Source organism: Sorex araneus, chromosome 2 (genome assembly GCF_027595985.1).
Source record: "Sorex araneus isolate mSorAra2 chromosome 2, mSorAra2.pri, whole genome shotgun sequence".
Classification (NCBI taxonomy): domain Eukaryota; kingdom Metazoa; phylum Chordata; class Mammalia; order Eulipotyphla; family Soricidae; genus Sorex; species Sorex araneus.
The window spans coordinates 316,486,147-316,626,474 of NC_073303.1; the positions used below are offsets into that span (position 1 = coordinate 316,486,147).

Consider the following 140,328-nt stretch of genomic DNA (forward strand, 5'->3'; position numbering starts at 1 on the left):
TCCATGGACAGCCACCCCCTCCTCAGACAGTGTCTAGGGACAGTCACCCCTCTCCTCAGATAGTGTCCATGGACAGCCACCACCTCCTCAGACAGTGTCTATGGACAGTCACCCCCCTCCTCAGACAGTGTCTATGGACAGTCACCCCCCTCCTCAGACAGTGTCCATGGACAGTCACCCCTCTCCTCAGACAGTGTCTATGGACAGCCACCCCCTCCTCAGACAGTGTCTATGGACAGTCACCCCCCTCCTCAGACAGTGTCCATGGACAACCACCCCCTCCTCAGACAGTGTCCATGGACAGTCACCCCTCTCCTCAGACAGTGTCTATGGACAGCCACCCCCTTCTCAGACAGTGTCTATGGACAGTCACCCCTCTCCTCAGACAGTGTCCATGGACAGCCACCCCCTCTTCAGACAGTGTCTAGGGACAGTCACCCCTCTCCTCAGACAGTGTCCATGGACAGCCACTCCCTCCTCAGTGTCCATGGACAGTCATCCCCTCCTCAACAGTGTCCATGGACAGTAGTTCCCTCCTCAAACAGTATCCGTAGACAGTCACCCCTTCCTCAGACAGTGTCCATGGACAGTCACCCCCTCCTCAGACAGTGTCCATGGACAGCCACCCCCTCCTCAGACAGTGTCCATGGACAGTCACCCCTCTCCTCAGACAGTGTCTATGGACAGCCACCCCCTCCTCAGACAGTGTCTATGGACAGTCACCCCCCTCCTCAGACAGTGTCCATGGACAGCCACCCCCTCCTCAGACAGTGTCTATGGACAGCCACCCCCTCCTCAGACAGTGTCTATGGACAGTCACCCCCCTCCTCAGACAGTGTCCATGGACAACCACCCCCTCCTCAGACAGTGTCCATGGACAGTCACCCCTCTCCTCAGAAAGTGTCTATGGACAGCCACCCCCTTCTCAGACAGTGTCTATGGACAGTCACCCCTCTCCTCAGACAGTGCCATGGACAGCCACCCCCTCCTCAGACAGTGTCTAGGGACAGTCACCCCTCTCCTCAGACAGTGTCCATGGACAGCCACCCCCTCCTCAGACAGTGTCTATGGACAGTCACCCCCCTCCTCAGACAGTGTCTATGGACAGTCACCCCCCTCCTCAGACAGTGTCTATGGACAGTCACCCCCCTCCTCAGACAGTGTCCATGGACAGCCACCCCCTCCTCAGACAGTGTCTATGGACAGTCACCCCTCTCCTCAGACAGTGTCCATGGACAGCCACCCCCTCCTCAGACAGTGTCTATGGACAGTCACCCCCCTCCTCAGACAGTGTCCATGGACAGCCACCCCTTCCTCAGACAGTGTCCATGGACAGCCACCCCCTCCTCAGACAGTGTCCATGGGCAGTCACCCCCTCCTCAGTGTCAGTGGATAGTCACCCCCTTCTCAGACAGTGTCCATGGACAGTCACCCCCTCCCCAGACAGTGTCCATGGACAGTCACCCCCTCCTCAGATAGTGTCAGTGAATAATCACCCCCTCCTCAGTGTCCATGGACAGTCACCCCCCTCCTCAGACAGTCTCTGTGGACAGTTGCTCCCTCCTCAGGCAGTGACCGTGGAGGGTCATCCTTCACACCGGCAGTCACTATCCTCAACAGACTGGTTGAGTGTTGTCTAGGCACCCTTAGAAACTTGTGGGTCACATAGGTCAGCCAGTGATGAGTGATGAGATGAATATCATTTACAACATCAACAAGGTCTGCACAGGTCTCAGCGCTTGGGCTCCGGCTCCTTGCAGAGGGAGACTGGCCCCACAGGCATGGGGATATGCTGGCTAAAGGAGGATGAGGAGTAGGAAGAACAGGAGCAAGGAGTGAGACTCGTACATGTTTTATTGTGGAATTGTTGATTCTGTGCACAGGACCCACCCCACGCAGACATGTGCCCTGAGGTCACTCGTACCACAATCACAAACACACAGGGCTCTTCTGTTGTCTGCCAGCTGAGAATCCGAATTACAGGATACATCCTGCTCCTCTTGGGACCCTGGTCCAGAGGATCTGGCCTGAGAAAGGATCCAGCAAGGCTTGAGTCCATCCCATTTCTAACAGGGGTCCTGGGACCCCATGTCCAGCAATGGTGAACCCTGACCACTTGCAATGGTATCTCCAACAAAGCGGGCCTCTAAACACACAGCTTTCTCTCACATCCACACTTACAAGTCCACTCATACACTCATATGTCTGCATATTCACCAACATTAACATACATTCACCAAAACACTCACCCATACTCACATGTACACACACTCCCCCCCACCAACATGTTTGCTCACACACCCACCACACACTCACACTCATTCATTCTCATCCACTCTCACACTTGCACACACACACTATACACAAACACACTCACGCTCACACACGCTTGCGCACACATCCACACAAACCTCCTGTGGCAGTCATCTTCGGGATGTGGACTGAGCAGGTATGGCTGCTCTGAGTATACGTGTGCATAGGTTTGTCTCTCCCCTGCACTTCCAAGGCACCTCATGGAAATGCGAGGTCCTCTGGCCCTGCTGGCCACCATCCTACTCCTTCAGCAGGCCCAGCTTCCTCAGAGCCTCCCTTCTGTGCTCATCAGGGACCCCTTTGGGGGAGATCCTGACACTGACACAGGGAGGGCGGGGCAGTTTGTCACGGCTCTGTCCCTGGTAAGCCAGGTGCTTGGAGGTCTGCTCCTGCTCCAACTCGGCCAGCTTGCCCACCTGGATGCCCGCAAAGTCCTTTCCAGTGCCCAGGGAGGCAGGCCGGGGACGATAGCGATGCTGGGCAATGGGGGAGGTCTTGTCCAGGAAGGAGGCCTTCTCCAGAGAGCTGATGGCTTGGGGGTCAGGGCCCTTCTCTGCAAAGAGGGAGCTGCTCAGGCCCACACCTGACCGCTCTAGAGTCTTGGACTTGAAGCTCATCTGCCTTGAGCCAGGGAGGCCGCTCTCCTGCAATGGCAGCTCTGAGCCGAGTTTCTGCAGAGCCGGGGGACTCCGAGCTCCCAGAGACCTCAGAATAGGAACCGGCCTGGATGAGAGCACTGGAGTCTCCCCTGCAGCGGGATCCTGGGCAGGAGTCCAGACCTTGTCTGCAAAAGAACCCTGGGCAGAAGCCTTCCCTGGAGGGGTCACCTGGGGGGCCCCAGGGGCCAGTCTGGGGGGTGTGGGCTGAGTGGGTGCTGCAGGCTGAGCCAAGCCTGGAGCATGGGGATCCTTGAGTCTGCTGAGCTTGCTTGTGTGGGCACCAGGCTCCTGCTGGTCCTGGGGCAGCCCCAGCTTCTCCAGAGCTTCGCGGCGTGCCCGCCTCTGCTCCTGCAGGGATGGGGAGGCCAGGCCAGAGTCTCCAGGGGCAGTTTCAGAAGGACGGGCCAGCCAGGTGTGCGGGTCCCCACGGAAGCTGCTGCGGCTGCTCTTGAGAACAATGTTTGGAGGCAGTTTCCGGGACTTGGGGGCGGTGGTGAGGGCCAGCTGGGTCTCTGGATCACTCCCTGACTTGGCTACAGTCTCTTGAGCTCTGTCCTGGGAGGATGCTGCAGAAGGAGGCCAGGCACCTCCTGACTCGTTGGCTCTCTGGGCCATGGTTTCTGCCCGAGTTTCTTTTCTCTGCAGGGCACTGAGCTGCTGCCCTGGTCCTGAGGGCAGTTGAGGCTCCAAGCTCAGCTCAGGCTGGGTGTCCCGGAACCCCTCTGGAGGGGGAATGAGAACTGTGCCCAGTACTGCCTCTCTAGCTGGGACTGTGGCACTCTGTTTCCGGTCAGGTGCCCAGAAAAGCCCCTCAGAAGCTCCTGCAGGGTGGACCGCAGCCTCAGGGGCTCTGCCTATTGGAGAATGGCATCTGTTGATATTGATGTTTCTGGGAAGGCTGTGGGAGCCAGTGCAGAAGGCCCGGCCAGGTTGGGCTACACCATGGTGCTCAGGCCCAGATCCCTTCTCAGGGACTGGTGGAGGCGCCTCCCCCTCTGGAGAGCCTGTAGGGTCAGGAGAGCAGAGTGAGACCTGAGCACAGGGCTGGGGCGTGGGGGCTTGGCTTATCTGGGACTCGATGAGCATCACCAACAGACCCTGACAACCAGGATGCCAGCCACGGTGACTGAGACAGAGCTCCCTGTGGGCCCTCCAAGCCTTCTCTGGGCTCTGGGCCACCAGGCAGTGCTGACCATTGTGGGGTGGCGGGTGGCTCGGCTCAGCTGGACCAGGTCCTCTTTCTTCCACCTTCACCTTCTAAAAGCAGCTGAGGGGTTGGTTCTGAAGGTCACTCTGCTCCTGCCTGAGTGATGTGGGCCTGGGGACTCTTTCCTCCCAGAGAATAAGTCTCTGGGAGACCCTGACCATTGTCACCAGCCTGCTCAGTGAATGCACCAGTGAGCAAGCACCCCTGCTTCCAGAGAGGTGTCCCTGGGCCAGGCTCAGGGCCACCCAGGACTGTGACTTCCCTCAGTGTGTCCTCAGTACTGGCTCAGCACTGGGGAGAGAGTGGGGCCCTCTTCTTATCTCCCAAAGCTGCTGTTCTGGGCCCTTGAGATTAGCACAAACTGACTTGGTCTCCCCAGGAACATCCAGCCAGCCCTCCCAGCTACCCACCCTTCTGGCCATATCTCTTCAGCATTTCTCCACAGGAGGGTGGAGCTGGTCACACCCAGCAAGTCCCAGGCTCCAGAGGCAGGTGGGAGGTCCCCTGAGGGGACGCTCTCCCCACTGGGACAAGGCTTCCTTGGAGCGGAAGGCATACAAGAGGGTGGTCCCCAGAGCAGAGGACCCAGCAGGGCCATTCTGAGGGTTTGGTGGAGATGCTGCCCAGAGCGGTTCTTACCCTGAGATGTGGGCTGTGTGGTGGGCAGAGCTGCAGGGGCTTGAGGGATCGTGACCTGTTCAGACTCATCTGTGGACAGTCCACTGTCAACCTCAGTATCCAGGGAGCCAATGGTCTCCTCCAAGAAGAGCAGGCACGCCTTCTCCTCGGCAGACAGGAAGTCGTAGCTGCCGTCACTCTGGTGGGGAGGGAGAGAGAGCTACAGAAACTGTGGGTGAGAACCACCTTCATGAGGAAGGAATGTTGAAAGGCTAGAAGGTTTCCACCAGGCTCTCTGCCTGCTGCTGGCAAGGCTGCCTGAAACTGCTGCCAGCAGGACTGGGCAGGGGGCTGAGTCCTGGATGCCAGGAGGACAGACAGGTGGGCGGCTGCCCCTCCCTCAAGCACAGCACTTCTGGCTGGCCTGGCAGAAGGAAGGTGGCTGTGCCCTCACTGTGATCAGAAAACTTCCTTAACTTGGTTCTAGGTGGGACCTGGGGACCCCAGATCAGAGGCAGACCCAGATTTGAGTCCTCGTGGTGCCTAAAGCAAGGATGGCACTTGTTACATCTTTGATATAGTGAGCACTAACTTTCATGGGAGATACAATTGACCTTAAACCTGAATGGAGTTACTTTTCAATGTATTTATGCTTACTATATTTGGCATGTCAAGGACAGTTTGAGGACAAAATAGAGATGCTACCAAGCCAGGCAGTGAAGACAGCAAGACACAGGCGAGCCTGCTTACATGTAACTCTGAAATGCATTCCACACAGGATCTCTTCCTTGGTGTATTTACATTTTTTTATGGCATTTGGTCCTGGCTAATATTCAAATAAGTGTGCACTTCTTAAGCAAATATTAACATCAGAGGGAGGGTTGAAAGGTTGGGCTAAGGAGAGTGGACAAGGCACACAGGCTGTGGTAGGAAGGTGGCAGCAACAAGGTCATTATTCTTTTCTAGGGGCATGCAGCATGTATGGGAGAACATATCAGGTCACTTCAGATGGCTCCTGACCCTCACAGGGTCAGAAAAGTGTCAGAGCGTTCTCACGGGAGAGTTTGGAGAGAAATCAAAAGAGCAGAGAAGGGATGTTGCTGCATTCCCTTCTGGTATAGTCACCCTTGTCCTGTGAGTTGGGACACTTCTGCAAATCCACAGGAGAACCAGGTGATATGGGGGGGGGGGAGGAGTAGGTGAGGGTGGGCTGGTGGGAACTGCCTCTGAGGCCCTGTGCTCCCCCATGGGGGCTGAGAGACCCACATGGTCAAGAAAACACACATCAGCTCTTGGAGGCCCTGGACCGACCAGAACTCTCCTGAATCGAGTTGCTTTTTTACTGCTCTCACCCTCTGGAAGACTTGCCAAAAAAACCCAGCTCTGAATTTCTGCTCTGGTGATGATTCACTCAGAAACTTTCCATACCTGTTACACTGCCTGTCCAGTGGTTAGGAATGACTCATCAGACTCACCCTCACAGAACTAGGAGAATGTCTGTATCCCAGCCATCACGGATTCAAACCAAATTGCACCCAGATTCTCTGCATCAGCGGTGCTGCGTTCCAACAAAAACCTGAGACCTCTCTCCCAGTCCTGCTATTCTGCATGCCCTAGCTAGCCTTCACGTTTGTGGACAGCTCTCTCTCTTTTGTAAAGTAGTGCAACCTGCCTCTCCAAGACTGGTGACATGTGAGGCCATGAAGGACATAGGGGACTCCCACTTGGGGTCATCCGTCAGCACTGCCAACATTGGCGCCTGCTTCATGAACATGGTTAGTCAGGCCTAGGAGAAGTGCTTTGTTCTAAGCCTTGGCAGAAGGAGATGCAGGGACTGTGAAGTCCCACAGCCACCGACACTGCCTTGCCATTCCTCTTTAACCCAGAGCTGTGGCAAGACCTCTGGCTTACTGCCTCTGAGAACCTTATATATTCAGAGGTAATATTTCATCCCTCTGAAAACAGAGGCACCTGGCTGGTAAAGAAGTGAAGCCCAAGGTCCAACAGACTCTTGACCAAGCACCGGGTCTGTGGGGCTCCTGAGGGCAGGTCTCTGGTCTTGCTGCTCATCACAAAGCTGCTCACGGGCCCAACTCTCCCATGAGAACTCTCTGACACTTTTCTGACCCTGTGAGGGTCCCTGTGATTCTAGTGTCCACACAGCTTCAGACCATCGGCCTGCTCTCCCTCAGCAACCCAGCGGAAGGAAACAGAAATCTCGGCGTTCTTCCCACTCCCCAAATTGTCTCTACCTGTTCCTTCTAGAGCCAGGGGTGACTCATAATCTGACAGAAAGACGAAAGGCCAAGGGCAGTGAGCAAGGGTGGGGCTGTGTGGGGAAAGGGCAGGGTGGGGCAGGGCAGGCAGCAGCACTGAGGTACATACAGATCCAGAGCAGGCGGAGGTGGAGCTCTTCATTCTGTCACAGCTGCCAACTTGGGTCCTGGGTGCTGAGCCAGGCCCCACCAGCCACGGCTCCTTCTCAGGCATAGCCGGAAGCAAGGTGCGGTGCAGGGGCAGCTAAAGCGGCCCCCAGAGGGGAAGCGAAGAGAAGCGGAGAAGTCCCCAGCCGGCCTGAAAGAGAAGGATCAGAGAGCTACGTGTGAGCCCAGCCCTGGGCAGCATACGGCAGGAACACCAAGCAGACAGCGAGCAGGAAGGGCCACAGGCAGCACCACCCCGAGGAGGCCCCGCATGGCCCCACACGCACAGAAGCTGCAGTGAGGGTGGGAGGAGGGTCCGGGCAGGGGAGACCTCACTCCTCGGGACCACTGTCTCCCAGACCTCTCTCGTATGAGACGTCTATGTTCAAATCTCGACTCTGCTGTGTGCAGGTGTCAACCGAAGACAGCCTGGTGGATCCCTGGCTCTCAGCGCGTGGAAACTTGGGGCACTCCCGCTGAAGCCCTGTGCTGACAGCACCTGGCCACGGTGACCGCAGCCTGTGGAGCAGCATTCTCACTAGTTCAGGAGTCAGGTTCCAGCCCTCTCCCCTTGCTGGCTCCCAAGGAGGCTCCTGATGTGTGTTGAAGGAACTGGCTGGGGAGGGCTGAGAGGTCCTGGCTCCCATGCCCAGGGCCGGGGCTTTCCCTTTACTGTCCCAAGGGCTCCGACTGCCTGTTTGTGAGACTCTTCTAGGCAAAAAAAAAAAAAAAAGAACTTCTAATAACACCTGGTTTAAAAGGTGGTTCGGAGGTCAAACAGAAAGGAGAGGAAGGAAGAATGGGAAGGCCATTGGCCTGACCCTGAGCCTCAAGAACCCCCATGACAGGCCGTACTTTGTACTGTTTTCCCTACCCACAATTCTAGGTAAGATGCTCTAGAAAAGTCTGTTCCAACTGAGATTGGGATGTGGGACTTGAATTCCAGGGAAGGTGTCTTATAGGCTTTTGCCAATAAGTGTCTTTAGTGCCAAAGCCGGATTTAGCTTTACTGGGTGAGTTGGTCTGCCAATGATATAGAACAGGCAAGCACAAGGCCCCTCTGCCTGGAAAGAGGCCCTCAGGGGGCAGAAAGAGAAGAATAAGCCACTGAAGAGAAAGACCAGGTCCCTGGAAGTCAGAAAGCATTGCAGCAAAGGGCATCCCCTCTACCTAGTCACACAGAGATGCTCAGAAAACACTGGGTGAGTGAGCCTGCTGAGATGATAGATTCCTTTCGCTCTTCATTTATCTTATTTAATTAATTCATTTACTTAAGGTATCTGAGAGGCGCTCAGGATGTCTGGGGAGTCCCATGAGTGGGACTCTGTGCAAGGACCTGAGGATACAGTCTGTCCCCACCCTGAAATGCTGGGGGCTACCTGGACCACCGCAGTAGGGCCTGAGGCCTCCAGGGCTGCACTAATGATGCCTGGGGACTGAACTGGGATTGGCCATGAAGGTGTGAGGGGGCCTTCGCGCATGGCATTGGCCTGTACTGAGTGCTGAGCCCCTCCATCTGTTTTTTATAATCCCTTAAGTATTTTACTTCCCAGAGAATATGTGGCTCTATGGAATTCTGTCAATCCTTTCAGTCAAACTAACATTTGTGAGCATTTGTGAAGTATGAGGACTGCAAAACTATGCAAGACAAAGGCATCATTTTGAGAAAGGCAGTGTGGATCCAAGGGTTCAGTTTCTGGATCATTTTCTTATCTGAAATATCAGTCAGTCAATATTAAAGGTGATAAGGTGATTCACTGCAATTCATCTAATCATCTCTAGGAGTGGGTGAGCAGGTGCCACTTCTCCCTTTCGGAGGAAGTGGTTGCCCTTGTTCTGCCCAGGCCACTCCCCATTGCATGAGGAACTTCTGTCCTTCCAAAGTGGAGCAGCTGGAAGAGACAGCACCATGGCAGCTTCACCGGCCTTATCCTGGAGTGGCCACGTTCTGGTGCATGGGTTGGTCAGACAGGCAGAGACAATCCTTTCTGCTCCAGCTCTTTCTGCTCTCCTGTCTGGGACAAGCAGGGATAGAGCCCAGCTCTTTACAGGCGGCCATGCAGAGGGCAGCCTGGAACCTGGCTCCATGCAAGAAATCAGCCTCGTGCCTGCAGGTGCCCCCACTTCACCCTCCAAACACCTGAGCCCAGGATCACTCTTTCCTTTCACTCCCCTCCCACGGAACACCGGAAACTGCTGTTCTGGTCACAACTTTGTCCCAATGTCAGCTGTGTCTAAAGGAGAGAGAACTTCAAAGAAACCTATGCAACTTGGCCATTTTCACTGCCGACAAGCCCAGCTCATGCCAAAGGTCCAGCACAACCTCCGCATGCTGGTGCCGAACCCAGCTGCCATCACAGCACGGCCAAGGAGCTTCCTGTTCACCCGCCTCTGCGACTATGACCCGAGTGCTGGAAAATCAGTTTAATTGAGCCCCATAAACTCTGAACTCTCGACCTAATCTGTAAATCACCCTGAAAAAGACTCAGTACCTGCCGCCCCACCTGGCACCCTGCTATGCCTCAAGTGTGGCTAGTCTCTCTGTTCTCTCTGGCCAGCTTCACTTGGTCTGGACATTTCTTTTCACCAACTTTACAACCTTGAAACTTGGGGTCTATTTCAGGGTGGTCATCAAGGCCTGGTTCCTGCCTGGTGAGAAGTCTGAGAACAACACTCAAGCGGGGGAGTCTGGTATCTCTTAACCTTTGACCTCCTTGGAGACAAGGGGATGGACTGAGAGCTCACAGCCCAGTCATTCCTGCGCAGGCATTAAATATTAACCACTGCACTTGCACCAACGAGCCTTGGAGAGAGCAAACACATGGAGGCATGTGCAGCTGGGGCATCTGCAGGAGAGGTGGGCACAGGCGCCAGGTCCCTGAGGTCTTGCCTGGCTGCCTTCTAGGCAGACTAGAGGCCCTGTTGCTCTCCCCCTGACAGTCTGCACCCGGTCGGCTGAGGGTCCCTAGAGGAGCTTCTCTTAGACTAGGTATGCCTGTAGTTTCCAAAGTGGCCAGAAATGTGCCTTGAGCTGGAGAAGGTGCCTGGAAGACTATGAGCTGTGCCCGGCCTCCCAGGAGCACACAACACCGTTAGGTCCTCCTATTTGCCAGTGGTCGGAGGGAAAAGAAGTTTGGCGCCCTGCACAGTGAAGCCTGCTGAGCAGCCGGCCATTTTCACTGCCGACAAGCCCAGCTCATGCCAAAGATCCAGCACAACCTCCGCATGCTGGTGCCGAACCCAGCTGCCATCACAGCATGGCCAAGGAGCTTCCTGTTCACCCGCCTCTGCGACTATGATCCGAGTGCTGGAAAATCAGTTTAATTGAGCCCCATAAACTAGACTCCCCATCTATGTTATCTGCTATCAAATGAACTGGCAACTGGAGTGGATATTTTCTCAGTGAACCCAACTTCCCACCCCCTTGCAAACCGCCTCACAAATAGTTGAGAGCTTGGATGACACCACACTTGCCTCAGGGGACCCCAAGGCAAGGTTTACCTGAGATGGACACTTGACAAAACCTTGAGACTTTCCTGACAGAGCTTCAGGGGGGTCTGGTGCCTCTGTCTTCTCACCAGCCCCATGGTCACTGCTCCTACCCCTCTTTTCTCGTCAAAATAGCAGGTGGACAAGAGCTGCAGCAGAGCGCTGGTCTTCGTAAAATACTCAAGAAAGTTCCCACCTACTCTGACTCCAGGCAGAACAGGGAGGAAGGAACAGAAGGAAAACCTGGGGCGAAGAAGAGCGTTCCCCACGCTGCCCCCCGCCCCCGCCCACACACGTACAGCAGCACTGCAGCTGCAGGGCAAGCCAGAGTGGGTTAGTGATTAACTCACCTCTTGGTGGAGGGCTGAAGAGAAGGGAAAGCTCTTCCTGGCCGCCGGCCTGTCCTGTGTTCTTCTGACCTCCTCCTAACTTACCTGACAGGTAAAATGCTTCCCTGGGGCTCCACCCACCAGCCAAACCCTGCCTCAGTCCAGCTGTTGGTCCTGGTGGGCGGGACTGGGCCGGGCAGAGCCAATGTGCTGTGCCTCTCTGTGGTGGAGCCAATCTGAAGTTCTTAGGGAAAAGGAGGCAGAGGAGGAGGGTTGTTCCAGTGATTAGGCGGAAGGGAGTTGGCAGGCAAAGGTTATTATTTTAGAATCTTGTTGTAAGAGACAGTCTGGCAGCAGCTTTTCCGTGTCTGCGTGATCCCTGAAGACCTGCCTGCTTCTGCAGAGCGCACTAATCTAAATTCTGAAGCCGCTGGTGCCTAGTTTTGCTACTTATTCGCTTTCCCAGCCAGTCCCAATCGGTTCCATTCCAAGGCCTTTCCTGGCTGCCAGTAAGTGGACTCAGCACCCCGAAGGCAGCATTGAGGAGGAGAAGAGCGTCAGGCTGAAGCTCACCTGCTGTGCCACTCACGTCCTTGTCTTGTCTTATTGAACTTCTGGGGAAATGGAACCATCATGTCATTCCAAAGGCCCCTGTCCTGAAAGGTGGCTTGGATGTTCTGGAAGGAAGGAGCAGATAGAGCAGCACTCCTGAGACTTCCGGTTCATTGAAAGTGCTAATGGACTTTAAGACATAAAAGCAAGAAGTGGAAATGCAAATTGGCAAGGATTCATAGAAAACTGTAGCATGTAGCACTGTCATCCGTTGTTCATCAATTTGCTCCAGCGGGCACCAGCAACGTCTCCATTGTGAGATTTGTTACTGTTTTTGGCATATTGAATGTTCCACAGGTAGCTTGCCAGGCTCTGCTCTGTGGGCAGGATATTCTCAGTAGCTGTTGGGTTCTCCGGGAGGGATGGAGGAATCGAACCCTGGTCCGCCACATGCAAGGCAAACGCCCTACTCGCTGTGCTATCGTTCCAGTCCATAGGAAACTATATGGATACTTATTTTTTTTTATGTATAAGGTAGGTTTTATTGAAACTTACTGAGAAAGATCTGAGGGGGGAGGGAGCGAAAGAAGTACATATATGAAAGAGAACCAGGCTTTACCAGAGTAGAAAAAAGCAAGCAAAGAAACAGAGACAAGCAAATGAGGTATGTGCTCCAGGGAGAATTCAGGCTTGAAGAGTTGTATGGATCCTTTTTGAAAAGCTAAGAATGGGAGCCAGAGTAATAATACAGCGGGTAGGGCATTTGCCTTGCATGCAGCCAACCTGGTTTCGATCCCTGGCATCCCATATGGTCCCTCAAACATCACCAGGAATAATTCCTGAGTGAGAACCAGGAGTAATCCCTATTGCCAGGTGTGGCCCCAAAACAAAAAACAAAACAACAACAACAAAGAAAGCTAAGACTGACTGGATAGGGAGTAGCTTCATGGACTGCCAATATGTGTGCTGGTTTGTTTTTTGAGCACTTATAGGCACACCCGGAGCACAGAGCTGAGAGGGAATGCAAGCAACTCTGAGCAAGCCCCCAAACCAAAAGGAAGCAAAATTTAAATTGGATATTCCATGTCATCCAGGGACCCCAGTCCTGTACATTTATCCAGACTATAAAGATAATAACTGAAAAGGTTATGTGTGCTCCCATCTTCATAGCAGCATGAAAAACAGTCCAGTCATTTGATCAGCAACTGAATCAACATTCTATCTCCCATCACAGAAAACACAATCAACCCAAATGCTCAAAGACCTGGGCCTATCTATGCCATGGGAAATTGCCCAGCCACTAAAAGGATGGAGTCACTCATGGAACAAACGGGTGCCCTACTCAGTGAAGCAGGTAGGTCAGGGCCAGATGGTTCTACTCATAGGTGAGGTGTGAACAAACGACCCCAAAAGACTGAGATTTGACAAGAACTGGAGTGGTTACAGAGGGAAAGAGCAGTTGAGGCTAGAGGTACTAACGTTGGAAGGTGCTAGGACCTGGAGGTGGGCGTCATGCTACTCTCACATATCCTGGTAATAGGTGAGGCTACGTTCCCAAGACTCACAAGTTACAGACTCTAGGCACATCAATACAGCTTGCTTTCTGTATTTATAAAGAAAGCTGCCAACCAGCTTAGCAATTCCTTTCTCCTTCCAAGGCATGGCTAGCACCTGTACCCTCAGGTAAAGCCTCCTGAAATGAGGAGGGGAAGGAGCCGCCTTTCAGGGATAATCTTCGGGCCTGGAGTCACTTTGATGAGCTCCAACTCTGATCTGGAAACTGACCTCTTTCTGGATTGTCATTTGAACAAAATGACAGGAAGAAACCGAAATCAGTGCCCATATAGTTGTTTCCATTTATTAAGTTTCTTGCCGTGCTCCAGGTTGTGCTGGGCTAAGTGTTTTAGTGCATCACTCCAGCTCGACTCTATTTCAGCAGCCAAAGAGCAGGCAGCTATTATAGCACAGCCTCTCACAGGGAGGCTGGCTAACTTGCTCAGATCACAGTGTGAGCTAGTAGCAGCTGAGCTTAAGTCTGGATATAGATGTTAGTCAGCTTACGCAGTAGAGCCAACAAAGGGGACTTCAGACACACAGACACTGAAATGACCACTTGAACAGTCAGAGGTATCCTTTCCCCTTTTGTTTGGGAATTGTAGCCATTCAAGTCTTTGATGCCAGGAATAAACATGGTGTCCCACATTTCCTCTGCCCGGGGCTGCTCAAGTTTGAGAAGCACCTAGTCCCCTGCAAGCAACACATAAAAAAACATTGGCTGCACATCACATCAGGCTGACACGCAAACAAGGCTGAGGTCATAGTGCTGAGGGAGGGGCTGGAGCGATAGCACAGCGGGTAGGGCGTTTGCCTTGCACGCGGCCGACCCGGGTTCAAATCCCAGCATCCCATATGGTCCCCTGAGCTCGGCCAGGGGTAATTCCTGAGTGCAGAGCCAGGAGTAACCCCTGTGCATCGCCAGGTGTGACCCCCCCCCCCAAAAAAAAGCCAAAAACATAGTGCTGAGGAAGCAGGAAGGACAGCTGGAATCTCACTCAGGTGTGGCATCATGAAGTCAACCCAGCTTCAGACTGTGCTACTTGTACATTTGCTAAAAAACTGAATTCACTAATTCAGGCCAACCCAATGGTAACTGGAGAGTCTCTGTGTGCTCACTATCAGTATATAAGAATTTAGGAGCTGGAGCTAATAGGCTCTTGCCTTGCACACGGCCAACTCAAATTCGATCCCCAACACCACATATGGTCCCTTGAGCCTGCCAGGAATGATTCCTGAGCACAGAACCAGGAGTAAGTCCTGAGCACTGGTCGGCGTGGCCCCCAACAAACAAAATCAATGTAGAACTAGGATGGACCCCTATCTTACCTTTCTCCCAGGAGGAAGAGGGCAGACAAAATGTTGTGATCATCTCTCTCCCTCTCTCTCTCTCTCTCCTCCTCCTCCCTCCCTCTTGTCCTCTCCACTCTGTCCCCACATCTGTCCTCTTTACTGTCTTCATCCCATATTCTCTTCTGTCCCAGCACCTGTCCTCTTGCCCTTGTCCTGGCACCTGTCATATCCCCAGACTCACTGTGATACTTCCATGTCTTGAGATAAGACCTCATCTCTGTTCCAAGATTTTTTTAAATTTTATTTTTATAGTTGTTCATAATTACATTCAATATTCCAACATCAATCCCACCACCACCATTACACCTTCCCACCACCATTATTTCTAACTTTCCCAACCACCATCCAAGTCGGCCCCAATACAGGCCCTACATAATTTATTTTGTATTGCTTATTACGAATAATTAGCTAAAAATGATCAAAAAAGATTTCCTTAGAAAAGTGTTAGGATTATTGTATCTCACCCTGGAGAAATTATGCCCGTGTATAAGAGATTACTAACGTGTTGTTACAGGTTGAGCCATTTATGTTAACATTTTTTAATCAAGATTGGTTGCCGTCTATTTTATATCCCATCCAATGTGGTGTGCTACTTCTAGTATATCATTGGTGTAGAGTTTGAGATGTTGTGCAGTTGCATTTGTGGCCACGCACTCCTAAAGTTTAAATGGGGTGATACAGCTGGAGCTAAATTTTTTTTTTTTTTTTTTTTGCTTTTTGGGTCACACCCGGCAATGCACAGGGGTTCCTCCTAGCTCTGCACTCAGGAATTACCCCTGGCGGTGCTCGGGGGACCATATGGGATGCTGGGGACCGAACCCGGGTCGGCCACGTGCAAGGCAAACGCCCTCCCTGCTGTGCTATCGCTCTAGCCCGAGGAGCTAAATTTTTAACTGGATGATGACTTTGGGGTCCAGAAGCATCTCTGCAGCTTGTTTTCTTTCGAGATTTATGAGTCTCTTATTCCCAGATTTCCATACTCTTTGTTCTGTTCAAGACTTCATTGCTTAGGATGGAGGCAGGGCAGGCAAGCATTAGAGAAAAGGCTACAGAAATTCATTTTACAAAGACCACTACCACTTGCACACTTGTCTTAGTGTATTCTGATGTGTTTAGTGTAGAGGGTGAATCCGAAGTCTTCATAGGACAGAACTTAACTTCCTGAGATAGCCCCACCTGCCTCTCCATTTCTTCATCCACCTCTGTATGAAAGTTTTGTTATCTATTTACTTCCTAGTCACTTTATGCTCCTGGTCTTGTGCTGTCCTGTGCCAGGACCCACCCTTATGCTCTCCTGGCTTACTCCTACCCCACCTCTGTTTCCACTAAGACAGAGCCGTCTTCAGGCACAGCAGCTGGCTACTGTCCACTGGCCTAGCCTGCCTGCTCACTGGCTGGCCTGACTCTCTACTCGCTTGGCCTGACTTACTCACCTGTCTTCTGAAAAGAAATACTTATATAAAAAATATTTTTAATGTTTGTGTGAGAGCAACCTTTAATGTTTTCTAAACTCCCCTTTTAAAAAGATGTAAAAACCACATTTTACTTGGTGTTCCCTTCTCTGAGTTGCCTTCCCCCCAAAATGTGGGGCCAGCTTCCAAGCCATGGAATCAACCTCCTGGTACTTATTTCTACTATTGGGAACACCAAGTAAAATGTGGTTGGAAGCCATGCAGGGGAAGGGTGATGCATGCTGAATGTAGACTAGAGACTGAACACAATGGCCACTCAACATCTTTATTGCAAACCATAACACCTAATTAGAGACAGAGAACAAAAGGGGTGGGGGGGAGATGGGATTGGGGAAAGTTGGAGGGATGCTGGGTTTATTTGTGGTGGAGAATGGGCACTGGTGAAGGGATGGGTTCTCAAACTTTGTATGAGGGAAACATGAGCACAAAAATGTATAGATCTGTAACTGTACCCTCACAGTGATTCACTTATTAAAAAATAAATTAAAAAAATATAATGAAATTTTGAAAAAAAAATTACAGAAGGAAAAAAGATGAGAAAGTAAATAAAATCCTATGGCAAAAATATTATGCAAAAAAGGAAAACATAAGAACATTTACTGATTTCTGTAACTTTAGAAGCACTTTTAAGTCCACCTCCAAAATATTTAATCCAATTAATGATGAAATGCTGTCTTAATTTTCTTGGGATGTTTGTTCTCCTTTATACTCAAAGATTTATGCTCTAAATGAATAGCAGTAATGTTTTCAATATCTGAAGGGATTGCCCTGCTCTTCAGATAAATACCCCATAATCATATCATATAGCTCAAATGTAGAAAGCGCATAAATGCATACTATATTTCTAGAAAATAATATTTCTACTCTACAAATAAACAAGTAGTTTTAGAAAAAAATGTAAAAAGCATAGTAAAATTTTCAGTACTTAAGGGTCACCAACATATGGAATGTATCAGTGTACATATATTCATATAATACACCATTTTATAGTGGGGATGTTACTTCTTCCACATACTGTGGGTGTGGTTTAAAAAGGCCCCTTTATTAAAGTATTTGATAATATTTGTAGCTCTTTAACCTCAATACATAGCAATGAACTGAAAATTAGATGCTAAATAAATTAAAAGCAGATGTTTTAGGTTCTGAATACTTAAATCACTTTGTGACTTAGAAGGCAAGTCTAGAAAATACTGCATATTCACCCAAATTGTAGCAAAACCACATACAAACCTTAACTCTTTTATTACTTCTCTGCCTCAAATTCAACTCACTGAAAGTCTATGACCAATCTGAGCAACTTGGTATTGTGTAAAATAACCAAATATCAATATTGTCAAAGCTCATATTATCTCAATCATTGTCAATGAAAGCATTCCAGTCCTGTCACTTTGACAATTTGTCAAGCAACAGACACAGTTGACACACTGGAAAGCCTGGAGTCAAAAAAGAGAAGTTTTTGAAAGCACTCTGGTGTTAGTTTTTCAACTATATTAGTTAGTTCTAATATTCTAGTTTCTCTTGTCAAAATTACAAGAATTCCACCTATATTGAGGTTGGGCAGATGGCATAGAAGTCACAGCAGTGATCTATTAATTTTTTTTGGATGTAACGAGTGGAGTAGGTGTTCCCTGGTCTTCACAAAACATGCTGATAACATTTTTACTTCATTTATTTCTTCCAGTCACTTCATACAGCATTTCAATTCATAAACATATATGTATATGCACATATACATATGTATCACATATATTTCATAAATAAAACCAACAATTCTTAGTGAGTGGCAAAATCACACCGGAGCTGGAAAAAAAATCAGGTATCTCCCAGGGAAGAGCAGTGCATCAACTTCGAAAATTGCTGACAAATGAAAGACCATTATGTAAGAGAACACATACTGTCTTCATCACTGAAACTTATTTTGCTTATACCAAGTAAAAGAATATTTTTTGTTGCTGTTGTTCCCTAATTTTTTCAAGTCATGTCCTAGAGATTTAAACCTCAGTTTTGTGGTTTCGTTCTTGCTTCAGGAACCTCCAGCAATACTGCACTAACATGGGAAATGAAGGAAGTGTCCTTCTCCAGCTCTTGACAGCTATAGTCACTGTGTATCTTAAGCTGAATTCAGTTAACTCTTTAAATGAAAGTAGTTACTCTTTGCCAGAAAATCCTATCTCCTGTAAAGTGAGTCCTGAATGGCACCTGGATGCAGGGGGAATTGATAGGAATGAGGTGTACTGGTCCCTGGAAGCAATGTGAGGGCAACAACTGACTGAACACTTGGACATCCACTCAAAGTTAAGCTATAGTAATTGTCATAAAAATTGTACATTGTTCTTAAGTGAACCTTTCTGTTGACCTACAACTTAGACAACTTTATAATTATTAGCTCCTAATGCAGAATTGTATTTTTAAAAACAGGTATAAAAAGTTATCAGGCATTATAAGAAAAATGCTTATAATCATGATTTTAGACTTTAACGTCAAGCTTCTCTCTCACTGTCCTGCTACATTCTGTGCTGAGAAATAGGGGAGGTACGCTGTGGCAATGACATTACTTGGGAAATGCTCCAGAGCATAAGTCACAGGGAGGAGCATGTCCAGGTGTCCTAGTTCTCTCCATTTCTAATAAAACAGTGTGGTCTAGCAATCTCTTAAATTCACATGTACCAAGGCCTATATCAGCATATTCAGCACCTATATAACCACTCCTTCAATCAACTATGACAGCTATTTTCTGAAGCTGGAAAACAAAGCAAACAAACCATTTGTTCACAATCAGGGGGACTTTTTTAAGCTGGACAAAATATGCTAACACATTCTAATTCTTAATGGAAAACATTTAAATTAGTATAATAAGCTTGTATATTCACATCAACTGTGACAAAAAATGCTGCTTATAAATGACACTGTTATAGCCTGACTCAAATTTCATCTCCCTTACAGTTCAGTTTCTCAAGAAGCAAACAGAGTATTAAGACTCAGCTTAATATATAACACTCAGAGTGTTATAGTCATTTCTGGGATACAGGGGAAAATATGAATACTTTATTACCTGAATGATAAAAACAATCACATTACAGGAAAAGTAACATTCTGAACATCAGAGCTCAATAGCCATTGAAGCTGAACTCCACCTTATCAAAACACTAGAACACTGTTCCACTGGTTACAATACACACTGATGAGGCAACTGACCAAGAACACATCATTAGAGGCTCAAGGAATTCCATTTAATATATTTTAAGTCTGTAACAAGATCCCTGGAGAGGACATACATGTAAACTTTTACCTCTTTTAAAGTGCTGCAAAATAACGTGTCAACACATGAAGTAACATGAGTTCTAATATGTTACAATCAACCTAATTTAATAAAAAGATCATTCTATTGTACTCCCCATTTTGAAGTTCTCACTAAAGACACAGTGAAACTAGGTCAACCTGGGGCAACGTGAAATTAATTTCATCCTAATGCCCAAACAGAATAAATTCAATAAGCATCTTAGATATGGGCACTCAGGGTATGGGCAGATACTCATTCATTCCTCAGCATGATTTTCCTGGGTCTAGAGCTTTGGGAAATGGCATGACTATTAACTTCTGCCAACTTTTGCCAAGCTCAACAATCTAACTTTCAAGGGAAGACCACTTCATGGGGCCTGTTTTTTGCTCATAGTAAACAGAAATCAGTTATGACCTGTTAGCAGATGATGCATCCCAGTCACTAAGTTACAAAATTCCCTGGACACACTGATCTTAACTTGTGAAATCCTGTTAGACTTCAAAGCCCTTCTCCCAGTCAATAAATCCAAAGAAAAGTAAGAGAAAGGAGGGAGAAACGGGAAAAGCACAACCACCATTGAAACAAATTTTCTCTGTGGTGGTCAAACATGGCACAGGAACTGATGTGTTTCATTCTGTTTAAGAGCAAACCTAAAAGTTTCTTATATACCAAGTCTTGTATATTGCTATTTTTAAAATGTCCTTACATTCTGTGTGACTATAGGCTTGAGTTTAAGATGAGCACAAACTCAGATTTTTAACTTATTAAATCCGCAAATACAGCTTCTTCTTCAATTTTACACGATTAGAACATGATTTAAAGAATTAATGTTCTCAGTAGTTGGATCAATTTAAAAAGTCATTTGACTTGAATATATTGGTGACCAACTGGTATACGGACAACCTAGGTAATAGGGCACAGAGAATAAAATAAGAACCCGTGAATAAATACTTCACATTTGCTATAAAAGTATAATCTTAAATATGCCAACAAAAAACAATTAAAATGACAGAATCCTATTCTAGTTCTATATGTTAGAATTAATCTAATACAGATAAAATATACTCAACTTTAAAGTTACAAGAATTTCTGCTGGGAAGTAAACCAATGCATGCCTGGTACATTATAAATGACTTAATATATATGTTGTGTGAATAAGACTTTTTCAAAATTTCAGAAAGCAAGTATCAGGTTTGGCTCAAGCACCTAAAAAAACAACTTGTCAGATGTTACCCAGTGGTAGGATTTCTAATGCATGATTCTAAATACAATATTTGCTGGGGGAAATAACGATGCACAAACCACTTAAGCTAGACATCAGATAGTATAAAGAGATTTTCAATAATATTCATTTGTACATACTGTGATTGCCAAACATTTGAGTATTAACAACTCACAAGGGCTATTTTAAGGCTCAGAACATAGAAAATCAAACACTTTCAAGTTATATCCATCATAACACCTCAAGTTGCGTAAAATGGCTATGCACACTAATGTCACCTAACAGTTTCAAGCACGCTTTGTGATTTGTTCATTAAGGTACTTTACCCCTAAGTTACTTACATGTTCTTTGACTTTACAGGGCTGCCTTCAAGACAGCATCAAAAGCAAACATCAATTTCAAAATACCTGCCAAGATATGCTGAAAGTATCCCACTGGTTTCCTAAGTGACATTTGAACAAAAATGAGATCATAATAAAACTTCACCACATCAAATCTTCTCACATGACAAATTACAAATCTAGCATCCCTGGTCTTCAGAAGAATTAAGAGGTAGAAAACTTCTATCTGAACGATCTCCTAGTGAAGAGACTCCCAGAGGGCACGCCCATGGCATAGCCCCCCCCCACCCCAGCAGAGGGCTAAGCATCTACTTATCAGGAAGAAGCCAAATTCTGAGAAAGCTCAATAAGGCAAGGATTAAATTAAATCCATCCATGAAAATTTGTACATTAAAAAAGAAAAATCAAGCACTCAAATTTGGGAAGCTCAATTTGAAAAAAAAAAAAACACACCCTTTTAGAATTTCATCCAAATACGAGATTAATAAATGAATCACATTCATACATGAGGCCAACATTCTTTTAAAGCTTCAGTAAGCTACTCAGGCACATTTTCCCTCATTTATTCTACTCTTGTACACAAGAAACCCTAAATCAGGCACTATGAGCTCCTGTTTTTAGTAATTCCTTTTCCAAGGAAAAGACTCATCCCTGTAAAAACTGCTTCACGTGTACTTAGAACTAAAGTACATTTACAAAGTCTACCAAGTGGCAATACAAAATCAGGTTTGATGATTCTGATTATCTCCATTTGAAGAATCAATTCATAATTTAGAAATTATTAACAAGTTTTTTTTTAAGGACCCAATGACTGCAGACACGGCCATTTATGTCCAGTAGCCTCACCTGAGGCAGTCCACATTACTCACAATGTGAAGCTGTTTTCTTCCACAAGTGAATGCTGCCAGCTGCTAGTCTCTAACACTAACATGCAATCTTCTGGACAGTGTAGCACGTAGCACAGACCACCTATTCCATCACTCCAGCAGAAATTGGGCATGTATCACCACTGTAGACACATCTGTAAACTTGCACACTAATTTTTAATATTAACAAGGAATGTCAGTGTCTTAGTGGCTTTAATAAGGTTGGTTCAAGCATCCTGTCCTTTGTTCTTTAGGAACACAAGTAGCTTATTAAGAACCCAGAGCCTCTGGGTCTGAGGTAGCAGGCTTCAACCCTCAGAGGGCAGAGGTCACACTTCCCCAAAACTGGTGTGGCCAGTCTCCTTGGCATGCTCCCTGGCTTCAGCTTGTCCAGTCAATCCCTTCTGACACACCATGCACCGCAGAGTGAAGCGGTTCACATCAGTAAACTGTCTCTTTCTTCGAGCTTCATCTGCTAACTCCAGTGCTTGTACCAGAACAATATCATCATTGGAGGAGAAAATGGTCAGAGGAGGGGTGTCTGGGTCAGGGAAGCTACGCTGAAGTGGGTCATAGTGGATGCCATCGTAAATAAGCAGGACTCTTTTGGAATAGCCTGCATCTTCCCCAAAACGATCAATTCTGACTGTCTGTGTGTCCACTACGCATATTTCACATTGGTAAAATTTAGACAAAATGGATATCTCAATAGCTCCTCCCCAAGTATCATCCCTTCTGATCCAGTCACAGTATTCTTGGTTTGTTTTCCCCAGAATTGCCTCACTGTAAAAGTCTGGATCACTTGCTACTATTTGTGCTATGAGGCGCCTCATCTCCGGAGCACAGGCTGGGTTCAAGACCCCTCCTTCCACGACGTAGTACACACTGGTGAAGAGGCAGGAGTTGTCAGCCGGGACCGAGATCCTGCACAGCACGGGCAGGGGTTCCCTGATGTGGCTAGGAGCACCATGTTTTGCAAATGTGGACGAAGTTTGGGGCCTAGTTTGGTCTTCTTCAACGATCAGCATGTCTCCTGTTAAAAAGAAAACAAATCCAAAGCTGCAGAGATAACTGGTTGTTCACTTTAAAAGATAAACTGGGGTACCAGAAAGGCTCAATTCTGATAAAAGGCGATCAAGAATCAAAGCTGCTCTGGAAGAAGTTAACACTTCTTTTTTTATGCAATCTTCACCAAGATGGGAACAAACTTCAGGCTGCAAACTCGGTAAAACAAAGGGGCCAGGGCTCTCCCGCGCCCGCCCCTGCTGGGGGTCTCTAAGGACAGGCCTGCAGCCCAGGCTGGGTCCAGCGCTACTCCTCACGCAGCCGCTAGCCGCTAGCTGGGGGTAAGGCGGCAGGAACGACCACCGCTCCGAGTGACAAAGGGTGCGAGCGCCAGGGGCCGCCCGAGACGGAGGCACGTGCCCCGGCCGCTCCCGATGCCACCTGCAGAGCCCGGGAAGGGCGGACGGCGGCCGGGCCGCCCCGCGCCCAGCACCGCGCAAGCCCCGGGCGACCGGCCCTCACCCGACTGCAGGGGCAGGTCCCCCAGCGTGGTGTCCCCGTCGCTGAGGTCCAGGCACTCGGGCGGGTAGCCCGCGAGGATCCGCTGGCCGCCCGGCGCGATCCCGGTGACCGCGGCGATCTGGCCCTGGAGTTCGCGCACAGGGGTCCGGCTGGACAGCCCCTGCAAGACATAGGTCCCGTCCTTGGCCTTGCACCGGAGCCGCCACATGGTGCCCGCCGGGCCACCCCCGAGCGCGACCCCAGCGGCGCCCGCCTTGGTCCCCGCGGCAGGGAGCGCAGCGCCGCCGGGGAAACCGGCCGCCGCGCCGACTCCAAGATGGCCGCCCTTGGCCGGGCCAAACATCGCGAGGCCTCGCGAGCGGGCAGATCTCGCGTCCTGGAACGGCGCCCGTCTCCCGCTCCGGGGCGCGAACTCTCTTAAAGGGTCCGCGCAGCCTCGCTCGGCGCGCTCGGGTGCCTACGGGTCGGAACTGGGCTCCGTGGGCAGCATATATGCTCCCGGATGACGGCAGTGGCATGTGATCTTGCACGTAGGGAGGTCGGAAATGAGTGAACTGCTGCTCGCAAACTGCCCGTGCCAGGTCCGGCGAGATGCCTAGGATGCCCGTGAGTCAAAGGCCACGCACGACAGGGTCGCGCTGCCCCAGCGCTGACTCACTGGGGTCACCTGGCGCGGCCCAATGACCAGCCCACCCACCACAACAGAAAGCTAGTGAGATTAGCGTGGGCGAGCCACGCTGGAACCCCGAGGGAGGGTCCCCCAGCCAGAGCTGGGCCCGCGACACCTGGACAAAGCACTGCAAAGTGCTGGTGCGGGGGTGGGGTCGGGACTCGGCGGCCTCGCAGTGCTAGGCACAGACCTGTACAAAGGGACCCGCGTGGCTTGGTGGGGCCTCGCGGGGCGCCGGCGCTGTTCTGCGGGACTTTGTGGCCAGTGGAGAAAGACCGAGACACCGTGAGGCCGCTTCTCATCCGCGGAACCTCGCTCGCTGCCCAGAGCAGCGAGTAGTCGCTTTGATGCTGACCGGCGGACTCGAGGGCCGGGCATGCCTGCCAAGGCTGCGCGAAGGGCCGGCCCAGCCCGGCGGTCCCCCGGAGAAGGGGGCACAGCGTGCGGAATGGACGGCGCAAGTGCAGAGCCGCTGTCCCGATGGGAGGCTGGGTTGCTCGTGTCTGGGCGGTGCCAGGGCTCAAACCCAAACGCGCTTCCACCTCCTGGCTCAAGTGAGGGAAACGTCAGGCCACGTTTCCAGGCCCCCGGAACGAGGAGGCCCTTATGCAGGACCACGCAGGGTAGGCTCCGGCGGGACAGTGAAGAGGTTCCGTCGGCCTGCCCCCGCTGTTTCCAGGCAACGCGCCGCCACGCCCCCAGCGGGCGCGAACTCGCGAGCTTTGCCGCTAGGCTCCGCCCCTTCCGAGCTCCGCCCCGCCGTTGCCGGGCAACGCGCCACCACGCCCCCAACGAGCGCGAACTCGCGAGCTTTGTCGCTAGGCTCCGCCTCCTGTCAGAGCCCCGCCCCCGTCGTTGCCGGACAACGCTCCTCAACGTCTTCGGCGAGTGCCAACTCCCGAGCTTTGCCGCTAGGCTCCGCCCCCTGCCTGAGTCCCGCCCCCGCCGTTGCCGGACAACGCGCCTCCACGCCTTCGGCGGACGCGAACTCGCGAGCTTTGCCACTAGGCCCCGCCCCCTCCCTTAGCCCCGCCCCCGCGAGTCCGCTCCCGGATTGGACCCCGCTTCGGTCCAGGTGAGCTCGGCGGTGTCCACGTGACTTGGCGGCCGCGTCAGCGGTTCCGGCGGGCGCGCGGTGAGCGGGGGCGGGGAGAGGGGTGGGCGTCAGGGCCCGGGGCGGGTGCGGGTCCCGCGCGGCGGCCGGGGCTTGGCCCAGCTCCGCGGCCTGGGCGCGGCGTCCGCGGCGGCTTACGGCGAGCTCGGAGCTGCAGCCGGCTTCGGGCGCGCCGCAGGTGACCTTGGGACAGTGGTTTCCGTGGCTCCCGGCGTAGGGCCGGGCCGGGGCGTGGCCTGGGGAGACTCGCTGCGGGTCCTGCCTCCGGCCGCGCTTCTGCGGGTACACGGCTCCCAGGTGGCACCGGCGGCTGCAGCGCCTGGAGTTTCTGGGTGATGAGCTCGATTATTCCCCCTTCCCCTTCCGCCCCGGCCCCGTGCCCCCAACACACACCGGCGCGCACGCACGCACGCACACACACCCACCCCCGCTGCTGTCTCTGAGTCTGCTGCGGCAGTCTCAGACTAGTGCCGGAGGCCTGCGGGGTTAGGTAACGCCACTTATCCCACCGGGTTCAGTTCTTGCACCAAGGCCCAGAAGTGCTCCTTCAGCAGAGTCAGCTTCGCGGGGCTCTTGGAAGCGTTGAAGATACAAAGTTTGTGTGAGGCTTTTCCCTAAACTGGCGAGTTCTCCAAGCCTGTTGGAGGAGAGGAAACAACATGGAGCCCCGGGACTTGGCCCAGGGCAGGGCTGTTGGTGGGGAAGGAGGTGGGCAGGGCATCCGACACTCGGCTCTGCTCCTCTTCCGCAGTGCAGGATTTCTTTCCTTACAAGCCTCTGATTCTTTCTAGACATCTCCCCGAGAACTGCCATGTCTGGGAATCCTGCACTCTCCCCAGAACAAAACAACAACAGCTATGAGCCCAAGCCCTCCAGCTTCCGCATGTCTGAGAAGAAATGCTGTGAGTCCTGGGAATGAGGGACTGCGTCCCCCAGGGAGCGAGGTTGTAGCCCTAGACTTTGCAGTGGTGGAAGTGAGAAGTAATTCTCTGACAGGGGAATGTGAGTCAGTTTGGTAAACTTCCTGTCTGGAACCAGTAATCAGTGGAATGTCTGCTGTAACCCAGCAGTCTCTTCTATTTTCTTATGCTGAATCTGGGTCACCTGCTGGATCCGGGTCCTGCAACCCCATGGAGCAGGCAAGCTGAGATGACACTTGTGGTGGTGTGCAGGGTTGGTCCTGGTTCACGTTCATTCTCTGATGGGCTGTTCTATATGGTGAGAGCTGGGTACTGCAGAAATGACAGACTGGATCTGTGGCTAACATGAGGGCGGTACCCCTGGAATTTGACCCCTCACCCGATCTTGAGTGTCTTGTTTGTCCCTGGTTTAGCCTCTACTTTGCAAACTTTTTGTTGTTGTTTATGAGCCACACCTGATGATGCTGAGCGTTACTTGGGCTACTTGTGGCAAAATCCTCAGGAGTCACTCCCAGGGGACTTAGAGGACCATGTCATGCCAGGGACTGAACCCATGCCACAGCCTTACACGTGCAGAGCAAGTGTTCCATTGCTGAGCAGCGTTACCATTCTACACGGTATTTCCTCTGCAGGGTCATTTATCTGCAAGCAGGCTTCCAAGCAGCACTTCCATGACAGTCTGTTAGACAACAGGTGGCTTAGCAGAAAGAGGAAGTATTTTCGTCCTCAGGATCTCCCTTCTGGGCATTGTTGCAGGCTGCAGTCTGCATAGCATTCCAGAAGGTTCTGGGGAGCTGGTCCCCTAAAGTTTGGGGAGATCAGAGACTCCCAGCCTTGCCCTGCTTCAGGATCACAGCCCTCTTGAGCACAGTCCTTAAATTCTCACATCTGTGGCTATAAATATCAGCAGATGGGAATAGCCGCAGCATGACCTGGATCGCCCCCTATCCAAAGCCAAACTTCCCAGAGCCTTGATACCACTTTGTTGCCAGTGTCATGATTACTCATGGTCTCCTCTGCACCTTGCACCAGATGACTGCTGTGAGCCTTAGCAGAGGAAGTGGCACCCCTGTGTTCGTTAAGGGCCCCTTTCTCCACCAGGACAAGGACTAGACACCCACAGGAGAGAGCAGGACAGCAGGTGTTCGCATGCTGCCTGCTCCGAGTCCTGGGTTTACTGCCTCCTAGCTGTGTGCACCTGGACAGCCAGCCTGTCTCTTTCATCCCTGAGTTTACTCCTTTATGCAGTCGGATGGATCTACCCAGAGGGATTTGAGAAATAATAGTAAGTGGAGGGAAATACTTGTGTTTACTTACACAGTTAAGGTACATTATTTCTCATGTATGACACTGTTTGCATGTCTTATTAATCAAGATTATACCTTGAATGCTATGCTGAGCACTCACTATTTAAAAGGATTATGAGGACTATGTGTTCTGTAAACAAAGTTCTATCCTCTGGTTTGACAGTCTTGCAGAAACACATTCTCGTCTAGAAATGAGCAGAGGGCCCAGGTGTGGGTGAGAAGTAGGTCTCACTGGCCTGGTGCATCTGCCCAGCATGCATTCAGCTACCCTAGCCTCATTGGAGTTGCCCACCTGCTCTCTCTCATTTTCTGCCCTTGGAGCCTTGATAGGTCAAGGAAATTGGGATCCCCGGTATCTTTTCTTCCCTCGACTCATTCTGGCTCTGGGCTCCAGAATCTCACCTTCCCAAGTGCCACCTTCCTCCTCGCCTGAATGACCTGGCTTCTCCAGCACCAGCACCCACTAACCCCATCCTCTCCTCAGTGCTTGGAGCAGAGACCAGGGTAGCCATCGTCAGAGGAGAAGCACACTTCGGGCCATCTCCCTGTGCTCTCCAGCCCGTTGGGACAGCCTCTGCTCTTTGTTGCTCACACAGCAAGTGTGTCTGAATTGTGCCACCATTCCCCCTTGCTGCTAATCACACCTTGTTGGCTCACTTAGCTCTGGGAAGGGACTGGGCTGGAGAGCTGTAATGTGAAACCTCAGAGCAGTTCTGGGGGTGACTGTGGGTTCAACGTACCTTGAGAGTCCCCGGACGACCAAGGGCACTAGGAAATAGGAATTGAGAGTGTAGGTTCCATCATTTTCTCCTTGTGTGTTTCATTCTTACGTACCTTGAGTAGGTGTGGAACAGATAAAAATACCAAACAAACAACATGAGAATTGAGTGAGAAGGAAGACACGGCTCCTGGTTTTCCAGCTGCTGTTGGTCAGTCTTCCAGCCTCTTTCTGTTGTGAGCGCTGGGATTGGAGTGGCCTCATTGGCTACATGCTGCTACTGCTGCTGCATGTGGCGCGTTCCATGTGCAGTGGTCCAGGGTTGCTGCGTCCCAGTAGTGTTGCACTGGGGAGATACGTGGGCCCTGCTGTGCCGGGGTACTTCAGACAGTGCCACAGAGTAGCCTGGCACGCACCTTCACAAGCATCAACCAAGACTCCATTTAGCAGCTTAGAAATGACTTATATATCCACTTAGAAATAACAGGGAAAGTGGCCTTGCTCTGAGGGCTTGCTCATTTGTTCTTTAGAAGACTTGTAGACTATTAGCTGCTTCTAATAGTTGGAAATGCTTGATGAAGATTGGGGGTTGTTCATTAGCGCTCACCGATACAAATGTTAGCTTCCTTAGTACATGCAGAACTGACTACATCTCATGCCGTCAGTACCAGGAGGTTATTGGCACTTCTGTGGCATCTGGTGAACAAAAGCAAGAGATTTTTAATGAGACGCACTTTAATGAGCACTGTATTTCAGAGCCTTGGGCCTGTTAGAGTAAGCAGTGGTAAGCCTGGAACCAGTGTCCTTCCTGGTCACCGTCAGGGTCAGGCCCCATGCTGCTCCCTTAGCCAATGCTGGCAGAGCTGGCAGCAGGGACCTACCCGCTGGTCGTGGAGCCAGGATTCTGGGCAGAGCACCGACCTTGACTTAACTGTGGGAATGTGGGTAAAGCTCCTCCCTCCCTCAGCTCGAGTTTGTCTGTAGGAGGAAAGCTGTCACACCCTCATTTCCTCCAGTGTGTTCGTAAAGGGAACATAAGTTAAGAGAGTTGAGTTTAATCCATGTGAAAAAAGGGGAAGAGAATTCCATCACTGAAAAAAGGATTTTCACGTGTGTTGAGGGGTGGGTTGTACTGTCTGCAGCTGGTCAGCCTGAGTGTCTCCGGAGGCACACTGGGGGTGCCCGGGTGACGTGTGTAAGGTCCAGCTGGAGCAGCAGCTTGCTCTCGGGAGTCTGTGGAAGGCCCGTCTCTGTGCAGGGCTTTCTCTCCCGGGAGCAGGCCCCCAGCACCCACATTCTCGCTCTTCCATGGCCCCTCTGGGAGCCGGGTCCTCATGCCGGCAGCTCTTCCCAGAATTCCTGTGTGCTGTGGGGCAGGCTGCTGGCATCCTCTGACTGGAAGCAGTTTGCCCTCCGGTCCAGGGGAGCCTGCACTGTGTCCAGGGCGGGGGTGGCTCAGAGGATGGACTCGTGCGGATTCTCCTCCTAAACCATTGGCCTCTGATGCCTGGTGGGCCAGCCTTGCTATCCTGCTTCCCAAGTGCTCAGAGCCCCAACCCATGTATGCGCCACTGCATTTGGGAACTCGGCACAGCTGGGACAGCTCTTCGCAGGTGGCTCATTCTTCCCATAGCACTGAGAGCTGATGGGAGCCTGGGACACTGTCCAGCCCCTGTGGTGTCTGCAGCACAAGGCCTGCATCTTCTCCCTGAGCCCTGGGAGGGCCAGCAGTGCTGGGGTGTGGCCTGGGCTGGCCTGGTCACTGCTTTCATTGCTCTCCAGCCTGGGCCTCCTACATGACCAACTCTCCAACACTCATTGTCATGATTGGCCTGCCAGCCCGTGGCAAAACCTACGTGTCCAAGAAACTCACCCGTTATCTCAACTGGATTGGGGTGCCCACCAAAGGTAGGTGTGGTCGCTCCTGGGAAGGGGGCGGTGACTGTTCCTCCCTGTAGGCTGCAGGGCGTACAGGCTCTCGGTCCAGGTCCAGGGGCTCCTAACAGACACGTGTGCTTTCCTGATGCCCATTTGCTTTGCTCTGCTCATGGCCAGCCTCCTCCACCGAAGGCAGTGAAGGCCTGTTTGGCTTGATTTGCTTTGGGCAAGGGGGGTGGGGAGGGAACACCCTCCTGCACTCAGGGCTTATTCCTGGCTCAGCATTCAGGGTCACGCCTTTGACTGCGGAGTCATGGTTAGAGCCTGTGTCTTGTCGGGCCCCAGCCCACCAGGTCAGACAGCCAGCGGCAGAGCAGATTGCCTTGCCTGACTCGATCTGTGCTTATTTCGTGCACTTGGCTGCTGTAACACGAGGCCCCCAGTCTCCCTTGGCCAGTGCACTGAGGGCGGGTGTCTCTGCAGTGTTTAACCTTGGCGTGTACAGACGCGAGGCGGTCAAGTCCTATAAGTCCTATGACTTCTTCCGGCATGACAATGAGGAGGCCATGAAGATCCGCAGGTGAGTCTTGCTAGTGGGGCAGGGCGCGGAGCCTGTCAGGTGGGTGCTCTGGAGGGAGAGTGGGGAGACACTGCTGACACCTGTGCCTCGGCAGGCAGTGTGCCCTGGTCGCCCTGGAAGACGTGAAAGCGTACCTCACCGAGGACAGCGGGCAGATCGCGGTGAGCCTTGCCAGCCCCTTCCTGGCCCCTCCTCCAGCAGCATGGCCTCGTGGCTCCCCTTCCTCGTCCCTACTCACCTGCCTCTCATGTCTCTGCACAGGTATTCGATGCCACCAACACCACTCGGGAACGGAGAGACATGATTCTAAACTTTGCCAAGGAGAATTCCTTCAAGGTGCCGGCGCCATGCCAGAGGGGGGTGGCAGTGAGCACTGGGCGCAGTACCTGTCCGAGCCCTGACTGTCCAAGGCCTGCTGAGGGCCCTGTGTGGCAGACGTCCTTGGGGGCAGGCAGGTGTGCATGTTGCAGCCCTGATGCCTGTTCTCTCCAGGTGTTCTTCGTGGAATCTGTCTGTGATGATCCAGATGTCATTGCGGCCAACATCTTGGTAGGTGCCACGGGTGGGGAGCGGAAGGGTGCCTGGGGCACGCCAGCTGAGTGATGGAAGGAGACAGAAAGATCCAGAAAGGCCCTGCGACATTCAGACACAGGCATCTTCTGTGTCTGCTCCTGTCCATGGAAGAGAAGATTCTGAGGGATGGAGCAAGGGTCTGCCTGCGGGTGCCAAGGCCAGCCTGTGGGCCTGGCCCCTGAGAAGCAGCCAGTCTGGTGGGCCCTTGGGGGGAGGGTGAGCACTGTCCTAGGGCTGCTGTGTGCAGGTGTTGCCCAGAGCAGCTCCACCTGTGCCCAGGGGACGAGCCCTGCGGGCATCGTGGTGGTGCTCTTCCTATGGATGTGAATTCCCGGGCTGTCAGAGAGTGGGCTTCGGGGCCTGGTCAGGCCTGCGTCCCTCAGACTCCCTGTTCTCAGCGGCTGGGGTGCTTAAAGTGTGTTTTGTTGTCCAGGAATCTGAAGGATTAAGGCGGAGAGGCATCTTGGGCCCAGGATGGTCTGGCTCCAATGAGGGCGGGCCTGGGACCTCGGTGTCCCAGTAAGGGACGGCCTGTTGCTTACCTGGCGGTGGCTCTGACTATCCCTGTTTGCCATGTTTCAGGAAGTGAAGGTATCGAGCCCGGACTACCCTGAAAGGAACCGAGAGAATGTGATGGAAGATTTCCTGAAGAGAATTGAGTGCTACCAGGTCACCTACCGACCCCTGGACCCCGACAGCTATGACAAGTAAGGCTGGGCTCATGCCAAAGCACCTTCCCGTCTTGATAAGGGGTCAGATGTGGGTCTTTGTGAAACTGGAATCCCGAGATGTTGTATGCTCTCGGGGTAGGCCACGCCTCCTCAGGTAGACATGAGGAGCCTTCGAAGGGTGACAAGAGGTCTCTGCCTGTGCCTTGGTTGCCAGGTGCTCACCCCTGCCCAGTGAGACCCGAGTGGAGAACTGACATCCGAGGGCTGAGCTAGGGACAGAGTGGGAGGGTGACCTGTGGCCACGTGTGTGCATGTGCTAGTGGGTATGCATGTACATACAGAAATGCTCCCTGCATGTACACTTGACACATGTGACCTCTGTGTGATGTGTAACGTAACGTGGAACACACTGAGACGTGTGTTTTCTCAGGACGGGTTGGTACGTCTGTTTTTGCCGTGGCAGTTTCTTGGCCGTGGGGTACAGTGTGCAGTGGACCTGGTATGAGAGGGGTTAAGAGCCATCACGGCGTACTGAGTTCACTTTGGAGACTGCCATGCACGTGGAGCCCTGTGATGGGGTATGACCAAGTTGGCTGGCCTCTGGGTTAGCCAAGAGTCTGCCTGCCCTCAGCATAGAGTAAGGGGTGCTTATGTGGCCTGCTGTAAGTCCACTCAGTGGCCTGGGCATCTCCTTTTCATCTTGGGGGCTGTCCAGGGTTTTGAGGTGTTGATGCAATATTGAAGACTCCTGCCTTGGATCTTGTGTATTAGCAATTCTCTGGGCAGCCCAGAGCCGTGAGTGGCTGTTTTGGATGGAGAGCGACTGTTCAGGTGGTGAAATGGTATCACTGTGGGTAGCACCACCTCTGCCAACAGATCCTGTGTGCCTCGTACTTGCATCGTTCTACCCTTGGTTTTTGAGAGCTTTTTGGAGTAGCATTCATTCTTATAATAAGGACAGTCTTGTGTTGGCTACAGGGTGCCTTTGGGTGTGGAGGGAATTCGAGACCCTCTCACTGCACTGTGTCAGACCTGAGACCCAAGCAGTCCTCAGACACACACGCAGAGCAGCCCTGAGACCCCCCACCCCACACATGTGAGCAGCCCTGAGACCCTCTCCTCGAACACTCAGCAGCCCACATCTCCTGCGTCTCAGCACATGTGTTCCGTCTGCAGGGCTAAGCTCGGCGCTGGCTTCTGTGGGGGCCTCCTCCGTGGTTACTCGGGCTCCTCCTTCCTTCCCTCCTTCCTTCCCTCGGCTCAATGTGGACCTGGGGTCCGTGAGTGTGGGTGGATGTGGGTGTGGGAGCAGAGGGGCTGTTTGTGGGGGGACTCTCTCTCCTGAAACACCAGGTTCTCACTCCTGGGACTTCTTTACTCTGTCCCAGGGATCTTTCCTTCATCAAGGTGATCAACGTGGGCCAGAGGTTCCTTGTGAACCGGGTGCAGGACTACATCCAGAGCAAGATCGTGTACTACCTCATGAACATCCACGTGCAGCCCCGTACCATTTACCTGTGCCGCCACGGCGAGAGCGAATTCAATCTCCTAGGGAAGATCGGGGGCGACTCAGGCCTCTCTGTGCGGGGAAAGCAGGTGCGTCTCCTGGTCCTGCACAGCAGGCGGGCAGGATGCCTCTTCCCCGATCTTTCCCGTGTCCTGCTGGTCTCAGACTGCAGGTGGACATGTGGGGCTGGAGACATTTTCTTGTTCACTGATCATAGTTGTCTTGGAATCGTTGCTGCTCTGAGTGTTCAGCTGTCACATACTTGTTGTGCAGGACACGAAAAGCCCATTTCAGCTTCGTTTCTTTTAGGTTGATTCTGAGTGTAGCACTTTGATTCAGCTGTGCTGTGCGCCTGGTTCACAGAGTGTGTGTGTGTGTGTGTGTGTGTGTGTGTGTGTGTGTGTGTGTGTGTGTGTGTGTGTGTGTGTGTGTGTGTGTGTGTGTGTGTGTGTGGCGGGGAGGGCTGATGCGATCTCCATTCACACCAGTTTTCCCAGGCTCTGAGGCAGTTTCTGGAGGAACAGGAGATAGCAGACCTGAAGGTGTGGACGAGCCAGTTGAAAAGGACCATCCAGACGGCAGAGGCCCTGGGGGTCACCTACGAGCAGTGGAAGATTCTCAACGAGATCGATGCCGTGAGTGGGGAATTGGTCAAAGCATTGTCTGGGCACGGCCCATGATCTGATTAGGGTTCCTGCCTGGTGGCCTCTCGCCAGCCAGGGACTCCCCAGTGTGAGAAGTGCACCAAGACAGTCGGGAGCACTGAGGACTTGCCTGGCCTTCTGGGGGCACTGGAGTAGCTACTGACCACCCCTTTTATTTCTATCAGTGTCATTTGTTGCAGTTTTTCGGACACACCCTTTCCAAGTTGGTCTTGAGTGCAGTACTAGCCTTTTCTCCCACCCCCCGCCCTTTTCTTTCTCTATGGCAATAATTCTGAATGCTGCTCCAAACTTTCCGTCCCTGCTTTTTTCCCCCCCATTTTTTTGGAGGTGGAGGATGGGCTACACTGAGCAGTGGTCAGGACTTACTCCCGGCTCTGCCCTCAGAGATCACTTCTGGTGGGCTAGGGGACTATATGGGATATTGGGATCAAACCCAGGTTGGCCATGTGCAAGATAAGTGCCTTACTTTCTGACCCTGGCCCCTGCTTTTTTATCCCTTTGACCCCACTGACCTCTCGTGCCGGAGGAGCTGGCCCTCAGGCAGCTCCCTCAGCCGTTGTGGCCCTCCCAGGGTGTGTGTGAGGAGATGACGTACGCGGAGATCAAAACGGAGCACCCGGAGGAGTTTGCACTACGAGACCAGGAGAAGTACTTGTATCGCTACCCTGGCGGGGAGGTGAGCACCCCAAGACTTTTGGGGGCTGGGCGTGATTCTGAGGGTGCAGATGGAGAGGAAAGTCTTGGAGCCCCTAGTCAGCCCTCGCTGGGTGCATTTATCAGTGCCCTGGGGACGGTGCTGTCTCCCAGCTCTTCACTGCTGCTGCCCAGCTCATACAGTCGATCACGGTCGTGTGGGACAGAGGTGCGGCTCCCCTCTGTTCTGGGGATGTGTGAGGTGATGGGGGAGAGGGTGGTGCTCTGTGCTCCTCACATTCGCTGCCCATCAGCCTCCGAGGGAAACTCGGGTTGTGTGCAGATTCCTTTGCCTGAGGGAGTATCTTCTCCATCTGAACATTGCTCCTGAGAGGCCTGAGATGCCAAGTCTAAGTGGTCGGCAGGCAGTCGGGGAGAGCCAGTGGGAGGCAGTTCTGCCCGGCTCTGCCCGTCTCCCCAGCCTGCCCTGCTTCCCCACAGTCGTACCAGGACCTGGTGCAGCGGCTGGAGCCTGCCATCATGGAGCTGGAGCGGCAGGGCAACGTCCTCGTCATCTGCCACCAGGCTGTCATGCGCTGCCTTCTGGCGTACTTCCTGGACAAGGGTGCAGGTGACATTTGAAAGCAGGGCAGTGTCCATGGGGAGCAGGTGGCCAGTGGCACTTAGCATGCTGGTCAGGGCCATGTGGGCCGCTGGCCCCTGCCCCACTCAGATTGGGCTTGTTCCTTGGGCTGTGGGGTGGTGCCAGCAGCCACTGTCCTTGTCCTCAGGTTTTCCTGATGCTCCAGCCCCCCCCCCCCCTCCAGGCCACCTTGGCCAGGCTGGGCCAACTGGCTGACTTTCCTGACAGTGTCAGAAAAGTGGCTGAATGTCACCACTTGTTACTCTGGCCAAAAGGAGAAGGTGGAGTAGAAGCATCTCTGTTCCTTGTTCCGGCAGAGAGGGAGGGCGCTAAGGCTGCCCCTCCTGCCCTGTCCTTCTCCTGATGGCCTGGCCCTCACTCCTGCCCATGCTGGCCAGCCTGTGGGAACCAGAGAGAGTTATTTTTCCTTCACCTCTTCTGGGTGGCTTTTCTGGGCCTGTCCTTGCGGTCAGGGAATATGGAAGGGGGTCCAGCACTGGGTCATCACCCAAAATCCAGAGCCCCTTAGGGTCTCTCCCACTTGCTTGGCTTTGTTTTGGCCCTGAAGCTCCTTATCTCTGGCTCTGAGGCCCCTCACCTGGCCCTGGGACACCTCACCTCTGACCCTGAGGCCCCTCACCTCTCATCCTGAGACCCCCTCACCTGGTCTTTAACTCTTTCAGGAGAGCTGCCCTACTTGAGGTGCCCTCTGCATACCATCTTCAAACTCACTCCAGTGGCTTATGGTAACTACACCAGGAGGCGGGAACGAGGGAGCTCAGGGTAGTTGGGTTTTCCTGGGGTTTGTCTAGAAGTCCAAGACCGTCACCCCTCTGTGCCAGTTAGGTTCTGTCTGTATGTAGAGTGAGTGATGTGTCGATGATGGGATTTTGTGGGGTATAGATTCCTTTAATCTACTCTTCCAAAGTCATCTGGTCCTTATTTTCTCAGGCTGCAAAGTGGAAACAATCAAACTCAACGTGGAGGCTGTGGACACTCACCGTGACAAGCCAGCTGTGAGTATCTCCCCAAATGAGCATGCCAGGCCCCTAACATTGGCAGCACTAGACTGGGATTTTTATGTATCTTAATGAAAAGAAAGCAGATCGACTTGATGCCTGTTCAGCCTACGTGCTCCCGTGGGAAGGGCCGTCACTGTCTCTGTCACGGTGTGGCTGCTGGAAACCAAGTTTGGAGCCCTGCCCCTGTCCTATTAGAGCTGGGTCCAAAGAGAGCTGGGCGTGAGGGGTGGGAGCGAGGGGCGGAGCTGCTTTCCAGCTGCCCTGCAGGTCAGCCCAGGCAACCCTTCTCTTGCCTGGGCCTCTCTTCAAATAAGGCCCTCAGCGTGTCACCCTTTGAGTCCCTTACTCTCCAGGCTTGGAGCGCAGGCCCTGCCGTGGCACAGGCTTGAGAAGGTGGTACGGTTGCACACGTCAGGCAACATTTGGGGATGACCTTCTTGCATCGTTTTCATTCCTGTGGTGTCCCTCCGTTTCTAATCAGAACAACTTCCCCAAGAACCAAACCCCTGTAAGGACAAGAAGGAACAGCTTTACACCTCTGTCCAGTTCGAATACAGTAAGGCGTCCGAGAAATTACAGTGTTGGGAGCCGGCCCCTCCAGCCCCTCAGCCCTCTCCGTGCCCTGGACATGCAAGAAGGGGCCGACCAGCCGAAGAACCAAGTCAGCATTCCGGTGGTGTGACCGTGTGTGCCCTGCAGCCTGCCTCCTGCCCTGTCACTAATCCCCAAGGACCCTGCGCTTGCACCTGCCCCATGTACCTCCCCATGTCTAGCCCCGAGCCAGGGTCGGCGCCAGAGTGATGGGACTTAGCCACACCACAGTTGGGAATGTCTTCCCCCTCCAGGGCTTGCTGAGGTGGACACTGTAGGGTGGGCCCTCGGGGGGCAGATGGCGTCTGGAGGATGGGGTGCACTGTCTCCACCACGCCTGGTTCTCCCCATTCTGGTGTCTAAACTCAGCCTGTCCTTCCAATGGCCAGGCCGGCTGGCGTGGGCACAGAGCATGCTTCCCTTTTCAGTCTCTTCAGGGCATGTCATCAGCCCTTCCCTGCCTGCTACCCACCCCCACCCATGGCACTGTGGCAGGTGTGTCTGTTTGAGGAAGGGTGGCAGGCAGCAGGCCAGGCTCCAGCTGGCCTCCCTGGAAGTGCCCTGTGTGGGGACCTGTTCTCCAGCCAGTCTTGTCAGGTGGGTCGCTGAACTTGGACCTGTCAGGCTCAAGGTGTGGCCATCAGAAATCCTCAGAGCCTACCATCACCCTTTTGGCCACTGTGGGGTTGAGGGTGAAGAGCGGGAGAGCTTGTTTCCCCCTTGCCTTCCTCGGACTTGCCTAGGATGGGGGTCTGGAAGAGCATGTGCATTCTTCGTGTCCTTGGGACTGCTTCACTCCAGTTAGAACTGCACTTGGGGCTGTGGGGTGTAGAGATATGGGAGGACCTTGAATAAGGATTTGGGAGACAGGGATGGAGTAGAATGACATTCTCAAAGGATTGGTTTATTTAGTCTGCAAGAGCCTGTTAAGAAAATAGGTGAGGACTTGCTCTACAGAACTGGGATAGTAGTTTCTCAGATAAAACATCAGCTTAAAACTCTGAATTCTCGTGGTTCTGATGAGTCTGTTGTTAAGAATTAAATATGAGCAGAGCGTAGTGTTAAATAGTGGCTTCTAGGAGGCAGGCTGCTGTGCTTTAATGGGTTAATTCAGGTTCTAGAGCCACCTGTTAGTCGTCACATCCGTGGGTGCATGGAATCCATCAGTGTTACTAAATACCCTCACCCTCCCTGTAGCATGAGACAAGCTGCCTCCAGTCCGTGGTTCTTTAGGGGGACAAATGAGGGGTTTGTCCTTGCAGTGCTCAGAACCTATTCTTTGCTCAGGAGTGACCTCAGTGGTGGTTGGGGGACCATGTGCAGTACTGGGGACGCAAGGCCAGCACCTTGTACTAGCTCTCCAGCCCCCAGCCCTTGACTGTGTAGTGGTGCATCTGCTGCTGCCTGCCTGATTCTGTCCAGAATTCCGTTGAAGACACAGCCACCTGCTGCCCCTCTTCAGTTCTTACATGGCATGGACACCGTCGAGTTCTTACTGGGAAGGGAAGCACAATCAGCATAGGGAAATGCCTTGCTCCAAGGGAGGCAGTCAGAGGAAATACATGTAGTTTGTGATGAATGGCCACTGCAGAAGGGCGGCAGCTGAGAAGACAGTGTTTAGGAGCAGTTGGGAGAGAGGACAGCCTGGGAGATATGTACAGTCTCATCCAAGGCTGCCTTGGCTGGAGTGTCTCTGGCCCAGCCACTGCTGTGTGATAAGGGTGGTTCAGAGCCAGGTTATGAGGGAGAGTATAGGGATTTTGGACTCTAGGTTTAGCTCTCCCTGCTCATGGTGTCTAGGTACCCATGCGGGCCCCAGCTGCAGACCCACATTTCCAGGCTCAGCTTTTGCCTTGAGCCTGCCAGTTCTTCCCTTCCTGCCCGCTGCTTGATTTCTTCTCTCCAGGCTGAGAGGGTCTATTTCATCTCACAACAGGAGAGTCTGACCCTTGCACAGGAGGCCAGAGGGCAAGGAGCAAGGCTCGGGCCTCCTGCCTCTGCCTTCCCTTCAGGAGTAGGGTCCTTCCTGTGGGCATGTGGGTCTCAGGGCTCCTGACCCCTGCTTTCCCAGGATGTGGCTGTGATCATGTGTCCAGCCCTGTAGAGGAGGGGCCGTTGGTCTCTTCAGTCTCTGTCTTGGAACTTCCTTGTCCTCACCTTTGTTTGTGAACGCAGCAGACTGTGTCCTGAGACAGTGTTGTTTTAACTTGACTCTGCCTGTGATTCTCCCCCCCTGCGTCTGATGAGTGGGGATACAGAGAGCTCTGCGTCCAGGTACTGATTGAAGAGTTGGCACAGTCTTTTCCCAGTGCCCCTTTCACTGGGATCTCTGGTATCTGTGTGTTTGTGTCAGAATTGCTTGTGTATATTTCTTACTGTACACAATGAATATTTGTTGGAGTGGCAAGATTGTCTCATGTTGATGGTGATGTTTTGCCAGACACACAATGCTGTTCACATGCTGCTTCTTGGAGTAGGGGTGGGTTGAGCGTGAGCTGGGGGTACAGGCCACCCTGCAAATATCCCAGGCTCTCAGGTTTCATCTGCTGGCCTTTCAGGTCCACAGGTGTGAATGATGTTCTTAACTGTTCCTGTGAGTTATGTGAAGAACAGATTAATAAAATTGCAGAGTACTTTGAACCTATCAGAAGGCTTCTGGATTTTTTTTTTGTTCTGCTTGGGTTTGTTTGGTTTTTTTTGTTTGGTTTTACTTTTCCCCCTTCCCCAAAACCTTTGCCTCCTTCTGAGAGGTGAGATCCTCAAGCAGCCCAGGCACATCCACCCTGTGCAGCAGTTGGGGTGCTGCCACATTTTCTGGGGAAGAGGGGCTGGGTGTTACAGAAGATCTAGAACTGCCCATGGCTCTCTAAGAACTGAGAAATGTGGCCTTTGGTAACAGTAGTCTGTGACCCCTCAGCAGTCCCACCCTCACTGTGAAATCTCAGGATTTCTGAGATGCCTCCTTCTATTTGTAATAGGATTGCAGTCACTGGGATTAGAGTGGTCACCACCTTCTGGGTCAGAAACAAGAGGTGGGGTTGGTTCCCTTTCCTACACCATAATCCCTGTCATCACGATAAAATCAGGAGCTCGTGTCAGAATCTCTATTGAATAGGATCTTGGGTTGACATTAGAGAAAGCTCTTACAGGGGAGGAGTTTTTCACAAAAAAACATCCCACCTCTGCTTATGGGAAGAGGCTGACATCTGATCTCAGATTGGGGGCCACTCACACTGACCAGGGTCTCCAGGTTCCAGGGTCCAGAGTCTTTGGGCCAGTGGCTCCTGCACACTTGCTTGCTCAGGCCTCTCCACTGCTTGGGCATGGAGCTTTTGGCCCAGGTCAGGAAGGCCTGCCTAGCCCAGCGCAACTCTGAGTCTAGTGTGTCAGCCCAGAGGCCCATGGCACTTCCCTCTGCTTGTGTGACACTCAGCAGTTGGTGTGTGTTAGTAGCTGGTGGGCCATGTGCATGCAGGTGCAGGAAAGGCCATGGGTGCAGTGTTCCTCTCTGGGTTGCTGGTGTAATGTGCTTTTCTCCCCCTCTGACTTCTAGGCAGATGCCGTCCTGGCCATACACAGACACTCCTCCACAGCGTCCCTCCTGTCGCTGTCCTGATGGTATGGAGGCTGAGGCCAGACCTCCTGTGGGAGAGCCTGAACTGTCAGCTCCACTGTAGCACGAGCCAAGAGCCAAGTAGGCACTGGACATTTGGGGGCATAAAGGCGAGTCCTGGAAGAGCATGACCACATCCCGCCCCCTCTTGGAACCAACCTGACTTTGCTGTGCCTCGGGATGTCTGGCTACCTACAGCTCACTGTGATCACCTGTGCTGGACCTGGCTCGGTGGCCAAGTTGCTCCTCCCTGACAGTTCCCACCTGCCGGGATGGCTTCCCAGATGCCTGTTCTCCATCTCCAGTATGAATGCGCCTCTTCAGGATTGTTTCCCAGCACGGAGCCCAGCAGTGTGGTCAGCTGGAACAGAAAGCACATGTGTTGGCAACTGCCACATAGATTCGTAAAAAAGAACAGGTCCATGGTGGGTCCCTGAGGGATTCGACTTCTATGACATCTGGCCTGTTTGGTGCTCATGGGAGAGCCATGTCTGTAGCAACTTTTCATTGAGTTTTTCTTGTTTCAGGCCCCTTGAGGCCGGGATTTGACGACTGGTGGTAAATGTCTCCATATTCATGTCCACGTCTTCCCTCTCATCCTGTGCCCTGGTGGCTGGGCCGGGTAACCTTTTTGTACTTGCGGAAGGAGACCTGGAGGGGAAAGCAGACGTCCTTGCCATCATGTGAAGAAGCCAGGAGCATCCTCGGGCTTCCAGCTATGGACAGAGATACCCTCTGTGTGGGGCCAGAGACATGAGAGCCGTGCAGTGCCTTCAAGAGCTCGTTGTCCTCTGCTTTTTTTATTTTTCTCAAGTACCTCGAAATCAGAATAAGTAAGGAGGTAAATGTCTTGTACAAAGAAAACTACAAAACGCTACTTCAAGAAATAAAAGAGAACACAAGGAAATGGAAACACATTCCCTGCTCATGTGTTTTGGAACAAAATTAGATCCGCAGACCAATGGGATTGGGTTGAATATCCTGACACACACCCTCAAGTATGTGGTCATCTAACCTTTGATAAGCAAACGAGAAATATAAAGTGTAGCAAGAAAAGCCTCTTTGACAAATGGCGCTGACCAAACTGGACAGCTCAAGCAAAAAAAAAATGGCCTCAGACCTCTACCTAATACCATGAACAGAAGTCAGATCAAAATGAATTAAGATGTCAACATCAGACCAGAATCCATAAGGTACATTGAAGAAAAGGTTGGCAAAACCCTCCACAACATTGAAGATAAAGGTATCTTCAAAGATGAAATGCCACTGACCAAGCAAGTGGAAAACAGATAAACAAATGGGACTATCTTAAACTAAGAAGCTTCTGCACCTTAAAAGAAACAGTGATGAGGATACAAAGACAGTCTATGGAATGGGAAAGGATATTCACCCAATACCCTTCTAATAAGGGGTTAATATGAAGGATATACAAGGTACTGGTTGAACTCTACAAGAGAAAAACACCCATTCCCATCAGAAAAATGGGTTAATGAAATGAACAGAAACTTTATCAAAGGAGAAATTCGAATGGCCAAAAGGCACATGAGAAATGCTCTTCATCGCAAACAATCAGAGAGATGCAGATCAAAACAACAATGAGATATCTCACAGCACAGAGACTAGCATCCACAAGAACAAAAGCATTGGGTGTTTGCGTGTATGTTGGGAGAAAAGGACTCTTTCACCGTTGTAATGCTGATTGGCCCAGCCTTTTTGGAAAACAATATGGATGTTTCTCAAAAAACTAGAAACTAAGCTCCCGTTTGACCCAGTAATACCATTTCTGAAGATATACCCTGAGGGTCTTCTGCTTCTTGACTTGTCATTCTGAGGCTACTGTCTCCCACGTGAAACTTTGGAGCAGTTTGCCAGGCCCCAGTGTGTTCTTCAGGCTCAGCCAGCAGATTGTTCTCCAGCCAGTGACTGTCTAAGCATGTGATTCTTGCATCTAGCCCTGGAGGAAGTGTGAGAGCTCTGAAGGACACCTCTGTTTTTGAAAAAAATAGTAATTTTAGCTTTTAAAGCTTTCAGTTTCCCACTTGCTGAGTAAGAGGCTGAGGAGCTTTCCCGAATGATTCTTAGACTATAGCCAAACCTTGGGTCACTGCTTGGGTCCCTGCCTCAGATGTGTGCAGCTGGGCTGCAGGCAGTTCAGCAAGAGGAACCAGGTCTTGCTTTCCCTATCCACTGAGCTCCCCTAGACAGATCCACGCACATTGCTCCCCAGTGTACTCATGCACAGATCTCCCCAGGATGGACCCACACACAGCTTTCCCAGACAGACTCCTGCACAGAGGGCCAAGGGGACCCACACCAGGAGCTCCAGACACAGCCATGCACAGATTGACTCGTGTACAGAACTCCAGACGGTCCCATGGCATGGGGCTTTGCGTCTGCACTGCAGTGATGCTGCTTGGGATCATGGGGACCATCTCCTACTGATCACAGGCTGTTTATGTTATTTATTCACTTGTCTGAAACATTTTTAAGTCCCCATAGTTGTGTTTGCATGTGTTTAATCAGACTGTAAAGTAAGTACTGTTGTCAGGTTTGTTGTTTTGTTTTGGGGTTTTTTGTAGACACTTAGGTAGCTCAAACTTGTAAGTCTAATGTTCTGTGTGAAATTAAAATTTCAGAATATTGGTTTTTGTCTTCTGTAAAAGGGTAATAACTTTTACGGCACAGTGGATTTCTTTTGGATACTTTTTTATCTGTTGATTTTTATTATAAAAGTAAATCAAGAGTTGAAATTCTCTGGAGAAAAGTTTATCTTCTAGATAAAAGTTTGCTAGACTATGTGAAGAATGTGCATTGCTTTTGTAATAAATACAGTAAAGGTTATTTTTAATTAAAAAGTTTTAAAAATCAAACAAAAGATTATTTCATACATCATATAAGCACAAAATGTGAATAGCCTTGTAAAAATTGTGCTTGAAGCTAGCTTCTTTAAAATTATTCCCCATTTATTAAATGGCAATTATTAAATGGATGTTCTAGCTAGTGATTCCTGTTTCTGTTAAGTTCATTAGGATTTCAAAGTGTTATCAATTAGATCTTTTTTTAAAAAAGGAGGGACCTTTTATTTATGCATTTTATTTGTCCTTTGAGCCACACCCAGTGGTGCTTAGGGACCATATGGGGTGCCAGGGATCAAACCCAAGATGGCCACATGCAATGCAAGTGCCTTATCCTCTGTACTACTAATATTTTTATTGCCTCCAGATATTCTGAAATTTCTGAATTTATTAGGTACGTTTGACTATTCTGTAATCAATAATTAAGTGCACATTCTACCCCAGCCATGTGCATTCGGTGGCCTTGAGCCACTTCCCCACCCCTGCCTGCAGCCTCCACCAACAGAAGCTGAAGGAAGGAACAGGGCCACCAGGCTGGTTGGTGATCAGTCTCCATTTATTCCAATCTCGGTCCCACTGTTTATTCCATTTTCTCCACCTGCCTGTTCCAGTCTCACTGCTTGTCCCATTCCAGTCGCACACTGCCCCCCATTTCCATCTCTTGTCCATTATGATACTCTTCCCCGTGCCCAGTCTCCCAGCCTTGGTCTAGAGCCCAACCTCCAAGAGTTGGTGGTAGCAACTACACCTGTGTTAGCACAATCAATATATGTAAAGCCCTTCCTTCCCTTCTAAGACAAAGATCTCCTGCTAGGAGATTCGCTCAAGGGCGGAATTTCATCTAAGGACATACTTCTCCTTAGTCCATAAACAATCATCTTACATTTACTTCTTAATAATCTTTCTAGTTATTTTGTATAAACACAGTAAGAGATATATTTAACTCAAAGAGTGGCTCTCCTGGGAATATCTCGCTATGCATCCCAGACTACAGTCCTCAGGTCAGATTGTCTTCCTAACCCTACCAGGTCCCTGTTCAGTCGCTTCTCTTTGGATCGTGACAATTCATCCACGACAATGCTCTCAGCTTATTATAAATTTTATGGCACTTGGCCTGTCTCAATTTAATGCCAGGACAGCTTACCACTTGCCCTGGGTCCATCCAGTCCCTTTGTCAGGACCCTACTTCTAAAATGCCAAGAACTAAGGGCAACTGAGGCTTAAGCTGAGTAAATATGAGAGATGCCCAGGAGTAAATATTGCTTGGAGTCAATTACCTCCCAAGTTACAAAAGTGTGTAAACACACCAAAAAAAAAAAAAAGGCACAGGGCACAGGGCAGCTGTGCTCTATCGCTCCCGCCACCCGCGTTTGGTAGTCTCCAGCTGCTTCCCCCACCCCAGGGGGGGGTTGATGGCAATGACGAGGCAGGCAAAGGAAGGAATGAGGGCCAGGCTGGTTGGTCTCAGCTGCAGTTTATTCCATTCCCATCTCCATTCTCCTCTGATTCTCCTCCTGCTTCTTCCTCCCCCATGCTACTTCATTCTCCTCACTCTGGATCTGGATCTCGATCTAGCTTCTCCAGATCTGGCACTGGAACCCCCAGCCCACTCTTACAACCTAGTTAAATCCCAAGCATGAGGGGTTGGGGTTTACACATAGGTGTGGTCACAATCAATAGGGGTAAAGTTCTTTCCCTCAGTGGATGCTGCTTCAAGGACAGATTCTGTTTCAGCAGGACACCCACCCAAGGGCGGAATCCCATGGGTGTGTTTCTCCTCTCCTTGTCCAGCTAACATATAAGCATTCATAATATTAATCATTTTGTATGGACACAGTAAGAGATGCATTAAGCTTATAGAGTTGCTCTCCTGGGGTCATCTCGATCTCAGACTACAGTGCTCAGGCCAGATTAGTCTTTCCTATCCCTAGCAGGGTCCTAGCCTTGTCATTACTTTTGGATCATGACAGCATTTGTCCATGACCAAGCTCTTCACTTATAGTTAAGCATTAGGCACTTTGGCCAGGCACATCTTGATGCCAGGATAGCACATAACTCACCCTGAGACCGTCCCATTCCTTGTTGGGACCCTGCTTTTGGGGGTGCTAGGAAGTAAGGGCAGCTGAGGCTTAAGTCGAGAAAGCAGATGCCGGGAGTGAATAATATTCAAAGCCAATTAAATCCCAAGTTATAAAGCATAATATGACTGTCTTCCTTTGTCCATACAAAAGGACATTGCTTTAAAGTAAACTATTCAAAAGATATAGAGAGGAGAAAGACAATATTTCACTCATACATATAAAATGCAAAGAGTCTCTTGCCCGCACGCCTGGCTGTCTTCCCTGGGGCTCCTTGGAGGGGATGGGCTCCAGCTTCCCTCCCCACCCCGAGCAGAGCTCCCGGCGGCCGAAGACCACCGGAACCTAGCTGCAGCCATGCTGGAGGCCCCTCTCCACACGTTCGGACAGGCCTCATGCATGAAGGTACCGGCAGAGGAACCCAGGTGTGTGTAATCCCATCAACGGCCAACATCCAGAGAGACTTAAAAGCAAGCTCTCAGAAGATATCTTTAGCCTACTTCTCCCTCTGGGAGAAACTGGCAATCCTCTGAGAATTTCCTACCCACATGGGACAGCCTTGCAAGCTTCCCATGGTATATTCATATGCAAAATCCAGTAACAAGCTGGATCTCATTCCCCTGACCCTGAAGAGCCCCCAGTGCAACATCGTTGGGAGGGCCGAGTTGAGATAGACTTCTAAGATCTCAGAGAAAGGACGAAATGAGATGTTACTGAGCCCGCCCGAGAAATCAGTGATTAACGGGATATCGTGATATTGTGATCGTGACATATAAAATCATAGCTTTCTGAGGAATCTGATCGTAGAAGTTAACAGAGTCTGATTAGGGGGAAAAGGTGATAGACCGGTTGGGGAAGAAATCACAGAGAGGAGTTTACAGATAAACGCAGTGGAATGGAAGTGCCTCGGAAGTACTGTGATAAACCTAAGCTTCCTGTGGCAAGGGGAACAGGACATACCAATGTTGTCTTAAAATATTTAGAGATTATTACCAGATAAACCTAAACTCTGTGGCAAGGGGGAAAGGACAAACCAATGATATCCTACACAAAAGCATAGCATTAACTGTCTTCCTGTGTCTATACAAAAAAGACATTGCTCTAAAGTAAACTCTGCAAAGGACATAAGGAAAAGAGCAAAGCAGTATTCCACTTGCAAATACCAATCCAGAGATCTCAGAAGAATTTGACTTTACGAGTCACAGGTTCTTGTTAGGGGAAATGAGTGATTAACAGAGAAAGCAAGGCACAGAGAAATTAAAGATGAGTACTGAGAAAATGGGAGTGCTTTGGGAGCATTGTGATGGTTATAACACAATAAACCTAAGCTCCTTGCAGCAGAGGAAAAAGGACAAGCCAACCTTATCCTACAACCTATCAGTTGCTATGCACTGCCTTTTATCAGGATTGTCTGTTGTTTGTTTTTGTTTGGGGGCCACCCCCGGCAATGTTCAGGCATTACTCCTGGCTATGCACTCAAACATTATTCCTAGTGGTGTTTGGGGAACCATATGGGATGCAGGGGATTCAACCTGGGTCTGCCACCTGTGAGGCAAATGCCCTTTTAAAAGTCCCTGCCCTCCTAGAGTTTGTTGTGCTTTCTGCCTCCTCAGTCACCGTGGACAAAACCCATATTAGATGCTAGGCTTTATTTGTTGTAACATAGGGGTGGGCAGCAGCAGAGATAAGCTGAAATGTTCAAACTGTTCAACCTGAGTAAGTAGAAATTCTCCAAGGTCAAGAACAGAGAGAATGGAATGACAGAAAACTCAAATCTCACCTGGGACCGTGGCAATGCCAGACTGAAGGGGCCTTTCCTGGGGAAGATCACCAAGCATTTTTTCAGGCATTGCCTTAGCCATCAAGCCATCTGACGGGGTTTCTGTCAAAGCTAGGACTCCAAACAAGCCAAATCTAAGATTTATAATATCTAGAGCCCTGTCACACATTGTACTCTCCAGTGTAGCTGAAAATGTGGTTATTGGTGATGTCAGGGACAGCCCCAGTGGTGGGTAACATTTGCTTTACTTCTAAGCTCTTTTATTGTGTTCAAAACCTCCAGGGTCTTCACAGGGACTTAGGGAGCAGTCGCAGTCTGGGGTCCTAGCTTGCCTGTATGGGGCTGGCTGTGCTTCCCCTAGGGGGGCCGACCGGATTCATCACTGTGCTCCATGGTGTTCACCCTCCATTCTTCATTCTGAACTTGAGAAGTTCACACAAACTCAGAACTCTTGCCCTAGCAAAGGCAGATAAACCTGTTTTGCATATACTTGGGGTGAGGGGGGTGTTTATGATGGATTTGCTCTGAATCCTATCCCCAGTCCTCAGAGTAGGAAACAACTGGATTGAAACCTGCCTAATAGAAACAAACCTGATAACTCTGTCCTTGTCCTTCATAAAGATTAAGGACAAGTTAAACTCTCAATCAAAATGCATGGACCCCTCATCCCTATAACCCACCTCCCTAAAAATATACTCCCCATTATCTCTGTAGAAACTACTTCTTGTCTCCCATCCAAGTACTAACTAGGCCTGACCCTGCTTAGTCCCCAAGATCAGACGAGATCCAGCACATTCAGGGTGGTATGGATGTAGATGAAATTCTTCTTGTACCATGCGAAGACGCTGATTTTGGGGACAGCAAGTCTGTCCTCTCAACCTGCTAGTTCCTGAGTGGTTTTCTAGCAACAACTTGTGTCTCTGGAATATTTGCTTTCAAATGGCAAGCCCCTTGGCTTGGGTTCAGGAAATAGAATGATGATTTTCGCCCATACTTCTTTCCTTTTGACATTTATATAAAGATGAGAGAGGTGGGTTGAGAAATAGTACAGGGTAGACACTTGCCTTTCACACAGCCGGCCCAGGTCCGATTCTTCAAGTTATTTTAGGTGAGTTTCTTATTTAAGTAAAAATGTTTCAGAAGGACCCTCATAAAGCACCATTTCATGTTTAAGGGGCTCAGTGTACAGCAGTACCACCCTGAAGATGCTTGACTGCATATGGTCCCCAGAGTGGTCTTGGAGTGATCCCTAAGCACAGAGTCAGGAGTAGGTCTGAACATCACTAGGTGTGACCCAAAATCCAAAGCCTTTTTGAAAAGGGACCTCCATTTGATACTGACATTTTTTTTAGCAGAGGAAGAGAATATATTTACTGGACCTTATGGGAAATTTAGAGATTTGAATGACCTTGGTAAGAAAGCATCATTAATTGTGGAATCTTTTTCCTTTATTCACTGCCAATTCCCAGTAAAATTTCCTCCAGAGGCCCCGTTTGAATTCCTGAAAACTTTTGAACAGATTTTTCATTGTATACAATGGCTTACTGTATTTCACAGCATAATCATCACAAATTTTGTACTTTTTTTTCCTTTTCACCTTTTTGGTAACAAAGTGATGTGTAACCATTATGCATGTGAAGATATATTTTTAAAAAGTGGTGGAGATAATACAGGTGGTAAGGTGCTTGCCTTACATGAGGTTGATTCTCTTTGATCCCAGGCATTCCATATGGTTCCCGAGCACCAGAGTGATCCCTAAGCACAGAGTCAGGAGTAGACCCTGAAAATACCCAGGTGTGGGCCCCAATCCCCCCTTTTTTGCTGGTTATTTACTGAAACATAGGGTACAACAGTTAGATATTGAAAATATGGTGCCTGTTAAACTCAAGTTCTTGTAGGTGAGTTTCTTATTTAAGTAAAATAGTTTCAGAAGGATCCTCTGAGAGAAGTATTTCATGTTTAAGGGGCTCTGTCTCCAGCAGTACCACCCTGAAGGTGCTTGATTGCTTGAAAGGGAGCCTGCTCATAGGTGATGACCCCCACCCCGCAACACAGAGCACCCTGGTGGAGAATGAGGATCTGGTCTGGGGTCTGCACTGGGAACCCCTTGTTTTCAGGTAACTTGTGCTCCCCAGGCTCGCTTTTCTTATCCACCTCATGTTTACGATTTATGGATGGGATGAGAAGCAGTGTCTGGGAGCAATTTAGTGATACCTATCAAACATTTTTTTCCAAATTTGAGTTCCTGTATTTTTTTTATTCAAAAACTTGATGGCTCATAGTTTTTGCCATCCAGAGTGTTCCAGTTTGCAGGTGACGTTCAACTTCCAGTAGGTTGTGTCCAGGTAAAGCTTTCCAGTGTTGAAAATACTGTAAGTCCAAAATAGATTTACTCTTCGGGACTTCTCAGGCGCGCAGGTATCTGCCCCCCCATGCAGGGCTCTGTGGGCTGTTCACCTAAGGACCATTACCGAGAAGTCCTTTCTCCTCTTGCCAGAAACAGGAGACAGAGGTGCATGTTTTGTAGGTGTTGTGGGAGCTTGGGACAGAATATCGAGACAGTGCTGGATGCCCTCGACCCAAATAAGACCAAAGTTCAAGTATGATTCACTGGATTCATCTCTGTGTGTCCACCTCCCCATACCCCCCCACTTCACCTGAGGCTGCAGCTAAAGCCTCCCAGCCCTGTCCCACCAGTTCCCAGGAGACCGGCTTATTCTTTTTGCTCAAATCAAAGTGTCTGCAAGGGCTCATTGTCGACAATGCCTGGCCTGGGATTCTCATAAACCTTCAGCAAGCCAAGTCCAAATACTTTTCTTCTATTTAATTTGATAGTAAAAGCTTACCTGAACTTTGTGAGGATATTTGTATTTTCTATGCGTATAATCTAGAGTAAATAATTTTATATTTCATGGAGAAATATTAGTGATATTATATTATTATAGACTACATTATAATATAAGTATCACTGTATCACTGTATCACTGTCATCCCGTTGTTCGTCAATTTACTCGAGCGGGCAACAATAACTTCTCCATTACACTCAGCCCTGAGATTTTAGCAGCCTCTCCTTACTCATCTTTCCCAATGGTTGGAGGCTCTTTCAGGGTTAGGGAAATGAGACCTATTGTTACTGTTTTTGGCATATCGAAGACACCACAGGTAGCTTGCCAGGCTCTGCCATGCGGGCGGGATACTCTTGGTAGCTTGCCAGGCTCTCTGAGAGGTATGTATATATCTGTTACTGTATTTGGGATATGAATACACCACGGGGAGCTTGCCAGGCTCTCCCAAGTGGGCAATAGACTCTTGGAAGCTTGTCAGGTTCTCCAAGAGGGAGAACTAGGCTATTAGATGCCGTGCACTTCCGGGAGCTTGGTTTTATAGTCTCTGGATGTTGGCCATTGATGGTATTATAAGTAAATATAAGTAGTGTATACATTTAATAAGACTAATATAAATAATATAGTAATTTTCTAAAGTCCTAATAATTAAGAATCTATAACAAACCATTGAGATGAAGAAAAAATGCAGAAACCCCCCAAAGCAGGGTCCAATGAGCAACACATTATAGTGTGGGTCACATTTCAGAGTGCTGGTCTTGGCATGTCTCCTGGACTGCTGCCATTCATTTAAAACAGTCCTGCTATGTGTTCCAGAGAGCAAAGGAGTGGCATGTGGGCCCAAGGCAGGACCAGTCCCTGACCCAAGGCCATTCACAGCCAGTGACAGATGACAGGAAAAGGCACTGTGTCCTTCAGTCTTCACTGTATCCACCATGTCACTGAATCTAAAACTGAATAATACTTGGAGCCTGAGCCAAAGTATAGCAGGGAGGGCCTTTGCCTGGTACATAGTCTATCCAGTTCTATCCCCAGCATCCCATATGGTCTCCTGAGACCAGCAGAAGATCCCTGAGCACAGAGCCAGGAGGCTCTGCTGGGTGTGGCCCCAAACATCTGCTTCCTCCCCCCCCACCCCCCGCAAAAAAAAATGTGCAGGTATCTTACTCAGTCTGACAACAAGAGACTGAATAACCAGCTCATAGTGGGAGGGTTACAAAGAAGCAGCACCAGGACCTGACCTGCTGCTCCAGTCCCACCAGCTTGTCCCTGTCCCTGTTTCACGAAGTAGGTGCGGGGGCAGGCAGCCTGCAGAGCCTGGCCCGTGGGGCAGTGTCACCGTAGGATCTGCCATCTGCTCAGTCACAAAGTCTGGCAGAGCAGAAATGGTTTCTTGCTGAGACATTAGGAGCAGGAGAGGGTCAGGGTTGATAGCCTCCTGGCCCAGCTGGAGGACTTCTGCAGGGAGAGGTTGGGGGCGGAGCACTTAGAGAGGAGTTTCCCCAGGGGACATGCCAAGGCTTTCCTATCTCTGATCCCAAACTTTGAAGAGAGTTCAGTCGATGTACTGTAAACAGGCAAATATTAACAAAGGGGAGGTCAGTGGCGTGGGCTGGGCTGGAAGTGTTGCCCTCTCGTCCAAAGGAACTGCTCTCTGGTTCACACAAGCAAAACTGAGCAGTTTCTGAAATATTTAATTACAGTTTCTCCAGCAGCAACTTCCTTAGAGCTTTTTTTTCCTGCTAAAAGTGAATTTTTTTGTTTCTGTTTTAAAAAACTTCTCCTAGGGAAGAGAAGTCTAGGAGGGAAGTGTTTGGTCTTGAGCGATTTTAGAAGAGCGGCTTTTATCTAGCTAATTTCTGGCTAAGTTAAAATAATTCCAACCTGTGCTGAGTAGCTGATGCCAAGATGATCTGCCGGTGTGTATATGCTCTTTCACTAATGTGGCTGATTTCTGCCTCCCAAGGTTTGTATGTTTTAATTAACCTCAGTACTTATGGGCTGTGACTTAGGAAGCATCGTGTTTACAACCTCAGTTAAATTTAACCACATGAAATGTATTCTCTTTATTGAAAAATCCTAAATTTCTTGGCTTAATGCTCTGTTCTTCATTGGGACTTAGGGATTATTTACTGATAATTCTGATCTACGAAGTGCATCTTAACCTGCTTACTCTACCCTTTCTGGGGGCAAAATAGTTCCATTCGTATAATGTTAAGAAGCCTGATTAGCTAACGACAAGCTCCAGAAAGTTGTTTCTTCAGGGGTAAGCTTGAGTGAAAATCCTATAGTTCTTTTGGAAGAAGGATGTGGATGCTTATGACCATTGACCAGGACAAGAAGGCAGGGGCAACAGACCTCCAAGAGTCTTTAGAACACACTGCACGTGGAGGGAACCAACTTGTGTTCTTTGTCCTTCTAGAAAAGAGCTGCCCAGAACTACCCTCTGTGGACAACAGCATATTTGTTGGAGTAGAGACACCAGAACACCATCTGGGAACTTACATCTGTATCAAGGGCTACCACCTCATAGGGAAGAAAAGCTTGTCATGTGTGACTTCCCAGGGGTGGGACGCCCCCACTCCCAGGTGCCATGGTGAGTCGCCCTCCTGCCACCTTATGCCTCTGCTCAGCCACTTCTTTGACATGCAACCACCAGAAGGCTCTTTCAATCTGCGTGAAGTGCCAGGAAACATTTTCCACCCTTCGGAAGCCCTTGCATCGAGCTTTCTCTGGTGCAAGTTCTCTTCCAAGACGCAACTTTGATCAATGTTGATTTAGATGAATCAGACTTAATCTGATTTGATAAGATTGAATGATAGAGCCTAGTTGAACTAGATTCATGATAGAATCAATCATCCCCACAAAAAAGAGTTTCTTCCAAATGTTAAAACTATTTGAGGGGGTGTGGTTTAATAGCCCACTGTTTTAAATTTTTACATTATAAAAAAGTATAAAAATATACAAAAAACACAGGCAAATTCCTCCCCTCTGGCCCAGTGCCAACAATGACCAGTACGTGCTGACCCTCTTCATTCACACCAGTGTTCCTCGGGGATTGAGTTACCAAGCTGAAATTGGTAAAACCTGGGCCCCACCCAGGGTCTTCTGATGCACCAGTTGGGTTCTGGCCCTTAGCCATATTGATAAGAATATCAGAAAGACTTAGGAATTGTGAAAGCTCCCCAGGTGATCTAAAGAAGGGAAGTTTGAGGCCCTCTGGCCTATACCCTCACCACAGACCTTACAGAATCACTACATCACAGTTTTTGTTTGTTTGTTTGTTTGTTTTATTAGTTTATTTTTAATTAGAGAGTCATCATGAGGGTACAGTTACAGATCCATACATCTTTGTGCTCATGTTTCCCCCATACAAAGTTCGATAACCCATCCCTTCACCAGTGCCCATTCTCCACCACCCGTAAACCCAACATCCCTCCCCCCCTCCCCAGTCCCGTCTCCCCCCACCCCACCCTGCCACTATGGCAGGGAATTCCCTTTTGTTCTCTCTCTCTCTGATTAGGTGTTGTACATCACAGTTTTTTATTGCTCTGTCTCGTAAGTCTTGAGAGAAGAGTTTGCTCTTAGCAGGCAAATGTGATAACTAAGATCCAAAGGATTTTCTCAAGTTGATGAGTTTTCTCTGCTCTCTGAGCCGGAAGGAGAGCTCTGAACTCAGATCTGCATTCTCCTTAGAGTTTCTGAGGATGTCTGTGCTGCTCTTCCTTTACCTGCACTGCCTTCAGCGTGCTTAACCTTTGTCCATGTCCCAGAGTCACTGTCCTCTGCATCTATCCTTTCTCTCACCTGGAAAAACAAATCCAAACAGTAAAATGATGATGAGTCATGTGTCTATCTGGTACATGCAAGGGACAGAAATACTTGCCTCCTACAGATTGCTTGGCAGGAAGAAGGGCAACTGCCAGCAATTTCCAGTCATATGGGTAATGACTCTGGCCAATCGTTGGTCACTCTGCACACACCACCCTCAGCTACTGACTTTCTCACCCTGCATGGCCACAGTTTGTCCCCATTTCAAATGTGTACTTCCGGTTCTTATTCCCATATTCTCATCGAAGCCTGGGGTTTCCCCATCTGCTCTCTCCCCCAGTGGGCCACTGTCCCGACCCTGTGCTGGAGAATGGTGAGCCCAGTTCCTGGGGGCCTGCACAAGAGAACGATACAGTCATGTTCAAGTGCGATGACAGTCACATTCTGAAGGGCAGCAACTGGAGCCAGTGCCAAGAGGACCACACCTGGGCACCTCCCATTCCTGTCTGCAGAAGCAGTGAGTATAAGGATAGCAGGCAGGAGTCCAGGGAGCAGACAGTCCTGAGAGTGCCTCAACCACTACACTCACTGCAGGGAGACAGAAAGCGAGTGAGCTCCTAGGGTCAGCCTTGGCCAGCAGCATGGGCTAAGCATGACTTTACATGCAGGGGTCAAGGCTGGACCCCTGCCTCCACATGGTCCCTTATACCTGGCCTGGGGCAAACATGGAGCACTGAGCTGGGAGGAGGCCTAGAGAACTGCCAGTAGAGGCCAGAAAAAAAGAAAAACAAGAGAAAGACATTCCACTCAGTTGAACACTTGAACACATGGCTCTTTCTCCTTTTTTTTTTTTTTTTGAGCACACGTGGTAGTGCTCACGGGTTATTCCTGGCTCTACTTTCAGGAATTACTCCTGATAGAGCTTGGGGGACCAGCCGGGATGCTGGATATCGAACCCAGATTGGCCATATGCAAGGCAAGCACCCTGTGCTCTGGCTCCGTGACCCCTTTTCCTTTTCTTTTCTCAACTAGGGCTTATTTGTGCCGACCAGCACAGGGGAGCTCAGGGCCCCCAGCCATTTCTTTTCACATTTTAAGATTGTGACTCAAGCGGCAAAGAACATTCCTTGCATATGCAAGGATCTGTGTCCGATCCCTGATACCATATGTTTCCCCAGGAACCACTAGGAGTGACCACAACAGTGATAACATTTTTTTACAATGTAACTTAAAGTTTTTATTACAACAACATGACAAAATAGTGTTGGGGGAGTCTTAACTCCTCCATCACAGAGATCTGAGCAGCTGTTTTCTCTGCCTTATCTCATTACAATTCTCATTACAATTACAGCTCTGAGGAATTGGTTGTTTCATGAATTTTCTTACATTTATGAAGATAGTTTGGGACTGGAGCCACAGCACAGTGGATAGGGTGTTTTGCCTTGCACGTGGCCTACTCGGGTTTGATTCCTCCATCCCTCTCAGAGAGCCTGGCAAGCTACTGAGAGTATCCTGCCCACATGGCAGAGCCTAGCAAGCTACCCATGACATATTCGAGATGCCAAAAACAGTAACACTAACAGTAACAAGTCTCCTCTCCTCAACTCTCTTCTCCCCTCCTCTCCTCTCCCCTCCTCTCCCCTCCCTTCCTCTCCCCTCCCTTCCCCTCCCCTCCTCTCCCCTCCTCTCCTCTCCCCTCCTCTCCTCTCCTCTCCCCTCCTCTCCTCTCCTCTCCTCTCCTCTCCTCTCCTCTCCTCTCCTCTCCTCTCCTCTCCTCTCCTCTCCTCTCCCCTCCTCTCCCCTCCCTTCCTCTCCCCTCCCTTCCCCTCCCCTCCTCTCCCCTCCCCTCCTCTCCTCTCCTCTCCCCTCCCCTCCTCTCCTCCCCCCTCCCCTCCCTTCCTCTCCCCTCCCCTCCCCTCCCCCCTCCCCTCTCCTTCCCCTCCCCTCCCCCCTCCTCTCCTCTCCTCTCCTCTCCTCTCCTCTCCTCTCCTCTCCTCTCCTCTCCTCTCCTCTCCTCTCCTCTCCTCTCCTCTCCTCTGCCCTCCCTCCCTTATCCCCCCATGCCTCCTCTCTGCACTTTTCCCTCCTCTCATCTCCTCAGCCATTTCCCCTACTCTTCCTTCCCTTACTCTCAGACTCTCCTCTCTCCTCTTCTTTTCCCTCCCCTACTCCCTTCCCCCTCCCCTCCTGTCTCAATGTCCAGCTGCCTGCACTGACCTCTTGTATAACAGACATGCCCTTCTCTCTAGCTGCTGCCAGTCAGAAAGTTCTCAGATATTGTCAGAGCACATCTGGGGAGGGCCAGCAGGACTCTGGTGGATAGAGGAGGCACACCAGGTAGGGCAAATGCTGGCCCGCCATCACCTGAACACCTGTCCCTCAGGAGACTGTGACCCTCCTGGGAAGCCAAGTCATGGCTATTTCGTAGGAAGAGACTTCAGCTCCGGATCTAGGATCATGTACTACTGCAAAGAGAGGTAAGGATACAGCTTCCCACCAAGTCTGTGCTGCACTGGCAGCTCCAGTGGGGGTGGCCCAGGGGTGCCTGCCCATTTTCCTGAAACCTAGGATGCAGGTCTCGAGTGGACCAGTTCCCAGAGCTGCTTTCCTATCATCGGGATTCCACCCTTCTGTCCTAAGGGAAGGGCCACTTCATTTTTACAAGGAAAAGGATGCAAATGCATTTCCTAAAGCATCTAAGAGAAAATCCCCAAAGAACTCTGGTCACAAGAGTGCACAGAAATAAGGCACTGTAGGGGTTGGAGCAATAGCACAGCAGGTAGGGCATTTGCTTTGCACGCAGCCGACCCAGGTTCGATTCCCAGCATCCCATATGGTCCCCTGAACACCGCTAGGAGTAATTCCTGAGTGCAGAGCCAGGAGTAACCCCTGTGCATCACCAGGTGTGACCCAAAAAGCAAAAAAAAAAAAAAAAGAAAGAAAGAAATGAGGCACTGTAAGCAGAGAGCCCCCGAGCAGGCACACAGCTACCTTGGCCCAGCCTCAGCCTCCCCACCCTGAGGCATGTCACCTCTGACCATCCTCCCTGTGACACTACACCTGGGGCGTGATCCTCATCTGTTCTCCCCTTGAAGCCAGGATTTAATCTGTCTAAAGCTTTCTGTGTTTGTGTTTGTAGAGGACAGATACATTTTTAATTTACTCAACAACAACACAAAACCCCTAGAGTTCTGAGGGGTTTTTGAAGCCAATCTCCATCTTTCTGAAGTATATGTACATTCACACTGAAATACTCAGATACACACACACACTCACACTCACACTGCCACACAGACAGACACTCACTCTCAGAACACTGACACATACTCACTCCTGGAAACTGACACACACAGTCACCCCCGGACACCAACACATAACACTCACCCCCAGACACCAACACCCACACTCACCCCTGGAAACTGACACACACACTCACCCCTGGAAACCGACACACACACCCCAGATACTGGCACACACACTCACCCCTGTATGCTGACACACAGTGTCTCCCAGACACTGACACTCTTACCCTTGATTCTGGCACTTATGCTTCCACCCAGATGCTGACATACACACACACTCACTCCCACCTGGACATGGACTCACATACATGCAAGTCCCGCCCCGCCCTTTCCTGAGCTGACACGCACTCCCAGTAGGTTCCGCCTGGTGGGCACGCAGCAGCAGCGTTGTGTGGACGGGGAGTGGAGCAGCGTGCGCCCGTCCTGTGAGCTGGTCCCAGACCCTCTTTGGACACAGCTGGAGGAGGCCCTGGTGAGTGTGTGCTCTGGGTGGTTCCTGCTACCTGCCTGCGTGTGGCCCCACGTCTGGGAATCATGATCAGGGAGCTGTGCTCTGACGTGTGCTCTGGGCTGGCCTACTGCTGCCTCTGCACTGTCCGGGGCAGACACGCGTGCTCACCCCATGCTCCTCCTGCTCTCCAGAGCACAGGAAGTCCCAGCTCAGACTGAGCACTGCTCAGGATGCACAGACCTTGCTTTTAGCCCCACCAGGGCTTGGACTTCTTGGTTTATGCTGTTTTGCACACATTTGCATTTCTATGGGAAAATAAGCATGGTATAGTTAGAAGACTGAGTACTGTAGAGAACAAGATCCCATTGGAGCCAGCCCCATTCTGAGTCTGTCAGGACTCAAGTTCCTGTTCCTGAGCATGCACTGGGGTCTCGGGTCTTAAGCTTTGACTTAAAAATCTACTTTTCTTCAGCTTGCCTTTCAGGAGAGGAAGGACTTTTGCGAAACCATAAAAAACGTTACCCAAAAATTAAAGGAAAGCAATTTAATGATGGAAGAAGCAAAACATTTCCTGGAGATAAAAAAAGCTGAGTTAAAAGCAAAAATGTTAAAAATAAATAAAAATAAAGGCAAAAATATTGCTCTGACAGTGTAGCTAAACAGCCCAGGCACAGAAACATCCCCATGAGGAGCTAGAGAGAGAGAACAGGGGTTGGGGATAGGCTTGCCTTTCAGGTGACCAACCCAGACCTGATTTTCAACAATGCCCACGGCTCCCCAGCATCACCAGGAGTGACTCTGAGCATAACACGGTGTGGTCCATCCTCCTTAGCCCCTCCTGTCCCCCCCCACCCCCCCGCAAGAGAAGCATACCCTGGAATAAACTTTTCTTTTGGGTCTGAGATCTGTTTTGTTTTGTTTTTTAATTAGTTGAATCACCGTGAGGTAGTTACAGACTTACAACTTTCTGTGCTTGTGTTTCAGTCATACAATGCTCGAGTGAGTACCCATCCCTCCACCAGTGCCCATTCTCCACCACTGATGATCCCAGTATACCGCCCATGTCCCCCATCCCATCACCCCCACCCCACCTATGTGGCAGGGCATTCTATTTTGTTCTCTCTCTCCTTTTGGGTGTTGTGGTTCGCAATAGAGGTATTGAGTGGCCATTGTGTTTGATCTATAGTCTACTTTCAGTATGCATCTCCCATCCCCAGTGGGTCCTCAAACCACACTTTACCTGGTGTTCCCTTCTCTATCTGAACTGCCTTTTCCTCCAGTGTGTGAGGCTAGCTTCCAAGCTGTGGAGCCAACCTCCTGGTATTTATCTCTACTATTCTTGGGTGCTAGTCTCCCATTCTGTTACTTTATATTCCACAGATGAGTGCAATCTTTCTATGTCTGTCCCTCTCTTTTTGACTCATTTCACTTGGCATGATACTTTCCATGTTGATCCACTTATATGCAAAGGTCAGGACTTCATATTTTCTAACAGCTGCATAGTATTCCATTATGTAGATGTACCAAAGTTTCTTTAACCAGTCATCTGTTCTCGGGCACTCAGGTTTTTTCCAGATTCTGGCTATTGTAAACAGTGCCGCGATGAACATATAAGTGCAGATGTCACTTCAACTGTACTTTTTTTTTGCCTCTTCAGGATATATTCCCAGGAGTGGTATTGCTGGGTCAAATGGGAGCTCAACTTCTAATTTTTTGAGAAGCGTACATACTGTTTTCCATGGGCTGAACCAGTCGGCATTCCCACCAGCAGTGTAGGAGGATCCCTTTCTCCCCACATCCACGCCAACAGCAGTTGTTTTTGTTCTTTTGGATGTGGGCCAGTTTCTGTGGTGTGAGATGCTATCTCAAAGTTGTTTTGATCTGCATCTCCCTAATGATTAGTAATGAAGAGCATTTTTCATGTGCCTTTTGCCAGTCGTATTTCTTCCTTGAGAAAGTTTCTATTTATTTCATTGGCCCCTATTTTGATGGGGTTGGATGTTTTATTCTTGCAGATTCCAATCAGTGCTTTGTATATCCTTGATATCCAACCCTTATCAGATGGGTATTGGGTGAACAGTCTTTCCCACTCCATAGATTGTCTTTGTATTTTGGTCACTGTATCTTTTGCGGTGCATCTGTTTTTATCTTTCCCTTGTGGAGGTGAGATGCAGTTTCCTAACAAGTCAGGGTGCAGGAAGACCCCGTATGGTCAGCTCCTGCCTGAGACCAGGGTCAGCAGCACTTTCCTGGGGAGGGAAAGATCCAGCTTCCTGTCTGTGAGGAGAAAGGGAGGCCAGGAACACAACTGGGAGTGAGTCTCATGATTTAAGACGAGAAGGAAATAGCAACCTCAAAATAATCAAAATGAACTTCTCCCTGGGAAAATAAGCAATGACACCTTGAAAAGGACAATTTGGATAAAGGGGCCATAAGGATCCAATCTGTCTCCTGGGTACCCCCTGCATCCACTTTGGAATTTGGTTTCCAAAGCTCCTGTATTCAGGCTGCTCTTTGCATCCTGGATAAAAGGTGGGCCTGTGTGAGGCTGGAGTGACAGCACAGTGGGTAGGGCATTTGCCTTGCATGCAACCAACCTGGATTCGATTCCCAGCATCCCATATGGTCCCCCAGCACCACCAGGAGTAATTCCTGAGTGCAGAGCCATAGTAATCCCTGTGCATCACCAGGTGCAACCCTAAAAGAAAAAAAAAAAGGAAAGCTGGACCTGTGCAGCCAATTCAGCAGGGCTAGGAGGTACAACACAGCTTGTGAAGATGCCAAACTGAGAGGATGCCAGGGACCCATGGATGATTCCTGCTTCCCTGACCTCTGCTTACACACAGGAAATGTAAGGGCCAGAGGGATAAGTCGAGGTTAAGGTGCATGTGGCCATCCCCGGCTGGAGCCCTGATACTGCATGGTCCCTGAGCACCATTGGGTGTCTTCTGGGAGACTCCCAGAGCTCCAAGACTGCCAGGGTGCCGTCCTGGCAACCCCTCGCACTACGGACCCAACACTGTCATACGGTCAGGCCTCACACTGATGCACTGTCCTGTGGGCAGAGACTGGCTGGGAGGGGCCACTCAGAAGGCCCCCATCAAAAGCACATAGGAAATCTTGATGAAATAGCCCTGTCAAAATGATGAAATGCATGGGACATAATGTGTGATGCCTTGGAGATCTCTCTGAGAAAAGTGATGAGCACTCCGTGGGCAGCAGACAGGTGCCTGCGCTTTACCTGTGGGATTTAGGGGAAGGAAACGCCTTCATGAAGCAGAGCCAAGGGTTCAGGACAAGGGTGGGACTGTGGGTGAGGGGAGCAGGACAGTGAGGGTAATTTAGGGGAGAAAGTCCCATGTCATAGGGTTTAAAGAATGGAGTAACACTTTTTTTGTACCATCCCACTCCTAAGATTAATGTGACAGGAGTAAAGTAATTTTTAATTTGAGGTACCCAATGTCTTTCTATCTCTATTATCCTCTATCATATCACATTGGTGCCCATGCTAACAGGACCTTGAAAGCTTTTGGAATGTTAGAACTTAGCCACATTTTAATAAATCACAGCATAACCAATGTTATGCAGTCCTTCACAGTGATATTAGAAACAGGAATGTTAAAAACATGATCTCAATTTAAAACAAAGTATGGAATTTGAAGTGCTTGTGTTGGTTCCCTGTAAACCTTTATTCTGTGGATGGACCAGACAGTACTAGGTAAAGATAGTAGTTCAGAGTAACAAAACCACAGGGCCTTATTTCTTCAAAGTCTTTCCTAATATCTAAAGTTAAATTAATTGAGGTTTTCAGCAGCTTATTTAGGTCATGACACAGATGCAGAGAAGGGACGCCACCAAGTGTGGTCTGAGAAGCCCCTGGAGGACCCACACGTCAGCCACAGAGGGTGGAGATGGCCCAGCAGAAGGGTGAGGCCGAGACCCAGACCCCTAACCTGAGATGTAGCTCATCGAACAGCTTCATGTCTCGCCCAGTACAGGAGACCCCTGAGGGCTGCTGGGGAGATGCTCTGGGGCTTCACTTCACCACCTCTCCTGAGAGCCAGTGTAGATCCCATCTCCAAGCTCCTCTGAAAGCCAATATAAACCCACCCACAGAACCTGCTGAGAGACAATGTAGACTGCCCCTCGGAATCATTTGAGAGCAAGTGTAGATCCACCACGCTCTCCTGAGAGAGTGTGGACAGATTTTGGTGCTCCTCTGGGAGAACCTGACCTGTGGTGCTTCTCTGTGAGAAAGGCTAGCCCAATCTGAAGACACATTGGCACATACCCCTCAGGACTGCCTGTCCCAGCATACAACAGGACTCAGCAGCTGCTGGAAAGTCTCCCACATTTTCACTTTCTGGGGTGGGAAGGAGACCAGGAAAGCTCTTCCTCCTGCTGGTCCTGGTATCGCAGACAGAGGACTCTCATGGGCCCATCCAACCCTGCAGAGCCAGAAGGTTCCAGGTCAGTCACACTACATCTTGTCAAACCTCTTGTGTTTTATGAAAGAAAAAAAAAAAAGAATCCTGGCATCAAATTCATGTTATCTTTCATTTAGGGGAAATGGTTGGCAGAGGAAAAAGTCAACTATTACAACATGCTAGCCAGGAAGAGGAGTGTGTCAATCTTCCTGCTATTAATCATTCACAAGACCAGTGGACAATCTCCTCATCATTCCAACTTAGCTGCCCTGACTGAAGTGGGGATCTTGGAAGTTTTGGTAGCACTGTTACTGACAGAGTGTGATTCCAGGATTCCAGGGGTGTGGGAGGTGAGAGCAGCTGTGCTTGTGCTCGGCCTGTATACACTGGACTGCACTGGACTCTTCCGTTTGCTCCACAGACACTCTGAGGTCAGTAGGGCCCTTGAGATGGGACGGGAAGGGACTCAAATGAGGGAGTCCCGAAAACCAGGCATTTGGGGTGCTTTCTGCAGCAACCTTTCCAGTTCTGCAAGAGGGTCTGGTGTAAGTTGGAAAGTTCTTTTACTCCTTCTCAGATACAACTCTCATGTAAATGGGCCACGAACTAATAATGCCAAAAAAGTATTCCCTAGTGGAAGGAGAATTTGGGTTTTCCAATGACTCTCAGACTGCTTTGGCAAGAGCCATGGTACTTTTTCTCAAACACAGCACACATGTTGACTTTTGGTTCTTGAGGGGAATTAAAAGGTGGTAATGTTATTGAAACATGAAGACACTTGCTAGAGCGATGTTAGTTTTTCATGATCAGTCCCAGAATTTTGGACTTTGTAGGGAGCAGAAAGATGATCTGAGTTTGTTCACTGTTATAAGATGCTCTAAATTCAATGGTGATGTTTAGAGATGAGAGAAAGAGCTCTAAGGAGATGAAGTGGCTCCTTCAGGTCTCAATTTGGACTGTGGTATTGCAGCTCTAGAGCTCGGGCCCTGGAGCTGACCTCATTCCTGTGTCCACATGGGGTCCCCAAGGAGCCTAGGGAGAAGATCAGCATGCCAGCTGGCTCTGAGGACTCATGAGAAACAGTCATCACTGATCTCTCTGTACACGGCATCAGTCTGCTTTGACAGGAAAGCCAAATCTGGTCTCAAGTAGTAGTAGATCGGTCACAATACCAAGCCAAAATAAAGGTGACATAACTCCTGTTTAGGGTCTCAGGGGACTGCAGTTTATTCCAGAAGGGAAAAGTGGACTTGGGGCTGAAGTAACAAGGGATCCTGTTCACAGGCCAAAGAAGTGCAGGGGGACGTGGGTGGAGCAAATGGTCCTGTGGAGACTAAGGCAGGTGTGACCCTACACCTGGGCACGTGTGCAAATGGGCAGTTATTGGGTCACTTCCAGCATGTGTGTGGGAGATGTGAGTCCCTCAAGAGGAGGGAGTAGTGGTTAGTTAGTTTGGGTGGGGCAGAGGGAGACAGGGGAGAGTTGTGGAATGTGGGGAACTGGGACATGAGACTGCTTAGGAGACTGCTTCTCAGGCTATTGGCACGAAGCTGGTCACAGGTGGAGAAGCTTTGTCAGGGACCATGGGAGGGGGAGGGAATGGGGGGTCACTCCTGGACTGTGGAAGTGGATGCAGACAGCCCAACAGGTTACCGGGCTGATGCTGGCCTCCAGCAGACCCCAGAGAGAAGACGTCTGGAGACTTGATGAGCCACCAAGCAGTGTCACCAGGTGTCACCAAAATGTGAGATGCCTGCAAGACACAAACAAAACACTTGGGGAAACCCAACTTCGCCTTGGCTTTTAAGGTGGCTGCTAGGGTAAGGGTTAGAGGTGTGGACAAAGCGCCTTTCAGAGGAGCTGCATTGCTGCGGTGGTGAGTGATGGGTTATATGAGTCAAATGGGTCAGGAGCCTGGGAATGAGCAAGTTCTCGACCAAGCAGAGCTAGTTCTGGCTGGGTCGTTGCGCACTGTCATGTGTTACAGATGGGCCATCTGCAGCACAGACCCTGGACCAGGACTTCCCTGTTCGAGAGAGTGGACTGGGCACTGGGGAGGAGGTTAGTGCCCAGCTCACTAACAGCGTGGGCAGATGAGTCAGACACCACTTCTGATTTTAGCACTCAGGGTCAAATGGGAAGACAAACATCAAAGGTGAGTGAGAAGCCAGGCCCCAAACCCTGCCTGAGGGCAGAGAGAAGAGCACAGCGAGTGGGAGGTTTTCGGACTGGTCCAGGCGCAGGATCGCTGGGGCAGGTCCATCACTAGGAGTCACCCAGCTGGAGGCTCCATTCACTAAGCCAAAAAGCCCAACCTTATAGGGCACTGCACTGTCCCCAACATTGCATAGGGCTGGGAATATCCGTAGATGTAAACTTCCTGGCAGGGACCAAAAATAACCCAACAAATAGCAATAAAGTCCCCCAAATAAAAATTAACAATTTACCATACATTTTAAAATAAATATTAATCTTGAGCATATTCAAAGACTACGAATATATTCTCTGTACCATGATGTGTATATTCTTTATAGTAGCATTTGAAGAATTGGGGTGGGGGGAGATTTGGGCCACACTCAGAAGTGCATGCTCCTGGCTCTGTGCTCAGGGCATCAAAGGGGTGCCAGGGCTCAAACCTGGTTCAGCCATATTCAGACAAGGTCCTTAACCCTGATGCTGTCTCTCTGGCTCCTTTTTTCATATTTGTATTCAATTTCTTGAAACTAAAGATTTAATCTATTATAAATCACTGTATCACTGTCATCCCATTGCTCATTGATTTGCTCGAGCAGGCACCAGTAACATCTCCATTGTGAGACTTGTTACTGTTTTTGGCATATCGAATACGCCATTCGGAGCTTGTCAGGCTTTGCCGTGGAGGCAAGATACTCTCAATAGCTTGCTGGGCTCTCCGAGAAGGGCGAAGGAATCAAACCTGGTTCAGCCTTATACTCACAAATTTTTCTAAGTATATTAAATGTGTGTGATGTTCTTGCAACTCTAATAGCAGCTATGACAATTCGTGTAAAAATTTTCACTTTGTACTTTTATCCTCTTGACTTTTGTTCTGTTTGGGGACTGTGCTTGGCCATGCTTAGGGATTGCTTCACTGACGGCACTGCTCTCATCAAACACCTCCTTCCGTACTCACCACGTGTCCTGTAAACAGTGGCCCTGACCAGGATCCATATTCAGTGTGCAGTCACATTCTCAAGGCGTAAGGTGCCTCAGCTGAAAAAGGAAAAAAAAACAAGCAGCGAATGATTCTTCCTGTGGCTAGAGAGCCGGTGCAGCAAGTGCAGCACTTGTTTGGCATCTGGTAAATGCCAGTTATACCCCTAGCGCTTCAGATGTCTCCAAGGCCTGCCGGAGTGATCCCTGAGCACAGAGTCTGGAGTAACTCAGGGGTGGCTCCCAAACAACAATTGTTTTAAAATGGTGGTTCTTTGCTTTCCCAAATTAGAGTACACATATCCCTAAGCCTGCGTCTCGAATGCCCATTCAGGTCTTTCTAGAAGTCGCAGTTCCTTGAGAGCCATCTCCCATCTTAGGCACTTTGGCCAAATAGGGGCAGTGGGCTGTCACTCTGGAGCCCTGCCTCTGCTCAATAACTCTGGGGCCGCGGCCTGCGGGACAGAGTGCCTCACAGTGCTCTTCTCCCCTTGGCTGGGCACGAGACAGTGCTCTGCCCGCCTGGCTGGGCCTCCAGACACAGACCTCAGCGCTCAGCGGTGAGGACAGAGCCAACAAGATCTCTCAACAGGAAAATGTCCTGGAGGCGCCGGGCTGTGCGTCCTCCGAGAGCCGCTAGGGGGAGCCTTCACCCCGCGAGGGCCACAGTGACCTGCTCCTTCCCGGGGCCAGCTCTGCTGCGGATGACCTGGGTGGCCGCTCTGTTCACCACTGCTCTGGGTGAGTGAGGGTGGGGCGGCAGCGGCGGGTAGGCCAGGGAACAGCAGCCAAGGCTGTTCTGGGCACTTCTAAGACTAACAAAAAGATGACACAGCTGCAGTAGGAAAGTAGCTTCAGCAGCAAAGGCTCCACCAGGGATGTGAAATTTATTGAAGGTTTGGAATTTAAGGCACTTGGAATTAGTTAGAATTTAGGAGAATTTGCTTTTTTTCAATAAAGGAGACAGTTTTCTAGAGGCTTCTGCATTTGCAATTCCAAGACAGTCTGGCACCCAACCATGACTTGAAATAACCTGTTTTGTCTTCGTCTACTGAGATGTTCCCTGTTGGTGGGTTCAGCAGAGCAGTCAGCTGTGGGGTCTGTCTCCCTGCGCTCCCAGGAAGCGTGGCCAGCCTGGAAGGGAAAAAGCCTACAATTTTGGCAAGGGAAGTAGGTTTAAGATTTTTATGTTCCCAGGTGAATTAATAAAACAAAAAGAAATGTTTTGACTCTAGGAGCAGTTGGCAATTACCAAAGGGATGTGGGTGTTTGGTTAGTGAGGGCCAAGGGTCAGTGCTTGGTGGAGGATAGACTGGGATTTTTGGGGTGAACCAGATGCCACTCACCCCTGTGCTCAGCTGCGGTGATGCAGAATTGTTTCCATTGTGATGTCCTAGATGTCAAAAAACAGAACGGAACAAAAAAAAATTATTTTATCTCAAAGACTCCATGCTTCCTCTTTTCTATCATTCAATGTTCCAAAAGGGGCAAACTCATTGACATTAAAAACACTTCCTTCTTCATCACTGCTTCCCTTCCTTGGGGAATCTGGTGCTCCAGTGTGCCAATTTGTGAAGTATTTCTGCTGAGGCAGTTGCAGGGACTTCTGAGTCTGTGAGCATTCTCTGACCCAGTAGGATGAGGCACAGATACTGACCAGGTCAGGCTCTGCCCCTCTCAGGAGAAGCCATCTCAGATGAGCAGAGAAAGGAAGGCACAGTCTCTGTCGTCATTGTCACTGATCTGCAAACATGCATCGCAGGAGCTCAGTGACCTTAACCAATAGTGAACTAAAGGAATGGCCATTTGGATCAGAGGAGGGAGGGACAGTGCTGCCCTAACGGCCTTGGGATTAAACAGGGGGCTACATGCACTAATGTGGGGTGTTCTCTCATCTGCTGCCAGGCGACTGTGGCCCCCCGCCCATTTTAACCTTTGCTGCTCCAATGACTGAGTTGAACAGGACAGACTTTGAGAGTGGAACTGTTCTGAAATATGTGTGCCGACCTGGCTACATAAAGACAGGCTCCAACCAGTTCCTGACCTGTGAAGACTCAGGTGCCTGGAGGGACTCCATCAACTGTGTCAGTAAGTGACCACGTCTCGTTTTTCCTTTCATCAAAATGTCTCAGGGAGAAAACATATGGAGGCAAATAAGGACAATAAGTCATGCATCACAGTTACTTTAAAATATAAACACATGAGTAAACACATAAAGCTGCACAAAAATAGGTGCTAATTGTGTTGTCAAGTAAGCCTGGTGCTTTACTATATAATCAGAAAAGCCTAATTTGCAATGCACTGCAAATTTGTTTTCCTATTTGTTCTTTGGGGGCAGTTTAAGCCCCATCGTGTCATACTCAAGGGCTACTCCTGGCTCTGTGCTCAGTGATTACCTAACAGAACTAGGAATCCAACTGTACAAACTCATTTTCTTTTTTAATATTAATTTTTATTTTTATTGAATGTGAGATAGAACATTGCAAAGCTGTTCATGATTTGGTATCACTCATACAATGTTCCAACACCCTCCCATCCATCCACCAGTATAATTTCCCAACACCAATGTCCCCAGATTCCCTCTCACCGCTCCCCCAAGTCAGTTTTACCTGGCTTGGGAAACTATTATTAGTTTCATAATATTTTTTAAAATATCTTACAAATGAATGCAGTTCGTATATCTGTCCCTCTCCTTCTGATTCAGTTCGCTCAGCATAATACTCTCCAAGTCCATCCATTTATAAGAAAATTTCATGATCTCATTTTTCCTAACATATGTGTAGTATTCCATTGTGTAGTTGTACCATAGTTTCTTTACCCAGTCATCTGTTCTTGGGTACTCAGGTTGTTTCCAGATTCTGGCTACTGTGAATAGTGTTGCAATGAACACAGAATTACTGATGGTGTTTCTGCTATGTGTTTTTTGATCCCCTGGGTATATTCCCAGAAGTGGTATTGCTGGCTCAAATGGGAGCTCAATTTTAGTTTTTTGAGGAATGTGCATATTGTTTTGCAAAAAGGGCTGGACCAGTCAGCATTCCCACCAGCATTGAATGAGGATTCCTTTCTCTCCCATCCAAACCAACACTGGTTGTTTTTGTTCATTTGGATGTGTTCCAATCTCTGTGGTGTGAGATGATATCTCATGGTTGTTTTGATTGGTATCTCCCTGATGATTAGTGATGTAGAGCATTTCTTCATTTGCCTTTTGGTCATTCGAATCTTTTCTTTGAGGAAGTTTCTCTACATTTCTTCTCCCCATATTTGAATGAGATTGAATTTTTTTAAAAGTTCTACGAGTGCCTTGTATATCTTTGCCATTAACACCTTATCAAAAGTGTATAGAGTGAACAACCTTTCCCATTCTGTAGGTTGTCTTTGTATCTTGGTCACTGTTTCTTTTGAGGTGCAGAAGCTTCTTATTTTAATGTAGTGCCATTTGTTAATTTATGCTTTCACTTGCACCACTGTTCCATGAAACAGTGGTATTTCATCTTTGAAGATGCCTTTAGTTTAAATGTCATATAGGGTTTTGCCTATATTTTCTTCCATGTACCTTAGGGATACAGGTCTGATGTTGAGGTCTTAAATCCATTTTGATCTGACTTTTGTACATGGCATTCAATAGAAGTCAGATTTCATGTTTTTAAATGTAGCTGTCCAGTTTTCCCAGCACCACTTGGTAGGTAAAGAGGCTTTTCTTGCTCCACTTCATATTTCTTGCTCCCTTATTAAAGATTAGGTGATCATATATTTGAGGGTCTGTGCCAGGATATTTGACTCCATTCTATTGGTTTGTGTATCTGTCTTTATTGCAATACCATGCTGTTTTAGTTACTACCACTTTATAGTACAGTTTGAAGTTGGGGAAGGTGCAGCCTCCCATCTTCTTTTCCCCCAAGGATTGCTTTAGCTCTTCGTGGGGGGGTATTGTTCCATATGAATTTCAGGAATGTTTGATCAATTTCTTTGAAATATGTCATAGGTATCCTTATAGGCACTGCATTGAAGCTGTATAATGCTTCAGGGAGTATTCCCATTTTGACAATGCTAATTCTCCCAATGTATGTGCAGGGGATGTGTTTCCATTTCTTCATGTCCTCTTTTATTTCTTGAAATAATGTCTTGTAATTTTCTTTGTACAGGTCCTTTACCTCTTTAATTAAAGTGATTCCAAGGTACTTGATTTTCTGCAGCACAATTGGGAACAGGATTTTTTTATTTTAAAAGTTTATTTATTAGGGAGGTGGAGCAATAGCACAGTGGGTAGGGCGTTTGCCTTGCACGCGGCTGACCCGAGTTCGATTCCCAGCATCCCATATGGTCCCCTGAGCACCGCCAGGAGTAATTCCTGAGTGTACAGCCAGGAGTAACCCCTGTGCATAGCCAGGTGTGACCCAAAAAGCAAAAAAAAAAAAAGTTTATTTATTAGACAACTGTGATTTACAAAGTTATCAATAGCTGAGTTTTAGGCATATATTTCAACACCAATCTTATCCCAGTGTCAGCTTCCCTTCACCAGGGTTCACATGTTCCCTCCCAACCTCCAGCCCCCACCCCTCCCTGCCTGCCTTTGGACAGGCACCTTCCAAAGTTCCAGTGGCTACAGCTTAGATGTCCTGTTTTCAGTGTGGTTGAGTCTGTGTTTTGGACATGGCTATTTCCCTCCCCCACATCACTGGGGTGACTGAAGCCCCATGCCTGCTCACCCATCACTTCCTGTTCTCTTTCTCTTCTTCCCCCTTGATTTCTTTCCTTCTCTATCCTCCTCTCTAAAGACAGGGGTTGAGGGTGATGGAAGCATCCTCCCTTTACTACAGTACATTTCCTCCTCCAGTATCCCTTCTACCGCAGGTGAGTGAGTCATCCTGTGCTTGTCTTCCTTCTGGCTCGCTTCACTCAACCTTGTATCTTCCAGTTCCAACCAGGTAGTAAATTGCATGATGTCATCGTCCCTTGCAACTGCGTAGTATTCCATCTTACATATAGACCATGTCTTCAGGAATCGCTCACCTGCCATTGGACGCCAAGGTGGATTCCGAGTCTTTGCTATTGTCCTGAGTACGGCAGTGAAGAAGGGCAAGCTCGTGTCTTTTGGAGAGAGTTTCTAAGTCCTGGGGGTAGATGCACGGCAGCTTTTTAACACAGATGCGATGACCCGGAACATCTCTCTGCACCTTATTTCTGCCTGTACTAGACGTCGGTGATTATGTAAGGGGCCGGGGACCACTGCTGGGGTCCCCCGACGTGACGGTACCCGAGTGTCTTGGCTGGGTGCTTTGGGCTCCTGCTGGAATCCCGTTTCTTCCCTGGCCTTCCCGTCCCTGCGGCCGGAAGGCTCCAGCCTCGTCTGTTACTGCACAGGTAGAAACCATGCAGAAAGGAAGTGGGTCCAGCCTGTGGTTCGGGATGGTCGTGGGTGGGCGACTTACTGTGCTGATTCCCCAAAGTAGCTAGCACAGTGGTCAGGCGTGCTTTCCTGGCCTGCTTCAGGATCTGAGCCTGAACCCCAACTCCGCCCGGTTCCTCCCTAGCATCACTGGCGTCAGATCCCCAGGTCGGACCAGCACCGCATCATCCCCAGGCCCCGCTGACGGACCCCTTCAGCCTAGGTAGCCGACTCACCAGAACCTTGCTCGGAGACCACCCCCCTCCAATGTAAACAAATGAGGCCCCAAGCATGTAAGTGGAATAAGGTGCTTTTTAAAAAAAAAAATTGATATTTATTTACTTATTTTGCTCCTTGGGTCACACCCAGTGAGGCACAAGGATTACTCCTGGCTCTGCACTCAGGAATTACTCCTGGAGGTACTTGGGGGACCATATGGGATGCCAGGGATTGAACCCAGGTCGGCCACATGCAAGGCAAATACCCCACCCATTGTGTTAATGCTCCGGCCTGTAAGGCGGTTTAAAGTTGTATTATTTATTTATTTTTGGTTTGGGGGCCACACCCAGCAGTGCTCAGAGCCTTCTTCTGGCTCTGTGCTCAGGGATCACTCCCAGCGGGGCTGGGAGCATTCCCAACATGTGGGGACCTCGCAGGGCTGAGCTTTGACTCCAGAGTTTTTAATGCCACCTCAGGCGTGCAGCCAACCTTGCGTGGTGGTTGACTGGCTGCTTGTAGGAGCAATGGAGACTATGAGGGCCATGGCGTGGATTAGCCTCCTTCCTCCCCGCCCACAGCAGGTCCATGCAACTCTTACATGAGGGCGCCCCTCCCCCCACAGAGCACCCCCAACACACAGAGCAGGTCGTGCTCCATCCGCAGTGCTGCTGAGGGCAGTTCTCCAAGGGCTGCATCTGAGCTTTCTTAGCCACCTGCTTTGCGTCTTGAAACAGTCGGTACTTACTAAATGCGCATTACTTGTTAGGCCACTCTACACCCTTTTCTCTGCTACTGCTGGACTTGTATCTCAGAGACTGGCTGTGCACTGCAGCTCCCATCCCCCACCCCACCCCCAACCTGGTCCTGAGTAACTGACCTCCCCTCCCTGCCTCTTACAGCAATGCCGTCCTGCAAAGGACTTCCGGGAGTTGGCAATCAGAAACTCTCCCCTTTGGGCAGAGCTGAGGAAAGGCCTCTGCTCTCTGGTCCTGCATGGAGGGTCTCTCCCTGGAGACAGGTTAGGAGAAGTTAACCTGAGAACACCTCCTGTAGGAAGGGACCTTTGAAATGCAGACCTGCTCAGGCCCCCATGTAGGGAATGATGGGTTGGAAGTATGATACCCAGCTGGCCCTTAGCCATGACCTTGAGCCTCAGTCTACTCATCTGTAAAAGTGACAGAAATTTCTGGAGCATATGCTGCCCGAGCCCATGTGCTGCTTGTGCCCAGGTGGCCTAGCACATAGGACACCCACATCTCCCCTCTTGGCATGTGGACTTTCAGCTTTCCTAGCTAATGCTGGGGGGGGGGGGGTAGGGGCTCTCTCTGCCCTTGGAGAAGCCCATGTTCTCTCTCTCTCTCTCTCTCTCTCTCTCTCTCTCTCTCTCTCTCTCTCTCTCTCTCTCTCTCCTCTCTCTCTCTCACTTTCTCTCCCTCCTTCTTCCTAAAAAGCTCCAAATAAAATCTATTTTACTTAAAAAAATTTTTCTCTGGGGTTGAAGAGAGAGCACAGGACTTCAGGCGCTTGCTTTGCATGCGTTCAACCCTCTTTTGAGCATGGGCACCACGTGTGGTTCCCCGAGTCCCACCAGGAGTGCTCCCAGAGCACAGAGGAAGTCCTGAGCCCCACTGGGAGTGCTTCCCGAGCACAGGAGCACAGAGGAAGCCCTGAGCACTCCTTCATGTTGCCCACCCCCTCCTGCCACTAACAGTATATTTCCTGTGCCTGGGCGTGGGGATGGTGGGTGAAATGCAGAGCTGGCGGCCCCTGGTGCTGAGGAGGCCCAGGGGGGCAGGAGCTCCGGGGACTGCCTCAGTCACGTGGCGTCATCGGGGCAGAGTCATTACTGGGAAACATGGACCGTGTTAGCGGGGGGGCGCTTTGTCCTCTTAAAGGCCCATGACCCTGTGAGTTTGTCACAAGAAGCGTGGCTGGTGGGTCCTTCCCTGCGAGGGTCTCAGGGTCTCAGGGGCAGAGGCCGGCTCGAAGTGGCCCCGCACGGGCAGGGCGCCCCCCACCAGGGCACCCACACGCGAGACGTCTCCCGCGGGGGTGGGACGTCAGACAGGCGGGGGGCTCTCCGCCCCAGACCTGGGGAGCAGACGGGCGCAGGCAGGCTCCAGCGGATGGTGCAGGACCCCCGGTTTGCGGGTGGGGGCGGGGTGCCCCTGAGCGAGGTCGGCGCCTGTCGGCCGAAGCAGAGCCAGAACCCCCGGGCCTGGAGAAGGCGTGGGTGACGCCGGGCGGGAGGCGGGCCGAGGGGGCTGTGCAGCCCGGGCCGAGCTGAGGGGCCCCTCTTCCCGGCCCTCCCCAGGGGCCTGCCCTGAGGGGAGCAGAGGTGAGGGGCGCCCCGACCCCTGGCCCGGGAAGGGCCCGGCCGTGTGGGCAGCGCTGCAGGACGCTGGGCCTCTGCCCCACCGGGCTGCCCGGGCGCGGCGACCCTGCGAGCTCCAGGGGCCTGTGTCCTGGCTTGGAGGGGAACGCATGGCCGCATCCCGCCGGCCGCCTCCCCTCCTGCTGGCCTGCTCTGTGCCGTCCCTCCGCAGGAAGCAAAAGCCCAGCCCAGTGTCAGGGCATCCCCGCACCCCACCTGACAGTGCCCCCATCCTTGGCGCCCTGCCCTCCCTCTTCTCCCCCTCCACCACTGCATGGCTCTGTTTATTGGACTCGAGTCCCAGTGCTCACCTTGGCCGCCAAACTGTGGTCAGTCCCACAGTTGTCCACCAAGTCCTGGCAGGGTGGCTGAGGGACCACCACAAAGAGAAGCGGGTCTTTGTTGAGCATGGTGGCGTCCGTGCTCACGGAAACACAGCTGTCTGCTCCTCAGGGTCACCCCGGACCCCAGGCGCCAGCAAGCCCATGCACGCTCTTCTGCCGTCTGATCCTGGGGTGACGGAAGGGCTGATACTCCAATTGCCAGATGAGGAGATATGGGTCCAGGGGCTGAAGATCTCCCAGCACAGGCTGGGCATCAAACAGCCTCAGACCTGGCCCCCAGCACTCAGGCACCTCACCGCTTACACACACACACACACACACACACACACACACACACACACACACACACACACACACACAAACATGCAGACACACATCAAACAGCCTCAGACAAACCTGGCCCCAGCACTCACACACCCCACCCGCTTACATGCGCACACACGCGCACACACGTGTGTACATGCACACACATCAAAAGACCTCAAACCTAGCCCCAGCATTCACGCACCCCACCTACTTAAATGTGAGCATGAGAATGCGCGCACACACGTGTGTACCCACGCGCACGCACACACACACACACACATCAAAAGGCCTCAAACCTGGTCCCAGCACTCACGCACTCCACCTAGGATTTTTTTTTAAATATCACTTTCTTCTCTTTCACTATTTGCATTTAAAAAAGTCATGAACTTTTGGGTATTGATTTTATAACCTGCCACTCTACTATGCAAATCTATTCCTTTTTTTTAAGCAAGGATTTTTTTTATCATGTGAGAAACAGGACTGTTAAAATGTGATCCACTCCAAGGATCAAATATTTTAAGTGGAGAGATATGCTAGTGAGAACAGAGATATCAGGGGAGATGGGGCTGTCGGGCAAACTGGGTGAGTCCATTACTGACTGAACATCAAAGCATGTACAAATCTATTCTCTCTAGGAGCTTTTTGGTAGAGACTCTAGGGTTCTCTAAGTTTAGCACCATGTCATCTGCAAATAGTGAGAGTTTGATTTCTTCCTTTCCTACGTGAATGCCCTCAATATCATTTTCTTCCTTAACTGATGAGCACTTCCAGTACGATGTTGAATATAAGTGATGAGAGTGGGCAACCTTGTCTTGACCCCAATCACAGAAGGAAGGCTTTTAGTTTTCCCCTATTGACAATAATGCTTGCTGTGAGCTTGTGGTAGATGGTTTTGACTATATTGAGGAAAGTTCCTTCAATTCCCATTTTGTTGAGAGACTAGACATTTTCATCCTCAATGGGTGCTGGATCTTGTCAAAAGCTTTTTCTGCATCCATTGATATGATTATAGGGTTTTTATCTTTTCTTTTATTAATATGGCATATTTTGTTAGGCTGGAGAGATAGCACAGTGGGTAGGACGTTTGCCTTGCATGCAGTTGACCCGGGTTCGATTCCTCTGTCCCTCTTGGAGAGCCCGGCAAGCTACAGAGAGTATCTTACCCACACTGAGAAGCTACAGAGAGTATCCCACCCACACCACAGAGCCTGGCAAGCTACCCATGGCGTACTGGATATGCCAAAAACAGTAACAACAAGTCTCACAAGGGAGACGTTACTGATGCCTGCTCAAGCAAATCGAAGAACAATGAGATGACAGTGACAGTGATTATGTTGATTGACTTGCGAATGTTAAGCCATGCTTGCATCCCCAGGATGAATTCTACTTGGTCATGGTATCTGATGTTTTTGATGAGTCATTGATATTCTATTTGCTAGTATTTTGTTGAGTATCTTTGTATCTGTATTCATCAGGAACACTGGTCTGTCATTTTCATTTTTTGTGGTGTCTCTGTCTGGTTTTGGTATCAGGGTAATATCTGCCTCATAGAAACTACTTGGGGGTGTTCTGTTTCCTCAATTTCCTGGAAATGTTTGAAAAGAATTATCAGTAGGTCCTTTTTAAAGGTTTGAATGGATTCACTAGTAAATCCATCTAGACCTGGGCTTTTGCTTTTCACCATCATTTTGCTTATCACTATCAATTTCCTTGATGGTGATACGTCTGTTTAGGTATTCTAAATCTTCTTGATTCAGTCTTGAGAGGCTATAAGAATCCAGGAATTTGTTCATTTCTTCAAAATTCTCTTGTTTTGTGCTATAAAGATTTTTGAAGTAATCCATGATGATCCTATAAATTTCTGCAGTTTCTGTTGTGATGTCCCCATTTGCATTTCTGATACAGTTTATTAGGTTTCTGGTGTGTGTGTGTGTGTGTGTGTGTTTATTTGTGAGTCTTGCTAGTGGTCTATTGATCTTGTTTATTTTCTTGAAGAACAAGCTCTTGCTCTCATTGATCTTTTGAACTGTTTTAGAAATCTCATTGATTTCTGCTTTAAGTTTTATTATTTCCTTCCTCCTGCCTGGTTGGGCTCCTTTTTGTTGGTCATTTTCTAAGATTCTAAGCTGTATGTTTCAAAATAGAAAAACTGGGTGCGATGGGTCCGTGTGGGCAGAACTAGAATGTTCAGTAGCTGAGAGCCACCTCCCCAGGCTGGACGACAGAAACGGCGGATGGACGACGGGCAAAGGACAGGCAATGGATGAAGAAACAGGAGCCAGGCCTCATGTCGGGTTGGCAGTTGGTTTATTTCTCACTCCTCCGCACCATCGTCCATCTCTCCCTTACGGCACAGTCACGGTCATCATTTTGGCTGTAGTCCCGTTCATCAGAGTTCCATCATCCTACTCTCCTCGTGGACCTCAAAGTCCTCTCCTTTGCTATCTCTTCTTCCTCGCCTCAGCGTAGTCTCATAGTCCTCGTTGTCGACCTTCTCGTTCTCAACATCTAGTCTTCATTGTCTAGTCCTCAGCATCTAGTCTCCAGGGTCTGTTTCCAGAGTCTAGTTCCCAGCATCTTCAACAACACTCCTTTTCTTACCCCTTATGGCATAGTAATATAAAAATCATGAAGGGTGGGGATACAAAGGTGGGGTTGAACATTACCATAATAACAAAGAGATGGAAAGTCTCTACTTTAGGAGATTAACTCAAGGACAAAATTTTATCTGAGAATTCAGCACTCCAGATTAATAGCAGATCTGCCCAAGGGCAGGATTCCATCCAGGGTGTATTGCTTTCTCCTTTTCTCAGCTAGTAATCCATTTAGACAATAATAGTGAATTTACTTCTTATAATATTTCTACCAATAGCATTTTGTATAAACACAGTAAGAGATATATTAAGCTAAATTTTGGCTCTTCCTGGGGACATCTCACTATATATTCCAGACCACAATTTTCAGGCCAGGTTAGTCTTCCTAACCCCAGCAGGGTCCTTATTCAGTTATACTTTTTGGGTCATAACAGAGTTTGTCCATAACCGTGCTCTAAACTTATAGTTAAGTATTATGGCACTTGACCTGGAGAATTTTGATGCTAGGATAGTTCACAGCTTGTCCTAGGTCCATTCAGTCCCTTGTCGGGACCCTGCTCTTTGGGGTGCTAGGAACTAAGGACAACTGAGGCTTAAGTCAAGTAAATATGGATGCCCAGGAGTAAATACTATTTTGGAGTCAATTAACTCCCCTTTTACATAGCATCAACTGTCTTTCCGTGTCTATACAAAATGGACATTACTAAATAAACCATGCAAATGACATAAAGGAAAGAGAAAAGCAATATAGGATTATTAGTGCCTGATGGAATTAGGTGCACCTCAGTTGCACTGGAAGTTGCTCTATAATCCTTAAGCTCCCTGCAGAAGCAGTAAGGACAACCCAGTGTTATCCAACACTAAGCTTTGAAGTTAAGTTACTTTCTTCCTTCCTGATGGGTGCTTGCAGAGCTATAAACTTTCCTCTTAATGCTTTTGCTTTGTCCCACTAGTTCTGGTAGCTTGAGTCCTCATTCTCACTTGTTTCCAGGAATCTTTCAATCTCCTCTTTAATATCCGCTTTAATCCACTGGTTGTTCAGTAGTGAGCTGTTAATTTCCAGGTGTTTGATTTGATTCTCTGTTTCTGCATGTGCTTCACTTATATTTTCAGTGTATCATGGTCTGAAAACATAGTAGATATAATTTCTATCCTCTTAATTTTATGGAGATATGTTTTGTGGCCAGCATGTGGTCTATCGTGGAGAATGTTCATATGTACTAGAAAAGAATGTGTATTCAGCTTTTGGAAAATGAAAAGTCCTGTATATATCTACTAACCCCCTCTCTTTCATTTCTTCCCTCAAATAAAGTATCTCCTTGCTGAACTTTAGTCTGGTGGATCTATGGAGAGGTGATAAAGTGGTGTTAAAGTCTTCAGCTATTGTTGTGTTGCTATCAATGTCTTTCTTCAAGTCTATTAGTAGTTACTTCAAGTATTTTTGCTAGTTCCTCATTAAGTGCATATACATTTAGGAGTGTGAGTTCTTCCTGGTGAACTGATCCCTTGATCATTAAGAAATGACCTTCACTGTCACTTATAACCTTCTTCAGCCTGAAGTCTATGCATTCTGATACCTTGGCTTTTTTTTTTATTGAATCACCATGTGGAAAGTTACAAAGTTCTCAGGCTTATGTCTCAGTGATACAATATTCAAACACCCATCCCTTCACCAGTGCCCATATTCCACCACCAAAAACCCGCCCCCACCCCCACCCCCAACTGCATAACTGATGAATTTCACTTCATTTTCTCTTTACCTTGATTACATTCCATATTTCAACACAAAACTCACTATTGTTGTTGGAGTTTCCCCCCAAGAAAGACAGCCCTACTACCAAGGAAGCATTTGATAATTAGCTTTCCATTGCTTAGAATGAGGATATATGCAGCCCCACTGCTCCAAGTACATAACTCTTTTTTTTCCTTTTTCCTTTTCCTCTTTTTTTTCTCATCCCCCTTCCCATGCCTCATACTATGGTGGACTCCACGCCACGTTTCTCCCCAAAAATGGGAAACAACCGGGAAAGAGGGATAATTCCTCTTCTCGGCTGGCGTGGGGCTATTGCTTAGTTCACAGTCTAGAGAAATGGCTGCTACTTTGATTACCTTCAATATTTCAACAAAAAACTCACTGTTATTGTTTGGGGTTTCCCCCCAAAGTCAGACCTGCTAAAAAGGAACCATTTCACATTGCTGACAATTAAGAGATGTTAAGTCGGTTTTGGATTTCTGTATAAAGTCCAGGGAAAATTCTGCCAGAAATTGCATAGCCCAGCTCACAGTCCTGGTGCATTGCTGTAAGAAGCTGCTCTGGATGCCAGAATGGGTTAGAAGACCTCTGGAATCAAAATCTTTAGGAGCAGAGGGTCCATTTCACGCTCAGCAGCGCTGGGTTTATCTGGGCCGAGGGTGTGCCGGTAACACCCACTTCCCATGATTACCTATGAGCCCCAAACTGTAAAAACCATATACCTCTGAGTTAGGAGTCTTAGAAGGTGGCTCTCGCCACGTGGATATTGCTGCCGTCGCCATTTTCTGTGGAGAAAAACAGGGTGGAGAGGAAAGATCCATCCCGGGCAGCGCGGAGTTGTAGCCCAGCTCACAGTCCCAGTGCATTGCTGTAAGAAGCTCCTCTGGATGCCAGGATGGGTTAGAAGACCTCTGGAATCAAAGTCTTTAGGAGCAGAGGGTTCTACCTTGGCTTTTTGAGGGAATTGTTTGCTTGGAGAATTGTTTCCCAGCCTTTGACTTTGATTCTATGTTTACTTTGGTTGTCCAGATGTGGTTCTTGCAGGCAAGCAGAACATTGAGTTCAATTTTCTAATCCATCCTATCACTCTGTGCCTCTTGATTGGTATAGTCAGTCCATTGACATTCAGAGAGATTACTCTGATGGGGATTTGTGTCATCTTTATGTAAGAGTTTGGTGTACTTGTGGAACTTGTCTTATCTTAAAGTAGCCCATTTAGTTCTTCTTGTAACAATGGTTTTGTGTCTATGAAGTTCCTGAGTTGTTCTTTATCTGTGAAATTGTGTATTCCTTCAACTCTAAATGAGAATATAACTGTGTAATATATTCTTGGTGAGGCATTCATTTCATTGAGTTTGTTCACTGTATCTCATCACTGTCTTTGGGCCTGGAGGTTTTCACTGATAAGTCTGCCGTGAATCTTAGGGGTGCTCCATTATAAGCAATTTCTTTGTTCGATTTTGCTGCTTTCAGTATTCTATCTCAATCTATGGTTTTCATCATTCTGATTGGGATGTGTCTTGGGGTATTTTTATTTGGATTTCTTTTTGCTGGTGCCCTTGGGGCCTCCTGGACTTGGGTGCATGTGCTCTTCAGCTCCAGGAACTTCGCAGCAAAGATAGCTTCACAGACTTCTTTGTTAGAGTTTTCTTCCTGTCCCTTTGTACCCCAATGATTCTTATGTTGTTCCTCTTGGTTTCATTCTGATTTTCTCTTGTCATCTTTTGGTTTATTTTGAGGGTTTTTTCATCTGCTGTAGTCTGGAGATTCTTAGTCATCTTGGGGCTCACTGATTCTGTCTTCAGCAGCTGTTACTCTGCTGGTCAGGTCTCCCAGTGAATTTTTCATTTTATCTACCAGGTTCTTCAGATCTTTCATTTCTGCTTGTATTTTCATTTTTATTTTCCTCATATCTGTGTAAACACAAAAAAGATCCTTGGGGGCTGTTGCTGCTGCTGGACACCTGTGTGCATTCGGTGGCCCTGAGCCGCCTCCCCGCCTCCCCACCTACCCAGGGTCCCCCAACAGAGACACAGAGAGATGGGGAGATAGGGAGGCTAGGTAACACAGCCTGATGGTGAAAATGGCCCATTTAATGCAGAGTTGCTAGCATACTTATAGAACATCTGAAGAGGGATTGAGGTAAGGACAGGTGTTATAGTCATTTACATAGATAAACATTTGGCAAAGGAAATTCTTTTGGGGAGATCAATTCAAGGAGACACTCTGTCTCCCAGGGACAACTACATTACTTTTATATTTCCCTCTAATTGTAAAAGTTATGGATACTAGCAGTTGTTTGGATAAACACAGTAATATACAAAGATCCCAACACTTAGTTCTCTGGGCTGAGAGCAAGCAAGGCTTTTAACACTTGGTTGTCTGGGCTCTGGAGGCAAGCAAGGCTTTTACTGTAACTCACAGACTAAGTCCTCAGGCCAGTTCAGCTAGTCCTTCCCCGGGGGGGTCCTGTCTCTTAAATTGTAACAGTGTGCATGAAAACCATGCATTTATGCTTTCTAGAATGTCCCATTTCGCTGCCAGATAGTTTTGCCACTCGCCCCGGGTCCATCCCAGTTCCACAGCAGGAGCTCCCCTTTGGGGTGTCAGGAACTACAGAAACTGAAGCCTGAGTCAAGTAGTTATGACCAAGTGATTATGCCCAGGAGCAGATATATTTCAGAGTCTATCAATTCCCAAATATGGGAGCATAGCATTAATGGTCTTTCTGTGTTCAACCAAAGAACATTGCTCTATGGTAACGTATAAAAAGGCTATAGGGGAAACAGAAAAGCAAGTACAAATATATAGCACTTCAAATACAAAGCAGTATCAATACAAGTTCAGAATTACCAGAAAGTTTTGTTTTACAAGCAATTGACATGGGAAACTGTGACAATGAGAGGTAAAATGTTTCTCATTCTACTTTCTCTGCATTTTGAACTGTTCCATGATCACATTTAAATACACAGTTTGTCTTTAGTAAAATTTGGTGCCTGATTAAAGGTTGCCCAGTTATACTTTAAGCTTTTAATTAATTCTCTCATCTTGGAATAAAGTAACAGTTGAAACAAGGCGAAAAAAAAAGGAAAGGTTACAGATAAACTTTAACTAAATTAGGGATGCTAGGGAGGGTATGTTAAACTTCTCTAGGAGGAAGAAAGGGGACAATTCACTGAATAAGCCTAAAGCACTTAGGATTAATATCCAACACAAAGGGAAGGTTGAAGATTGACTTTGACTAAATTAAGGATGTTATCAAGAAAATGGTAAGTTTCTCTGGGAGGAGAAAAGGGGCAATTCACTGATAAAGCCTAAAGTACTTAGGGTTGATATCCAACAATATCTGCTCTCATATCCGCCTATATTTTATTGGTGGTACATTCCACTGTTTCTTTGAGCTCCTTATGCATTCTTAACAATTCCTTTCTAACTTCTTTATCAGAGAGGTTATATAGCTCAGTATTAGTCCTTGAGTCATCTGGGCTAGCTTCTTCACTCACTAAACCTAGTGGGCTTTGCATTGCTTTACCACCGTGACCTTGATAGTTGTTACTTGCCTAGTCTTGTGTGGTTAGGAGCCTAAGTTACAATGTCTTTGTATATGTAGGATGAGTCACAGAGTGGCAAAGAAAAGTGCAGTCAGTTCCAGGTTAGGAAGGTACCTGACAGAAGCTAATAGTTCACCAGGATTCGGGCGCCTACCCAAATTCATTTCAGTGTACTGAAAACCAGAGTTATGAAATGTTACAAAGTTGATGAGGCATTAACACTAGAAAGTGTTAATAGTGCAACTTTCAAAGAAAACTCACCTGGGTATCTGCTTTTTGGAAGAAGATAGCAAGACTTGTTATCATGCATAGCCAGGCTGGACTCATTTAGCAGGAAGGCTGTGTGGCCTCTGTTCTATGCCTTCCTGCCTCTCATGACTGAGCACAGGTAGGCTGTGACTCGACCAGCAGGGGCCTTGCTCTCTAGTCAGTGTGCAGAACCCAGCCTGTGAACTGCACTTCCGCAAGGACATGACCAAAAAATCTTTCCTATTTGTAAAATGTATGAGAAAAAAAAATATAGAAGCTCCGTAGTGTTTGTTTTCCCCCATAGTAAGGATGTAGTGAACTGGAATTAGTATCATGTTTAAACCTGAACTTTGGTCTTTCTGGAAGCAGAGGTCAGAGTTAGTCCTTCAGTCCCACACTCCGAAGCCCTCTCAATTAGCACTTGGAATCTCACCATCACCTTTCTTCCTCCCGAGAGAGACGATGCAGACACCCAGGAGAATTACGCAACGGACACGTGATAGTTCAGACAGACTTCGCTTTCGGATCTGAGATATCATTCAGCTGTTTGGAAGGGTGAGGGAACCTACAAACAACATACCTTTTAAATTAATTATAGTTAATTAACTTGGTTTAACAATATTATAAATAATATTTCTAATTATTTATAATATAAATATCTTATAAAATAAATGGTATTTAATGACCATATTGATAATTATTATAAAATGATGTAAGTTAATTAAGAGTCTACATAATTTGGGAGTAAAAGTGATATAAAAGGTATATATTGAGAGTTTCATCTCACCATCACTATCTGTCCCATGTGTCCTTAAACAGGGTTTTTTTTATTTGTTTTATGTATCTGTTAGTGTTTTTTTTATTATACAAGATATTAGTGTATGTTTTCATTTGTAAATTTGATTAATAAATGTAGTCTTGGCTCTTGCTATTGATATGCATATCAATATGTACATGAGATATTTCCATGTTTGTATATAAAATGATTTCTCACTGATTCATTCTTACCATTGCAGTTCTGTTGGGTCCATATGTCCTGTGACAGCGATCTCTTTGATGGCCTTCTGCCTGTTTCACATATTTTTCTGACCATGTCTGATCAGGACCTCTATCATTCTGTTGGGTAAATTCCCAGGCTGGGAAATCTGGATCAAAAAGTCTGACCATTGGTTTGAGAATTTGGACATTGCCAAATTGCTCTTCTTAGGGATTACATAGTTTCACAGTTTGCAAATTTCTGTTACTTATATTAACTTTTAATTTGCTCTATAACTTTAAGAAACACGTTTTTGAAAAATTTCAAATCTAACAGACAAACATGAGTTATCTTGGAGTTTCAATGCATAGTTATTCTATCATAAATGAAGCTGAATTTGTTGTCTTTGCTTTTTTTAGAAATAGAAAATTTTATTGAAAAGTAACAAGGATAGAAACTCCCCGTTGAGGAAGGAATTTAATGTAGGACTAAGTTCTGTTTGTACTTGAAGAGTTGTGTTATGAGTTATCCAGCATGACTTCTGCCCTTTCCCCCCACTATTACCCATTGAGTTTCTAAGACCTAATCCTATGCACATGTATATAGACTTGTTTCTGATATGAACTTTCGTTCCCACCCCCCAGCTTATCATGGGGGGGGGGGAAGGAGGGATTTTAGACCATGCCCAGGTGCTCCATGCTTGCTCCTAGCTCTGTACTCGGAAATCATTACTCCTGGTAGAACTCAGGGGACCTCATGGGATGCCCTCCCTGCTATGCTATGGCTCTAGCCCCCCTATTATTGTCCTTCTGATCTGTCTTTTGGGAGAAATTATTTTTGCCATCAAATCTATCACTATCTTGTGGTCTCCTCGGTTGGAGTCCTACCAGCTGGAAACTGTGATTTGTTTTCCTCCTGCTTTCCAAGCCCTATGCCTCCAGTTTCTTTCTCTTGCCTGCCAACGTCAGTGGCACTGGGTAGGGTTAGCTCTGACAGAGTGGATATGGGTATGATGAGAGGTTGGTCAGCAGGATCTGGCTTGAAACTGTGTGGGAGCTGGTGAGACTGTGTGTGGGAGACTGGTTGTCTGGCTGGTAAAGGGCCTGAGGCCAGCAGGGCAGGGAACGGCCATGAGGGAGAGGTGGGTCACACAGGACAGGGACACCTGTGCAGTGAGTGGCTGTGAAATTGGCCTCATGGCATCTTGCTGCCTTGGAGCCATCTGCCTCTGCAGAGAAGCTGCTGCCCCACCTCCTGCTGCCAAGGCTCAGAGCGTGGGTGCAGAGGAGGGTCCAGAAGGAGCACTGCTCTGGGCTGGGTGGCAAAGAGCAGAGGAGAAGCAGGAGTGCAACTCCCTGCTCCAATTTTGCAGGGAATCTGCCCCTCCTAGTCCACTGTCCTGTGGTGGCACCCAGATGGGGAAACAGTGTTCTGGTTTCTAAGCCCTCACAATACAACGGGCCACAGTTCACCTCAGTCATCACAGCGAGGTCCGTACCTTCCTGTGCCAACCTTTTTAGTGAAATTCCCAAGTAAAGGTGATGGTGATATTCTTCTATATTTATTCTTCAATGTACAATTCGTTTGCTATTCCACAGCACTCAAAGTAAGGAGCATTCTCCAATAATTACAGAGGCTAGCACATATGCTCAAACCTACACAAGTAGTGAGCCCTTTTGAACTTTGAACAGGAGAATTGCGTTAAAAATCCTTGGTCTGCTTCATTCAGATACATCTTAATTGGCCCAGAAACCAGCTTCTGTGAAGTCCAAGGCCGAGGTGTTGAGTGGAGTGAGCCTCTCCCAGAGTGCATTGGTGAGTCAGACCTGCGTGGGGACTTCTGGTGGCGGGCCTGAAGCCAGGGCATCCATGATGCTGCTGGTGGCCCAGGTTCCGATGTACCTCCCCGTTGACCCCAGCCCTTCCCCATCTGTCACAGTTGCCCAGTGTGCACCACCTCCGGCCATCAGCAACGGGCGGCACAGTGGAAAGGACAAGGAATTCTACCCGTATGGCTCCTCTGTCACCTACAGCTGCGACCCTCAGTTCTCACTGGTAGGAAAAGCTTCCATTTCCTGCTCGATGGAAAATAAGACCCAAACGGTCTGGATCCCAAGCCCTCCTACTTGTCAGAGTAAGTCATTTTTAAGAATAAATTGGTTGGATTCAGATTTGAATTATTTGTTTCAAGAGGAAAAGATGGTGTATTCACTGGGGGATGTAATGACTCAAAGAAAAAAAACTGATTTCCGTGACTGGCCATTTGTCCACCCACAGACATCTGTTGGCTGCTGGACCAGTTCCTCATGCTTTCAGATAAAGTTGGGATCCTCATGTAGAGGATACATATCTGTGTCCAGGGCCCTTATGGAGGGAACATAGCTGTGTATCCAGGGCCCTTATGTAGAGGACATGGCTGTGTGTCCAGGACTCTTAGGTCAGGGCTCAGCAGCCAGCACAGTTATCAGGTGAATGTGGACACCTGGTGATGGATTGTCCTTCACAGGTCTTCATGGGGATGAGGAAACCCAGGCTGTGTGTAGGCCATCAAGAGCTTTAGCCTGGAAGGGTCACATGTTGGTTGCCACTGCACCTGCCCTATGTCTGAACCTCCAACAGTGTTACTTTTGAGGCAGGAGTTGGAATATTGGCTGGCACCTATAAATAAGCCACCTGTGCCAACACACAGTTCACTCAGCTCCAGAGGACAGCTGGGCACAGGAGGAACCAGGGCTTCAGTGATCGTAGTGTTGCTCTTGTGTTAGGCCACCTGCTGCCACTGGCATGGGAGCCAGTCTCGGTGTCACAGAGAATGTGGGACTACTCAGCTGGGTCGTGCCTGGGAAATGGGCAGGAGACAAGAGTCTCAGGAATAAAACGGGGCACTGACACCCATGTAGATGTGATAGAAGTACCCTCTGAGGGATCCAGGGGCCTCGACTGCAGCCGTGGTTGGGCCTGGGCAGAGGCTGAGGGTCAGCAGGATGCTCAGAAATTGACAGTTAATGAGGAGATGGTAAGAATCCAAGCCTCTGGCTCCTTGACTTTCCCAAAAAACCTGAGTCCCCCTCTAGCCACTTCCTCCCTCTGACTTTCTGGGAAAACAGGACAGCAAAGGAAAGGTCTGAGGACGTGGTGCTGCATCACTCCTGGTGACCTAGGCTCAGGCCCCAAGATGATGAGGATGTGGTGTGCCCAGCTATGGCCCAACAGGACGTGATGTGGCCCTGTGACAGAGGTTTTGATCAGTTGAAGTCACGAGCATGAACTATGCCTGCCCCCATAATAGACCACCCAGAGCAGAGCAGAGTCATGAAACATTTGGATTTCTCAAACCTCTTGTCTTTCCTCAATTCCTCAGGAGTCACCTGTCCTCACCCAGAGGTGAGACATGGGAAACTGATGGCTGGCTTCCGAAGCACGTTCCATTACAAAGACTCTCTTGAGTTTGACTGTGGTGAAGGCTTCCAGCTTGTAGGCAGCAGGGTTATCCATTGTGCAGCCAACGGCCAGTGGAGCCCCCCTCCTCCTGTCTGTGAGCAAAGTGAGTATGAACAGCATGCGGCAGCCCTTACAGCCTGGGCACTGGTAGGTGGGCACTAGCCAGGCTCACTTGAACAAATGTACATCAGATCCAGTGACTGACCACTCAGCATCACGTGAAAGTGAGCACAGGAGGTGTGTGGTGGCACCTGTGCACAGCAGGAGACGTGCACTCGAAGGCATCTCATGTTTGGTTCAGTAGTTTCTTGAAGTTGACAGAAAATTACCCTGTCCTAACAAAACCAATCTATTATGATGGTTATTTTGAATTGGGATCAGCCACAGGCAATACAATGACTTTATCCACTGTACTGTCTTTCCTGTTCTTTCCTTTATAATTCTAACTTAAGTGTCAAAAGTCCTTCTGCTCCCAAGCTCTAGGGGAGCCCAGTTAGACCTAATGTATTTTGATCTAGAACCTGGCAAGCTACTGAGAGCTGCCTGCCCACACAGGAAAGCCTAGCAAGCTTCCCATGGCATATTTATACGCCAAATACAGTAATAATGATGGGTCTCATTCTCCTGACCCTGAAGGAGCCTCTAATGTGGCACCATTGGAAAGGATGAGTAAAGAGAGGTTGCTAAAATCTGAGGGCTAGGATGAATTGCTGGGCCTGCTCGAGCAAATCGATGATCAATGGGATGATAGTGATAGTGATTTTGAAATAGAACAGTAAAGTGCCCAGAGATTTGTATGGCAATCTAATTCTAACACCAAAACTTTAAATCAAGCAGATCTTTGTAAAAAGTGTTTGTAGCAATAATAAAACTTTGATACTGGTCTAGGGACATAAGAAGGTTCTCTTGGTATGACTTTGGATGTTGTGGTCTTGGCACTGTCACTGGTAACTCACCCAGTTATACGCTATAGATGGGGAGTAGGGGCACAGAATCAGGGGTGCTTGGGGTCTTTTACTCTCACAAAAATGAAAGCTCCTTTGGAGCCTCCTGGGGTAGTGGAGTGAAGCTTCAAAAGCCTCTCCTTCAGAGCTTTGGCTAAAGTGCTCAAATTATCAAGGAGTCTCTGCAGATGTTCAAAGAGCTTACAGTTATTAGCAAGAGTTTATTCCACCACATCTACAGTGGGTGGGAATGGACAAGGAAGACCCCAGAGAGAGAGAGAGAGAGAGCAGGTTTTACAGGCCCAGCATCGTTGGAAAAACAGTATCAGAGGGCTGGTGGGAAGTGCCATAGCCCAGACCCTGGGCGTGAGACTGATGTGCAGACCCAGCGGCCAGTGGGAACCCCTGCTCCAGCATCCTCAAGGCTTCACAGGCAGTCACACCACCACGCTTTCTGCATCCTCCTACCCACAGGGAGGGTCAGAGGGGAACTTTCCTACAGGATCTGCCCTTCCTTTCAGCCTGAGCTGCTCTGGGGGCTTGGCAGCTGCCTCGGCTGCTAGCCTGGAAGGACCAGCGTGCAGCAGAGAACTTGCAGTGACCAATAGCCCAAGTGCCTATCATCTAAAACATGGATCGACATGAAGGTGCAAACAGCACCAGGTTCTGCTACATTGTGGGAAACTCGGGGATATTTGCTGGTGAGAGGAAACAAGTGTACGGGCACAGGTGGTGTGACTGCATGGAGGTGAAAGGGAGGCATCTGGGCAGAGAGACACACAGCTCCCAGGGGCTGGACGGTGGGAGGAGGGAGTGACCAGCCAGCACAGAGGGGTACTAATATCCTCACGATATTAGTATGTGAACAATCCTGCTCACATACTAAAAACCACAATATTGTCTCTTATATTTTAATGGGTGAATTTTTTGCTACGTGACTTAAATCTGAATACAATCATTTTTAAAAGTACCTGTGCTGGGGCTGGAGTGATAGCACAGCAAGTAGGGCGTTTGCCTTGCACGCAGCCGACCCAGGTTTGTTTCCCAGCATCCCATATGGTCCCCCGAGCACCGCCAGGAGCAATTCCTGACTGCATGAGCCAGGAGTAACCCCTGAGCATTGCCAGGTGTGACCCAAAAAAGAAAAAAAGAAGTACCCATGCCTATATACCACTTCACATGCTGGAAGACAGCACATAATAACAAAATTCACATCATTTGGTGTGTGTGTGTATGTGTGTGTGTGTGTGTGTGTGTGTGTGTGTGTGTGTGTGAGAGAGAGAGAGAGAGAGAGAGAGAGAGAGAGAGAGAGAAAGCACACAGCTCCAGGAGGAAGCACAAACCCACAGGCAGACCCCAGACTCCCATATCTAGTGGTCCATGCAGGAGAACAGCCCTGGGCTGGGCCCTGTGCAGTGGAGCTCATGAGAGTCACCTTGCGTGTCCAGAGTCAGACTCATGGCTAAAGCCAGCTCTCGGCCCTCTGAGAGGCCTGGGGAAGCAGGTGGCTTGGAGGGGTGGAGAGGGCTGGCAGGAGCATGTGGCCTGGAGGAGAGCTTCCAGGCTTGGGTGCCAGGCACAGGGGGCAACTGAGGTTCCCTCTGAGGCTGTGTCTCCACAAGCCTGTCCCAGGCAGTGCCTGCTGTGTGGCAGGTGACCTCAGGAGGCTGGAGAACCCCTGGCCCGGCTCTCTCATGGCTACACATGCACAGACAGCCATGTAGGCCTACCGGAAATCCTGCACACCAGCTGGAACAGCAGCCACCATTTGAGCCATGCAAAGCTGTGAGGTTCACCTGCCTTCCCTGCTACCGGGCCAGCTGGGCCATCACGGTGACTTGCCGGGACAGTCTGACTTGGTCCTCACGCAGGCCCTGCCAGGGTGAGCTCACTCTGCGGGGAGTTGGAGGTGCAGAAGGGCCGGAGCATGCTGCGGGCTGACAGACCAGGGGCCTGGCTCTCCTGGGCCCAGGGCTGCCAAGCTGGAGGCGTCCTTCTCCAGGAGTGGGCCACAAGGCTGTGAACCAGCATCCCTACTGCTAGTGGGGACAGAGCCCAGCCCATCCCTCCCAATGCAGACTTTGAGTGACTTTGCAGAGGGTAATTTGGGACATGGTCGTCTTCCATCAGAGATGCTCTCTCTCTCTTGAGGGGCATGAATGAGGATCCAGAGGCAGGTGCATGGGATATTACTTGGACTGACAAAACACAAAACCACCGTGTGGTCTTACTCTAGGTCAGAACATCTGAAGGGGGTCCTCTTAGGAGGAGATGGATGATCTCATAGGGCTTGCAAGGATGTTGTGCATAAGGGTCAATGGATAGAGCTCCTCAAGTTTTAAAAACTTACATTTCATGCAGGTTTAATCCAATGTCTCATTTTGGAAGTCTCCAGGGAAAATGCAGCTAAAAAAAAGCATGGGGTTCCTGCAGGACAACGGCAGTGGTGTGGGAAGCCTGCCCGCGTGTCTGCAGCACAGGGTTCCCCAGGGCTAGGTTGTCACTGGCCCTATTCTTGTTCCTAGAAGCATGCTGCCCGAAACCAGTGCTGAAGGGTGGCGAGGTCCTATACCCGAGGAGACACAGCTCAGTCCAGATGTGTGCCTACTTTTACGGAGATACTATTAGTTACCGGTGCTATGGCAAGGACAACCACGAATCCAGATGCCAACGTGATGGCACGTGGAGTCCGGAACCCACGTGTGAGAACAGTAAGCCCCGGGGCCATGATGCTGGGAATGTGTGCACTGGTAGCACAGAGCAGGGCTGCTGGCACTGAGGGAGCTGCAAGCTGGGGGAGGAGTAATCTCTTGCCAGACTGTCCATAGTAGGCTGTTCTCTCCACTGGACTGCATCTCCTAGGCTGTTCTCTCCCCTGGACTGTCCCCTCCTAAGCTGTTCTCTCCCTGGACTGTCCCCTTATAGGCTGTTTTCTCCCCAGGACTGTCCCTTCCTAGGCTGTTTTCTCCCCTGGACTCTCTTCTCCTAGGCTGTTCTCACTCCTGGATATTCCTCTCCTAGGCTTTTCTCTCCCTGATTGTCCCCTCCTAGACTGTTCTCTTCCCTGGACAAGCTGCTCATAGGCTGTTCACTGCCCTGGACTGTCCCCTCCTAGGCTGCTCTCTCCCTGGACTGTCCCCTCAAGGGCAGTTTTCTCCCTGGACTGCACCTTATTAGGCTATTCTCTGGCATGGACTCCCTATCCTAGGCTGTTCTCTCCAGGAGTCCCCTCTTAGGCTGTTCTCTCCCCTGGACTCTCCTCTCTTAGGCTGTTCTCTCCCCTGGACTCTCCTCTCCTAAGCAGTTCTCTCAGTGGACTGTCCCCATGTAGGCTGTTCTCTCCCCTGGTCTGTCCCCTTCTAGGCTATTCTCTCCCTGGACTGCCCCCATGTAGGCTGTTCTCTGCCCTGGTCTGTCCACTTCTAGGCTATTCTCTCCCTGGACTGTCCCCTCCTAGGCTGTTCTCTCCCCTGGACTGTTCCCTCCTAGGCTGTTCTCTCCTTGGACTGTCCCCTTCTAGGCTATTCTCTCCCCTAGACTGTCCCTTCCTAGGATGTTCTCTTCACTGAACTGTCCCCTCCTAGGTTGTTCTCATCTTGGACTGTCCCCTGCTAGACTGTTCTCTCCCTGGACTGTCCCCTGCTAGGCTATTCTCTCCCCGGGACTGTCCCATCCTAGACTGTTCTCTCCAGGACTGCCTCCTCCTAGGCTGTTCTGTCACTGGACTGTCCCCGCATAGACTGTTTTCTCCCCTGGACTCTCCTCTCCTTGTCTGTTTTCTCTCAGGACTGTCCCCTCCTAGGCTGTTGTCTCCCATGGGCAGTCCCTCCTAGGCTGTTTTCTCTCTGGACTGTCCCCTCCTACGCTGTTCTCTCTCTGGACTGTCTCCACCTAGACTGTTCTCTCCCCTGAACTCTCCTCTCCTAGGCTGTTCTCTCCCCTGACTCTCCTCTGCTAAACTGTTCTCTCACTGGACTATCCCCTCCTAGGCTGTTCTCAAACTGGACTGTCACTTCCTCGGCTGTTTTACCCTGGAGTGTCCCTTCCTAGGCAGTTCTCTTCCATGGACTCTCCTCTCCTAGGCTGTTCTCTACAGGTGTGTCCCCTCCTAAGCTGATCTCTCCCTCAACTTTCCCCTTCTAGGCTGTCCACTCCCCTGAACTCTCCTCTCCTAAGCTGTTCTTTCCCTGGACTGTCCCCTCCTAGGCTTTTCTTTCCCCTGGTCTGTCACCGTTAAGGATGTTCTCTCCCAGACTGTCCCCTCCTAGGCTGTTCTATCCCCTGGACTGTTCGGTCCTAGGCTGTTCTCTCCTCGAACTGTCCCCTCCTAGGCTGTTCTCTCCCCTGGACTCTCCTCTCCTAGGCTGTTCTCTCCAGGATTGCCCCCTACTAGGCTATTCTCTCCCTGAACTGTCCCCTCCTAGACTGTTCTCTCCCCTGGATTCTCCTCTCCTAGGCTATTCTCTCCCATGGACTCTACTCTCCTAGGCTGTTCTCCCATGGACTGTCCACTCCTAGGCTGTTCTCTCTCCGAACTCTCCCCTCCTAGGCTGTTCTCTCAACTGGACCGTCCCCTCCTAGGCTGTTCACCCCTATACTCTCCTCTCCTAGACTGTTCTCTCCCTGGACTGTCCCCTCCTAGGCTGATCTCTCCCCTAAACTGTCCCCTCTTAGTCTGTTCACTCCCCTGGACTGTCCTATCCTAGCTTGTCTCTCCCTGGACGGTCCCCTCTTAGGCTGTTCTCTCCCCCAGACACTCCTCTCCTAGACTGCTCTCTCCCTGGACAGTTCCATCCTAGGCTGATCTCTCCCCTGGACTCTCCTCTCCTAGGCTATTCTATCCCAGGACTGTCTCCTCTACATTGTTCTCTCCCTGGACTGTCCCCTTTAGGCTGTTCTCTCCCTTGTGCTCTCCTCTCCTAGACTGTTCTCTCAAGGACTATCCCATCCTAGGTTATTCTCTCCCTGAACTGTCTCCTCCTAGGCTGTTCTTTCCCCTAGATCTCCTCTCCTAGGCTGTTCTCTCCCTGGAGTGGCCCCTCCTAGACTATTCTCTCCCTGGACTGTCTGCTCCTAGGGTGTTCTCACCCCTGGACTCTCCTCTCCTAGGGTGATCTCTACACTGGAATCTACTAAACTAGGCTGTTCTGTCCCTGGACTTTCCATCCTAGGCTGTTCTGTCCCTGGACTGTCCCTTCCTAGGCTGTTCTCTCCTTGGACTGTCGCTCCTAGGCTGTTCTCTCCAGCAGTGTCCCCTCCTAGGCTGTTCTCACCTGGACTGTCCCCTCCTAGGTTGTTCTAAGGCTAGCCTCTCCCCTCCTAGGCTGTTCTCTCCCCTGGACTGTCCCGTCCTAGACCTGTCTCACCACTGGACAAGCCCATCCTAGGCTGTTCTCTGCCCAGGACTGTCCTCTCTTAGGCTGTTCTGTCCCTGAACTGTGCCCTCCTAGCCTGTTCTCTCACAGGATTGGCCCCTCCTATCCTGTTCTCTCCCCTGGACGGTCCCCTCCTAGGTTGTTCTTGCCCCTGGACTCTCCTCTCCCAGGCTTTACCCTCCCCTGGACTCTCTTCTCCTAGGCTGTACTCTCCATGAACTCTCCCCTCCTAGCTGTTCACTACATGGACTGTCCCCTCTAGGCTGTTGTCTCCCATGGTCTGTCCCATCCTAGGCTGTTCTCTCCCCTGGACACTCCTTTCCTAGGCTGTTCTCTCTCTGGACTCTCCCCTCCTAGGCTGTTTTCTCCCTGGACTGTCGCCTCCTAGGTGGTTCTCTCCCCTTTTCTGTCCCATCCTAGTCTGTTTTCTCCTGTGGACTCTCCTCTGCTAGGCTGTTCTCTTCCAAAACTGTCCTCTCCTACGCTGTTCTCTCCCCTTTACTGTCCCCTCCTAGTCTGTTCGCTTCCCTGGACAGTCCTCTCCTAGGTTGTTTTCTCTCTGAACTTTCTTCTCCTAAGCTGTTCTCTCCCTGGACTGTCCCCTTCTAGGCTGTTCTCTCCCTGGACTGTCCCCTTCTAGGCTGTTCTCTCCTCTGGACAAGCCCATCCTAGGCTCTTTTCTGACCTGGACTGTCCGCTCCTAGGCTGATCTCTTCCTGAACTGTGCCCTCCTAGACTGTTGTTTTGCTGGACTGGCCCTCCTTGTCTGTTCTCTTCCCTGGACTGTCCCCTTCTAGGCTGTTCTCTAACCTGGACTCTCATTTCTAGACTGTTTTCTCCCTAAACTGTCCTCTCCTAGGCTGTTCTCTCCCTGAACTTTCCCCTCCTAGGCTGTTCTCTCCCCTGGACTCTCCTCTCCTAAGCTGTCCTCTCAAGGACTGTCCCCTCCTAGGCTGTTCTCTTCCTGGACTCTCCTCTCCTAGGCTTTTCTGTCCCTGGACTGTCCCCTCCTAGGCTGTTCTCTTTTCCTTATCTTTTCCCTCCACTGTACTGTCCTCTCCTGGAGTGTCTTTTCCTTATCTGTTCCCTCCACTGTACTGTCCTCTCCTAAGCTGTTCTCTTCAGGAGTGTCCCCTCCTAGGCTGTGCTCTCCCTGCACTCTCCTCCTTTACTATGTTCTGTCCCTGGACTGTCCCTTCCCAGGCTGTTCTCTCCATGGATTGTACCCTATGAGGCTGTTCTCTCCCCTGGTCTGTTCCCTCCTAGCTGTTCTCTCCCCTGGACTCTTATATCCTAGGCTGTTCTCACCTGGGCTGTCCCCTCCTAGTCTGTTCGCTCCCATGTACTATCCCCTCCTGTGCTGTTCTCTACCTGGACTTTCCTCTCCTAGTCTGTTCTCTTCCTGACTGTCCCCTCTTAGGCTGTTCTCTCCCTGGACTATCCCCTTCCAGGCTGTTCTCTCCCTGGACTGTCCCCTCTTAGGCTCTTCTCTCCCTGGACTGTCCCCTCCTAGGCTGTTCTCTCCCCTGGACTGTCCCTTCCTAGGCCGGTCTCTCCACTGGACAAGCCCATCGTAGGCTGTTCTCTGCCCAGGACTGTCCTCTCTTAGGCTGTTCTCTCCCTGGAGTGTGCCCTCCTAGGCTTTTCTCTAGCGGGATTTGCCCTCCTATCCTCTTCTCTCCCCTGGACTCTCCTGTCCTAGGCTGTTCTCTCAAGAACTGCCCCCTCCTAGGCTGTTCTCTGCCCTGGACTGTCCTCTCCTAGGCTGATCTCTCCCTGGACTGTGCTCTCTGAGGCTTTTCTCTCACTGGACTGGCCCCTCCTAAGCTGTTCTCTCCCTGGTCTGTCCCCTCCTAGGCTGTTCTCTCCCTGGACTGTCCTCTCCTAAGCTGTTCTCTCCCTTGGACTCTCCTCTCCTAGGCTGTTCTCTCCCCTGGACTCTCCTCTCCTAGGCTGTTCTCTCTCTGGCCTGCTCCCTCCTGAGCTGTTCTGTCCCTGGACTGTCCCCTCCTAGGTGGTTCTCTCCCCTGAACTGTCCCCTCCTAATCTGTCCTATCCCCTGGACTGTCCCCTCCTAGGCTCTTCTCTCACCTGGACTGTCCCTTCCTAGTCTGTGACCTCCCCTGGACTCTCCTCTCCTAGGCTGTTCTCTCCCTGGACTGTCCCCTCTTAGGCTGTTCTCTCCAGGAGTGTCCCCTCCTAGGCTATTCTCTCCTTAGACTATCCTCTCCTAGTCTGTTCTCTCCCCTGGACTCTCCTCTCCTAGGCTGTTCTCTCCCTGGACTGTCCTCTCCTAGGCTGTTCTCACCTTGGACTCTCCCCTACTAGGCTTTTTTCTCCCTGTACTTCCCCTCCTAGACTGTTCTCTCCCCTGGACTCGCCTCTCCTTGGCTGCCCGCTCCCTGGACTCTCCTCTCCTAGGCTGTTCTGTCCCTGGACTGGCCCTTCCCATGGCTTGCTCTCTCTATAGACTGTTCTCTCCTCTAGACTTTTCTCTTCCCCATAAACTTCTCCTTCCAAGACTCATTCATGTGTAGGTGTCATTCTTTCAGGGGCACATGTGCTGCTAACCAACTATGGCCTGTATTATTTTGGTGAATTTGTCCCCTATGCCTGAGCTTGTCCCCAGCCCTTGACCTTTGTTTCAGGAGACCTACCTCTGTAGAAAGGTAGATCTTTGACTTGCACTGACTATGCCACCTGGAAGGCACTAAAAGGAGGCAGGGCAGTGGCCAGTGTCTTGCCAGCTGGCACTTTCACCCTGGCCTTCACGGGCCATTTCTCTGTGGGAGCAGGTTTTAGGGTCTCAGCTCTTGGAGTTTCTTGCCGTGCAAACAGACTCCAGTCTTGAAAGGAGACCCTGAGGCAGTTGCCATGTTCTTGCAGGTCCAGGGTTGATAGTGACGACGGCAGGACCAGTGAGTAGTGCCTGCATTGGTGTCCATGCCCCGCAGGGTGAGCCCTGTCTCTGCTTCCTGTCTAGAGGCCCCTTAGTTTCCCAGGGGTGGTGTCCCCGCCAGGCCTTAGCATGTCACTGGCAGGTTGGGGAATGAGAACAGACTGCAGGACATGCTGCAGTGTGTGTGTTGGGCTGCACCATAGCTCCCATTTGTCCTGCATCAGTGTCCCAGGGCATGGGGCACCTTGAGTGTCCCAGCAGGGAGATACATGGTGCCTGGAGGCCTGGGGTTCTGAACACAGGGGTCCCATACCCACAGAGCTGCGGTGCATTGTGCCTGGATTCCTGACAGTCTCTAGAGCTGAACTACTGGACTCCTATGGTAGAGGTGTGGCCAGTTCCAGGGAGAAGAAGAGGTGGTCGGAAGCCTCTCCCGGGGCCACGGGAGCACCGTGGGGCCTCAGCTGCCTGCTGAGGAGAGCTAGGGACTGTGCAGAGGCCAACCCATATCAGAGGTCTCTTCTGACAGCTCATGGGCACTGTATGTGGGCCAGTGTGGGCTCTGTAGATGTCCAGATTGTTGCAGACCTTCCAACTCCGGGTCAGCAGAAGTGGCCACCCATCAGCCTGACTGGGAGCTGCAGGGCGCTGAGCGTCCTCCTCTGTGCAGCTGCCCCTGTAGGCTCTGCTCCTCCATGGTTCACTCAGCAGAGACACTGCTGCAGAGGAGGGGAAGGGGCTGCGACTGAGCTAAGGGGCAGCTGGTGGCCAGCAGTGTTCAGAACATGTTTGAACTTGGCCCCAGGTGAGCTGGTGCAGTGGGCAGGGCAATGTGCAACCCGTTCCTGCTTTACCACTATGTGTGAGACGACCCTGGGGCTCACCTCTGAGGCAGCTTCCGGGCTGGGTTGAGGGCAACCCAGTGTTGAGAACTCAGCCCATAGGCCATGGACTCACCTGGGATGCCTATCCCATGTCTTCCCTGGCTTACTTTGAAAGACACTGCATGTGACCCCACATGGTGTGGGGAGAGACCCCAAGTGGTCTCAGCTGAGGCTTCCAGGAGGGGACCCAGGTGCATGGGTCGGTGAGTGGTGAACCCCACAGGCAGAGAAGGCGGGAGGAGAGAAGGGTGCTGTGGCTGCACACGGGGTAGGCTGAGAATTCACGCTCTGCTGTCCATTCCGTGTCTCACCATGCAGGCTGTTACTTTCCGCCTGACATTGCCCACGGATCTTACAGAAAGGTCAGGAACTTTCTAACGGAAGAGGTGCACTACACCTGCACATCTGGGTACAAGCTGGTTGGACCGAGCAAGCTCACCTGCAGCAGAGAAGGCTGGTCAGAGCAAGCCCCTCGGTGCAAAGGTAACCCCACCAGGACAGGAAACATCCAGACGCTGCTGCTGATCCGCCAGAGGCAGCAGGAAACACTCTACTGCACCTCCTGCTGAACTGTCACGTGTCCCAAGGGTGCTCTGCAGACAGAGCATGAAGGTCCCACTTCCTTCTCTGTTTTGTTTTTGTTTTTTAAATTTTTTTATTGAATCATGTGATAAACACATTTACAAAGTTGTTCATGATTAGATTTCAGTCATATAATGTTCCAACAACCATTCCTTCACCAGTGTACATTTACCACCAGTGCTCCCTGTTTCCCAGCCACACTCCAGGCCCCTCTCCTGCTTGCCACTTCTCTCTGCCTCACTCTCTCTCCCTCCTGCTCTCTCTCCCTCTCTCTCCTTAAGGGCATTATGGTTTGCAATACAGATAATGATTGTATTGCATTGTATCTGTTTGCAATACAGATAATGAAAGGTTATCAGGTATACCCTTTACCTATTTTCAACACTCAGTTCCTGTCCAAAATGATCATTTCCAACTAATATTGTTATGCGGATCCCTCCTCTATCCTAACTGCCCTTCACTCCACCCCCTCCTAACACACAAACTCTTGGAGTAAGCTTCTAACCATGGACTAGTCCACCTGGCCCCTGCTTACCCTCACCATCGATATTATTCTCATAATATATATGTATATGTTATATACCTGTCCCTCTCCCTCTCACTCATTTCACTCAGCATGATACTCTCATTGTACATCTATTTATAAGCAAATTTCATGACTTTATTCTCCCTAATGACTGTGTAATATTCCATTGTGTAGATGCACCACAGTTTCTTTTATCCAATTATCTGTTCTGGGGCAGTTCTATCCCACTTCCTTCTTGCAGGAGCAAGATCTGGCCTCCTCAGGCAGCCCTGTGCCAGCTGCCTTGTATTTTCTACAAGCACTCCACTTCCCAGGTGCAGCAGACCCCGTGGCAAGTTTCCGTGAAACCTGCCCTTGCAGGAGCACCCAGCTTCTCCCCAGCCTCTGCGTGGAGGCCTCTTTACTCTCCCATCAAATCCCACCCACACGGGAGAGGGGTCACCGTGAGGGGAGGGTGAGGACAGGCCTTGGGAACTTTGGCTTCTGTGCCAATTTATCTTATTTTATAAGTTGTCCACTGCTGTGCACAACCCAGGCACCTGCTGCCACTGTGGAGTGCTTGGACCAGGAGAAAGGTCACCCCTTGGGCCCCACAGGGGCCAGACGTGATAGACATTCACTTTGCAGATGAGTGCCTGGAGTCACACACTCTGCACTTCTTGATGTTTAAACATGTCATGACCTTGAGTTCTCAGGATATCATTTCCTCAGGTAATTGGGGTGTGAAGTGCTCACTCCATGCTGTGTGGAAGTTAAGCAGAGTCAGAGGACACTTCACTGGGATAAGCAGCAGAGCATGTGCTCTGTATGTGTGGGTCTGAGCTCAACTTCTGGCACATCTTGCCCCCACATGTTACTGGGATTGACCCCAAAGTACTGAGCCAGGAGAGTAGATTCCCAAGTACTGACAGGTAAGACCCAAATATCAAAACAAAAACCATACACAAATATGGAAAGGGGGCCTGGGAGAGAGCACAGCCACCAGGGCACATGCGGCCCTGCACGGGGTTCCATCTGGGCACCGCTGCATGGTCCCTGGACAACCCAAGGTTCTGGTCCCTGAGCACTGTTGGGCCTGGCAGCACAGCACCTTCATTCTGGCATTGAGCTGAGCAACCTCAGTGGGTCCCTAGGCCACTGGAGCACAGCCTGGGGGGCCCAAATGACACAGAATCAGTCTGTTTAGGCCCAGTCTCTGGTGGATGCTAGCACCTAGTAATTAAGATGGTTGCAATAATTAGTGGGGTCTAACACAGCTGGAGAAGCAGAGGCCCTGCATGTGGCTTACCTGGTTCAGTCTCTGGCATCCCATAGGATCCTATGAGGCTCACCCGGAGTGATCCCTGAATACAGAGCCAGGAGTAAACCCTGAGCACTGCTGGATGTGACCCCCAAACCAAAAAGCAATTAAAATTAATTAATTAACTAATTAATTAAAATTTAGTAAAAGCTCATATGTTTTACGATATATATTAGTTTTATAATTTACATATTATATAAATGTGTTTTCATTGTAGCTGTGTGCCTGAGGCCAAAGATAGAACACGGACAGTTGTCTGAGAATAACTCTCAGTACCTGGAACCTGCCAGCGTCACTGTCCACTGTGACTCTGGCTACAGACTGGTTGGTAACCAGACCATCACCTGTTCAGAGGACAGAACCTGGTCCCCAGCGGTGCCCAGGTGTGAGTGGGTAAGCATGAGTGAGTGCACCATCCAGGAAGTTCCCAAGGGTGCTTTCCCCACATCCGGCTAGCATCACGGCCATGCCAGTCAGAATGTTTCCTGTCCTGCTGGTGGTGGGAACCTTTTCCAGCTCTTACCTGAGAACAGCTGCTTTCGTGGGAGAGCTGGGAAGGCTGCCAACTGCTCCACTCCTCACCGCATGCCACCTTTGTCCTTCAGGAGTTCCCTGCAGGTTGTGAGCCTGTGGCCAAGGGCTGGAAGCTCATGCAGTGCCTCCCCGACCCTAGAGAGGCAAAGCTGGCCCAGGAGATGTACAAACTCTCCCTCGAGATCCAACTCCTGGAACAACAGATAGAGCAGGTCAGGACCAACATGCTGCAGCCACCAGAGCTCTGCAGGTGTCAAGAGGACCCGGACCACCTCCACAGCTCTGACCCCGCCCAGAGCCAATACGGACCCACACTGCCTCCAGAGCTCTGACCGTGCATGGGGCACATGGCCTTATCTGCTTAGACTCCCAGAAACCCACCCCCTGCCCCCACGCCAGAATAAAAACTCAGTGCCACGACTGTCCAGCCCCAGCCTCCCCTGCTTTGCCCTTCTGTTTCTTCTGTCTGCCCTCTGCCTCACCAACTCCCTCCTGGACTGGCCCCATCCTGGGGCTGAGCCCAGCCAGTGCACTTTGAATGTCAGAGTTTGTAAAGCATAAATCCAGAAAGGACCACATGTTCGTTCCTACGAGATGAATCTTGAATCCTGAGAGTAGTATTAAAATAACCAAAGTTAAGGGACATGAAGGAAAAAATAAAACTGTCTCCAAGTAATTTAGGACCCCTTGCCTGCACAAACTCGTGTCACTCAGAGCTCCTTCCCTGCACAGAGTCGGGTCACTCGGGGCCCCTTCCCTGCAGAATCCTGGCACAGCCTTGACACGTGCCTGTGTGGACACCCAAGCCTGGGGCTGCTCTGCAGGGAGCCAGGCTTCTTGGAGCCCCCGCACTCCACTGCGCAACATGCACTGTCCCCGCTGGGCCTCTGTATCCTCCCTGTTCCCTGACTCCTGTGCCCTTATTCTTAGCATCTCCTGGCTCTTACCTCCCCCAGGCCCTGAGCTCCTGACACTCACTCAGACCTCAGTGACCAGGGCCTCCGTGTTCTGGACACAGAATCCCAGGGCAGCACTGGCCTCTAAACAGGTAGCCCAGAGAGGCTGGCCCTCAGGCTGTTACTATGGGAAGGGGTCTGTGTATGGCTCATGTGGCCTGCAGCCTGGGAAAAGGCTGGGCTGGGTGGACAGGAGGAGGTTCATGCCAAGGTCCCCCTGCAGGCCTTCTGGTAGCCTGTGGAAACTGTGACCCCACAGGGCCAGGCACGGCCAGTGACCACAGCTCCCAGGACTACCCCCACTGCCGGCGCCTGGGAGGCCTGGTCATAGTGCAGGCGAGCCTGAGAGCTGCTGGGAGCCCCTTCCCAGTGGAGGCAGTGTCCCGGTCACTTTCCGAATGAGGAAGCTGCTTTGCTGACTTCCTATCTCGGCCAGAGGGGATCAAACTGCTGACAGGACATTCCTTGTGATGAGGACAGCACTAGGGCCCTGGGCCTCAGAGAGGAAGGCTCTGGCCCCGGGTGACCTTGCTGGACAGAGCTGCCTGCAGCCCAGCTCATGTTGGCCCTGGCCTGGACCCGGCACCACCCTTGGTCACAGCTAGACAGCATTCACAGGGCCACAGGTTGGGGATCATAGAACGCTCTCAGAGAAGGGCCCTCAATTCATGCTTGGGGTTCGACAGCTCTCCCTGTGCTCCCCTCCAGAGAGTGGACGCTGCCCCAGCTCCTGTCCACTGGAGCCCTTCCTGCCTCTACTTCCACATCCTCTGTCCTCCACCCCCACACATGACAATGACCTGTGTTCAGACTGGTCTGGACAATCTTGGTCGGAGCCCAGGAGACCATGAAGGGCCAAGAACTGTTCGGGCTCTGGGAGAAGTTTGGAGCTGGCAGACGAGATAAGCCCACAGCAGCATGGACGTGGGCCTCGCCGTGCCGGGCAGTGAGGGAGGAACTGGGAAGACCTCTGTCCAGGGCTCCACAAACAGGCCTGTGCCCAGTCAGTCTTCTCCAAGGAAACACTTAGGCTGCAGAGAAGACAAACCGTCTCACTGTGAGTGCTCGCGAGTGCTCTGACACAGTGAGGATACTCTTATTTATGGATTATTTTTGGTGAAGGTTCTTGCTTTTAAATAGTTTTCTTATAACTTTATTTTATGTTTAGCTTAGTACCCTGTGGAAATTCAATGTTCATTTTGGCCACACCCAGCTGTGCTCAGGGTTTTTCTCTGGCTCAGGGGTCTCTTCCAGAAGTGTTTGGGGAATTATGTGGTGTCAGGGATCAAACCAGAATCAGCTACATGCAAGGGAAGTACCTTAACTTGCATGGTTCAAAATTTAATAATTTTAAATATGCAAATATATCCATTTGTGCTAGACTGGCATGAAAAGTAAATTTGCTAAATTGAATTCATATACTAATTTTGGTTGAGTATATTTTTAACCAAAAGGGAACACAATGGATCAAATATATACATCATTTGGGGAGGAGAAATGTCAGTGCTTCAGGATCTTTTTCTGTTACAAAAATACAAGAGCGGGCTAGGGTGACAGCTCAAAGTACTCGAGTACTTGAGTGCTCAATTTTCAATCCCAGACACTCTGTGCCCCTGGCACCACCAAGCAAGGCCTGAGCACCAAGCTGGGAATTGCCCAACCACTACTGGGCGTGGCCAGCAAACCATAAGTAAATAAATGCATTAGTCTATAAAAGTAGAAAAGACTTTAAGTCTGGGAGCCTAGTCCAAGGAACGATGAATAACAGAACAGGTGACGTCTTTAACCTCAGCTCAGGATTTTTTCACGATGCCACAAGCTCACATCTTTCTGAATACTGAGGTGATTTCATAATGAGTCAGAGAACTGGTATGAGGTCTTGCCAGCTGCTATCCACTAGGGAATCATGACCTGACCCTGTGTGGCCAGAGAGCCGACACCTCAGCCGCGAGCCTGCTTGCCATCTGATGCCTTCGGTCTTGCCTGAACTGGGGTAACCCTGCACTCTGCCCTCAGCCCCCCACACCCATCATAGGTGCCTTTGGGTGAAGGTGGTGGGAGCATCCTGGAGGAGGTGGAGCATCCTTCCTCCCAGAGGTCTGACGGGACAACCGTGGGGGAAACCACAGCACACAAAATGCATGAGCAGAGTTCATCACCTATGAGAGTGGTTGGCCTCAGTCTGGGGACCAACACATCGCTCTGATTCTGACAGGCAGCCCCCGTGGCAGTCAGGCCGGAGCTGAGGGTCTCCAGGTTCTCAAATGTTCTTTCTGCAAATCCCAGGGTTCATACTGGCCCTCTCCAGCTTCCCCTTCTACCTCTGGACTATGGGTCACCACACCTCACCAAGGTAGCACCACACGCAGGCTGCGGCTGTCTGTGCTCAGCACACCAAACATGGTGGCCATGACTGCACACAACCTCGTAACACCTGCACCTGCAGGCTGAGCCATCCCCAGCGCCACTGGGATCAGGTGTCAGCAGGTGGTTACCAGCAGCCAGGAGGGAGAGCAGCTCTGATGCAAACAAGAAGCAGCTCCTCCTGAGGTCTTGGCTGGTGCCTGCCTGCCCCCAGCGGAGTCCTGATTGCAGGGAGCAGACTATCGTTGTCCTGCAGACCCATTCCAGAACTTGACGTTGGTGGAGAGTGAAAACCACCAGTTGAGTGTGTACATTTATTTCTGTTGTGCAACTATCTTTTCTTTTATAATGCAAAACCTTTTCCAGTTTGCTGTAGTCCCATTCAGGTGTGTGAGTTCTGGAGGCTTCAGGATGAGTTTCAGGGGCGGGAGGTGGCAGCAATGAGGGAGGAGGAGAGCAGGTGTGGACCTCTGCAGGGTGATGGTGGTGGCATGTGTGCAACAGGAGGCAGGGTGGCTGTGGGTAGGACTGGCTGTCAGGAGGCAGGGTGGCTGTGGGTAGGACTGGCTGGTGCACGCACCCCACCAAGAGGTGCCCTGGGCTGCCTTCTTCCCAAAGGGCTTGTTGGTGCCCTGCCAGGAAATGCATGGAAACTGCAGCAGAAAGGAAAGGCGTGGATTGTACTTTGCTGGGAATTTTCTGAGCTGTCTTGGACTTTTCTTTGTCTGTGCGAACCAGTTTTCTCTGCACAAGGATACTGAGACCAGGGGACAGGGCTGAGGCCACTGACAGGAGAGGCTGAAAGCCAAGCACACACCCTGCTGGTTGGTTAAGCAGATCAGCAACCCCTGCCTCCCCGCCCCATCCCCCACTGCGAGGGGGTTCCTCAAGGTGCAGAAAGCCCCTTCTTCTATGCTCATTCTCACTGCAAGCAGACATCCAAGTCTGTTTTTATTTAGTTTTGAGGCCACACCTGGCTTACTCCTGACTCTGCGCTCAAGGACCATCAGGACCTGGGTGGGTACTGAGAGTCAAACCTGGGTGGGCCAAGTGCAAGGTAAGAGCCCTGCATGCTGTCCCATTGCTGCAGGCCTTCATCCTTCAGTGCTCGACTTGGCTCTGTCTGTAACTTCTCATTTCTTTTGAAGAGGTGAGCTGTGGGGCTGTTATTAGCCGTGGGCGTCACCCCAGGTCCTCCATGGGGAGCAGACCTCATTTAGGGAAGATACCAGAGCTTGCCGTCGTATTCGGACAACTGTTGTGTCTTGTCCAGAAAGAGACGCCTGCAGGGGCCACACAGCACAGGGTCATGCAGGAGCGTTGGCGTGGCCAGTGGGCAGTGCAGGAGCACTGACGGCCCTTCCACATGAAATGACCGGGTCATCCTGCCACTGCCTTCGGCACTTAGGGACAAAATGAGAGACCTCCCCCAGGTCCGACATCTGAGATACTCTGAGAGTTGTAAAAATTCTCCTTTCTCCTCAAGTTATCACTCAACATGAACATTCAGAACATGCATCTTCTTTGCTGCCAAGTCAAAAAGGGCAGTTTCCACTCAAACGGTTTCGTGAAGCAAATCATCAGATGTTTTCAGGTACGGGAGAGGGAGAAATGGGGGGAGTGAGGCCGGCACTGCAAGAACCACTTCGGAGACTCGGTCCTCTAGGATTGAATGCCCTCATTCTCCCATGGGGAGTTCTGACCACTGATTGAAGAAGCCACTTCCTGGCAGGCCCTGCTTCTCACACAGCCTCCCTCCCTTTCCACATGCCCTGGCCCAGGAGTTGAGAGCATGAAAATTACAACTCTAGGTAAGCCAGCTTCCTAGGGAACCGGTCTCGTGGGCAGCCCTGGAGGCCACAGCAGCAGCCCCTCTCCCAGGCACTCTCCCCAGAGGACAGGGCATCTGGCCATGGCCCACTCAGCAGCCCAGCTTCTGGCCACGCCTCCACTCGGGTGACACAGCTGGACTTGCAAGGCTCCTCCTCTCAGAGTCCCTCTCAGAGCGGTGTCTGCATCTCCATCTGCTCGAGGAGCTGAGGAGCCATGCCTCCCCTGAGGAGCCCTTCCCGGGCACAGTGCCTGCTGGGCGCCATGGTGCTGTGGCTGTCCCCTCCTGTGCGGTGTGGTGAGTGCCCAGGGCATGGGACAGTCTGATTTCTGCAGACCTGGGAGAAGTACTGATGAGGAATTTAGGGCGAGTCGCAGAGGAAAATAATGACCCTTTGGAGAGACTTCTATTATTTTTCTCAATGCTTTGAAAATAAAAGTTGTTCTAGAGAGAGGCTGCTTTATGCCAAGAACAAAGTGTGAATAGTAGGACCCTCATGAAAATGCATTAATTTTTGCATGAATTTCTTTTATTTAAATGCTCCAGATGTTAAAGCACATTGACTTTCTAAGTAGATTAGTTCTGCCTTCTATTGTATTACTGGTAGAAGATGATGGCTGGGAAAATTTTCATCCATCAAGCAAAAATGGAGCTCACAAATATGGAGTATATTTTCAAAAGCAACAACTGAGGCATTTTAGAACCAGTAAGCCAAGTTATAAGTGCTTATCACTACTGAAATGTACAGAACCTTTCATAAAGTAATGAGGAAAGAGAAAGTGTTGGGGGGAATGTACCAGAACTAAGGCCTGAAACAGCTATCATGGTATCAGAATAGAGAATTTGGGTTGTTTGGGGGAAATCCTGAAACTTAGATGGTAGTCAAGTGCTCCTCTGGCAGGTGCGAAATGTCTAACGAGTGCTATCTAATGAGTGGATGAGAACTCGGTGAGCCTCTGCAGGGAGGTTGCCATGGTTCCCTGAGGCTGTGGACAGGGCAGCATCTCACTCCTGCTATTCTCTTCGCTCAAGACTGCAGGCCCTTCCCTGCCATCGCTCACGGCTCCCGTCAGGACATGAGCTCGTTCTTCTCCTTTACCACTGTGGTGCGGTATGAATGTGATGAAGGATATCTTCTGGTTGGAGAGCCCAAAATCTCCTGCAGAAACTCTCACTGGTCGGCCCCTGCACCCCGATGTCGAGGTAACATGCAGCTGCATGGCCCCTGGGTAGCACTGCCCCTCCTCCCACTGTCAGCACTAAGTTCGCACTCTACCTCCCACTCTCGCACGCCCCTCCATCCCTCTTTCTTTCTTTTTCCCTTCTTTGGATAGTTAATGCATGATTGTTTTCAGTATGAATATCCAGCAAGTTCATCTGGAAGCCACACCACTACCAGTCGACATGCTTCTAGAGATTTCTAGAGGCCATGCTTTTGCCTTAGCTTCACACAAGTTTCTTAAATACCATCCAAGGAAGCTGGGGCAGACTGACTTGAAGATCTAAAGCTTTGTCCCTGCATGTCCCTGGGGTCAATCCCTGGCCTCAGTGCCATGTGATCCCTGAGAACTGTGAGGTGGGGCCCCCTCAAGCAGCACAGGATCAATCAACAGATAAATAAGCAAACTCAGGCTCTGACACAGCTCAGTGTGCTGGCCAGAGACAACCACAGTGGGAAGCAGGTCAGCAGGTGTCACCTCTTCCAGCCCCCAGGAGGCCTGGCCAGGCCCTCATGCAGGGTCCTTGTGCTGGCGTCTCTCTCTGGCTGTGGGGGACCAGAACCTGTGCCAATCTCACGGGAACACGGCTGAGTCTCAGGCAAGGCTGCATGGACATGGGTGCACGAACCAGCTGGGTCTTGTAGATCTTGAGCTCTTCTGAGAAGTGCTCCTTCACCCACCAGCTCTTGGTGGCACCGTGCCAGTTGCTTCTGTGGGAATTAGCCTGGGGGCAGTAGCGCACCCTGCAGCACTGGCTAGGCAGTGCTCTTCCACGGCAGGGCAGAGCTGTTCACAGGCCTGTTCAGATGCAGGCTCACCGCATGTGGCCCTCATTTTGAGAAACAAAAGTTTCATATTCTGTAAGATAACTTGGTTTGTCCTTTCTGCCTTGCTATAGGGAGCTTAAGTTTATTGGATTACTCCCATCACAGTGCTCCCATTCCTCTGTGTTTATTTGTAACCTCTTTCTTTGCGCTCTGCTTCCCCAACTGGTCAATCACGTTGGTCTCCTAATCAGACTCTGTTAAGTTGTAAATATTGCTTTTCCCTTGTCCTTAAGTCCTTTGCATAGTTAATTCAGAGCAATGTCCTTTTGGTATCATCATCCCATTGATCATTGATTTTCTCCAGCGGTCTTAGTACTGTCTCCATTCGTCCTAAGATTTTAAAAGTCTCTCTTTACTTGTCCTTCACAATGGTGCCGCATTTTGTATAGACACAGGAAGACAGTTAATGCTATGCTTTTGTAAATTGGGAGTTAATTGACTCCAAATAATATTCACTCTGGGGCATCTGTTCTCTCGACTTGAGCCTCAGTTGTTGTTTATTCCATTCTCTCCATATGCCTGTTCCAATCTCACTAAGCTCCTCATTCTGGTCTCACTCTGTCCCTCATTCCCATCTCCTCCTGTCTCCCTTGCAGGCTCATCTCTCCGCACTCCCACTCACCACCTTGGTCTCTCTGTCTGTCTATCTGTCTGCCTCTCTCTCTCTCTCTTATCTTTTTCCAACTCTCTCCAACCCTGCACATTGGGGGTAACAACCACATCTATGTCTAGTAGCTCGAGTGTTCTTCACTTGCAGTTAAATATCATGGTGCTTTAGCCTGGCCCATTTTGATTCCAGAATAGCTCACAGCTTGCCCTGGGTCCATCCAGACCCTTGTCGGGCCCCTGCTTTAGGGGTGCTAGGAGTAAGGGCAACTGAGGCTTAATTCGAGAGAATAGATGCCCAGGAGTTAATATTATTTGGAGTCAATTAATTCCCAAGTTACAAAAGCATAGCATTAACTGTCTTCCTGTGTCTATACAAAAAGGACATTGCTCTGAATTAACTATGCAAAGGACTTAAGGAGAAGAGAAAAGCAATATTTACTACTTAACAGAGTCTGATTAGGAGATAAAAGTGATTGACCGGTTGGGAAAGCTGAGCACAAAGAAAGAGGTTACAAATAAACACAGAGGAATGGGATCACTGCAATGGAAGTAATCCAATAAACCTAAGCTCCCTGTGGCAAGGCAGAAAGGATAAACCAATATTATCCTACAATATCCCACTCTGGGACAACTTATCAGTTTTTCCGTGAGCTTCTAAACTTTTGTGTCCTGCTTCAGAAATATTCACCTACAACAAGGTCACAAAAATATCCTCCTAGATTATCTTCCAGGGCTTAGTTTTTTTTCATGGATTGCTGCTGTGATGTGCTCATTGATGACTCCAAATCCACTTGAAATGTCTGTGCTTAGAAGACAGGTGGTGGGCAGTGAAGGTCACCATGTTCTTTCTCTGTGGTAATCTGAGCTGTTCGTGGAGCCAGGGTGTGGGCCTGCCTCTGCACTCACAGAGAGACAGGCTTGAGTGAGTGCATCTGTGAAGGTTTGGCCCATCCTAGGCAGAACCTGCTTGTGTTGGAGATATGAAGAGAGTCCAAGGGGCTTCGAAGAACCTGCTCCCCCATAGGGCCTGAACGTTCCATGCTTTCTCATCACACAGTGACCTGGGAGATCTAGGAGTGACATGCAGATAAAGTGTGTGGCTGTTTTTCTTCAATAGGATCATTTTCTGGCTAGTCTCTGTCCAGTGTGCTTGGGACACCAGGGCCACTTCAGAAGTGCTGGGGGCAGAACATATGGTGCTAGGGATCCAGCCCCAGAGTCACACCTGCATGTGCCCTGAGATGCTCCTGCTTCACAGGGAGGGAGCCCCCCACTGGGTGGGTGAGTCAATGTTTAGTCCTTTTGGTGTTAGGACCTCCCCCACGGCCCCAGGTGTGCTCAAGAAGGAAAATTACACCCTAGCCCTGGACATTTCTGGGGAGCCTGGGCAGCCTGGTGCTGCAGGACCGAGCAGTGGTGCGTCCTTTGCCTCTTGCATTAAACTATCAACCCAGTTAGCCGACAATTGTCAGGAGAGGTCCCCATGTTTAACTGCACCCTAACAGCAGTTAAGGAACTAATTTGCCACCATCGGCTCCGTTTCACACAGGAAGGTATTAAGGGAATAAGAGTGGAAGTGACTGCTTCAGCCTGAAGTGCAGGTGCCGAGATGCGACAGTGGGGGATCAGGCTCCAGCAGAGCAGCTAGGTTTGACTGTAGCTGAACCCAGGGCCCTCCTGCACCCACATCCTCTTTCTAGCAACACAGACATGATGTTCTGCCTAGGCAGTCTGACCAGGGACCCCCCCCCACACACATGATTGTGGTGGACAGGAAACCTTGGCAGGCACTGCACTTCAGGGTGGGGTGTCTCTCCCATCGAGGCCTTCACTTACCAAACCGTTTTCTGGGGCCATCCCGGGGGACCCACACTGTGCTTCCCTTGTAGCTTTGTGTGCAAAACCACATATAGCACATGGACATCTATCTGTGGAAAAGCACCAGTATGTGGAGTGGGAGAATGTGACTGTGCACTGTGACCCCGGCTATGACATGGTTGGCCCCCAAACCATCAGCTGCTCAGACAACAGGATGTGGGACCCAGAGGTGCCCAGGTGCGAGTGGGTAAGTGCGCACATGAGGGCCCCGCCCCAGGGGAGTGTGAGCGAGCGTCCGCACAGAAGCGAATCACTTGCTGCTGCTCTGGCTGGCCGAGCTCTGTGTGGAGCATCCCCAGGAGTCCCCCAGCTCTCCCAGCATGCCAGAAACACTCCCTCAAGGGGGTCCCCTGACACAGGGTGGGGCCTCTCACACCTGCCCTGTTTCTTTCAGGAGGTTCACACAGGCTGTGAGCCTGTGGCTGCAGGCAGGAGGCTCATGCAGTGTCTCCCCAGTCCTGAGGACGTGAAGCTGGCCCTGGAGCTATACAGACTCTCCCTGGAGATCAAGGCCTGGGGCAAGCGTGAACCACTGGGAGGAGACAGTTAGGAATCGAATGTGGGCTCCCCACCGTGCTCCTGCATCCTCCAGTGGAGGAGAGAACCATCTCTCCTTGGCCGCCCACTGGCCTCTGACAGATACCTGCGAACCAGCCCGAGGCCTCCATGCTGAGCGGGACCCTCCATTCAGTCTCTGCTCCCATTTCTTGCACTGCAGAGGCAGAAATAAACAGTTCTGCTCACAAAGTAGCGTCTGGTCTTCTGTGACCCTGGAGTCAAGGCAGAGCCCTGCTGAGGCGTCTCCCAGTCCGCTGAGTCCCCAGGCTTGCTGAACGCATTTACCTGCACCCAGAGACTCAGGCCCACTCCCCTAAGTCTGACTCTCCCCATCCCACAAGCCGACCTGCCAGCTGTGTTGGAACTCTTTCCTCTACAGAACCTGATGGAGACTCCCTCAACCAGCTCCCCTGCCTCCAGGCTGTCCGTGGACACCAGGGAGGGGCTGTTGGGGGTGATCAAGAATGAGCACGGGAGGACCAGTGACATTGAGACTTCCCAGGGGTGGGTCTTGTCCCCTAGGGGACATGCCCTGAGTCTGCATCTCCACGTGCCAGTTCCGTCACGGGAATGGGGTGATCCTTCTGGGGAGATGACCCCAAGGGCGCCCTACTGCCTGGGCTGGGGCTGAGCTGACCGCTGATTGAGGGTGTTCTTCTAGTGCCTGTGAGAACACTGAGGTGCAGCGGAGCCAGGTGGGAGGGACCCCGGGAATTCAGCCTTCCCCAGGCGGGTGTCTCTGGGAGGGGCCTCAGCTCTGGGTGTTCTAGTGTTCTGGGGAGTCGCCACCTGGTGGCACTCTGCTGCCTCCAAGCCTGGGATTCCCTCAAGTCTGTTCTCTTATGCCCTCCTGCTGGGGGTGGACTCTGGGCTGCTCCATAGCTGGACTGGAAAGAGGGACACCCTGGTCCTGCTATCTTCTCAAGAAGACTGCACAAGAAGGCCAAGGCTGTCAGGCAGCCTGAGGACAGCAGGGAAAGAAAACAGGCCTTCATCCATAGACAGCACTGGCTCCCACATGCCCCAGCCAGCTCTCCTGCCTGACATTCTCCCTGCTCAGACCTCCCCGCCTCACAGACTCATCTCGTGTCTCAGAGAATGGTTCATCTGTCTTGGGGTTTCACTAGCCAAAATGCGTGAATGTGCCCAGGTAAGTGAAGGCCCCTCCCCGCACCAGGCACTGGCTGCAGAGACCCATGTGTCTGCACCTCCACGGGGCAGAGGGCCTGTCTCACTCACAGTGTGTGAGTCATACTGTCGTCTTGTCTGTAGCTCCACATAAGTGACACAGAACTGCATTTGGGAGTGAGACATGCACCTAGACCCCACAAGGGAGCTTGTGATTCACAAAATGAGTATTTCTTGCCTCAAACAGTGCTTCTGTGAGCATTCCCATGACCCACCGAGTTGCCAGGAGACCACACATACTGCATTCTCAAGATCCGGCTCCGAACCCTATATTGCATCTCCCATGCAAAGGAGCAACTGAGCTCCACTTCCTTCACTCTCTCCAGTATTATTTCGCTGCATGTTTTATTGGCTCCATTCTGTCACCTGGGCTCCTCCCTCTTCCACAGTGCATCTTTGATCTTTATTATTATCCTCCTTCCCCTTGGATTTGTGTATTTATTAAAACTAATTTATAGAAATTATCCAAATGTCCAATAACAGATAACTGGATTAAATAAAAACTAAGGGAGTGTGTGTGTGCGTGCATGTGTGTGCATGTGTGCATATGTGCACGTGTATGCATAAGAAAAGACAAAATCATCATGCATTTGCTGCTACATGGATGAACATGATGCTACATGATGCTACATGCATTATCTTGAGTGAATCAGCCAGAAGGTATGAAACAGATACAGAATAATTTATCTCATAAGTAAATATAAAAGCACATAGTGGGGCGATATCTTATAACCTACTTTTCCCTCTGGGAGAAACTAGCAAGCTACTGAGAGCTTCCTGCCCACATGGGAGAGCCTCGCAAGCTTTCCATGGTGTATCCATATGCCAAAGCCAGTAATAAGCTGAATCTCATTCCTCTGACCCTGAAAGAGCCTCCAATGCGCCATCGTTGGGAAGGCCGAGAAGAGAGAGGCTTCTAAAATCTCAGGGATAGGACGAATGTAGAGGTTACTGAGATTGCTCGAGCAACTTGACGATAAATGGGATTTCGTGATTAGTGATAGTGGGGCTGGAGAGATAGTTTAGTGGATAAGGCAGCAACTGACCTGGGTTTGACCCCTGGAGCCCATAGTGTCCCCTGAGTACACCAGGAGTGATCTCTGAGAATAGAGACAGGTGTGACCCCCAAACAAACAAACACAAAAGAGCCCATAATGAGGGAACAAATAATGAATAAAAGCCACACAACCTAAGAACTAATCTAGAGAAAGAACAAAGCTTGCCAGGGCAATAAGGCATGGACAGTGCAGTGAAGACTGTGAGGGGAGACCCTGAAGCAGTGGCCGAGGGAAGTGGACACTGAGGTGGGAGACCTGGTGTGTGGATGCAAAGCAGCCACATGGTTTAGGAATATGTTCAGTCATGCATGAGGCTTGGCCCGAGCGTGCATAAAGCGGCCTGGAGCATGGCGGTGGTTGGGTTGTGGAGGTCGGCTGCTGGATCTGGGTCCTTTGTGGTGGGGAAGGCTCTCACCCGCCCCACTCTGGGGTGCCCCAAGTGAAAACAGCCTGGCACAGAGTCCGGTGGCATGGTTATGGGGGCCTCATTTTATGCTCCCTTCCGGGAGAAGCAGCCGTGAGTTTTGGATGGTGGCCAAAAAAGTCTTTGTAATTTTTTAAAATTTATGATAGTCATAAAATTGTTTTTATACCTATTTTATGTAACCATTGTTACATAAAAATTTCTTAGACAATAAGGAGCCATAGTGGAAAAAGTCTAAGAAGCCCTGACTCAGAGAATTTTTGGCACTTCATGAGCTAAAAGTAGGTACAAAAGATCACCTCATGCAGCTCTGAGGACTGAGGTTCCTTCTGTGGTGCCACAGGTGATCTGCCCTTGGGATTTTATAGGGGAATGAAGATGAGGAAAATGCCAAGCATAACCGGGACAATCCTGAGACAGGGCAGAGCTGGAGCACCGATGCCTCTAGGTCCCAAGACTTACAAAACTCTGTTAAGCAAAGCAGCATGGAATCAATACACGCAGAGGCAAGTGGATTATGCAGTCCAGCAGAGAACCTGGTTTAACTTCTATGTATTTATTTATTTTTCAGAGGAAAAAATTGCATTACTTTCACCAGCAAAAAGACTTTATCACATATTGTACTAGCTTTAGCAACGATTTTTTTTTGTAATTTTAATTTTTTATTAGAGAATCACTGTGATGTACAGTTACATCACAGTGAACTTATGAACTTATGAACTTTTGTGTTTGGATTTCACTCATCCAGTGATCGTTTACCCATCCCTCCACCAGTGCCCATTCACCTCCACCAATGATCCCAGTATCTCTCTCACCACCCCCACCCCATCCCCCACCAGCCCACCCTGCCTCTGCAGCAGGGCATTCCCTTTTGTTCTCTCTCTTTTTGGGTATTGTAGTTTGCCACTCAATAGAGATATTGAGTGGCTTTCATGTTCTGTCTATAGTCTACTTTTAGTTCGCATCTTCCAACCCGAATGGGTCCTCCCAACATCCTCTACTTGGTGTTCCCTTCTTTATCTGAGCTACCTTTTCCCCCAGCATGTGCAGCCAGTTTCCAAGCTGTGGGGCAGACCTCCTGATCCTTATCTCTACAACTCTTGGGTGTTAGTCTCCCACTCTGTTATTTTATATTCCACAGATGAGTGCAATCTTTCTATGTCTGTCTCTCTCTTTCTGACTCATTTCACTTATCATGATACTTTCCATGTTGATCCACTTATACGCAAATTTCATGACTTCATCATTTCTAATAGCTGCATAGTATTCCATTGTGTAGATATACCAAAGTTTCTTTAACCAGTCACCTGTTTTTGTGCACTCTGCTTTTTTCCATATTTTGGCTATTGTAAACAGTGCTGCAGTGAAAATACAAATGCAGGTGTCATTTCTACTATACCTTTCTGCCTCTCCGGGATATATTCCCAGGAGTGGTATTGCTGGGTCAAATGGGAGCTCAATTTCTAATTTTTTGAGAATCGTCCATATTGTTTTCTAAAAGGGCTGAACCAGTCAGCATTCCCACCAGCAGTGAAGGAGAATCCCTTTCTCCCCACATCCGTGCCAACACCGGATGTTTTTGTTCTTTTGGATGTGGGCCAGTCTCTGTGGTGTGAAATGATATGTCATTGTTGTTTTAATCTGCATCTCCCTGATGATTAGTGATGTAGAGCATTTTCTCATGTGTCTTTTAGCCATTCGGATTTCTTCTTTGAGAAAATTTCTGTTCATTTCCATCCCCCATTTTTTGATGGGGTTGGGAGTTTTCTTCTTGTAGAGTTCAACCAGTGCCTTGTATATCTTTGGTACCAACCCTCTATCAGATTGATACTGGGTGAATATCCTTTCCCATTCTGTAGACTGTCTTTGTATTTTGGTCATTGTTTCTTTTGAGGTGCAGAAGCTTCTTAGTTTAAGGCAGTCCCATTTATTTATCTCTGTTTTCACTTGCTTGACCAGTGGTGTGTCATCTTTGAATATACCTTTAGCTTCAATGTTGTGGAGGGTTTTGCTAACCTTGTCTTCCATGTATTTTGTGGATTCTGGTCTGATGTTGAGATCTTTAATCCACTTTGACCTGACTTTCATATATGGCATTAAATAGAGATCTAAGCCCATTTTTTTTGCATGTTGCTGTCCAGTTTTGCCAGCACCATTTGTTGGAGGCTTTCCTTGCTCCCATTCACATTTTTTGCTCCCTTATCAAAGATTATATGATCATATATTTGAGGGTGTTTTTCAGGATATTCAACCCTGTTCCATTGGTCTGTGGCTCTGCCTTTGTTCCAGTACCATGCTGTTTTAATTATTACTGCTTTGCAGTAGAGATTGAGGTTGGGAGGGTGACTCCTCCCATATTCTTTTTCCTAAGAGTTGCTTTAGCTATTTTTGGGGGCTTATTGTTCCATATGAATTTCAGGAGTGTTTGCTCCATTTCTTTGAAAAATGTCATGGGTATCCTTACAGGGATTGCATTGAATGTGTACAGTGCTTTGGGGAGTATTGCCATTTTGACAATGTTAATTCTCCCAATCCATGAGCAAGGGATATCTTTCCATTTCCTTGTGTCCTCCATTATTTCTTGAAGTAGAGTTTTGTAGTTTTCTTTGTACAAGTCCGTTACCTCCTTAGTTAAGCTGATTCTGAAGTATTTGATTTTTTGAGGCACAGTTGTGTACGAGATTGTTTTTTTCATGTCACTTTCTTCTCTCTCATTATTTGCATATAGCAAAGTCATGGACTTTTGGGTATTGATTTTATAGCCTGCAACTTTACTATACAAGTCTATTGTTTCTAGGAGTTTCTTGTTAGAGGTTTTAGGGTTCTCTAAGTATAGTATCGTATCATTTGCAAATAGTGACAGCTTGATTTCTTCCTTTCCTACTTGAATACCCTTAATACTTTTTTCTTGCCTAACCGCAATTGCAAGTACTTCCAGTACTATATTTAACAGAAGTGGAGAGAGTGGGCATCCTTGTCTCATCCTGATCTTAGAGGGAAGGCTCTTAGTTTTTCCCCATTGAGGATGATGCTTGCTGTAGGCTTGTAGTAGATGGCTTTGACTATATTGAGGAAAGTCACTTCTATACACATTTTGGCGAGAGTTTTCATCATAAATGGGTGCTGGATCTTGTCAAATGCTTCCTCTGCATCTATTGATATGGTCATATAGTTCTTATCTTTTCTTTTGTTGGTATAATGGATTATGTTGATTTATTTCCGAATGTTAAACCATCCTTGCATCCCCGGGATGAATCCCACTAACTTCTATTTATTTTAATTTGCTTTTCTTAATGGCAACAGTGTGGTGGTGAAAGAATTTATCCATTCACATATCCTGGGCTAGCTGGAGAATTAAGTGAAAGAATTGTGTCTTGCCCCTCCCTTACATTCACCCAAACAAGATTCAAAATGCTTCATGGATCATGTGAAAGGCAGACAAGTCAGGTGCATGGGAGAATGTCTTCACAACTGTGAAGTAAATATTTCTTGTCTGTAATATAAAGAATGTTATAAAAGAAAGTTACAAATTATCACATATTACAATAACCTTTTCTATTTATGAGGGGCAATATTAAGGCTCCAAAGAGACCAATGAGCACATCAAAAGATTCTCAGCATCATTAGTCATTGTCACCTCAAATCAGTGACATTCGCTTCCCACTGAGACAATCTTCTGTTCATTCAATTTGGAGGCACATGCAGCCACTCCTGACTCTGAGCCCAGAAATCACTCCTGGCAGGGGACCATATTGGGTTCTGGGGATGGGTCAGCTGCATGTAAGGCAAGCACTCTGCCCTCTGTACTGTTGTTCTGATCCAGTTGCAATTTTTTTGTAATGAAAAATAACAAGTATGGAGAAATGGTGGTGGCAATGCAAAATCATGTGACTAAGAAATAGTGAGGCAGTTCCTCAACACATTACATGGGATCCTGTAGCTCATGTTTACTGGCTACATACTAAGAAAGTGAAAGTGTTTCCAAGAATACTGTATTTCTAGGGCTTCTGAGCCCCTGAGGAACAAAAGCCAAGCCACAGGCTGGGAAGGGACACTCACAATACTTAAGTCAAAAAAAGGACTTGTGTCCTGTGTGTGCAGAAAGTACCTATCAACGAGAAAAATTCGGGGCTGGAGCAATAGCATAGCGGGTAGGGCATTTGCCTTGCACGCGGCCGACCTGGGTTCGATTCCCAGCATCCCATATGGTCCCCTGAGCAATGCCAGGAGTAATTCCTGAGTGCAAAGTCAGGAATAACCCCTGTACATCGCCGGGTGTGACCCTAAAAAAGCAAAAAAAAAGACCCAGGAAAAATTCAATGCATCCACCAAAAAATGGACTTGACTGACCTCCAGGCAGGTGAAGAGAGAGCAGTTGTCACAGTAATCAGGATTATGCTGTTTCACCACATAATCAGAACTGTGTAATCACAAAAAAGAAAAGATGATGATCTTTTGGTGGCTGCTGCTGCTGCTGGACACCTATGTGCGTTCGGTAGCCCTGAGCCACCTCCCCGCCTCCCGACCTCCCCAGGGCCCCCTAACAGAGACACAGAGAGATGGGGATATGGGGACGCTGGGGACCACAGTCAGATGGTGAAAATGGCCTGTTCTAGCATACTTATAGAACATCTGAAGGGGGGATTGAGGTAAGCACAGGTATGATAGTCATTTACATAGATAAACATTTGGCAGAGTAAATTTTTTAGGGAGATCAACTCAAGGAGACACACTGCATACCAGGGGCAACTGTATTGCTTTTATGTTTCCCTCTAATTGTATAAGTTATTGTTTGGATAAACACAGCAAGAGATAAAGATCCCAACACTTAGTTCTCTGGGCTGAGAGCAAACAAGGCTTTAAACACTTGGTTGTCTGGGCTCTGAGTGCAAGCAAGATTTTTACCATAAATCCCAGACTAAGTCCTCAGGCCAGTTCAGCTAGTCCTTCCCCAGGGGGGGTCCTGTCTCTAAAGTTGTAACAGTTTGCATGAAAACCATGCATTTATGCTTTCTAGAATGTCCCATTTCGCTGCTGGGTAGTTTTGCCACTCTCCCAGGTCCATCCCAGTCCCACGATGACACCCTTTGGGGTGTCAGGAACTACAGAAACTGAAGCCTGAGTCAAGTAGTTATGACCAAGTAATTATGCCCAGGGGAAGATATATGTCAGAGTCAATCAACTCCCAAATATTAGGAGCACAGCATTAATGGTCTTTCTGTGTTTAACCAAAGAACATTGCTCTATGGTAATGTATAAAAAGGCTATAGGGGAAACAGAAAAGCAAGTACAAATATACAGCACTTCAAATACAAAGCAGTATCAATACAAGTTCAGAATTACCAGAAAGTTTTGTTTTACAAGCAATCGAGATTGACATGAGAAACTGTGACAATGAGAGGTAAAATACAATAAACTTTAACTAAGTTAGGGATGCTAGCAAGGGTAATATAAGTTCTTCTAGGAGGAGGAAAGGAGACAATGCACTAATTAAGCCTAAAGCACTTTGGCTTAATATCCAACACAAAGGGGAGGTTGAAGATAGACTTTGGCTAAATTAAGGATGTTAGCAAGGGCATGGTAAGCTTCTCTGGGAGGAGGAAAGGGGCAATTCACTGATAAAGCCTAAAGCACTTAGAACAACTTTGAGAAGGACAAAAGACCAAGTTTTTAGCAAAACTAGGTGGCAGCCATTATTCTGAAGAGAAGCTGGAGAACATGGTGCAACATTGATGGGTTTACTTGGAAGGATCTGGGGGTCAGCACTGGCACAGGGCCTGTAACTCCTCTAGGATTTGGCTACCCACTCTTGCTCAGAATCGCAGACGTTGGTCAACAAGGGTGGAGTGAGTGTATGTGTCAGATATATTGGCAGTAGCCCCAGACGGAAACCCCACAACATATTCTGTAAAGAAGGAAAACACTTGTGGGCTAGGTCATCTGAAACACACCCAACAATGGAATGGATGATTACATGAACAAATTTCAAAATATTAAATATAGGACACCGAGACATGAAATCCAATGTGCTGTTTTGTACAAAACCACTGTGACTTTTAGTCACAACACTCAGGCCTGGAAAAGAATGGGTGGGGACGAGTAGCTCAGAAGGTCTTTTATTTCAGCGCCTCCTACTGAACGAACATTCACACAACACACCATGTTCTGTTCTTCGACAGACTTGTCCTGATATGTTCAACAACACATGGGTGCAGTCTGCCACTTCCACACGCAGGCACACACGTCGCAGGAGACAGTCTCATCTGTGCTGTTCTGGATCCCTCGATGGATTCATTTGTTTCCAGGACACAGCCAGGCCTCTGACTGTGCTGTTGTTCTGGACATGAGCCCTGGGAGTTCAGTGTCTCTCTATGCTCCACTACTGAGCACTGCCCCCTTCACACACCTCAGGGTTTCACATGTGCCACCGTGGGTGGCGAGGCCCCGGGATCTCCAGTACCACACTTCTCCCCTTCAATGTTCCAGGCCTCCCCTCCCAGAGACGCAGATCTGGGGCACTGTTCTCACCATCCATCATGACTGTGCTGCAGTGATTGATGACAGAGGTTGGCAAGAAACTACACCAATGGCAAGACAAACAACTACTTAGGTGCAGAAAACAGAGTAGTCAGTCCCCAGGTTCTGAACACACTCGTCAGCTCTGGATAGCCCCCAGACACTTTCCAGGCTGGGCAGAGGTCCAGCTTTGAGACTTCACAACCATCACAGCAGGAAGACTTGATCCCAGGGATCCGAACTGAGCTTTCCCAGGTTCCTTCCTTCACCACCTGGAAACTGGAGCAGTTCTCCAGGTCAGCTGCTTCTGAGATGTCATGAGCTCACTCACCGGCCAGCTGGACCCCAGAATCTGCACCAAGACAGCAGGGATAGGCTCCATGTCCCCGGTGACTACAGCCCACTTCCAAGTGAGCAGGGCCTGCACCCCTGCCCCTGAGGTTCCGGGATCAATGAGTTCAGGTAAGGAAGAAATCGTAGGTACCTGTTCCAGCAAGGGAACAGGTGTGTGGAGGAGGCATCAAGCTGATGGGCCTCAGGGGTTCCCCTGTGATGAACCCCTCCCTGCAGCTGAATATTCTGTTTCTCTTCAGTGGTGCCCTTGGCTTCAAGGCAGAGTCAGGTTTCTCCATCTGCCTGTGTCCCTGGCACTCCATCTGGCATCAGTGCTGTGATTCCATTGCTTCTTTTTGAGAGAACAGGAAACCAGTTTGTGCCAGCTGGGGAACTAGTTCCTGTCGGTACCTGTGATTTCTTTCTTACCTGAGCCCGCTGATCCCAGAACCTCAGGTGAGGGGTGCAGGCCCACTGTCCCTTTCCTTGGTCCTCTCCCCATCACCAGCAGGGCTGGCATCTTTCCAAGCAAGTGTGTTCAAGAAGGACCCAAGGAAGAAGGCCAGGAGTTAGACAAGTAAAGGGTCTTGGAGGTGGCGGTGGAGCCAAAGCAACTCCAGTTCCACCTTTCCTCGTCAAGCTCCCTTACTCATAGCAACCATAGAGCAATCAGGTTGTCCCTCGGCATGCGGCCTGAGGAACCTGTGTTCCCAGGTGAGATCCCCAGGAGGGCCTCGAGCCCTCACCAGTCTTTCCTCTGTCCCCTGTGACCATCCTCACTGGTGTGGCACTGAACAGGCTCCTTCCACACTTGTGTCAGCATTTCAATTGTTGTGTACTGCAAGGTCTCTTAGCTGGGGGTCTGTGGTGACACTGTCTCCCCAGCACGGTGGTCTGCACTGACTGTCTCCCTGGCACGGGGGTCTATGGGAACATTGTCTACTCAGTATGGAGTCTGGGGTGAGACCATCTCCCCAGCAGGGGGTCTGCATTGATACCATCTGCCTGGCACAGAGGTCTATGGGGATAGCCTCTACTGGCAGGGGGCCTGCGGTGAGACTGTCTCCCAGCACGGAGTCTGCAGGTACCCTCCGAGCCTCCTCTGTGCCGTGGACGCCTCTTCCGCTTGGTGTGCTCTGGCTCCGTCCTGAGAGGGCAGACCTTGGAGTGCAGGACGGCCTTCACCTGCTCAGAGGCTTTCTGCCAGGGACGGTCAGCAGGTGGCCTTGCTCGCTCAGCCTGACCCTGGCAGCAGTGGGCTAACAGGAGCTAGCAGGAACAGGGAGGCTGTGCTGGCTGTGAGAGGGTGGGTGACTGCTCTGAACCCCACTGACACACGGCCTGGAATCAGTCCTGCTGGATCAGGCCAGGCTTCATCTGGTGTATGGGGGGTCAGAGGAAATGCAGATGAGAAATGCACCCTGAACTGCTGGAAGCTGAACATGGAGCTCCGGCTCAGCAAGGCTGGGGGTGCTTGATGGGAGCTGGGCTCTGCAGCCCAAAGACAAGAACATCTTCCTCCCGGGCTGATTGACAAGCACTGTGCAAACCTGCCACTTGGCCAGTCCGTCGTGTGGGCAGAGCGGTGCAGACGGCTCACTCACTTGCTCCCCTGAGAGAATCAGCATGGTCTGCGAGGACTGGGGGGAGCGGGAAGCATCACCTACCCACCAAGCCCATGTCTCAAGAGTGCTTCCAAGAAGCTTCTAGAAGTAGGGTTCTGGGCCAGAAAGGAAAAGCCGCCACAGGCCTCTGCCCGCAGCCTTGGCACCCTCGGGAGGCAGCTCCAGCAGGGCCCAGGGGGCAGGTGGGCCTTGTTGGCTGAAGTCAGGAGGGGAATTTGGGCTGTGGAGCGCGGAGAGGGGGAGCTCCGGGAGACTGAGAACTGACTCAGTGTTGAATCCTGTCACTTCCCACGTCTACCCAGGGAAGGAGCAGCGACTCAGAGGGCCAGGCAGAGGGTTGCCTGGGGCACTAGAACCAGAGTGCAGCCTCAAGCCCCAGGAGGAAATCCTTCATCCCAGCGCTGCGCAGGACCCAGGACAATTGCAGGCCAGTCTTGGTGGTCCTGGGAATATGATCTCTTCCGTCTCCCCTCCCCCACTCCCTGCAGCTCTGGGAGTCCACTCGAGTCTAGGGTGCTGATCACTCAGCTGTGAGCCTTCTCCCAGGGGGTTGCCCTCCCCAGAGAAGGGCCACCTCCTGCCAGCATCTGGTCCAGTCCCGCCCAGACACGAGGTGGGGGGAGGGGGGAATCTGCACCTGCTAGAAGCAGGCAGGCCTGATGGACCAGGGTTGCTGAGAGCAGCTGGAGCTCAGTCCTGGCCCTGCCCCCTGCCCTGGCCTAGGCTCAAGCCCCTCTTCCTCAGCTTATCTGCATCCCTGAGAAGGCAACTCCTCTGGGCCAGGGCTGGGGACAAGGCCAGCAGTGGGAGCCCAGGTCAGCTGCAGAGTCAAGGGCTCCAGCTGCTCTGCCACCCACTGCCGCTGGGCCCCAGGGTGGGCGCTTCTGGGCGGGGCGAGCCTTTTGGCACCGCCCCCAGGGAAGCTGTAGAGGGGATGGCCTAGAGGGACTGGAATAAATAGATCTCGCCCTAAGCACCTTCCCCTAGTCCCTGGTTCCTTTGGAGCACCTGGGACTCCCTGGAGTCTGCAGAGCCTGAGACCCCACAAGAGCTGGCATGCACAAGGAGGCATGGGGGTGCCCTCAGCATGGCCAGGCAGGCTGGCCCACGAGCTCCTGGGCTAGTCTTCCACATGTGGTGGGCATGGTGGGCTTGTATGGGAGGGTCAAGTTTCACCTTGAGTGGTGCTCCCAGAGGCGACCATCCCCTGAGCCAGCCATAGTTGCTGGGCAACAAGAGTAACAAAGCCAAGTTCCAAGAAGTTCATTAATGCCCCAGCTTTGGGGCTGTGCCAGCTGAGAGGATGCCCCAGGGGCTGCCTCCTCCTGCTGGCCTCCCAGCTGGCCTCCTGTGAGCCCCAGTGCTCAGCTCCCGCCAACACCACCATCTCAGCTGCATGTCCAGAGCCCAGTGCTGGCTGGAGGGCAGAACTCAGGACCTGCAGGGCTCAGGCCTTGTGTTTGAGTTCTGCGCAGGGTGATTTGCAGTGGCTCTGAGGTAGTACTGAAGCCATGAGACTAAATTTAAAAATCCTCCAGTCTCCCTTGTGGCTCAAGACAGCACCTAAGGTTACTGCCTCATTATAACAAATATTTTGCTGCACATAACACTAAGATGGGAGGTCTGGTAAAAAAAAATGCCTATGCAGGAGTTTCAGCTCTGGTGGGAAAAAAAGGCTATGCAGGAGTGTAAGAGATTAGGCAGGAGAGTGGGAATGTGCCTCTGCTCTGCTGTGCCCTGGACAAGACTGAAACGTAGCTGACATGTGCAAGGATAAGATGTGCCCCACTCTGATTTGATAAACTATCCTGCTGTGTAGCCCAAAGAAGAGTATATATTGTTTGCCTTGCCAATGCTTGGGCTTCCTAGTCTCTTGGGCTTGTGAACCTGCAGTAACTGATGGAGAAATAGAGAGTAAGGTGAAACATTTTCTTGATGTACTTGGTTTCTAGGACTAAAGCTGAAGTGCTGTGCCTTGGGTGAGTGAGAATAAACTGCTTCTGTGTGCGGTTTCTCTCCCTCCCTCCCTCCCTCCCTCCCTCCCTCCCTCCCTCCCTCCCCCCTTCCCCTCCCTCTCCCTCTCCCTCCCCCCTCTCTATCTCTCTCCCTCCCTCCCTTCCCCCTCTCTCCCTCCCTCCCCCCTCTTTCCCTTCTCTCTTTCTCTCTCCCTCCCTTCCTCCTTCCCTCCCTCTGTCTCCCTCCCTCTCTCTCCCTCTCCCCCTCTCTCTCTTTCTCTCTCTGAGCAACTCTGCTGTTGGGATGCCTGAAGAGGGCCTGCTCCAACATCGACCGTGCCTTCAGCTGTCCATCTGTGTACTTTCCTGTCCCTGCAGGCTCAGGCCTAGCCATAGGGCAGGCCCCAGTGCCCCTTTTGCTGATCTTGTGGTGGATTCCTTGACTTGGTTGCAGTTCAGGAAATGGCTTAAGAGTCTTTGTAACCCATTTGGAATTTGCCTTACTGGATGCTTTAGTCCTAGAAACCAAGAAAATAGTACACCTTACTCTCCATTTCTCCATTAATTACTGACATCCAGGCTTTTCTTCATTAGATGGTAACTATATTTTACTGATAAAGACTGTTATTTAGGTGAGCATAGCATCACCTGAAACGGTCATGCACCAAAAATGCATTTTGATCGATGGACATGTGGATGGATGATTGACAGCTTCTTAGGTCAGTGACAGATGGATGAAAGACAGATGTAAAAATGGCACATTATGTACTTGAAGAATAGAGAGATGATGTAGACTGAATGTCCAGATTTCAGGGAAATGAGTCACCACTGTCAGAGTGCAGGGGTGAGGCTCCACAGTCGGCTGCTTGCATGGGGGCAGAGTGGTGACCTCAGCCCACAAACGAGTAGAGTGGCAGACGTCAGAGAGGAAGGACACTGGACCAGACACAGCACAGTCCCTCACGCACAGACATTCCTGGGGAGCAGAGCAAATGCCCTCCAACCTCAAGGAATGAAGGTGCTCCATGCTACCCATGGCAGGGCTTCACCCCTGGGGAGTCATGGCAGGAGGAGAGACTTGGGCAGCAGGTTTGGCAGCCCTAGGGGGTACAATGTGATGGTAATCAAGTCTAGGGAGAAGAGTCCTTGAGAAAAAGTCTTGACAGGGGTCTCCCAGTGTTGAGCTAGGCCTGGCTTAACTTCCCTGTAGAAGAAATACTGTCAAACTAGAGTGAGGCAAGCAGAATTGGGGGAAACAGAACTAAAATGCAAGTCCAAGAAGAGAAGCTGGTTTTTATTTTACTTTTGTAGTGCCAAGAATTGAACTCATGACCCTACTCTGTCAAACCGTGAGTTCCACTGCTCATCACCTACCCAGGCCTGAGAACTGGTGTCAGATGTTTGATTGTTCAGAAGAGATAGAGTGATTGAAGCATAATTTACACACCAGAGACTTCAATGGTTGCAACTGCCATTCAATACTTTCTGGTATTGTATCATCACTACACTATTTTTACAAGATTTCTGCCACCTCCCAAAGTTCCCTTTTGCTGATTTATGGAGCCAGTCCCATCTCAGCCTTAAACCATTAATAACCTACTTTCTGCCTCTACATTTACATTTTCAGGACATCAGGATTGTTGGATTATAGTTCTAAACAGTTTAGGGTTAACATTTGTTCATCCTTTCTCCTTCCCTTCTCCACGCCACAAGGAGTTCAGGCTTACTGAGTAACGCAAGTCATAACCTACTCAGGCATTGAAATGGGTCAGGCCAAGTGTCATAAAACTCGTAATAAGAGCACACGTCATAGACAAACTCTGTCATGAACTAAAGAGAAGTAACTGGATAAGGACCCTGTAGGGTTAGGAAGGACTAACTGGCCTAAGGACTGTAGTCTGGGATCTATAGTGAGATGTCCCCAGGAGAGCCACACTATAAGCTTAATATATCTCTTACTGTGTCCATATAAAATGAATAGAAATATTATTAAGAAGTAAATTTAAGAGGACAGTCTAAATGGATCTGGACCAAGGAAAGGGGTAAGTTATACGCCCCAGATGGAATTCTGCCCTTGGGTGGTTCTCCTAGCAGGATGCTATTTTGTCCTAGAAGCTTCCCCAGAAGGAAGGGCTTTATATATGTTGATTGTGATACCTCACCTATGTGTATTTTCTACCACCAACTCCAGAGGATGGTCTCCAGAACAAAATCTTGTGAGCCAAGGCAGAGGGGGAGGGAGTGAGGGGCACTGGGGGCCTGGAATTGGGGGCAGCATGTGATACGGGGGTGGGAGGAGTGTGAGTCTGGAATGGGGACAGAAACTGGAATAAACTATGGCTGATCACCAGCCAGCCTGGTGGCCTGTTCCCTCCCTCACGAGTCTGTAGGCAGTGGCAGCAGTAGGCCAGAGTAAGGAGCAACTCGTGGCCACCAAACACATGTGTGCACCCACACATTTATTGAACACACAAGAACCAGGGTGTTAAAATATACATTCAAATTACTAGATCCAAACAAACTGCAAACCAGAATAATCAAATACTTCACTATCCTGGTCATGATTCAGCTAATGAGATTTATTTTAAAGTTAAAGATATTAGATTTAACACCAATACATACTCAACGCTGGAAATAAAAACAAGCAAGGAAAACCCACTAAGCTAACCTCTCTAGACAAATAAAATTTGGTTTATTTCAACTTCTTTCCACTGTAAGTTTATTCTTATGCTAATACAAAATCAGATTATAGGCAAAATTTATCATGTTCATTTTTCTCAAACAATTAACAATTTACATAGAGTATTTCATATTCTGTTACAAATATATTGGTGTATAGAGTACTTCACAGTCTGTTTTATTGTTTGTTTTTCGTGGGAGGGGGACCCAGGCCTGATGATCTGCAGGGACTACTCCCAGCTCTGCGCTCAAGGGTGACTCCCAACAGTGCTTTGGGACCGGGCGGTGCCAGGGCTTGAACCAGACTCTGCCCTGCTCTCTCCGTGCTGTCAGCCACTGAGCTCTGTCTTCAGCTCAGCAATCTGAGCTTGTCAGCAAAGGAGTTCAGCCAAGTATACACGAAGAGTTGAGCACCTTTTAATGTTCATTTACATGAGTGCAATATCTTGTAGCTTGAACTCTGTTTTCCAGACGGGGAATTACCTCCGTGGGCTGCTTTTCCAAACGAACATCTTTGGGGAAGAGAAAGTTTTTAAGAAGTTGGTTTGAAAATAACTCTTCTCTGGTGAGGGTGAAACAGTTAAATTGTGAAACCCTATCAAGGCAACAAAATGTCATGTTCACCGGGAGTTGCCCCTGAAGAACAGCTGACTGTGACCGGGCCCAACACAGCACAGAAATGACCTGGGTGTGCTCAGAATGCCAGGAGCACACAGCACGGCCTCAGGCGCTCCTCAGGGTTTGTCCAGCTGCACTGGAGTTGACTGGCAAGATAGACATAAACGCCCTGGAACACAGGAAGGTCTCAGCTCGGTACGACACACACATGTCACCGGCAGTGACTGAGCAGGCTGGTGGCTGTTGACCCTGACAGAGAACTTGGAGTGAGTGCCCAGCCCTCAGCCCCTCAGAGAAGGGTCCACAGGGTGACCCTTGCTGAGTGTGAGGTCAATGACTAGAGTGAGTGGCAAGAGGCCCAGCAAGAATCACCCACACCCAGGTGACAGAGATCCAGTTTTTCTCTGAGCGGTGCCAGATGCACCGTCTGGTCCAGACTCTTGGGAACCTTGACATCTGCTCCAGGGGTGATCACAGACCTGCTCCCCTGAGGGCCAGCTGCAGACTGTGGTCTCCACACTGGCCGCGGCCTGCTCTCTGCCTCTGAGACACCTCACTGGTGCTGAAGGAGCAGGGGGGCCCAGAGCTGAGGCGAGTCCCCCATGCCCGCCAACGGCCGATGGGGGCTGTGGGGACTGGGGAGCAGCGGCCATCCACGCCCAGCAACCCGGCTGCAGGTCCCAGGTGGACGCTGACCCGTGCACCTCCCAGAGCCTGCTGTGTCCTCACTCATGAGTTCAAACCCGTGGAGGATGGGAGGGCTAGCCCCCTTCCCGGAGTGTGAGCTGACTCCCAATCTCCACGCGGCACCTTCCACACGGACACTCTGGGCCCTTCCATGTCGGAGAGGCTGGCACAGTGTGGCTGAGGAGGGGGAGGACAGTGCAGGGCTTGGGGCACAGCTCCCCCCATGGCCCGGGCCGCACCACACCCTCAGGCCCCCGCCTGCTTGGCTGAGGACTCCTGGCAGGGCCACCGGAGCCCGAGCTGTGCTCGGGAGGAGCTGCGCATCATGGCAGAAAGGCAGGGGGTGGAGTGTGAGGACAGTGTTAGCGAAACACTCTAACCCGCTCTCTGCAGTGTCTGCTGGAGAGAAACTGGACCTGCCTGTTCCCGGGGAAGGCAGCAATGACAGCGGTGAGGGGAAGCTGTGAGGGCCAGAGAGAGGGGTCCCGGGGCACCGTGAGGCCCACAGTGACTCAGCTCCTGCCTGAGGCCACAGTCCTCTCACTCTCTCTGTCTCTGTCTCTCTCTGTCTCTGCCTCTGTCTCTGTCTCTCTCTGTGTCTGTCTCTCTCTGCCTCTCTCTATCTCTCTATCTCTCTCTGTGTCTCTCTCTGTCTCTCAGTCTCTGTGTCTCTCTCTTTCTCATGTCAGTGGGCTCCATAGTGGCTTATGTGAGGCAGGGAGGAGAGAGACGGTCATTTTCTCCTCACCCACCTCTGCCATCAAGGACCCAGAGTTACTGGTTCCTTGTTTTGCCTTGCAGAAAAGAACTTCAGGAGTAGATGAGCAGTGAATTAAAATGGATTTTATTTGGAGGTTTTTTGAAAGGTGAAGAGAGAGAGTGGGAGAGAGTAGAGAAAAATACGCTCAAGAGAGAGCTTGGGCTTCTCCAAGGGCAGAGAGAGCCCCTGCACACATCCCAGCATTAGATATGAAAGCATAAAAGTACACATGTCAAGAGGGGAGATGCAGGCAACACATGTGCTCAGGCACTTCATGTGCTTGGCCACATGGGCAAAGGCAGCACATGGGCTCAGGCAGCATATACATGCCTTCCTTTGTTCAAGACGCTTTTATAGGGTGTCTCCAACCTGCCCCATGTGGGCTTCTACCTAGTAAATGTCCTTTGCTAGAGGTCTATGGCCTTCTTTGAAATTCCTTTTGTGGTCTTTTGTTTCTGCTGGAACTTCTGTCAGAGGTGGGGTCCAGCCTTCTCTGGGGTTGTTGCTGGCCAGGTGAAAGTCTTACTAGTCTTAGTTCCTGTTTCCTGCAAAGTTGGCTTTCTGCAACTTCAGGGCTACTGATATTACTTCCCAAGAAAGTCATTGCCATTGCCTTGAAGGAGGCATCCTTCCCCACCTGCCTGCCTGCCTGCAGCATCTCTCTCCCACCCTCTTGCTTTCCCAGAGACTGCTCACCAGTCCAGTTGAGCTGGCTGTTCCCTGACAACTGGACGAAGACAGAGAAGACACTCCTGACAGATCCTTCTGAGGACGTTCCAGGGAGCTTTCAGCCCCAACCACGCAGCCAATCAGCTGAGCAAGCAGCTGGCAGGAGCCGACCTGGTGAGGCTGGAACCTGGTTCAAACCTGGTCATCTCATCGGGTGACTGTGACATCTCACAGGTGCCAATTATTGCTGGGAGAGTGATGAGGCTTAGTAAGAACAGAGAAAATGCAGAGGGACTCCAGTGCTGGGAGGCAGGGAAGTGAAGGTGAATGGTCTGTCTGCCAAAGAACACACCAGAGTGGGGACAGAACAGGAGACAAGCTGGAGTCTTAGCAGATATCACTGTCCCGGTCAACAGGGTCACAGGGACCAGGAATAAAACGAAGCCGTCGAGTTGTGGCTGCCGCTGCCAGCAAGCGGCTGGAGCGCACCCCCAGAGAACCAGACCCTCCTGAACCTCACAGAGCCCCGACAGGGCGCTGCCCACCGCCCACGGGAGGGTGGGAGTCGATTTGCTGGCTTCCGGGACACCCAGATGAACCACAAAGAGAGGAGGGGGAGCGGGGCGGTGCTGAGGGCTTTCAGCGCCCCTGCCTGGCTCCTGGAACAGAGAGGCAGGAGCCCAACCCAGGCAGACCTGCGAGTGGGAGGGAGGGAGTCTGAGAGGGGGCCCGGGGCCTGAGGAAAGGGGACAGTGCCAGGCTGGGCTGCACACACATGGCGGAGACCCTGCTGGCCTTGTAGGTGGGAACCAGGTCTGTCCCCAGACTACCCATGGCCCCTGAGCGCAGTCAGGGTAAGCCCCATCACTGCCAGGCGTGGCCCCCAAACTAAAACCAATTTCCAGAGGGTTCTGCGTTTGCTCCCCTGGGTGGAGTTAGGTCCCCCCTGTGAGGGCCCCAGATGCTCTCAGCCTTCAGCGCTGCTGTGTGCTGGGAAGAGGCCCCCGCCCGCCCAGCCCTGGCCCTGCCAGGCAGATAAGGGACATTCACGGAAAGGCCAGGCCCCGCCTTCCAGGAGCTGGTGCCTGGCCAGATGTCCACCCCACAGACCCTCCTGCAGGGGACCCTGGGCCACAGCGGACAGCCGGCCTGCATTCATCCTGACTGACCTGGGCCTTTCTGGATACCCCCCTCCTTCCCACCTGAGCTGGTGTTTGGTGCCAACGCGAGAGCTGAGCACTTGTCTAGAATCCCCGCGGGAGCTCTGGGTCCCCAGCCAGTGAGCAGAGAAGCGTTCGTTCTGCAGAAACAGTGAGCTCTGCTGTGAGCAAATGATCTTTCTGACCTGCTAGTTTCAGTGAATCCTCTTAGTCTTCACCTCAAGAGTACGAGTTCTTGGGCGGGAGAGATGGTTCAAGGGCCTGAGTTCCTGGGCTCTGTCCCAGCATTGAGCCCCTGACCACCGGTGCGAGTCACCCCCGAGCACTGAGCAGGGAACAGCCTCTGAGAACCACTGGTGCTAAATAAACAAAAGAGGGAGTATCTGAGTTCCTAGCCCCAGGCCCTGAGACCCCGCCCCGCCCTTTGTGAATCAGCGCCGCCCACCCCGCCAGTCCCGCGGCCCCGCGCTAGGCTCCCCGCACTGCCCCCCATCGGCGCCACTGCCCAACATGCGCCCCGCCACGGCGCGCGCCCCGGCCGCAGCCCCGCTGGTCCTGCTGCTGCCGCTGCTGCTGGGGCCGCCGGTCGCGCGCGGTGAGGGGCGCGCCCCGAGGAGGGGAGTTCGGCTGCGGGGGTGGGGAGACAGGCTGGGGGTCGGGGGCAGGCTGGGGTCGAAGGCAGAGGCAGGGTGGGGGGCGCGGGGCAGGGGGTCCAGGAAAGGCGTCCCAGGCGCCAGTCTTCCTTGGTAGGGCAGGGCTCCCAGGCCTGAGGTGCCTGTGCCCGGCTTTCTTGGCCGGGGGACGGGAGGCTATGTCCAGCGCTGGGAAGCCCAGTGGCCCCGCTGTCGCCCTACTGGACCCTTAGCACTGCTGACTCCCCCACGGGTCACCAGTGACTCATCAGGAGCAAAACAGAAGGGGGTTGGGGGGCTGGCCACGCCCTGCTAAGATGTGGTCCCTCTCTCAGAAGGGCCAGGGCCACTGTGCTGAACCTGCCCTGGGGCCAGCTCCACACCAGGCTCCCCAGGTGCGCCTGTGCGCACAGGACTTCACAGGACCCAGGCCTGCCCGGCCTGTTGGTGAGGGGGCTGTGGCCCTCTAGGTGCCTGCTCTGGGGACCTGATGACCTTTAGCTCTGCCCTCTGCTCCCCAGGTGACTGCGGCCTCCCCCCGGAGGTGCCCAACGCGCTGCCGGACCTGCAGGGACTGAGCACTTTCCCCGAGGGGACTGAAATGACATATACGTGCACCCCCGGCTTTGTGAAGGTGCCTGGTCGGCCCGACGTGGCATTCTGTTACCAAGGCCAGTGGTCCGAGCTGCCGGAGTTCTGCAACCGTAAGGCCCCCTGCTCGGAATGCTGCGATAAGGGAGCGCACCTGCCTTGTCAGGGTTAACGCTGGCTCTTCAGGGTGACTAATTGATAGTTTTCTGGCTTTATTAAGCCCCAGGGCTTCCCCTTGGCACCCCACACTCCAGCTAATTGACGGTGCCAGTTCCCAGAATAGGTCCTGTCTTCATTAATGGTTTTTCCTAACGCGCTCGCCCTGAGCGGAGTGGCAGAGAGTAAACAGTGGTGCGGTGAGGGAGTGCAAGCTGTGGCGCCTTGAACCAGGCCCTGGACCTGTTCACCTCAGTGGGGCCTACCAGGGCCTCTGCGGGCCCCTTCCAGTTCTCTGGGCCTCAGCACCTGCCTCCCAGCCGGGCTCTCTGGAGCTCTGCGCACACACAGAGGACTGGGCTGGCCCCTGCCTGGCCACTGCCTGGCCAGGCACCCAGCACACCCCAGGCCTGGGAACTGGTTCTGGAAGCAGACGGGTGGGCGCTGAGCTGAGCCGTGGGCACATGCTCTGTTTTCGAGTTCAGCTGTGGTTTGTGCAGTGTGTCCTCAGAACCTCAGACTGTACACTGGGGGCTGGGGCTCCCAGGTCAGCATCCCTGCATCCCAACGGGTCCGGTTCGTGGCCCTCTGCTAGCCACACCCTGACTGCTACGTGAGCAGTCTCCTCACACCGTGGGTTCCTTGCCCTGTGCTCAGGGAGCTGTGGTTCTCAGGGGGTTGCGTGCGTGAGACATTTAGCTGTGTCCTGAGTGTGGGCTGGAACTCTCACTTCATTCTCGCTGCCTGAGGCCCCAGCCCAGGGCTCTCAGGCCACTGAGTTCACCCACCCTGCTGCCCTGTGCTAGGAGTTGCCTGGGACTATACCCAGCAGCTGAAATGGGTTCATTGTCTGATCGCCTGAACTGGAAGCCAAGGAGTGTCTGTTTCCAACTCCACCTCATTGGCCTGCAGCCGCCAGGACCAGAAAGCGAATGTGTGAACATCCGCTGGCGAATGTGTGTGCATGCTGCTGGCCCGGTGATGCTGGTCAGTCGATCATACAAAAAGGACCAAAGACAGGCATGGAGCAGTGGCACAGTGGGTAGTCCCATATAGTCTTGCCTTGCACACAGCCGACTGGGTTCGGTTCCTGACACTCCAGTATTGTCTTCAAGTTCTGCCAGGAGTGACCCCTGGGCAGGTCCAAGCGTGAGCCCTGAACATGGGTATGGCCCCCAACAAAGCTAAAGTAGTATGGAAAGTGGAGGTGTGCAGTGCCTGGAGGTCTCCAGGCTGGATGCTCTCAACGTTAATTTTACTTGTTCCTTGTTGCCACATTTAGGCAGCTGTGATGTTCCACCCAGACTACTCTTCGCCTCTCTCCAAAAACTTTACAGAGTACAGAGCTACTTTCCAGTGGGCTCCAGTGTGGAGTATGAATGCCGGGCAGGTTTCCAGAGGGTCGAATCTCTCTCCAGGAAAATCACTTGCCTGCCGAACTTGATGTGGTCCAAAGCAGATGAATTTTGTAAAAGTGAGGATGACTTCAATGAGATGTTTCCTCTTGGGGTGCTGAGGCTTAGCTGTGAGGAGCAGGCACTATACAGAAGGGTGTCCTTAAATCTGTGGTGTTTGGGGGAAATCTCTTCTTTCCTTCATGCTAGACTCTCTCCGTACACATTTATTTACTTATTCTTGAAATAATGTAATTTTTAATTGTTTTATTTTATTAAATCACCTTCAGAGAGAGCATTACAAAGCTTCTCATGATTGGGTTTCAGTCATATTTTTCCAGCACCCATCCCTCCATGTGTGTATTCCCAGCACCTGCTTCCAGGTTCCCTTCCACCCCACAACCCACCTCTCACCCTCACTTGCCTCTGTGGCAGGCACTTCTCTTCTCTCTTTCACTTTATCTTATTCTAAGCAGTAAGGTTTGCAATACAGATCCTGAAAAGTTATCATGTATATCCCTTCACCTATTCAACACTCAGTTCTTGTGCAGGGTAATAATTTCCAACTAATATTGTCATAATGGACCCTCCATCTTAACTATTTTCCAGCCCCCACACCTTTGGGGTAATTTCCAACTATTGTAATCTTAGTATTTTTAATCTCTGGTAAACTTCCTTTGCTATAAGAATATTCAGTTACCCGATGATTTTACATTTAATTCATTTGTAACATGAAATTAAGTAAGTTTATATTTTGAAGATATTCTTTTTTTGTTTTTTGTTTAAAACATCAAGAAATTAAGGTTGGATGTCTAATTTATTAAAATTTCTTGATTGAAATTTCTTGATTGAAACATAAAGCTCAGAAAAATAGAATTGTCTATAGGTGCCAGATAATTTAGTGAAAAAAATCATCTGTATTCCCTTTTAGAAAAGTCATGTCCCAATCCTGGAGAAATCAAAAATGGTCATGTCATTATAACAACTGACATTCTATATGGTGCATCCATCACCTTCTCATGCGATCCAGGGTAAGTCTGGTATCCTCAGTAATGAATAGAACAAGTGACCAAAGAATTCAGATGGATGATGGAAACTTACAGATCCATAGCTCATGGTTACAGCTTAGTAGTAACGAAACAACCCCATTCTCAAAGCTCCTTCTTGACTCAATTACTAAAATTGTGCAAGACTTAAAGATATCACCAAAGTGCTTAATATTGCTGCATATGTGATTCATTCAAATGAGCCTCATGCATGAAGGAACCGGAACCCAGGTGTGTGGGACCCGGGGCCGAGATCTCCAAGGCTGCTCGGATCAGGACTGAGACTCTTCCACCCAGATTCCCCATTTTCCAGTAGCTAGGCAGTCACACTCAGAAACTACCCCAAGCAGCGTATAATCCCATCAATGGCCAACATCCAGAGACTATAAAACCAAGCTCCCAAAAGGGTGTGGCCGTGATTCAACCACGTGACATCCAATAGCCTAGTTATCCTTCTTGGAGAACCTGGCAAGCTACCAAGAGTTTACTGCCCGAAAGGGAAAGAGTCTGGCAAGCTTCCCATGGTGTATTCATATGCCAAACATGTGATGGATTCCTGGACTATTCATTCCCGGACCCTGAAGATCCTCTAATGCGGCACCATTGGAAGAATTAGTAAAGAGAGGCTGCTAAAATCTCAGGTTAGGATGAATGGAGATGTTACTGGGCCCACTCGAGCAAATTGGTGATCAACAGGATGACAGTGACAGTGATACAGTGATGTGATTCATTAGAAAATTCTGAAAGTGGTTAAAGAGAAAACTTGTGATACGTGGCTTACAGTGGCAGAAATTAATTTCCTCAAGTTTCGTGAAGTTTAAAACCTTAAATTTCGCTAAAGAATGAATTTGCCTGTTTTTCTCTATGTGCAGACAGCCTGTTTTTAAATATCGGGATTGAAAGCATGTGTGTCTCATGTGAGAGATAGTGTGAGCTAAGCTCTTGGGCCAGTCCCCTCTGGAGCAGGACTCACTCTTAAGCCCCTGACTGTCAACTCTGACCTGATGCTGATGATGGCTTCAGAATCTTTTAATGTCTGCAGGTGGAATTTTCATATTTCACACCACGTGTGCACCTGTGTCCTGTTCATTATAAACTTGTCGGTATCCTGTGCTTGATACAGAGTTCAGATCACCAGCTCCATTAATATAGACTTGGAAAGAGTGCTTTGCATTTGTTCAATATTATGTAACTTTTCAGGCCGTGGGGTGGGGGGCACACCTGGCTGTGCTCAGGTCTTTCTGCTGGTTCTCTGCTGAGGGTCACACCTTATTGTGCTCCGGGATCCAATGGAATCCCGAGCATTGGACCTGCTGTTCAGTGCAAGACAAGTCCCCTCCCCACTGTATCTACTCTCTGCCCCCTAAATATATCTACTAGTCTCTCAGGTCTATACTGATCTAAATTTTTGATTGTAATATAAAATATCGATACAACTTTCACTTAAAGTGTTTTAAAATACTATAATATTTTCAAATGTATGCTTCCCATCAATAAGGGATCCCTTAGGTGTTTATAATATTGGATGCCACCCTTTTTAGAAGCCTTTTCAGGTATTTAAATTTAGATATATAAATTTAAAACATGTTTATTGTCGGTTTATGGTGTCACCTGTTAAAATGTAATGCTTCCCTTTAACCCTGACATAAGTTTTTATAGACTAATGTTTGTCTCCATCTACTGGCACACCGTCTAATTAAGATGATATTATAGGGAACACACAGGAAGTCAAATATCTGTGAACTGAATGTGAGTCTTCTCCCCCTGATGCTCTAGATACAAATTAGTCGGAGCAGATTCCAGCTACTGTTCCTTGATGGGAGACATGGTTGGGTGGAGTAATCCCTTGCCAGAATGCAAAGGTGAGACTGAAAAGATTCGAGCCAGCAGCGAGCAGGCTGCATAGTCCACATGGCTCCTCATGTGTCACTTAAGGCATCCTAGGCTTCCTGATGTGTGAAGCTTTTTCTCAAGGAGTGGCCTTGACAGCAGTGGTTCAGGAGCTCTGGTGTTGAAGCAAACGTGCTTGGATTGAGCATGGCCACTTACCTGGTTGCTTCTTCCTGCTGTTGGTGAGAGTTTGCTTTTCCCCATAATCATTCTGTTTGATCAAAGACAGGCATATGGACCAGCACAGAAGCAAGAGGAGGCATTGCCTCGTGTCTGACCTCAGACCCACCCTCTTGTCAGAACTGTGCTTCCTGCACACCCCGAGGTATTCAGATCTGTGTGGTCACTCTCCTCACTAGAGAAACAGGGTCACACAGAGACATGAGGGCTTCATCCCTGTGGTCTTTCTCTGGGGTTTTCTCAGGCCAGAGGATGCAGGAACAACCCGTGTGTATATGTCAGTGTCTGCCAGAGATAGGCTTTCCTGAGAGCAGGGAGCCAAGAGTGATCTTTCATTTTGACCTCAGCTGCTGTTTTCCTCCTGTTGGAAAGATTGGCACACTCAATGGGAGTGTTGGAAGGACTTGCGTGATTGTATAGCCTGATGTGCTGGGCTGCTCCCTGTAGAGAACAGGGAGTTGGTTATCCTTGCACATTAGGTATACCTAGGTTCAATCTCCAGCACCTTACATGCACCCCCAAGAATCTCTATGAGTGATTCCTGAAGGTACAGACCAAAAGTCAAAAAAACACAATAACACTCAAGGTCTACAATAATTGTTAATTTTGAAGAGCTAATAAAAATTAAAGCCCCATTAGTATAAAATGTGTTATTATTTTCCATATTTTTTGTTCACTTTCAACTAGTATTTGATTAAAATATATATTATTCTATTAGATATAATTGGATTTTTTTATAACTTTCATGAACCAAAGTAGGCTGACAATAAATCTGTGACTTTCAAACTTTCATTAGGAAGCAATAAAGGGTGAATTCTGTTGTCTGCTCCATTGCCCGAGCTGTTATGGTGCCAGGTGTCATTTCACTGTGTGTGTGTGTGTGTGTGTGTGTGTGGTGGGTGGGTGGTTCGGTCTTCATTCCTGTGGCTCTTTCACTTTTTGTGAAACTGAATGACAGTATGCTGGTCATGTTATTCAGAGACTTGCAGATTTCCTAGTTAAGGTCCTGGATTATTACTGCATTTTACTTTGCCTAAACATAGAGTGTGCCTAAACATTTTTGTGTGTGAGTATGTGCATGTGCTTGTACGTCTACCTGTATTTATTGCATAATATGCTTCCATTCGAGTAATATAATACATTATTTTGTGACTGTGGAGTGAGCAGTCAGTGAATAGGGGACAGTGGTGTGAGCAGTGAGTGTGCAGGGGAGTGTGGAGTGAGCAATCATCGGATAGGAGACTGGTGTGAGCAGTGAGTGTGCAGGGGAGAGTGAAGTGAGCAGTCAGCGGATAGGGGACTGGTGTGAGCAGTGAGTGTGCAGGGGAGAGTGTGGAGTGAGTAGTCAGCAGATAGGAGACTGGTGTGAGCAGTGAGTGTGCAGAGGAGAGTGTGGAGTGAGCAGTCATTGGATAGGGGAGAGTGGTGTGAGCAGTGAGTGTGCAGGGGAGAGTGAAGTGAGCAGTCATCGGATAGGGGACTGGTGTGAGCAGTGACTGTGCAGGGGAGATTGTGGAGTGAGTAGTCAGCAGATAGGAGACTGGTGTGAGCAGTGAGTGTGCAGGGGAGAGTAGAGTGAGCAGTCAGCAGATAGGGGACTGGTGTGAGCAATGACTATGCAGGGGAGAGTGTGGAGTGAGTAGTCAGGAGATAGGAGACTGGTGTGAGCACTGAGTGTGCAGGGGAGAGTGTGGAGTGAGCAGTCATTGGATAGGGGAGAGTGGTGTGAGCAGTGAGTGTGCAGGGGAGTGTGGAGTGAGCAGTCAGCCAATAAGGGACAGTGGTTTGAGCCATGAGTGTGCAGGGGAGAGTGTGAAGTAAGCAGTCAGTGTGCAGGGAAGTGTGGAGTGAGCAGTCAGTGGATAGGGGAGAGTGGTGTGAGCAGTGAGTACGCAGGGGAGTGTGGAGTGAGCAGTCAGCCAATAAAGGACAGTGGTTTGAGCCGTGAGAGTGCAGGGGAGAGTGTGAAGTAAGCAGTCAGTGTGCACGGGAGTGTGGAGTGAGCAGTCAGCGGATAGGGGACTGGTGTGAACAGTGAATGTGCAGGGGAGAGTGTGGAGTGAGCAGTCAACGGATAGGGGAGAGTGGTGTGAGCAGTGATTATTCAGGGGAGAGTGTGGTGTGAGCAGTGAGTGCAGGGGAGAGGAGGAGCCCAGCAGGGACTACAGAGTAGCTTAGTGGAGCCAGGCTGCCCAGCTACGTTTGCCCAACTGCCCCTAGGGACTGTCTCCCAGGCTGTGCACTGCACTCACCCAGCCCTGGTTAGTTCAGAATCGCCTGCGGGACTCTCATTGCCAACTCTGAGGGATCTAACAAGTCTGGGACAGGAGTGGAATAGTTGGCGTGGATGGAACTTGATGTCTGCTACCTCTGAAATCCTTAGTAGCATGACTGTTGTGGGGAGGCCTTTGCCCCCACATATGCTAAGTACACGTTAGCCTAGGCCTGTCCATACTGGTTCTCAAGTTTCTGGGGAATGGAAATGCAGCTTGTTTCCCAAAAACCGAAGCTGGCAAATTGGGTTTTATCTCCCTCTCCCACAACTGGGCATATACATGGAGCATTCAGGAAGATCCTACTGTACCTTTTCATTGATTCTCATTGCTCCCAGCTCCTGTGAGTGGTGGAGAGGAACTGTTGGTATTCACTGGCCTCGCTCTCATCTCTAGGTGCCTGTGATGACCCACCAAGATATGAGTCGATGAAGATTAAGGGTAACAGCAGTAAATCTTCGTATGATCCTGGGGAGAGAGTAGAATATGAGTGCCGCCCTGGATACAAGCGAAACTTTACTCTTCCTGTCCATACTGTTTGTAATGATGGCACATGGATAGCACTCCAGGAGGCTTGTACCAGTAAGTAAACCAGGCTTCCTTTTTCTTTTTTTTTCCCCCTTTGGTTTGGATTTGATTTGATATTTTATTGAATCACCATGAATACACAATTACAAGGTTGTTATAATGGAGTTTCAGTCATACAATGTTTCTGCCCCTTCACCAGTGTACATTTCCCACCATCGATGTCCCAATTTCCTTCCTGCTACCCTCCCAGGCATTCCCACCTCATCCTGCCTCTATGCCAGGCCCTTTTCTTCTTTCTGTTTCTCTCTCTCTCTCTCTCTCTCTCTCTCTCTCTCTCTCTCTCTCTCTCCTTCATTCTTGCATCATTATAATTTGCAGTGGGTACTGAGAAGTTGCCACAAGTAGAAGGGTGGGAGAAGGGCAGTTAGAATAGAGAAGGTTATGACATGGTGCTTAGAAATGATCACTCTGGAAAGAACCGAGTTCTGAGAGTAGGTAGAGAGATACACAGATTTCCTTTTCAATCTGTACCTGTTTCACAGGGTGCTGGTGCTTGTCTACTACTGTTTTTATCGTGAGAGTATAGGTTTTATGTAGTGTATTTGTTCAGGTTTTGAAAAAACCTCTGTGGAGTCTTTCTTGGCATTTAGATGCCTGGGTAAATGTGAACCTCACTTTTGCCCTTACAGTAATTAAGGAAAATAATGACCCCTTAAGTCAAAATGCACAATGTGGGGTTTTGTTTTAAATTCAGATCTGTTTGGAAATTCGTAAAAAATGGTGAATTTGATATTTTTCCTTAGAAAAGGCATGTCCATATCCACAAGTACCCAGTAATGGGGAAATAACCGACATAATAGGGGCCTTCCTGTTTGGCTCACAGGCTCACTATGTGTGCTTTGTCGGGTAAGTCACTCCATCAAAGAGAATAAGGTAAATGTTACAAACTCCATTCTTGTTTTTTTCCCCTTCTAAAGGCACCCTTGAAATTGATTTCTTTTACTTTCTGTGTAGCAAGTTGTACTTGTAGCCAAACAACACTGGGGATGTTAGGTGGCCTGAAAAGATGAGTAATTGATACAGGTCAGTCTAAATGGAAAGAAAGCGAAGTTGTATGCTGCTATATATAACAATAAGCTTATTACAAACATTAAAATCAAAGTAATCATGGTAACTGTCCTTGACCACCAACACTCTCATTCTATATTGGTCAGCTATCAGTTACCATTTCCATTTCTCTGTTGTGATAGCAGAAAATAGAATTGCCCACCAAAGTTATTTAATTGAAGGGTCTTATCAGACCAGCATTGACCCGATTATCCTGGCCCTTATGTTGATCATGATCTCTTACTTGCAAAATCTTATTGAGACAGCTGTCAGAGTAAAGCTTCTCAAAGAAGAAAAAAAGATGTAGGAGTATTTAGTCATTTGTTTTCAGTACAGTTTGCATATCTTGGCTATACTGGCTAGTTACAAAAATTGTGCTTTTTGAAGAGGAAGTATAAAAACACTACAGAAATATCACCTTTTAAAAAATACTGACTTAGTATCCTTCCAGCTGGTTGAATTCAGTCTAACAGGTGGGGGTGAGAGGTGTGTGAGGTCATCCTGGCTTTCTACTTTAAGAATCACATTGCCTAGTGATAGTTTTATTTCTTGCTTTTCAATCTGGATATCTTTAATTTCTTTATTGTCTCTTCTTCCGTCTCCTTAATTTCAATTACTTCCAACATGAAGCTGAATAGAAGTGGTAAGAGTGGGAACTCTTGGGGCTGCAGAGACAGTATAGGAAGGAAGAGCATTTGCCTTGCATGTGACTGGCTCCAGTTCAAATGTCTGACTCCTACATATGGTTCCCCAGGCACTGCGATTGATCACTCCTGAACCAGGAATAGTTCCTGAGGACAGTTGGAGGTGGCCCAAGACTTAGAAAAATAATACATTGAAAATCCTTGTCTTCCGCCTGACATGCCCAGTGCCCTGGTTCCTGGCCTCCCAGCTTTCCTGCCTGCCGTCCTAGCTCCGCCCTTCCCTGGATAGGTGTGTGTGGGCACACCTGGCCCGTTGGACCGTTCATCCACCTGACCTGCCCAGCTTGCAGCAGCCCCCTAGCACCCTGGTTCCTGGTCCCTGGCCCCGTCCTCCAAGAGGTTGCTGGGGGCGTGACCTGCAACAGGGGGTGTGGCCTCAAAAGGGGCGTGACCTCCTGCCAATCAGGGTCGCATTGTTTTTTTTCTCCCTCCCCAGCTCTGAGGACTTAGGTCATAATCCGTATACCCTATTTCTTTGAAGAACACCCTCGTCATCTCAATCACTATATGCTAATAGTCCAATAGATTATTCTAATTTCACAAAAACTGTCAGTGAATAATAGAAGGTGTGCAAGTCCTTCGTAAAGACAGCATAGCCTCAAGTCTTCACTAGAGGCCCAACATAAACCAGGAAGAGTGCCTGAGAGTAAGGAAGTATTCTAGAAGGGGAAAAAGGCTACCATC

At 49.8% G+C, this 140,328-nt stretch overlaps 5 protein-coding genes across 11 annotated transcripts; 3 read left to right on the forward strand and 2 right to left on the reverse strand.

Annotated features, from left to right (window-relative positions):
- Positions 1-1,547: 1,547 nt before the first annotated feature.
- On the reverse strand, positions 1,548-13,930 carry C2H1orf116 (chromosome 2 C1orf116 homolog). Of its 2 annotated transcripts, XM_055128674.1 has the most exons (4): positions 11,060-13,930; positions 7,183-7,371; positions 4,819-4,996; positions 1,548-3,976 (listed from the first exon to the last, which is right to left on the reverse strand). In XM_055128674.1, the coding sequence occupies exons 2-4, from the start codon at positions 7,285-7,287 to the stop codon at positions 2,553-2,555; spliced, it is 1,707 nt and encodes a 568-aa protein (XP_054984649.1). In that variant the 5' UTR covers positions 7,288-7,371; positions 11,060-13,930; the 3' UTR covers positions 1,548-2,552. The 2 variants fall into 2 exon arrangements, with proteins under 2 accessions (XP_054984649.1, XP_004616282.2); XM_004616225.2 differs by lacking the exon at positions 11,060-13,930 and having other exon boundaries at positions 7,183-11,022.
- A 3,690-nt stretch (positions 13,931-17,620) lies between these two features.
- Positions 17,621-23,910, reverse strand: YOD1 (YOD1 deubiquitinase). Its single transcript, XM_004616189.2, has 2 exons — positions 23,206-23,910; positions 17,621-22,711 (listed from the first exon to the last, which is right to left on the reverse strand). Exons 1-2 carry the CDS (start codon positions 23,546-23,548, stop codon positions 22,008-22,010), a joined length of 1,047 nt encoding a protein of 348 aa, XP_004616246.1. The 5' UTR covers positions 23,549-23,910; the 3' UTR covers positions 17,621-22,007.
- A 917-nt stretch (positions 23,911-24,827) lies between these two features.
- Positions 24,828-43,308, forward strand: PFKFB2 (6-phosphofructo-2-kinase/fructose-2,6-biphosphatase 2). 6 transcript variants are annotated; one of them, XR_008628660.1, is made up of 16 exons: positions 25,040-25,321; positions 25,781-25,891; positions 29,717-29,842; positions 30,296-30,392; positions 30,487-30,553; positions 30,654-30,728; positions 30,885-30,941; positions 31,548-31,672; positions 33,025-33,232; positions 33,632-33,778; positions 34,380-34,484; positions 34,943-35,072; positions 35,768-35,830; positions 36,036-36,100; positions 40,251-40,735; positions 40,838-43,308. XR_008628660.1 is itself a non-coding variant. In XM_055128991.1 (15 exons), exons 2-15 carry the CDS (start codon positions 25,801-25,803, stop codon positions 40,311-40,313), a joined length of 1,419 nt encoding a protein of 472 aa, XP_054984966.1. In that variant the 5' UTR covers positions 25,040-25,321; positions 25,781-25,800; the 3' UTR covers positions 40,314-43,307. The 6 variants fall into 6 exon arrangements, 5 of the variants coding, with proteins under 5 accessions (XP_054984964.1, XP_054984965.1, XP_054984966.1 ...); XM_055128991.1 differs by having other exon boundaries at positions 40,251-43,307; XM_004616187.2 differs by lacking the exons at positions 40,251-40,735; positions 40,838-43,308 and adding an exon at positions 36,588-39,341.
- An 8,379-nt stretch (positions 43,309-51,687) lies between these two features.
- On the forward strand, positions 51,688-58,162 carry C4BPB (complement component 4 binding protein beta). The gene is made up of 6 exons (XM_004616224.2): positions 51,688-51,832; positions 52,289-52,462; positions 53,978-54,154; positions 56,021-56,114; positions 57,297-57,411; positions 57,863-58,162. Exons 1-6 carry the CDS (start codon positions 51,775-51,777, stop codon positions 58,043-58,045), a joined length of 801 nt encoding a protein of 266 aa, XP_004616281.2. The 5' UTR covers positions 51,688-51,774; the 3' UTR covers positions 58,046-58,162.
- Positions 58,163-62,114: 3,952 nt separating this feature from the next.
- Positions 62,115-109,558, forward strand: LOC101553545 (C4b-binding protein alpha chain). Its single transcript, XM_055124804.1, has 14 exons — positions 62,115-62,248; positions 65,581-65,729; positions 66,894-67,076; positions 82,223-82,322; positions 84,473-84,558; positions 84,683-84,877; positions 86,105-86,287; positions 89,654-89,839; positions 96,605-96,769; positions 98,912-99,087; positions 99,300-99,558; positions 105,412-105,582; positions 108,925-109,100; positions 109,308-109,558. Exons 2-14 carry the CDS (start codon positions 65,585-65,587, stop codon positions 109,461-109,463), a joined length of 2,181 nt encoding a protein of 726 aa, XP_054980779.1. The 5' UTR covers positions 62,115-62,248; positions 65,581-65,584; the 3' UTR covers positions 109,464-109,558.
- Positions 109,559-140,328: the final 30,770 nt, after the last annotated feature.

Coding starts and splice junctions, on each gene's coding strand:
- C2H1orf116 (XM_055128674.1), bottom strand. CDS start 7,287: ATGCCTGAGAAGGAGCCGTGGCTGGTGGGGCCTGGCTCAGCACCCAGG. Junction 4,997..7,182: donor CCTCCGCCTGCTCTGGATCT/GTATGTACCTCA, acceptor CCTCCCCACCAG/AGTGACGGCAGCTACGACTT. Junction 3,977..4,818: donor CACACAGCCCACATCTCAGG/GTAAGAACCGCT, acceptor CTGACCCTACAG/GCTCTCCAGAGGGGGAGGCG.
- YOD1 (XM_004616189.2), bottom strand. CDS start 23,548: ATGTTTGGCCCGGCCAAGGGCGGCCATCTTGGAGTCGGCGCGGCGGCC. Junction 22,712..23,205: donor GGACCTGCCCCTGCAGTCGG/GTGAGGGCCGGT, acceptor TCTTTTTAACAG/GAGACATGCTGATCGTTGAA.
- PFKFB2 (XM_004616187.2), top strand. CDS start 25,801: ATGTCTGGGAATCCTGCACTCTCCCCAGAACAAAACAACAACAGCTAT. Junction 30,554..30,653: donor AGGACAGCGGGCAGATCGCG/GTGAGCCTTGCC, acceptor GTCTCTGCACAG/GTATTCGATGCCACCAACAC. Junction 33,233..33,631: donor TCTCTGTGCGGGGAAAGCAG/GTGCGTCTCCTG, acceptor CATTCACACCAG/TTTTCCCAGGCTCTGAGGCA.
- C4BPB (XM_004616224.2), top strand. CDS start 51,775: ATGATCTGCCGGTGTGTATATGCTCTTTCACTAATGTGGCTGATTTCT. Junction 51,833..52,288: donor GCTGATTTCTGCCTCCCAAG/GTTTGTATGTTT, acceptor TTGTCCTTCTAG/AAAAGAGCTGCCCAGAACTA. Junction 57,412..57,862: donor CACAGCTGGAGGAGGCCCTG/GTGAGTGTGTGC, acceptor ACTTTTCTTCAG/CTTGCCTTTCAGGAGAGGAA.
- LOC101553545 (XM_055124804.1), top strand. CDS start 65,585: ATGTCCTGGAGGCGCCGGGCTGTGCGTCCTCCGAGAGCCGCTAGGGGG. Junction 99,559..105,411: donor CACACTGCCTCCAGAGCTCT/GACCGTGCATGG, acceptor TCTTCGCTCAAG/ACTGCAGGCCCTTCCCTGCC. Junction 105,583..108,924: donor CCCTGCACCCCGATGTCGAG/GTAACATGCAGC, acceptor CTTCCCTTGTAG/CTTTGTGTGCAAAACCACAT.